The sequence below is a fragment of the Ranitomeya imitator genome, chromosome 1 (assembly GCF_032444005.1).
Source record: "Ranitomeya imitator isolate aRanImi1 chromosome 1, aRanImi1.pri, whole genome shotgun sequence".
In the NCBI taxonomy this organism is placed as follows: Eukaryota; Metazoa; Chordata; class Amphibia; order Anura; family Dendrobatidae; genus Ranitomeya; species Ranitomeya imitator.
The window spans coordinates 810707942-810831376 of NC_091282.1; the positions used below are offsets into that span (position 1 = coordinate 810707942).

Here is a 123435-nt window from a genome sequence, read left to right on the forward strand (position 1 = left end):
ATGAAATCAGGAACAAAATATCAATTTTTAAACTGAAATTGAAGAAAAAGGAATTTTTATGCACACCTAAAAAGATGGCCACCTTCAGATCATAAGCCAGACAGCGTCCACAGTGCCTCCTTCTGCCTCATTTTAGGGAATCTTCTGTCAGAGGTTCATTCTGAATCATGTATTTCAGAGATTTACATGGAAACCACTATGTAAGTGCTCAGCTCAGAATAAATATGAGCTGAGCCATTCTGCAATTTTTGGGAGGCAGAATGTCATGACTCTGTTGTCGAGTGACCCAGGACAAGGGGCTCCTTCCCTGTCCCTAATGCTAGGGAGCGCCCTAGCTCGTCATGTTCCCCGGATAATTTCTGAAGGTGACGATGCCGGTGCCACGTACCTTGCCTTATCTACTGAATCCGCCCTCCGTCTGTTCCCTTTCCTCACGCAGGGAAGAGGGGAGTAGTAGTATACCAAAATATACCAACCAGACTAACAAGGTAATACGAACAGGGATAAAGTAAAATTCCAATCATACAAACCTACACACATAAACAACAGAAGTAAACACCTGGAGTGGAGAATGGGGTAAAACCAGAGTAGGAGAAGAAAGGAAATGATCACACTCACAAATCTAAGCAACAGTCGCAGATAAAACCACCAAACGCCTACTCTTATAACCAGGGCTGCCACTAGGAATTTCGGGGCCCCATACAGGCAAAATTTTTAGGGCCCCTTGATACTCCGCCCAGGATCAACATTAGCCCCACCTCCACTCCACGAACCATCCACAGTCCCACCACCTTCTCTTGGAAAAACTCCACTTCTGCACCACATCCTCACCAATCGCACATTAACAGTTCCCATCACCATAGACATAGGCGGCAGCTTTTGTTTTGGCCAAAAGATTTTTTTAATCCACCACTGCAATAAGGTAGACTATTTTGGCCAGGCTCTACTCTACTGTAACTTATTAAACATTTGTTTAAATATCCAATACAATTTTAGGTATATTTTTAAAATGACCAATAATATCACATACAAGAGACAAATACCATCACACCATGACCAGACCACATATTACCACCACAGTGACCGAATAATACCACATACAAGGAATAAATACTGCCACACCATGACCAGACCACATACTAAACACCAGATAGTGACTGAGTAATATCACATACAATGAAGAAATACCGCCACATCGCCCTGATGGCGGCCCTGCTTATAACCATCAACTGTAATGCTCCCAGCCATGCAGCATAAGCGATCTCTGACGATGTGTGTCAGTCAGGACCCAGTTTACAGTATATAGGGGATAGGAGTGGCTAACCGTGCACAGCTGAGAGCCTTGGCTCCAAACATCGCAGATTAACTCCTGCACTGCCAAAAGAAATTTACACCGTTTAAAAAGAAGGTGAAGTACTTCTATTCAGCTCAGGAGTAGGAACAATCAGACGCTGTGGTCTTTTGGCTCCGCTCTATTGCAGTAATCCCGTGACACAGAACGAACAAATCAACAGCAAGTGAAGAATTGGTTTTATTTATTTTTTATGCCATTCCTCGTGCGGTATAAGTGATTAGGCGACTTTATTCTACAGGTCGGTGCGATTACAGCGATACCAGATTTATATCAGGTTTTTATGTTTGGCAGCTGTCACACACTAAAAGACGCTTTATATTGCAAAATATAGTTTCTGCATCACCATTTATTGAGAGCTACAGTTTGTCTTGTCATGTTAGGGCTTGTTTTTGTGGGACAAGCTGACGTTTTTATTGGTACCATTTTCGGGCACATGACATTTTGTGATCGCTTTCTATTCTGATTTTTAGGAGGCAGAATGAACAAAAACCAGCAATTCAGGATTTTTTAATTTTTTTTAACGTCGTTCCGTGTGTGGTAAAATTGATAAGGCAGTTGTATTCTTTGGGTCAGAACGATTACAGCGATAACGCATTTATATTTTTTTATGCTTTGGCGCTTTTACACAATAAAAATTATAATATGAAAAAATATTTTTGGTGGCTTGTTTTTTGTGGGACAAGATTACGTTTCAGCGGTACCATTTTTATTTATTTTAATTTTTTTTTGTCTCGTTTTATTCCAAATTTTGTTCAGCAGTAAGATTATAAAGCATTGTATTTTTCCTTGGCTTTTATTTTTTTCTTTCCGATGTTCACTGAAGGGGTTAACTAGTGTGACAGTTTTATAGGTCGGGTCATTCCGCATGTAGTAATACCAAACATGTAGTTTAATGTTTTGTTTTTTTCCACAAATATTTATTTCTGGGTATAATTATTATTTTTTTATTATTATTTTGTGATTAAAAAAAAATATTTTTACAACTTTTTTTTTTTTACTTAGTCCCACTATGGGATTTTCACTTTTTGCAAGATTGCTGTTATAAAGTATTACAATGCAGGAGCATTGCAATGCTTTATAACTGTCAGTCCTGCAGACACAAGTTAATTGGATCATGGACTGTGCATGGTCAAAAAAGCTTGCTAGTACCTGGTGATCCGGACATCATGACGACATCAGATCACCATGGCAACAATCGGGCCCCTGTGATTACGTCACGGGTGCACCAATCAGAGATATTAATATTAATAGCAATGAGGTTGGGGAGAAAATAGGGCAAATAGGGTTTTATCCGTGATAAAAGGATCTAAAACAGGGGGCTCACCTTGTTTTGTTGAAATTACAACAATGAAAACACATGGACCGGATGCTCCAACCGTGGGTCATGGACCAGGAGATTGTGGAAGCAGATAGGTGGCTTTTCCTGCGTTGCTTGCAATGTACCACAAAAGATGCCGAGAATCAGTGAGGATAAAAACAATTCTTTATTCCATGGTGTGGATCTACGCATTTCGAGGTTCTCCAACCAACCTCTTCTTCAGAATATAGATCAGCAACGCTGGAAACACAAGCCAGCAACTACAAGTTGCACAGTCCCCCACCGGGATTGAGTCGGAGAAGACGCACTCCCAACCTGGACAGTAACAGAATTCAAGGTAATTATCTTTACTACTTTTGATTGGACCATATGTGAACTTGAAATAATAATTATCCATCTCTCATAAGGTATTTTGAGCAATAAATCATAATCGGTAGTAGGAACTGTAATATATCTAGGGACTTACCGGTAGTCATTTTTTGCTAATATAAGTGTATCATGAACATCAAGTTATTGGTTGGTCAATGAAACCGTGACCTATCAAAGGGATTTACAATAATTAGAGAAAAACATCTGTGATTTCATTGAGCCCATTAGAAGCAAGTGAGTTCAATTTATAGATCTCGTGGAGCATGAGATGATATAGGGAAGTTTTCTCCTGACGGTATATATGTAAAAGCAGTGAGTTCATGGCATATGGCTTGGCAGCACATACAATTTTTCTTGTTGCACCTGGTAATTCTCGGAGAATGGTATATTTATTTTGGTCTAACCTGGAAATAAGTTGACTAGGGGCTAGAATGTTTTTCATAGTCCGGGCCCTCCGAAATGTGACCGCTGGATTCCTAGGTAGGGATTTTCCTAATATAGGGTCATCCAATAAGATGTCCTAGTGATCCTGGAGGATCTTTCTGACATTTTGTGACCACTATTACATGTAGTCACAAAATTGTATTCAAATTTATCATTTTTAACATGATCATTCTTGTTAATAAGGTTAGCTTCTTGATTTTTGGTATTAAAGAAGGTGCGTTTTACAAATTCATCTGGATATTTTTGTGTTAATCTGTTTTAAATTACTTGCTTGTTCTACAAAATCTGAATCCAGGGTACAATTTTTCCGAATGTGGGATGTTCTCAAGCCATTTTGTGTAGTGTCCACTTTTAAAATGAATAAAGCTATTCAAATCAACGGTCTTGAAAATATGTATTCACGAATATCTGGCTAATGTAAATGAAAACTGTAAAATCTAAAAAATTAAAACACTCTCTGGATTTATAGAAGGGGAAAATGACAAACCCCAATCATTGAGTGGAATCTCTGAGATGACTTGGTAGCTGTAAGACATGAGGTTGCATTATTCTGTTAATATATTCTGATAAATTACTTGTTAATGAACCTATACCTGCCAGGGGGATATTAGGTTTTTATGAATTTTGGGCACATGATGCATGAAAGGAACAGTAGGGCATTTGAAACTGAGAAACCTTGAGGAGAATCTCGAAATGCGTAGATCCACACCGCGGAATAAAGAATTGTTTTTATCCTCACTGCTTCTCCACATCCTTCGTAGGACTTTGCCAGCAGCACAAGAGCCACCTATCTCCTTCGACTATCTTTAATAGTATTCATTAAACATTTTTGACTGTTTGTGCTGTTTTTAATAACTTGGTCTTAAAAAGAAAAAAAAAATAGAAACCCAGGACAAATCTCCACCATAATCCCCCGAATTTGATTGGCTCAGCAAGTTATTCAGTTGGGTTAAGAGACAAGGTATTGACACGAGTTATTAATACAAAGTAAAGATAACCAGTTGTTTGGCAGGTTCAACTTTTGTAATAGGCCAGTTGCATCTACAAATTGCAGCTTTGACTGGCATAGTTGTACAGGAGCCGTTACCATTACATGCACTATTCTTGTATAACAGAACCAAGGTCAGTGTGAAAATCTGAGGTGCTGCCACAGTCTTTGGTAAGTAAGAGGGGCTTCAAACTGTCTCTGGAACTGGGACCCTAACTATCCCTGTCTCGGGGGTACTCTTAAAGGTAGAGAGGCCTGAGTCTCCAACCTTACTATGCTACTGTTAATCCCTGGTCTGTCCCCTCCCCCACCCCATGAGTCATGGAGCAGAAATGGAAGGTAAACAAGACACAAAGACAAAAACAGGGATAACATAAAACCTCTATCATGCAAAAGCACTCACAAACGATAGGGACAGGGAGGAATAAACTAAAGGAGAACAGAGGCCAGGAGATAAACACACACATACTACAGCAAACCACAGGACACTACCGCAACTCTACTCCAAACACTTTGCTTTAGCACACAGCACAGGAAGACAAATGTTTCACCAGCAGGGACAAAGAAGGTCAGATCAGATTATATAGGAAGAGGTAATGATCAGATCAGAGGAAGCTGAAATGGAGTTGCATGTTTCTGACCAGCATACAATGGGTCGTTAACCTCTTCAGCACCAGAAGAAACTAAATCCATTTAATATGGGACAAAAATCACACCACCTCTAAAGACCTGCGATTCATTACCTAACTTGACTAACTCCAGGTCTTCCAGGGGGATATGACAACCTTGTGACAGATGCTTTAACACATTCCTTACGATTGGTCCAATGTGTACACAGTTAAAAAAAAAACCTTTGGCTGAACGAGACCTAAGGTTTATTTTCACTGTCAGCTTCATTTACCCTCTTTGGTACGGGAAGCACTCAGACTACCAAAGTGACTGCCGTCTGTGGCTAACTGCACAATATTGTCAAATTCTCCATGTTACAGTCATGTTTTCATTAGGGCACAGTGTCATAACCACAGTGTGCATCCTTTTAGGAACGAAGGTTACACTCAAGGTTTGGGAGTACACACAGACATAACTTCAATCTTTTTATACGTAAGCAAAAAATGTAATTAGTTTAATGCAAATTTAGAGGTGCATTTATAAAAAAAAGTTTATTACTTGTTTAGGGTTTGGAGCTTTATTTTTCAACTCCTAATCCTTTTCATGCTCATAACTGTAAAATACAATATGCTGCTTACCTGCAGTCACCACTACAGGGATCTGAGGGTGGCAAGCACATATAGTTTGAAATGTGACTCAATTAAAGCACAGAACATTGTTCTACGCCTCTATAAAAGTGTAGAGCACACATCAAACTTTGGCCTGCGACAACGGCACCTCCCGACATCGCATTTTCAAATGTATTAGCATCTTGGATGCTGATACAGTTGCAAGCAATGATGAAAGAGGGAGACGTTCACTCCTTCCCACATCATTCTCCCTCTGCGTCTGAGGACTCAGCGCAGTGGGCACAATGACGTCACTATTTTGCATCCCCCGACAAGCACTGCAGAGCTTTAGAGCACTTGCTGCCGAGACTTGGGGGAACAAGGATAAGTGGATCATTATATTTTTTAATGTGGGGCCCACTGACCTGTACAGAGGACTGTAAGACCTCATTATATTGCATGGAGGACTATGAGACCATTATACTGTATGGAGGACTATATGGGGCCCATTATACTGTATGGAGGGCTTTGTGAGGATTACAGTTGGGGCATTTATACTGCGTTGAGATCACCATACTTTGCCAGGCGGGTTGAGGGAGAAGGTACAGTAGGGTCATCAATCACTGTGGGGATACCATACTGAGTCTGGCCTCACTTTTGTTGGCATCATACTTTTATTACCTGTATTATTTATTCCAAGTTTTTTTTATCCTTTGATATTACAGATTATAATTAAGTCTGTGTATAGGCTCTTGAGTATGCTTTTTGTACATTCATATTAGTTAATGTGCCCTGAATAGGTTGTCTACCATCATGGTTCCTCCTCTCCAATACGGTGCACTGAATGCAGACTACAGGTTCCACAATGTCTCTTGTTTTGCAGATGGGGCAGAGTCTCACCTCACTGTTTATTCTCGACAGCTCTTATGAGCTGAAGTAGCATCTGATGGAATACACTAAAGATTCTGCACACAGCACTCACAGATAACAGACAGATATAGATAGCACATATCATTGCAGCTAACTACCGTATGTAAGGTCTCACCTAAAAAGCCACTGCAATCTTATATGATGCAGAAATGGAGACACAGAAGAATATCAAGAGGTGCATTTGATACACGAAACGCGCATCGGGGTCTCCTACACCTGGCCCAGGGTCCTACTATCTCTTGCGGTGGTAAGTTTTGCCCCCTTTTGTGATTATCCTTGGACTAATTCTATTTGATATCCTCTTTGAGGGGTTTCCTTAACATTCTATGTATTATTGCACTGGCACTTTACATTGTAAAAAACTTTCCATGCACATTCGTGCAGTTGCAATTATTGGTACCCTGTCCTTTCGGTTTTCATCCTGCTGTTGTCTCAATGTAGTTTTGATTGTAATGTTAGATACATACATGTTTTGCTGAATTATTAATAAAATATGTTTCTTATTAGTTACACCGGAGTGCTCCTTTTCCTCCTTCCATGCATGTTTCTTGGAGAGGGCGTTTGTTCCTTTTTTCTTTGATGGGCTACTTATAGCCCTATTCTATGACATTGAACATGTCACTGAGCTTTTTGTGTCTACATATATCTCATATGGTTGGCATATTTGATTAGGAATTATTAATTGATGTTATTACCGAGCTTGCACATTATGTAGTCACGGTTTTTCATAATACTGTAATAATTGCAGGTTGGAACTAGGTATGTAGGAAGGAGCATGTTGGCTCAAATGGGTCAGCACCGGTCTCCTCTGAGTGCTGTGCTTATGTGAACAATCTCCTGCAGTGGCATATCCCCAAAATTAGTGAGGCACAGGTGCTGAGCTGACTGTTTCCCTGCCGTCACCTGTTCTCCAAATGAGTATATTCGAATGTTAAAGCTGCTAAAGGCAAGCAAATAGACTAGGGAAAAGCCGAGGTTTGGAAGACACTTATGTGCAAATGTTTTATAGAAATTAAGACAAATCTCCTAATAAAAGGGATTTGCAAACTTTTAGAACTTTCCATACTGGACAAAAGTGTACAAATAAATTAACTTAATTTATTATTTAAAGGGAATGTGTCATCACAAAATGACTCACTATGTCTTTGCATCAACTGCATTTTCTTATTTTCGGTAATTTTTTTCCCCCCTTTAAAATCATAATATATATTAAAAATAAAAAAGCTTGCAGTTTGCCGTTTTTACACTGGAGCTTTTTAGACTAACGCCCTGTTTCGGGAAACAACACATTTACATTAGAAGCAACTTGTGTTTTGAATTAAAGCATCTAATGAGCGTGTGCAAAGGTCATTGTCAGGGTGAAGAGCAGTCACAGATGTGGCATCACCTGTTGTGAATAGTAAATCATGTGTTGTAAGCGGTGTATAGGAACCTGCTGAAAAATCCTCTTTAAAGGGTAGGAAGTACAAGTCTAAAAAAAGCCACAGTGATTACTGTGAAGATTGCAACTGTGTTTTTTTAAATAAAGATCATGATATAAAAAAAAAATTGCTAAAAATCTGAAAAAATAAAATAAAAATTTGTGTAACAAAATTTTCTTTTAAGCAGGTAATTTTTTCCTCTTTAAGTGGACTTCCTCCTCTAATGTTCCTCCCACCAATGACTTCCCTAGCATCCATGTTATTATTAATAATACAGGAAAAGGATTGTAGACCCCAGTGTATCCAGGCATGAAAAAGAGGAAATGTGGAATTAATCATTTATCTTTAATCAAACTTTCATTTTCTTGTACACTGCAGGAATCTAACTGCAAAATATTGTCTCAAAAAATCAAATAAAGGCTTCAGAGAGGTGCACTGTGCATGATCAGAGGTGCAGAAGATTTCCGGACATTGCCCAGTGTGCCCCTCTGAAAACGGCTTCAGAGGATCAATGCAGTTAGGAAAAGCAGCATGTGCTAGGTATGTATAGTGCTGGCAAGGACGCTTGTAAGTTATGTTATCATATTCACAGGGGCGTGATAACATCTAAGTGGGCCAACTAGTCTGGGGACACTAATGCCCCCATCGACTACCCAAAGCCCTCATTTACATATCAGAAAAGGCCTTGAGGGCAGTCTCACACGTCTAGATATTTCCGGTACCGGAAAAATCGGTACCGGAATTATCCGTGTCTGTGTGCCGGTGCGTTTCTGTGGCACATCAGTGTGGCACACGTGTGCCGCCCGTGTGCCCACTGGGTACCACACGCACCGTGCCGGAGACAGCGCTAAAGTTTAGCGCTGTCCCCGGCATCGTGCTGAAGCCCCATTCATATCTTCCCTGCAGCAGCGTTTGCTGTAGAGAAGATATGAATATTAGTGTGTAAAATCAATATCCATGTCCCCAAACCCCCCCCCCCCCCCCCCCCGCGCTGTGATTAAAATACTCACCTAGCTTCCGGATCCCTCGCAGCGTCCTGTCCTGGCCGCACCTTGTACTGTATGAGCGGTCACGTGGGGCTGCTCATTTACAGTAATGAATATGCGGCTCCACCCCTTTGGGAGGTGGAGCCGCATATTCATGACTGTAATCGGGACCTGGATATTGGTTTTCACGAATATTCATATCTTCTCTACAGCAAACGCTGCTGCAGGGAAGATATGAATGGGGCTTCAGCACCAGTGGGGGGGGACAGCGCTTAATGTAGCGCTGTCTCCTGCACAGCACACGGACTGCACACGGACAACGTCCGTGTGCGGTACGTGTTTTACATGGACCCATTGACTTTAATGGGTCCGTGTAATACGTGCGCTCCCACGAACACTGACATGTCTCCGTGTTTGGCACACGGAGACACGGTCCGCAAAAAATCAATGACACCTGAAAAGATGCATTGATTTTAATGTGTCTACGTGTGTCAGTGGCTCCGGTACGTGAGGAAACTGTCACCTCACGTACCGGAGCCACTGACGTGTGAAACCGGCCTTAGAAAAACTGTACTTATACTATAGATCTGGTTGTGTAATGTACCGTAATCCAGGGACTGTTAGGCAGCGTATTTACATATGCAGAAAACTGCTGGTGGTCCTGGAGGCATATATACTGAACCATGTATACCATATATGCTGAACCATGATGAAAACCAGTTATAATATGATGCTGTAGCTCTGCCTATAACATCACGGATACACATTTCACATTTTGTTTTATGGTTTCATTTATTTTTTTCTATTTCTTTAAGTCCCTGATCATTCTAGATTTGATTCGCATCTTCAATTAAATAGTCACAAAAGGGGTGAGTCAGTGCATGATAAAAATAAACAAAAAAAAAAAAAACTAAAGAAAAAGGCAAAATGTTGGGACAATGCCGTGATCATAAATACTTAAAAAATATTTAACCCTCACAGTTAATTCCTGAGTACCAACAGAGTGAAGCCCGTTTCTCTGGGGCAGAAGGGAACATCTGCTTCCTGTGATCACCATAGTTAAACTACCAATTTATTCTGCTCGTAACACTTTAGCACAGGAAGGCTTGATGCTGAGATCCATGCAAAAGAGTCAAAGGGCCATGATGAAATTCATCCTCCAGTGATTCAAGCAACATAAGAGTGATTCTGTAGTAGCGAAACCCCCTTCTCAGGGGTATCAGGATCCCATGGGATGAGACTTGGCTAAGGAAGGTGTCTTCACAACTGTTTTGGTTTCAAGGCCACTTTCTGAACTAACCTATAAAGCACTCCAAAGTTCTGTGAAAAGACAAAAAGGTATCAGATATTATTAAGTATACAGACATGAAAAGCCAAGCTATGAGTTTTATGAATATCAGAATAAACTGTGTTCTGTCTCCGCCATCTAATATTGTTACCCTGATTATTTGCTTGCATAATTGCAGTTTCCTCAGTATACAGTATTGATATATTCATGCCTTTATTCATCTGTGATGCTTTGGCTCCCTCTAGCGGTCAGAGTTATGTTGGCAGTTCAATCTTGTTTTTGTATTATCCATGTCTGATTCTCCTCCTCCTTTGCAATGCATTATGGTAGCTCAGCCTCCATTTCCCTCCATTTTTCCTTTCACTTTCTTCAGTTTGCCTTCAAGGAAAGACGCTTCACTTCATCCCCCTTGCGATTGCATTGCCGGTATGTCTTTATGCTTCATATAGATATTCCTACTCTATATTAGCTTAGTTTAACCAGTTGTACTCCCAGTTTAGTCACTAGCTTTCTAAATGTTATGCATAATGTATATCATGTGTATTAAGTATCTGTTCTATGCCATGCACTGATTCTATGTATATCATTGTTCACAGTTTCACCGCATCAATATACCACTACGTTTAATAAAGCACAGACTCAACCACAGTCTCCTTATTGGACCCCGGTATAGCGGTTCAGCTGACTGTATAGCTACGTATGAGCCTGCCTCAGCTAGTGAGGACAGAACAGTGAAACGGCAGCCATCCAACTAGTGGGATTCAAGTCACCGGCTACACAGAGACTGAATACAGCTGCAGCAATCTCTGCACAGCCAAGCACTCTCCCAAGACACCATGTCTCACAAATCACATAGGACAAGATCTGTTACTTCCGTCTCCTCAAAGACAACATCCATCAGCAGCGCGGTCGCCATTGCCCGCGCAAATGCTGAAGCCGCCAAAATACGAGCGAGCTTTGCTGACCAAGAGATGCAACTTAAATTAGAAAAAGCACGCCTAGATGACGAAGAGAGAAGGTCACTCTTAGAGAGAGACGAGCAAGAGAGAAGGTCGCGCTTAGAGAGAGACGAGCAAGAGAGAAGGTCACGCTTAGAGAGAGCCGACCAAGAGAGAAGAACGCAGTTAGAGAAGGCACGTGTGGATGCCGCCTTAGAAAGCCTAGCAGCAATAAGGGAAGCTGCCGCAGCCCTCGCCGAAGCAGAATCGCTAGAAGCCGCGCAAAATCGCAAGCTGCATAGCCAAAGCAGTACGTCGAGTCTAGAGTTTCCACTGCAAGACTCACCACAACGCACATCTCAGTATGTTAATGAACTTCCTGATCCAAACTATAACCCTGAACCAGTACCAAAACCAGAATACGACACCTCCAACGAAGTGAGCGAGAGTCGTCACGAGGCTCAGGACAGAAACAAACTCGAAAATGTGAGGCAAAACAACTCTGCTAATGACTACCTTGCCCCTCATCAGGTAACCAACGTGGATCACCCTGCTGACGCACCGTACATCAGGCCGAAGCAATACGACACCGGCTGGCGCCACCATGAGGACACTAACAGGTACGAACGCACCTCACATCACTATCAGGGCGACCCATCACCAGTATACTCTGCTGACAACCGGTTCACGACAGAATTTGCCAAGTTCTTCACACGACGTGAACTGGTTGCCAAGGGACTCATGAAATTCACTGACCGAGCTGAAGGTTACAGAGTTTGGAAAGCTTCCTTCCAAAATGTCATTAGAGACTTGGGGCTACAACACAGGGAAGAGATAGACCTGTTAGTCAAATACCTGGGAGAAGAGTCAGTCAAACACGCAGTAAGGATCAGAGACATTAATATAAACCGCCCTGAGACTGGCCTCAAAGAGATCTGGAAAAGGCTGGATGAGTGTTACGGCTCAGCAGAAGTAATAGAAAGAGCCTTGTTCAAAAGAATCGATGACTTTCCTAAAATATCTAACAAAGGTCTCCAGAAACTTAGAGAGCTAAGCGACTTGCTAAAGGAAGTCCAAGTTGCCAAATACGAGGACGACCTACCCCTGTAGGTCGTCCTCGTATTTGCATTTCTCAACACAGCCAGAGGTGTTAACCCTATAGTCCAGAAGTTGCCCTACAATCTACAGGAGAGGTGGCTCACACATGGTTCCACGTACAAATACAAACACAGCGTTCCATTCCCTCCCTTCTCCGTTTTTGTTGACTTCATACACCAACAAGCAAGAATTAGAAACGATCCCAGCTTTGACTTTGCAATACCATATGCCACACCGTCACCACCTGCAAATCCACGCAGAACATCTGTGGAAGTACACAAGACTTATGTTTCTTCTCCAGGTTCTAATTACAGGTCTGCTGGCTGCTCCCAATCAGAGACAAAGGTGCAGGACCCTGACAAGCAGTGCCCACTTCATCAGAAGCCTCATCCTCTCCTGAAATGCAGAGCCTTCAGAGGAAAATCTATGCCAGATCGCAGAAGCTTCCTGAAAGAAAACGGTATCTGCTACAAGTGCTGCTCGTCCACAGCTCATCTCGCCAAGGATTGCAAGGTCAGTGTAAAATGCACAGAATGTGGCACCACAGATCATAACACTGCTCTACACCCTGGCCCAGCTCCATGGAGTACACAAAACACGCCAGCTGACAGTGAGCATGGCGGGGAGGAAAGGAGCACTGATACAGCTATGCCAGAGATCACTTCACAATGTACCGAGGTCTGCAAAGGGACAATAGACAGTAGGTCCTGTTCAAAAATATGCCTCGTCAAAGTATACCCGAAGGGCCATAGAGACCAAGCTGTAAGACTGTATGCTATCTTGGATGATCAAAGTAATCGATCCTTGGCTAGATCAACATTCTTTGACCTATTCAACATCAAAGGGCCAAGCACTCCCTACTCCTTAAAGACGTGTGCAGGTACTGTGACAACAGCAGGCAGGAAAGCTACTGACTACCAGATCGAGTCTTTAGACGGACAATTCTGCCTACCACTACCTACGATCATCGAATGTAACCAGATCCCAGACAATAGATCTGAAATCCCTACGCCAGATGTAGCAATCCATCACGCTCACTTAAAACGAATAGCACACCTTATACCAGAACTCGACCATCAGGCCCAGATAATTCTGCTGTTGGGGAGAGATATCCTACAGGTTCATAAAGTGAGACGTCATATCAATGGACTTCACAATGCTCCCTATGCCCAAAGGCTAGACCTAGGATGGGTCATAATTGGCAACGTATGCTTGGGACGCATGCACGCCCCATCTTCTGTGACAAGCATGCTGACAAATACATTGGAGAAAGGACGTCCATCTCTGTTTCAACCTTGTAACAATGAGTTCCATGTCAGGGAACTGCCACACAGCATCCAACTGCCCAACCATCTAATAGACTTTACTCACGACAGCAATATAGTGTCGGGAAGCTATGAGGAGCAGTTAGGGTGCACAGTCTTCCAGAGAACTAAGCAGGACAACCAAGTGGCAATGTCGGTAGAGGACAAGTTGTTCTTAGAGGTAATGGACAAGGGACTCGTTAAAGATGAGACCAACAGCTGGGTCGCACCTCTTCCCTTCAAAACCCACAGACCACGTCTACCGAACAACAGAAATCAGGCATTACAACGTTTCTCCTCTCTCAAACGTAATCTGCAAAAGAAACCAGAGATGAAAGATCACTTTTTCTCCTTCATGTCAAAGATTTTTGAAAACCGTCACGCAGAACTAGCTCCCACTCTCAAAGACTCTGAAGAATGCTGGTTCCTACCCATGTTCGGAGTATACCACCCTAAGAAACCAGGCCAGATCAGAGTCGTGTTTGATTCCAGTGCTAAATTTAATGATGTCTCCCTGAATGACGTTCTGCTGACAGGACCAGACCTCAATAACAAACTACTGGGTGTACTTATGCGCTTCCGTAAGGATTCCATTGCCTTCATCGCTGACATCCAGCAAATGTTCCATTGTTTCCTTGTGAGAGAGAGAGACAGGAACTTCCTAAGATTCTTCTGGTACAGAGACAATGATCCTACTAAAGAAGTCACAGAGTATCGCATGAGAGTGCACATCTTTGGCAACAGTCCTTCCCCTGCAGTCGCCATTTACGGACTCAAAAGGTCGGCTCAGGAAGGAGAAGCAGAATACGGAGCAGATGTCAGACAATTCATAGAAAAGGACTTTTATGTCGACGACTGTCTAAAAGCCATGCCTTCAAATGAGACTGCCATCAGTCTTCTCAGGAGAGCTCAGGACATGCTTGCCTGCTCGAACCTTAGGCTTCATAAAATAGCCTCAAACAGCCAAGAACTCATGGAAGCGTTCCCTTCTCAAGACCTATGTAATGGTCTCAGAGACCTGGACCTGGGGTCAGACCCCGCACCAATGCAACGCAGCCTCGGGCTTCTCTGGAATCTACAATCAGACACTTTCACCTTTCAGGTCAGCCAGGAAGAAAGGCCTTTCACACGTAGAGGCGTCCTGTCTACCATCAACAGTCTGTACGACCCCTTGGGTTTCGCAGCTCCTGTTACTATACAAGGCAAGGCCCTACTAAGAGACTTAACTAGGGAAACATCTGACTGGGATGCACCTCTTCCACCTGATAAGAGGATCCAGTGGGAAGAGTGGAAGAACTCGTTAGCGGCACTCTCCAACTTGCATATGCCAAGACCATACACCCCTGTGCCATCTACTGAGATACAGAGCCAAAGACTGTACGTATTTGCAGATGCTTCTGTCAAAGCAATTGCCGCTGTTGCCTACCTCAAAACTGTAGACTCCAAATGTCAGTGCCACATTGGTTTCGTCATGGGAAAGGCCAAACTCGCACCACAACCAGAGCACACTATACCCAGGTTAGAGCTTTGTTCCGCAGTCTTAGCCGTTGAGTTAGCGGAGTTCATCGCATCCGAAATGGATATCGACCCGACACAGGCCAAGTTCTACTCAGACAGCAAAGTAGTCCTGGGATATATCCACAACAAAACCAGGCGATTCTACGTTTATGTCAATAACAGAGTGCTACGAATCAGGAGATCAGTTCACCCACAGCAGTGGCATTACATACCCACAGACCAAAATCCCGCAGATCATGCAGCTAGAGCAGTTGACGCAAGTCGACTAGGAAGCACAACGTGGCTCTCGGGACCAAAACTATTGTACATTGAGGAATGTTTTCCAGACACCTTTGAACTAGTAGGAGAGGACTCAGATGCTGAAATCTGCCCTCAGGTGTCTACACTACATACAATGACCTCTGTTATCCAGCTTGGATCTTGCAGGTTCGACAGATTCTCAAGTTGGAAGTCACTTACTCGAGCCATTACCTGCCTGACTCATATAGCTCGCTCATTCGGGACCACCAGAACTCGTGACATGGAAAAATCTAAAGGAGCAGCGAGGCTTACCCACGATAGCCTAATCACCTTCATGGCTGAAGCTGCAGCTATAATCAATGCAAGACCCCTGGTTCCAGTTCCTAACGACCCTGAGGAGCCTTTGTTATTGACTCCAGCTACTTTACTTACCCAGAAAACAGGACTGTCCAGTGCCCCTCCAGGAGGATTCGACGCAAAGGACCTCTACAAGCGCCAATGGAGACAGGTACAAAGTCTTGCAAATACTTTCTGGGACAGGTGGCGCAAACAATATTTGTCTACTCTGCAGCCACGGACAAAGTGGCAATCTACTAAACCTAATCTGAACATAGGTGACCTTGTTCTTGTGAAAGACTGTCAGATTCACCGGAACCAGTGGCCACTTGGTCTAGTTACCGCAACGTTCCCGAGCAAGGACGGCCACGTCCGCAAAGTTGAGCTAAGGATGACCAAAGGGAATGAACCTAAGACATTTTCCAGACCGGTATCTGAACTGGTCCTATTGTTGCCTTCGGAAGAAAGGAGTAGTGACATCCGTTGATGCCAGACGGGGAAGTGTTCTGTCTCCGCCATCTAATATTGTTACCCTGATTATTTGCTTGCATAATTGCAGTTTCCTCAGTATACAGTATTGATATATTCATGCCTTTATTCATCTGTGATGCTTTGGCTCCCTCTAGCGGTCAGAGTTATGTTGGCAGTTCAATCTTGTTTTTGTATTATCCATGTCTGATTCTCCTCCTCCTTTGCAATGCATTATGGTAGCTCAGCCTCCATTTCCCTCCATTTTTCCTTTCACTTTCTTCAGTTTGCCTTCAAGGAAAGACGCTTCACTTCATCCCCCTTGCGATTGCATTGCCGGTATGTCTTTATGCTTCATAAAGCTCTATATTAGCTCTATATTAGCTCTATATTAGCTTAGTTTAACCAGTTGTACTCCCAGTTTAGTCACTAGCTTTCTAAATGTTATGCATAATGTATATCATGTGTATTATGTATCTGTTCTATGCCATGCACTGATTCTATGTATATCATTGTTCACAGTTTCACCGCATCAATATACCACTACGTTTAATAAAGCACAGACTCAACCACAGTCTCCTTATTGGACCCTGGTATAGCGGTTTAGCTGACTGTATAGCTACGTATGAGCCTGCCTCAGCTAGTGAGGACAGAACAAACTGGAAGAGGGTTGTACGTAGACATCAATGAGAAATCAAAAAATGCTCACAGTAGTCAATCTAGGTTTAATTTCTACTGTGCAGACCCCTACCAATCTAGCACAGGCATGGTGGTCGTGCCCATCCGTTTTTTCTTAGCTCCTGACTGCTGAGGCCACAGAATGGCAGCTTGTAAATGAAGACCAGTTGGGGCAACTGGAGCATCTATGCTGGATTAGCAGAAAGATTTCATTGGGGGCTGGGTGGGGGGCATTATAAACTGTCCAGCGGCTAGCAGATGTGCCGCAGGCTGCAAACGATCACTGGGAGCAGTGGCGGGGAGGCATTGCTGGCCAGGGGAGGGTGAATATTGCTGCACTTGATATTTTCAGCGCTGTTCATTTTTCCTTCATCAGATTACTATACTTTACCAGTAGATAATTTCTAAAATTCAAAGCAATAAAGCAATCTCTTTATGGGCATGCAGTCAACCATGAATGTGGGGAGGAGAGTTGATATATGAAAGATTAACTGCTGCATCAGAGGGTTATTAATCAGCAAATCGTAAAATAAAAGACAACCATGTACCTGAACAGCAAGGTATGCTAGGCCGAGGTAAGCTGCAATGCATATTGCCAACAAGAGATCAAATATTGCGGGTTTCACTCTGAGGAAGAAAATAAACCACCAGTTTAGCAAAGATGAAGGAAGGGAGCAGCAGTGTATTGCTTAATACAACAGGGTCACTACATGTTGTACGCTCATATTATAGTGGGCAACACAGAACTGGCAATCACAGCTTAGTGTGCAAGTTGAAGCTAGATCTACACTCACCGGTATGCATTCATTGTTTGTTTCAGCTGATCGTAAAACACAAATTCTGGGTCTCTGCAAAAATAGGAGATATATTTTAAAAAAAAAACTGCGTGGAAAAATATAGTGCTCTTTTAAATACAATTAAAACAACAAAAATTGGATTTAGAGTAATGCAAAGGGTTATTCTCTGATCTATCTAATCCAAGGAACTGTTGGCTTTTCTGCTGTATAGCGGAGCTCATGACCGCTCACTGTGCAGGAAATGACATCAGAAATGGAGCCTGTGCTGCAGCTTCCTGCAAATTACGTGGACAGGAGGAAAACGCTAAGGCGGAGTTCACACATTGGTATGATATGGTCCATGCCTGGCCCACAATTTCTGGGTCTCCTGAACTGAACTAACAGTCTGCTAGGCATATACGAAGCTGTTAGTTTGGTGAAGACCTTCCACCAGCTCAGGAAGTGGGGGCTAAACAAGGACCATATAATACAGACATATGAATTCAGCCTAACACTTCCATCACACAGTTTATTTTAGGTTTTTTTAGCTTGTAAGTAAAAACTTAATAAAATGTCATGATTTTTTTTTTAACAAGCTGTTTTATGGGAAAAACACATAAGAAAGCTTTACTTGCATGCAGCATTTATGGGGTAAAAAAAGCACCAAGATTACGAGGCGTGTGCAATAGAAATGCACCGTTTCTTCATACCACACTGATCCTCACTTGGGCCAGACCAGCTTTTCCCGACTGTCCCTACCCAACCTTTCACACTCTCCTTATGGAGACCTTCCATCAACGGTTAGGGAAAAACGCCCACTGATTACACATTGGCAGGCCTGGAAATTTTGTTGACCGAACCTCAAGACCAATTCATTCACTTCAAATTCTCAGGAAAGACATCCATAAATACATATCCCACTCTTTGCTTACTTGCAGGCAACAAGTTCTGTGGGTAGCTGCCTCCATACCCTCTACTTTCAATAACAGAGCTGCACTTATGAAGTCTAATGTGTCATATGTGGTAATAACTCTGGAATATATCAACATATACCAGTGATTCTGAGAACGTTTTTTGCGACACATTTTATGACCAGATCTGTATATACTCCTTTCTGAATCAAAATAAATAGCACTACGGCCAGACCTACAGTCTCCTTTTCTTTTCTGGTGCTGAGGTTTCTACTTCGATTAGTCTGGACCACAAGTACCTTCCTCGAGCACACTATATTTAAAAGGATAGTGATGCTGGTCTTTCTCCATCTACATTGTATTTTGTTAGCTGTAAATTTAGCTTAATATGTTGAGTTTTTTCTTTTTAAGAAAATATCTGAAATTTTATGAAAATGTTAAATTTTTTGCATTGTTCAAAGTATGCATTTAGAGTTCTAGGCATGATTGGTAAGTGAGTGAGTGGTTGCTTTTATCAGTGTTTAGCACCAGCGCATGCCTTTAATCATGGGGCTTGCTGCCTCCTGCAGTGTATTAGTATTGCGGCCAGGTATTAGTAAGAAAGACTGCTTCGTTTCTGTGATGTTTTTTTTTAATCAGAGGACAGCAGTATCATATGGAGGAAAACATGCCTTCACAGAAGGTCAGAACAATGGTTTTCAATGTAACATAGCAAGACTGAACTTTTGAAACGTGATCCCACCAAGATCTCCACACTCCTTTCCCTTACTGACATTATGGCGCCAGAAGAGACTGTACTGTAATAACATTCGATGAAACAAGAAAAGAAAACAGTGCGGCACTCACCCTATTGAAGCTGAGAAATCGTGCTCTTTATTGGAGAAAAATATTTAAAACATCCGTTAGGACATCAGGTCTGCAGGAGGGTGCGGAGGTGGAGTGTGGACGACAGCCGTTTTGCACGGTATGTGCTTCAACGGGTCCACACCCTCCTGCAGACCTGATGTCCTAACGGATGTTTTAAATATTTTTCTCCAGTAAAGAGCACGATTTCACAGCTTCAATAGGGTGAGTGCCACACTGTTTTCTTTTCTTGTTTCATCGAATTTACTCTGGATTGCTTATCAGTGCTGAGCACTGTATACCCAGAACATACGTGCCACCTGTGTATTTCTCGGATGTTCCTCAAGGAGTTAATGTCCATATTGATTTGTGCTTCTCTAGTGCCGTCCATTGCTCATTCTGTGTGTTGACTGTAATAACATTATATAAACCACTCTGTATCAATCCCAAGTATTGGGGAATAATATCACCACATTGCCCTTGAGAATTTTTTTTTTTTTTTTTATAATCAGCATCCCTGCACTGTCTCTGATCTATAAAGTTTAAAAGTAAAAAAAATATGGTGAAGGGTTCTCTATAAGGGTGTGCTTTTATATTTTGGTGGTTATGGGAGGAATCAGTACTGTATCTTTTTATTGCGGACTCCCTAAATGATTGATGAATTGGTGACAGGTACAGGGCAAATTTAGCCCCCTGCCAGCACCACAGAGCTGATCTAGGACTATGGTTCAGCCGCTCAAGCCTTGCACCCTTCCATCAATAACATGATTGCTGGAAAAAGATGTTGGATGCAATATTACTACTTCCTAAGCTGTATACACAGGGCTTGTTCAGCACAGTATATTACAGCAATTAGGAAGGCAGATATGGTAATAAACTCTCTCTTGTGCACATGAGTCTGTAGATCTGAAGCCTCTGTCACTCCAGCTCTATTACCTGCCCAACACAATCTCCTCCTGGTTGACTGATGGCTCCTTTGCCTGAAATCACACAGCACTTAGGCTGACAGTCAACCAGTAGGCCAGTAGGAGGAGGCAGGGCATAGAGCTGTAGTGACAGGGCCGTGAGAACTACAGCCTCAATTGCAAATCAATTCAAATGATGATTTCTCAGAAATGGAGAAACAGATTTGTCATGTAAAGATATTGCTGAACTTGTCTTTGAAAGCGCTACACAGGCATGTAATTTTTTTGTTTTTTTATGGGGGGTTGGGAGGTTGTTAAATTCCTGCAGAGAGATTCCCCTTAAATTACATTTCTTCATACTGATAAAAAACAAATCTAAATAAAAGGTACAGTAGTTCAGTGTAGGATGTGCTGTAAATGTTTCCATAATAATTTGGGAAAGTTCTTAAATGGCTTATCAATGTCTGTTCTGTTCCTGATGTAAGGATCTGGGCTTTTAGTTGGCATGAATCTGTGCTGCACTTTATGTACAGGCTCAGAAATGAGGCAGGGCTGTGGAGTCTGGAGTCAGGGAAATGTCCTATAAGTGTCTGTTCTGTTCCCGATCTGAGGATCTGGGCTTTTAGGTGAGATGAATCTGCTGCACATTATGTACAGGCTCAGTAGTGAGGCAGTGCTGTGGGGTCGGAGTGGAGATGAATCTGTTCTGCACTTTATGTACATCCTCAGTAGTGAGGCAGGGCTGTGGGGTCAGAGTGGAGATGAATCTGTGCTGCACTTTATGTACAGGCTCAGTAGTGAGGCAGAGCTGTGGGGTCAGAGTGGAGATGAATCTGTGCTGCACTTTATGTACATGCTCAGTTGTGAGGCAGTGCTGTGGGGTCAGTGGAGATGAATCTGTGCTGCACTTTATGTACAGGCTCAGTAGTGAGGCAGGGCTGTGGGGTCAGAGTGGAGATGAATCTGTGCTACACCTTATGTACATCCTCAGTAGTGAGGCAGGGCTGTGGGGTCAGAGTGGAGATGAATCTGTGCTACACCTTATGTACATCCTCAGTAGTGAGGCAGGGCTGTGGGGTCAGAGTGGAGATGAATCTGTGCTGCACTTTATGTACATGCTCAGTAGTGAGGCAGTGCTGTGGGGTCAGTGGAGATGAATCTGTGCTGCACTTTATGTACATGCTCAGCAGTGAGGCAGTGCTGTGGAGTCTGGAGTCAGGGAAATGTCCTATAAATGACTGTTCTGCTCCTGATCTAAGGATCTCTGCTTTTAGGTGAGAAGAATCTGTGCTGCACTTTATGTACATGTTCAGTAGTGAGGCAGTGCTGTGGGGTCGGAGTGGAGATGAATCTGTGCTGCACTTTATGTACATGCTCAGCAGTGAGGCAGTGCTGTGGGGTCAGTGGAGATGAATCTGTGCTGCACTTTATGTACATGCTCAGCAGTGAGGCAGTGCTGTGGAGTCTGGAGTCAGGGAAATGTCCTATAAATGACTGTTCTGCTCCTGATCTAAGGATCTCTGCTTTTAGGTGAGAAGAATCTGTGCTGCACTTTATGTACATGTTCAGTAGTGAGGCAGGGCTGTGGGGTCAGGGAAATTGAGGAGTCGAAGTCGGTGGTTTGGCATACTGACTCCACAGCCCTGACCAATGCTTTTTTAATTTGTATCCACTCACTTACCTTTTATCAGCCTTGACGTGATAGAGTTTGACATCTTTCAGGTATCGACTCATGTAGTACTCCAGCGTGTTGAGTACATTGCAGTCTTTATCTACCAGCTGTGCTGCACGAGGCTGGCTGGTCAGCCATCGCATCACTGCTTCTAACTGCTCCTTTTGGACCTGCTGCAGCAAAAAAAAAAAAAAACACAGAAAATTAAACCAAAGGCAGAAATAATGATCATGATCTTCTTCTAGTGTTACAGCAGTTTGATTCCACAAGGATGAGCACAAATATGTTTATTCATTAAGAGCAAGTAATGCAATGTTTATTTCTGTCAGACCTATGCAGCCATTCACTCTCCATTAACCTGGCTATTTTTCTCCTGCTTACCATCTGCTGTGTGAAGATCTGTAGGTCAGATGGCGCTCCCTGTGGTAGGAGAAAGCACAATCTGAATACAGTTTACAGGGCAAACGATGATGATGAAATCAGTCAAAGTTCTAAATGTACCTTCTCTGTGAGATTATATATGACGCGGGTGAGCGCTTCAGCGAGTATTCGAGTGTTACGGGCCAACACCTCTGTGTCCACTTTCCAACTAGGGTACAAATGCAAAATCAATTACAGTATATGAAAATAATTACACTTTGTTGTCGGGGTACAAAATTTACTTTCAAAGAAAATATTTATAATGAATCCTATTCTCATGGAACCTCACACAAAACCTTTCAGTAATACGCAGGGTGGATTTGATTTAAATCTAACTGATTTAAATCACTAGTCAGTAAGGCTTGATTTAAATCAGTGATTTAAATCAAAGTGTCTACCTAACTGAATTTGACTCCGCAGAGGTCCCAGCCTCTTCTTCACGGCAAAAGTGTTACAACATGAACAGAGTTCTGAGATGACTCATCTTCATCACCGCACTTCTCACGATCCATGCCACTCATCTTCATCACCACACTTCTCATGATGTTGCCTCATTCGCGCCACCAGGCCTTGCATCTCTTTGTTGCATCGTTTGCATTTTGCACGCATGCCTGCCTTACCGATAGGCGAAGGAGCTTCATTAAAATATTCCCAAACTGGGTCTCTTTTACGGCCTGCTGCCATTATAAGGAAATAATGTAATAAACCTCAGATCGTACACACAAACAGATCCAGACTTGTCTGTCTGTGGCTATGCTGCAGTATTGTGCTCAAAGTTTCACTTTCATTTTCTTGTCTGCTTGCCCTTCCTCCTCCTCACACTTAAGGTACCTTCACACATAACGATATTGTTAACGATATCGTTGCTATTTGTGACGTAGCAACGATATCGTTAATGAAATCGTTATGTGTGACAGCGACCAACGATCAGGCCCCTGCTGGGAGATCGTTGGTCGCTGAATAAAGTCCAGAACTTTATTTCGTCGCTGGACTCCCTGGAGACATCGCTGGATCGGCGTGTGTGACACCGATCCAGCGATGTCTTCACTGGTAACCAGGGTAAACATCGGGTAACTAAGCGCAGGGCCGCGCTTAGTAACCCGATGTTTACCCTGGATACCATGCTAAAAGTTAAAAAAAACAAACAGTACATACTTACCTACCGCTGTCTGTCCTCCAGCGCTGTGCTCTGCACTCCTCCTGTACTGTCTGTGAGCCGGAAAGCAGAGCGGTGACGTCACCGCTCTGCTTTCCGGCTCACAGCCAGTACAGGAGGAGAGCAGAGAAGCAGAGCGCAGCGCTGGAGGACAGACAGCGGTAGGTAAGTATCTAGTGTTTGTTTTTTTTAACTTTTAGCATGGTATCCAGGGTAAACATCGGGTTACTAAGCGCGGCCCTGCGCTTAGTTACCCGATGTTTACCCTGGTTACCAGTGAAGACATCGCTGGATCGGTGTCACACACGCCGATCCAGCGATGTCTCCAGGGAGTCCAGCGACGAAATAAAGTTCGGGCCCTGCGCTTAGTTACCCGATGTTTACCCTGGTTACCGGCATCGTTGGTCGCTGGAGAGCTGTCTGTGTGACAGCTCTCCAGCGACCAAACAGCGACGCTGCAGCGATCCGGATCGTTGTCGGTATCGCTGCAGCGTCGCTTAATGTGAAGGGGCCTTTAGATTCACATTCTTCCTGTGTTGTGCAGATCTATTCCATTCCAAACAATCAGAAACATATTGTCTAACTTCTTGGACTTGGCACTGAAGGGGTTGATTCTGTATTCATAGGTCTGTAGAACAATAGGATTAAGGTCTTTTTCTCAACTCTGTTCATGTTGTAACATTTTTGCCGTGAAGAAGAGGCTGGGACCTCTGCGGAGTCAAATTCAGTTTTGAGAACTGCGTAAGTAAAGCGAGCGTCTGTGATAATATAGGAGAGAAACTGCCCACTAATCCTACAGAAACCTCTGGAAGAGCATGGCATTGTGAATGTTACACATATATAGCCTTTATTCTACTGAGTTAAACAACTCAGCTTTATCTCATGATGGAAGAACCTTTGGATGGTAAAATTTTTTCCTCAAAAAGCAGTTTTTTGAAAAAAATCCGATTTAAATTAAAAAAAAATCCGATTTTTTTGATTTAAAAAAAAAAAACATTGATTTTTATCCACCCTGGTAATACGTTCTAAAACATTGTACTTGCAAATAGAGACAATTTGACTAACAGTGAAGTTGAAAGCGAATGGTTACAAACGTATTCTGATTCTTTTACTCACGTATATCGCAACATCATATTTCACAGAGCTTTAGGGTATGTGCACACGTTGCGGATTTTGCTGTGGAGGATTGGCCGCTGCGGATTCGCAGCAGTTTTCCATGAGTTTACAGTACCATGTAAACCTATGGAAAACAAAGTCCGCAATGCACATGCTGTGGGAAAAAACGCACGGAAACGTAGCGTTGTTTATTCCGCAGCATGCCAATTCTTTGTGCGGATTCCACAGCAGTTTACACCTGCTCCATATTAGGAATCCACAGGTGTAAAACCGCAGGTGAAATCCGCACAAAAATCATGGTAAATCCGCAGTGTGGTTTACCTGCGGATTTACCAAAATCAGTCTGGCAAATTCCGCAGAGTAAAATCAGCGTGTGCACATACCCTTACACACATTATCATCACTGTCCCCATTGGGGCTCATAACCTAAATATCCTATCAGGATGTCTTAGGAGTGTGGGAGAAAACCATACAACATGGGGAGAACACAAACTCCTTGTAGATGTCCTTAGTAAGATTTGGGCACACTGCAAACTACGCTGCTAACCACGGAGCCACTTTTGTATGTGATACTAGTGAGAGTTCACCCCCAATTTCTATTAGAATGGAAATCTCTGGTCTACATCAGCAACAATTTCACAAAATAGCGGAACAGATTTTATAACCTGAAGCATGACATGAATTTCACACATTTAGTTCCGCCACTTGTGGAGGGAGTTTAGAAAACCCCATCCAGTGTGACTATACTGTAATTTGTTGCAAGGTTGTTTGCTTCACCCACATTTCTAGCAGTGCCGCTGTAGGAAGTCATACATCACAGTAGGCAACACTGGAAAACATCCAGAGAAGCATTGCTTGAAAGAAGCACTTCTGGCTTGTGGGATTTTTTATTTTTAACTTACCTTAGATCCAAAACGCTGCTGCGGTGACCACTACGGTGGCCATCTAGGTGAGAGATGGTAAAAGATGGAAGTCTGCGGATAGCAAAGCGTTCATGTTCCCAAGCTAGTGTGTCTTCAGCCAGGTTTATCTTCTTATGAACCATGGAAAACTTCACCTCAGGGAACTGGGTAGATATAACCTGGGTAAAGAAAGGAGGTCATATTTTAAAAAGTTTTATTAAATAATGCAAAAAACCCATCATGCCAGTGATTAACAGAACTGGATGATCTCTGAACATACGATAGTAAAGGGAGACGTAATAGCCACTTTTCCGAATTACCATTTCCAGCTCTTTGAGGAAAGTGTGCTGTAAAGTTCCTTCTTTAGGAGGCTTAGATACATGAAGATGCAAGCTGTTAGCACTTCCTACAGTATCCAGGCACAGCACAAAAGCCACGTTATCTTGAAGGAGGCTTGAATCTAAAAAGAGCAGAGTGTAGATTACAATTCTTGGGCTCGCCATGGCATATCCATTAGTTTACACACATCGCCCTCTAAACAAAATCAAGTAGAAGCAATGGTGTTCTTGCTGAATTAAAAGGTTGGAGAAACAAATACTATATGACCATTAGAGTCTTGGGGACCAACCCCACCCATGTAACCATGCTGCTCCCAACGTTGTTATGCAAGCTATGATACCTGTGTGGTCCAGATGATCCTCTAACCATCTCTTTGTTCCCTGATAATTAAACTTTCCTCCTCCTGATGCGAAAAACAGCAGATTGTAACTGTGCAAGAGAGAAAATGTGAACAAAATACATCAGTAACATTAACATGCCATGTACACATTACTTTGCTTCACCTCAGCGTACGTCAGTGTTTTCTCTCCGTGGACAGGTGGATGTTAATTTCTTGAGCTTTCGTAGTCCCCGGCCTGGCGTGACGCTATGAATGAGGCATGTGGTGCACAGGTGATGTCTCACGAGCCCAGCTAATCATAAGCTGAGCCCGGGACCACATAGGGTAAGGAAATATGCGCAGCGCCTGTCCACGTCAATATACACTGACCTGGACAGTGGAAGGTGGCTGCACAATGCGATCTGCTCATGTCTAGTAGACATACTTCAACCAGAAATACGCAGAGAACACAGGAAACAATTAATGATATCCACTAATTACAATGCTCGGGCTGATAAGCCAACCTAACTACAGGTTAAAATGATTTCCCCTCTGAGCGCATACATTCAATTTCAGGTCTGAAAGGTTATCTCTTGGCACAAATAACTAAATCATATGGAAATAAAACCAAATGTATTAAAAGGTTATATTACTTTATACCATTCTATATAAGTTATAAGATGCATCCCACTAGGCAGCACATCAGAAGTTAAAGCCTTGAGGCAATCTGTCGCCATGAAAATGCAGTCCAATCCGCATACGTCATGTTACAGGGCTGGGGGAGCGGAGTAGATTGATATATCGTATCCTCTGCACTTTCTAGGATTTTTGGTCCAGTGGGCAGTCCTATCAGTGACTGACAGCTATCTGTGTATGCACTCTTATACAAAGACCACCACACATTTGAAGTCACTTTGAGGGGCCTATGTGACAGAAAATGGACAATACAATTTGTTGTGCAATTTCTCCTGAGCATATTGATATCCCATATGTGGGGGAAATCTACTGTTTGGGCGCACAGCAGAGCTCGGAAAGGAAGGAGCGCCAGTTGACTTTTAAAATGTAAAATTTGCAGGAACAATTAGTGGACGCCATGTCACGTTTGGAGAGCCCCTCGTGTGACTAAACAGTGAAAATCCTCCACAAGTGACAACATTGTGGAAACTAGACTCCTCAGGGAACTGATCTAGATGTGTGGTGAGCAGCTTGAAACACCTGGTGTTTCACAGATGTTTATAATGTTGTGAAGTGGAAAAAAAAAACAAACCAAAAAAATACATTTTTCCCACAAAAATGTTTAGCCCAAAACTTTGTAGTTTTACAAGGGCAACAGGAGAAAATGGATCTCAAAATTTGCTGTTCAATTTCACCGATACCCCAGATGTGGTCGAAAACTACTTTTGAGGCACACTGAAAAGCTCAGAAAAGAAGAAGCGCCATATTATAGTGCAGATTTCTGGACCCCATTTTACAAACTACACCTCTCAATGAATTCATCTAGGGGGGCAGTGATCATATTGACACCACAGGTGTGTCACAGAATTTGATACAATTGGAAATGGGTAAAAGTGGCACCAAAATTTGTCCCACAATTTCTGCTGAATTTAGAAATGCCCCATATGTGGCTGTACAATACTGCTTAGCCATACGGAGAGACTCGGGAGGGACAGAGCGCTATTTGCATCCTGGAGCACAGATTTTCCTAGAAGAGTTAGCGGAGTCCATATACAGAGCCCTTGAGTGCTAGAAAAACAGAATCTCCCCTCAAGTGATCACATTTTGGAACTTTTATGATTTTGACTCCATGGGTGTTTACCAGAAACAAGCAGCAATGAATGTTGCTGAGTGAAAATTGCAAACTGCTGTTGCAAGTATGTAGTGGTGCCCAGCTCATGGTTCTGGACACACGCACCAGTAAATTAGGTGGTCTCTCATCACTACAGAAATGCCAAACACATGGGCGTTAAGTGTGGTGTAGGCAGGTGGGCATTTTGATTTGCATAATTTCTTTTTTGGGGGAGGCGATGAGCCATTTTGCTTTTACAGAGCCTTTGTGCTACCGGTAACGTAGAAGCCCCCTAAATTTTCATTTACAGATGACAGACCTGAGTGGGGACTTGCTTTTTTTGTAGATGGAGTTGAAGCTTTTATTGGAAACATTTTACATAACATTTTGGATCACATTTATCTGGCGCTCTACGCTTAGCACTTATGAGACATGTAACAGATGAAACCCCCTAGGCCTATAATGAGGCAGCAGAATAACTCTGGACTCCTTCTGGACTCTGTTCATTGATGTCCTTCTTTTCAGAAGCGCACAAAACTGTGGCTGATGGCACTTATGTAATCCTAAAAAGACAGACACCACCGAATCACAGGTCCTATGGCCTCCACAGTGCCTCCATCTGCCTCATTATAGGGAATTTTCCGCTGTGGATTCTGTCTGAACCATGTATTTCAGAGATTTACACAGAAACCCCGATGTAAGCATTCAGCATAGACCTCAGGATAAATGTGAGCCGAGCCTTACTGCAATCTTTGGGAGGCAGAATGAACAAATCTACAGCAGGTGAAGAAATTGTTTTATTTACTTTTTACGCTGTTCCTAGTGTGGTATAAGTGATTAGGCGACTTTGTTCTTCTGGTCGGTGCGATTACAGAGATATCATATTTATATCAGGTTTTTGTGATTGGCTGCTGTCACCATAAAAGATGCTATTTACTGCAAAAATTAGTTTTTGCATGGCCATATTTAGACAACTATAATTTTTCCATATTTCAGCCAACAGGGACATGTGATCACTTCTTTTCTGGGGGACGAGTTCACGTTTTTATTGGTACCATTTTCGGGCACTTGACATTTTTATCACTTTCTATTCCGATTTTTGGGCAGTAGAATGAACAAAAACCAGCAAATTCAGGAATTTTTTTATTTATACCGTTCCGCATGTGGTAAAATTGATAAATAGGGATTTTTGTGTGTACTCCCCGTAAAATCCTTTTCTCCGAGCCACTCATTGGGGGACACAGGACCATGGGTGTTATGCTGCTGTCACTAAGAGGCTGACACTAAGCTGAGACAAAAAAAGGTTAGCTCCTCCCCTGCAGTATACACCCTCATGCTGGCTGCCAGAGACCCAGTTCCGTGCAAAAGCAGTAGGAGAATAATAACAAAATAGCAAGTAACAGAGTATAACATGTCCAAAAAACAGTCAAAAACTGAAAAAGGTAACAAGCCGAACAGGCTAACAGGGTGGGTGCTGTGTCCCCCAATGAGTGGATCGGAGAAAAGGATTTTACGGTGAGTACACACAAAAATCCCTATTTCTCCTTCGCCACATTGGGGGACACAGGACCATGGGACGTCCCAAAGCAGTCCCTGGGAGGGAAACAATACAACCAAATAACTCCGGGTACCATCTGACTACAAATGCGCAACGGCTGCTTGCAGAATACGTCTGCCAAGGGCCGCGTCCGCAGAGGAGTGAATGTGGACATTGTAGTGCTTTGTGAAAGTATGCAGGCTGGACCACGTTGCGGCCTTGCAAACCTGCTCCGCTGTTGCCTGGTGCCGGATGGCCCAGGAAGCACCCATCGACCGAGTGGAGTGTGCTCTAATCCCCGCCGGGATAGGTCTGCCCCTGACCCGGTAGGATTCCTGGATAGCAGATCGAATCAAGGACTTTGAAGAGTTGGGGAAGAAAGTAAAGGAACTGGATGCACAGGTAGTTTTTTCTTCTATCCTTCCAGTAGACGGGCATGGCACCAGGAGATGGAACAGGATCCTTGATGCAAACAACTGGCTAAGACGATGGTGCAGACAACAAGGATTTGGATTCCTGGACCACGGTGTGAATTACTGGTATGATGGACTCCTCGCCAGAGACGGACTACACCTCAACAAACCTGGGAAACACACATTCGCCAGAAGACTCGCTACACTCATCAGGAGGGCGTTAAACTAGAAGAAGAGGGGACGGGAAGAAAAACATTAGACTCGAACAAAGACGACCCAGGAAAACATACTCAGAAGGGAGGTAAGAACATTTCTAAAACAATCCACAGTGAAGAGATTGGAACAAAACAAAATCCTCTAAACTGCATGCTCGCAAACGCCAGAAGCCTGACAAACAAGATGGAAGAACTAGAAGCAGAAATATCTACAGGTAACTTTGACATAGTGGGAATAACCGAGACATGGTTAGATGAAAGCTATGACTGGGCAGTTAACTTACAGGGTTACAGTCTGTTTAGAAAGGATCGTAAAAATCGGAGAGGAGGAGGGGTTTGTCTCTATGTAAAGTCTTGTCTAAAGTCCACTTTAAGGGAGGATATTAGCGAAGGGAATGAGGATGTCGAGTCCATATGGGTTGAAATTCATGGAGGGAAAAATGGTAACAAAATTCTCATTGGGGTCTGTTATAAACCCCCAAATATAACAGAAAGCATGGAAAGTATACTTCTAAAGCAGATAGATGAAGCTGCAACCCATAATGAGGTCCTGGTTATGGGGGACTTTAACTACCCGGATATTAACTGGGAAACAGAAACCTGTGAAACCCATAAAGGCAACAGGTTTCTGCTAATAACCAAGAAAAATTATCTTTCACAATTGGTGCAGAATCCAACCAGAGGAGCAGCACTTTTAGACCTAATACTATCTAATAGACCTGACAGAATAACAAATCTGCAGGTGGTTGGGCATTTAGGAAATAGCGACCACAATATTGTGCAGTTTCACCTGTCTTTCACTAGGGGGACTTGTCAGGGAGTCACAAAAACATTGAACTTTAGGAAGGCAAAGTTTGAACAGCTTAGAGATGCCCTTAATCTGGTAGACTGGGACAATATCCTCAGAAATGAGAATACAGATAATAAATGGGAAATGTTTAAGAACATCCTAAATAGGCAGTGTAAGCGGTTTATACCTTGTGGGAATAAAAGGACTAGAAATAGGAAAAACCCAATGTGGCTAAACAAAGAAGTAAGACAGGCAATTAACAGTAAAAAGAAAGCATTTGCACTACTAAAGCAGGATGGCACCATTGAAGCTCTAAAAAACTATAGGGAGAAAAATACTTTATCTAAAAAACTAATTAAAGCTGCCAAAATGGAAACAGAGAAGCACATTGCTAAGGAGAGTAAAACTAATCCCAAACTGTTCTTCAACTATATCAATAGTAAAAGAATAAAAACTGAAAATGTAGGCCCCTTAAAAAATAGTGAGGAAAGAATGGTTGTAGATGACGAGGAAAAAGCTAACATATTAAACACCTTCTTCTCCACGGTATTCACAGTGGAAAATGAAATGCTAGGTGAAATCCCAAGAAACAATGAAAACCCTATATTAAGGGTCACCAATCTAACCCAAGAAGAGGTGCGAAACCGGCTAAATAAGATTAAAATAGATAAATCTCCGGGTCCGGATGGCATACACCCACGAGTACTAAGAGAACTAAGTAATGTAATAGATAAACCATTATTTCTTATTTTTAGTGACTCTATAGCGACAGGGTCTGTTCCGCAGGACTGGCGCATAGCAAATGTGGTGCCAATATTCAAAAAGGGCTCTAAAAGTGAACCTGGAAATTATAGGCCAGTAAGTCTAACCTCTATTGTTGGTAAAATATTTGAAGGGTTTCTGAGGGATGTTATTCTGGATTATCTCAATGAGAATAACTGTTTAACTCCATATCAGCATGGGTTTATGAGAAATCGCTCCTGTCAAACCAATCTAATCAGTTTTTATGAAGAGGTAAGCTATAGACTGGACCACGGTGAGTCATTGGACGTGGTATATCTCGATTTTTCCAAAGCGTTTGATACCGTGCCGCACAAGAGGTTGGTACACAAAATGAGAATGCTTGGTCTGGGGGAAAATGTGTGTAAATGGGTTAGTAACTGGCTTAGTGATAGAAAGCAGAGGGTGGTTATAAATGGTATAGTCTCTAACTGGGTCGCTGTGACCAGTGGGGTACCGCAGGGGTCAGTATTGGGACCTGTTCTCTTCAACATATTCATTAATGATCTGGTAGACGGTTTACACAGTAAAATATCGATATTTGCAGATGATACAAAACTATGTAAAGCAGTTAATACAAGAGAAGATAGTATTCTGCTACAGATGGATCTGGATAAGTTGGAAACTTGGGCTGAAAGGTGGCAGATGAGGTTTAACAATGATAAATGTAAGGTTATACACATGGGAAGAGGGAATCAATATCACCATTACACACTGAACGGGAAACCACTGGGTAAATCTGACAGGGAGAAGGACTTGGGGATCCTAGTTAATGATAAACTTACCTGGAGCAGCCAGTGCCAGGCAGCAGCTGCCAAGGCAAACAGGATCATGGGGTGCATTAAAAGAGGTCTGGATACACATGATGAGAGCATTATACTGCCTCTGTACAAATCCCTAGTTAGACCGCACATGGAGTACTGTGTCCAGTTTTGGGCACCGGTGCTCAGGAAGGATATAATGGAACTAGAGAGAGTACAAAGGAGGGCAACAAAATTAATAAAGGGGATGGGTGAACTACAATACCCAGATAGATTAGCGAAATTAGGATTATTTAGTCTAGAAAAAAGACGACTGAGGGGCGATCTAATAACCATGTATAAGTATATAAGGGGACAATACAAATATCTCGCTGAGGATCTGTTTATACCAAGGAAGGTGACGGGCACAAGGGGGCATTCTTTGCGTCTGGAGGAGAGAAGGTTTTTCCACCAACATAGAAGAGGATTCTTTACTGTTAGGGCAGTGAGAATCTGGAATTGCTTGCCTGAGGAGGTGGTGATGGCGAACTCAGTCGAGGGGTTCAAGAGAGGCCTGGATGTCTTCCTGGAGCAGAACAATATTGTATCATACAATTATTAGGTTCTGTAGAAGGACGTAGATCTGGGTATTTATTATGATGGAATATAGGCTGAACTGGATGGACAAATGTCTTTTTTCGGCCTTACTAACTATGTTACTATGTTACTATGTTACTATGAATCCATCTGGCTATCGTGGCTTTAGACGCAGCCAAACCCTTTCTGTGACCCTCCGGGAGAACAAAGAGGGAATCCGATTTCCTGAAAGGAGCCGTTCTGGAAATGTACCTCCTAAGGGCCCGTACCACGTCCAGGGAGTGAAGGGCTCTTTCGACCCTGTGTTTTGGCTGCTGGCAAAAAGAAGGGAGAATGATGTCCTCATTAAGGTGGAAAGAGAGATACCAGCTAGAGTTAGAATCCAGATTTCAACAGCCACGCCGTTAAACGTAGGGCCCCTGAGCTCTGGTGGCAGATCGGCCCATGGCGAAGCAGATCTGGGCAGTCTGGTAACCGCCAGGGAACGTCAGCTACGAGCTGAACGAGCTCCGCGTACCAAGCGCGACGACGCCAATCCGGAGCGACCAGAATGACCGGAACCCCCTCCGTCTTGATTTTTCGGATCACCTTCGGCAGTAAGGGAAGCGGAGCAAACACGTATGGGAGTTGGAACTGATGCCACGGGGATATCAGCGCGTCCACTCCGATAGCCTGGGGATCCCGAGAACGAGCAATGAAATTGTGAACCTTGGCGTTCAATCTGGACGCCATCAGATCCACTCCCCCGAGGCAAGGCCCTGACGGCTTAGAAAGTCCGCCGCCCAGTTTTCGACGCCCGGAATGTGCACCGCGGAAATGGTGGAATGGTTGGCTTCAGCCCAGCGAAGAATGTGGGAGACTTCCTGCATCGCCGCCCTGCTGCGGGTACCCCCTTGGTGGTTTATGTATGCCACCGCTGTGACATTGTCCGATGGGACTCGGATTGGGTGACCCGCGAGCAGGGAGTGAAAGCGTCTCAGAGCGAGTCTGATCGCACGAATCTCCAGGATGTTTATAGGGAGCCTCGACTCTTGTACTGTCCAACGACCCTGGGCAGAGTGGTGAAGAAACACCGCACCCCAGCCGAGGAGACTGGCGTCGGTAGTTACCACTAACCAGCGGATCGGTAGAAAAGACTTCCCCTGGAGGAGAGATGGACCCAGGGTCCACCATACAAGGGATTGTCTGATCCGCGGAGACAAAGGGCAAGGACGATCGAGGGATAAGGGACTCCTGTCCCAGTTGTCCAGCAGAGCTTGTTGTAGGGGGCGGAGATGGAGTTGAGCGAAGGGGACCGCTTCTATTGCGGCTACCATTTTGCCCAGGATCTTCATGGCGAACCGAATGGATCGCGGGCGAGGATGGCAGAGCGTCCGGGCTCCTTGCTGAAGCTCTTGAGCCTTGGACCGAGGAAGCAAGACCAGACCCCTAGAGGAGTCCAGGATCATTCCCAGAAAGGAGATCCGTCGGGCAGGAACAGGAGAGGATTTGTCCAAGTTGATCAACCAGCCCAGGCGCGAAAGAGAATCCAAGGTAATGCGGACGCTTGCCTCGCAGGCCTGATAAGACGGACCCTTTATGAGGAGGTCGTCTAAGTAAGGTAACACGACCACTCCTCGAGAATGAAGAATGGCCATGACGGCCGCCATGACTTTCGTGAATACCCTGGGCGCCGTGGCAAGACCGAAGGGCAAGGCGTGAATTGGAAATGGTCCTCTAGGATGGCAAAGCGGAGGAACCTTTGATGTGGCGGGAATATTGGAATGTGAAGATAGGCATCCTTAATGTCTATCGATGCCAGGTATTCCCCTCTCTCCATCGAAGAGATGACCGACCGGAGCGATTCCATCCTGAAGTGTCGAACTTTTACGCACTTGTTCAGGAGCTTCAGGTCCAAAATGGGGCGCACTTTCCCGTCCTTTTTTGGCACGACGAAGAGGTTTGAGTAAAAACCTCTGAACCTCTCGTGTTCCGGAACCGGAACAATGACCCCGCTCTGGCGGAGGGAACGAATGGCGCAAAGTAAAGCGCGAGACTGAGCCTCCGAACTGGGGAGACGAGAGGGAAAAAAAACGAGCCGGAGGGGAGGCAGAGAACTCTATTTTGTAGCCAGACGACACCAGATCATTGACCCATCCGTCGTGGATGACGGAGAGCCAGACTTGCTGAAAAAGAAAGTAGACGACCGCCTACTTTGGTGGTATCGACTGGAACAGTTCCTGAGTCATTGCGAAGGGAATCTGGCAGGCCTGGACCCTCTGGTTCTGGGTTGCCTGGGCTTTCCTCGCCAGGACTGATTTGGCCTGAAAGAGGGACGAACGTCTCTGTCTGAGCGAGCGGATAGGTCCGATCTGGAAGAGGCAGCAGGATTGGACCAGGATGGACTGCTACGAAAGGGCCGAAAGCGAAAGTATGGTTGGCGCTGAAAGGCAGCCTTGGGCCTCTGTTGGGGAAGGAACTTGCTCTTTCCCCCTGTAGCGTCAGCAATAAGCTGGTCTAGCTTTTCTCCAAAAAGACGCCCGCTCTGAAAAGGAATCTGGGCGCCACTCTCTGAGCCAAATGGCTCTTCTGATGGTGATGGCATTTGAAGCCGCCGTTGCTGCACAGTTCGCTGCATCGAGGGATGCGTACATCACGTAATCACCAGCCATGGCAATCTGTTTGGCAAGGTCCGCCACCTCAGACGGGAGATCCTGCTCCTGAACTGATTTTGCTAGGGCATCTGCCCAGGAAGCCATCGCCTTGGCCACCCAAGCCGCGGCGAAGGAGGGAAATAGGGAGGAACCTGAGGCTTCGTACACTGAGCGAGCTAGGGAATCTAGCTGGCGTTCTGTGGGGTTCTTAATTGAAGCGCCATCTGGAACGGATAAGAGTTTTGGAAGCAGGGCGCGAAACCGGAGGATCTACCAAAGGGGACTCCGTCCAGTCTTTAACGAGATTTGCGGAAAAAGGATACTTTGATTCCTGGGCCTTTTTGCCCGTGAAACGCTTATCCGGACGCTCCCTGTGTCGCCTGACTATATCCAGGAAATCTGGGTGAGAGGCGACCGTCTTATGAGAACGCTTGGCCCTAGTAAAGGAGACTGAGTGGTCCGGAGCCGAATTAGGGTCATCGTCCACACATATTTGGTATCGCCGCGCTCAGAATCGCCCGATCTATCAATTGAAAAAAAGCATTAACCTGATCGCTAAACAGCGTAGCGGGAAAAAAATTCGAAACACCAGAATTACATTTTTTTGGTCGCCGCGACATTGCATTAAAATGCAATAACGGGCGATCAAAAGAACGTATCTGCACCGAAATGCTATAATTAAAAACGTCATCTCGGCACACAAAAAACAAGCCCTCAACCGACCCCAGATCACGAAAAATTGAGACGCTATGAGTATCGGAAAATGGCGCAATTTTTTTTTTAGCAAAGTTTGGAATTTTTTTTCACCACTTAGTTAAAAAATAACCTAGTGATGTTAGGTGTCTACGAACTCGTACTGACCTGGAGAATCATAATGGCAGGTCATTAGCATTTAGTGAACCTAGCAAAACAGCCAAACAAAAAACAAGTGTGGGATTGCACTTTTTTTGCAATTTCACCGCACTTGGAATTTTTTTTCCCGTTTTCTAGTACACGACATGCTAAAACCAATGATGTTGCTCAAAAGTACAACTCGTCCCGCAAAAAATAAGCCCTCACATGGCCAAATTGACGGAAAATTTTAAAAGTTATGGCTCTGGGAAGCAGGGGAGTGAAAAACGAACACGGAAAAATGAAAAATCCCATGGTCATGAAGGGGTTAATGTTTTGGCGCTTTTACACAAAAACCATTTCATAGAAAAAATAATTATTTTTGAATCGCTTTATTCTGTGAGCTATACATTTTTTAGCTGCACTTTTTGTTCCGTGGTATGATGATGAAGCATTGTTTTTTACCTCGTGTATTTTTTTTTTTTTTACGGTGTTCACTGAAGGGGTTAACGATTGGGGCAGTTTTATAGGTCGGGTTGTTCCAGATGCGACGCTAACAAATGTGTACTTTTTTTTTTAAAATAAATGTATTTATTGGATTAATATTTCTTTCATTTTTTTTGTTCTTTATTTGGGGATTTTTTTTTGTTTTTTTATAATTTGCACACTTAATACCTTTTTTGTTAACATTGTCCCAGCAAGGGACATTATCCTTACACTGACAGATTGCGGATCTAAAGTCTGCAATGCTCCTGCACTGCAGAGCATCAGAGCAGCATCAGACCGGCAGGAATGAGGCGTGTTAGGTCCTGCTCTTAGCAGGCGCACACAGGCCACCTTCCCTGCAGGACCCAGCGGCTATCTTGAGGCCCGAGGTCACCATGGAGACCATGAGCACAGCGTGATCACATTGCGTTGTGTCGATGGAAGCAGAGAGGGCGCTCATTACTGAAAGTGGCATCAGTGGGGTTAAAAGTCTGCGATCGGTGTTACCACCGATCGTGGGCATTGCTGCAATGTGTCAGCTCTCAAATAGAGCTGACACCCGCACTCGATTGCGGCGGCGCTCAGCGTGCAGACAAAGCCAACAGCCAGTGTGCAGGGAAGTGGTAACAAGGCAATCACTGTGCAGTAAACATTGGCTGTAACAGCTCCCTGCACCGCCCTCATGCAAGTGGCTAAAGGGAGAATATAACTTCATTTTCTCCCTGTAGCTGTACTTGTAGTGAGCTGCCAGACATGATTTAAATGCAATTTACCTGTAGATTACCACTATATCTGCAGGTAAATTACATTTTTTCAGGTGACATTTTTCCTTTAAAGGGAAGCCATCATCTAAATATTAACAGTTTTTTGTGTTAAATGTATTTAAAAAAAAAAAAAAAAAAGTATGGCAACGTCTTGCAATTTTACCACTGGTCACTGAGGCTTATTTAGACTCTAACCTCCTGTTTTTGAGGAAATACAGCTACAGACTCCAGCCCTATGCATTGAAAGATCTAATGAGTGTGTGCAAAACTCATTAAAAAGGAGAGGAAGGAGGATCAGCTGTGACATCGCCTATTGTGAGTGGTGGATCCTGTGTTATCAGCTGTGTACAAAGGTGTTACCTGTCATTGTAATCCTGCCTCTGATGATATGGAGCATGCTGAAAGCTCTTCCTGAAAGGATAGGAAGTATGAGTCTAAAAAAAAAAAAAATTGTGGCCAGCGGGAAAATTGTGCAAAATTACTAATTCTCATATACAAAAAAAAAAGAGAAAGAAAAGAGAACATTGCTACATGTATCACATCAATGTGATGATATCTTTCCTTTAACCCCTTCCCGACCCATGACGCCACGTAGGCGTCATGAAAGTCGGTGCCAATCCGACCCATGACGCCTATGTGGCGTCATGGAAAGATCGCGTCCCTGCAGATCGGGTGAAAGGGTTAACTCCCATTTCACCCGATCTGCAGGGACAGGGGGAGTGGTAGTTTAGCCCAGGGGGGGTGGCTTCACCCCCCCGTGGCTACGATCGATCTGATTGGCAGTTTCACTTTCAACAGCCAATCAGAGCGATTTGTAATATTTCACCTATTATAACGGGTGAAATATTACAATCCAGCCATGGCCGATGCTGCAATATCATCGGCCATGGCTGGAAACACTAATGTGCCCCCACCCCACCGATCGCCCCCCCAGCCCCCCGATCTGTCCGGTACACTGCTCCGGCTCCCCTCCGTCCTGTGCTCCGCTCCCCCCGTGCTCTTCTCCGCTCCCCCCGTGCTTCAATCACCCTCCCCGTGCTCCAATCACCCCATCTGCACTCCGATCCACCCCCCCTGCAGTCCGATCCACCCCCCCTGCAGTCCGATCCACCCCCCGATGCTCCAATGCACCCCCCCCCCCCCCCCGTGCTCTGTTCCACCCCTCCCGTGCTCCGATGCACCCCCCCATGCTCCGATCACCCCCCCCCCCCATCATACTTCCCGATCCTGCCGGGGTCCGTCCGTCTTCCTCCCGGGCGCCGCCATCTTCCAAAATGGCGGGCGCATGCGCAGTGCGCCCGCCGAATCTGCCGGCCGGCAGATTCGTTCCAAAGTGCACTTAGATTATATCTCAGTGATCAAAATAAAAAAAAAATAATAAATGACCCCCCCCCCATCCTTTGTCACCCCCATAGGTAGGGACAATAAAAAAAATAAAGAATTTTTTTTTCCCACTAATGTTAGAATAGGGTTAGGGTTAGGGGTAGGGCATGTGCACACGTATTCTGGTCCTCTGCGGATTTTTCCGCTGCGGATTTGATAAATCCGCGGTGCTAAACCGCTGCGGATTTATGGCGGATTTACCGCGTTTTTTCCGCGCATTTCACTGCGGTTTTACAACTGCGATTTTCTATTGGAGCAGTTGTAAAACCGCTGCGGAATCCGCACAAAGAAGTGACATGCTGCGGAATGTAAACCGCTGCGTTTCCGTGCAGTTTTTCCGCAGCATGTGTACAGCGATTTTTGTTTCCCATAGGTTTACATTGAACTGTAAACTCATGGGAAACTGCTGCGGATCCGCAGCGTTTTCCGCAGCGTGTCCACATACCTTTAGAATTAGGCTATGTGCACACGGTGCGGATTTGGCTGCGGATCCGCAGCAGATTGGCCGCTGCGGATTCGCAGCAGTGTTTCATCAGGTTTACAGTACCATGTAAACATATGGAAACCAAATCCGCTGTGCCCATGGTGCGGAAAATACCGCGCGGAAACGCTGCGTTGTATTTTCCGCAGCATGTCAATTCTTTGTGCGGATTCCGCAGCGTTTTACACCTGTTCCTCAATAGGAATCCGCAGGTGAAATCCGCACAAAAAACACTGGAAATCCGCGGAAAATCCGCAGGTAAAACGCAGAGCCTTTTACCCGCGGATTTTTCAAAAATTATGCTGAAAAATCTCACACGAATCCGCAACGTGGGCACATAGCCTTAGGGTTGGAATTAGGGTTGTGATTAGGGTTATGGCTACAGTTGGGATTAGAGTTAGGGGTGTGGGGGGGTTAGTGTTGGAGGTAGAATTGAGGGGTTACCACTGTTTAGGCACATCAGGGGTCTCCAAACGCAACATGGCGCCACCATTGATTCCAGCCAATCTCGTATTCAAAAAGTCAAATGGTGCTCCCTCAATTCCGAGCCCCGACGTGTGCCCAAACAGTGGTTTACCCCCACATATGGGGTACCAGCATACTCAGGATAAACTGCGCAACAATTTCTGGGGTCCAATTTCTCCTGTTACCCTTGTGAAAATAAAAAAATGCTTGCTAAAACATCATTTTTGAGGAAAAAATTATTTTTTATTTTCACGGCTCTGCGTTGTAAACGTCTGTGAAGCACTTGGGGGTTCAAAGTGCTCACCACATATCTAGATAAGTTCCTTTGGGGGTCTAGTTTCTAAAATGGGGTCACTTGTGGGGGGTTTCTACTGTTTAGCCACATCAGGGGCTCTGCAAACGCAACGTGACGCCCGCAGAGCATTCCATCAAAGTCTGCATTTCAAAACGTCACTACTTCAATTCCGAGCCCCGGCATGTGCCCAAACAGTAGTTTACCCCCACATATGGGGTATCACCGTACTCAGGAGAAACTGGACAACAAATATTGGGGTCAAATTTCTCCTGTTACCCTTGGGAAAATTAAAAAATTCTGGGCTAAATAATTATTTTTGAGGAAAGAAAACGTATTTATTATTTTCACGGCTCTGCATTATAAACTTCTGTGAAGCACTTGGGGGTTCAAAGTGCTCACCACACATCTAGATAAGTTCCTTTCGGGGTCTAGTTTCCAAAATGGGGTCACTTGTGGGGGGGTTTCTACTGTTTAGCCACATCAGGGGCTCTGCAAACGCAACGTGACGCCCACAGAGCATTCCATCAAAGTCTGCATTTCAAAACGTCACTACTTCAATTCCGAGCCCCGGCATGTGCCCAAACAGTGGTTTACCCCCACATATGGGGTATCAGCGTACTCAGGAGAAACTGGACAACAACTTTTGGGGTCAAATTTCTCCTGTAACCCTTGGGAAAATAAAAAATTGCAGGCTAAAAGATCATTTTTGAGAAAATAATTTTTTTTTTTATTTTCATGGCTCTGCGTTATAAACTTCTGTGAAGCACTTGGGGGTTCAAAGTCCTCACCACACATCTAGATTAGTTCCTTTGGTGGACTAGTTTCCAAAATGGGGTCATTTCTGGGGGATCTCCAATGTTTAGGCACACAGGGGCTCTCCAAATGTGACATGGCGTCCGCTAATGATTGGAGCTAATTTTCCATTTAAAAAGCCAAATGGCATGCCTTCCCTTCCGAGCCCTGCCGTGCGCCCCAAACAGTGGTTTACCCCCACATATGGGGTATCAGCGTACTCAGGACAAACTGGACAACAACATTTGGGGTCCAATTTCTCCTATTACCCTTGGCAAAATAGGAAATTCCAGGCTAAAAAATCATTTTTGAGGAAAGAAAAATTATTTTTTATTTCATGGCTCTGCGTTATAAACTTCTGTGAAGCACCTGGGGGTTTAAAGTGCTCAATATTCATCTAGATAAGTTCCTTGGGGGGTCTAGTTTCCAAAATGGGGTCACTTGTGGGGGAACTCCAATGTTTAGGCACACAGGGGCTCTCCAAACGCGACATGGTGTCCGCTAACAATTGGAGCTAATTTTCCATTCAAAAAGTCAAATGGCGCTCCTTCCCTTCCGAGCCTTACCATGTGCCCAAACAGTGGTTTACTCCCACATATGAGGTATCAGTGTACTCAGGAGAAATTGCCCAACAAATTTTAGGTTCCATTTTATCCTGTTGCCCATGTGAAAATGAAAAAATTGAGGCTAAAAGAATTTTTTTGTGAAAAAAAAGTACTTTTTCATTTTTAGGATTAATTTGTGAAGCACCTGGGGGTTCAAAGTGCTCACTATGCATCTAGATAAGTTCCTTGGGGGGGTCTAGTTTCCAAAATGGGGTCACTTGTGGGGGAGCTCCAATTTTTAGGCACACGGGGGCTCTCCAAACGTGACATGGTGTCCGCTAAAGATTGGAGCCAATTTTTGATTCAAAAAGTCAAATGGCGCTCCTTCCCTTCCAAGCCCTGCCGTGCGCCCAAACAGTGGTTTACCCCCACATATGAGGTATCAGCGTACTCAGGACAAATTGGACAACAACTTTCGTGGTTCAGTTTCTCCTTTTACCATTGGGAAAATAAAAAAATTGTTGCTAAAAGATCATTTTTGTGACTAAAAAGTTAAATGTTCATTTTTTCCTTCCATGTTGCTTCTGCTGCTGTGAAGCACCTGAAGGGTTAATAAACTTCTTGAATGTGGTTTTGAGTACCTTGAGGGGTGCAGTTTTTAGAATGGTGTCACTTTTGGGTATTTTCAGCCATATAGACCCCTCAAACTGACTTCAAATGTGAGGTGGTCCCTAAAAAAAATGGTTTTGTAAATTTCGTTGTAAAAATGAGAAATCGCTGGTCAAATTTTAACCCTTATAACTTCCTAGCAAAAAAAATTTGTGTTTCCAAAATTGTGCTGATGTAAAGTAAACATGTGGGAAATGTTATTTATTAACTATTTTGTGTCACATAACTCTCTGGTTTAACAGAATAAAAATTCAAAATGTGAAAATTGCAAAATTTTCAAAATTTTCGCCAAATTTCCGTTTTTCTCACAAATAAACGCAGAATTTATTGACCTAAATTTACCACTAACATGAAGCCCAATATGTCACGAAAAAACAATCTCAAAACCGCTAGGATCCGTTGAAGCGTTCCTGAGTTATTACCTCATAAAGGGACACTGGTCAGAATTGCAAAAAACGGCAAGGTCTTTAAGGTCAAAATAGGCTGGGTCATGAAGGGGTTAAAAAGGTATTCCCATATTCTTAGATGGGTACATTTGAGAGATGAGCAAAAAGATTTACAGATTTACAGGTCCCTGGAGTCCCTGGTAGCCAGACCACCTCCCACTGCTTGACTGCATTCTTGACACCTCTTTTGATTTATTAGGCCCAATGAGATGCCATTCATGTGATGAGAGAGAACTACCTTTTTAACCATTTACTAGCTGATACATACAAGATCAAGTGGTAGAGCTGGCCAAGAAAAGCTAAGGTTTCTGGGTGTGGGAATTTCTTACCTGGCATGTGTGCGCTTGTATGTGTACAGCCGAGAGAAGAGGCGTGCCAGTTCCAGAAGTATTGCCACACCGCTGCCATTAGAATCTGCACCATAAGACAACCACTAGAAAAAAAATGGATATGGTATTGATAAGATAAAGAGGTTTCCCTGTGTATCTTACGAAAATTACGTCACTGTAAAATACTGTACTTTGAAAATTATACATTAAAAAGTGTAATTAAAAAATTGTCAGAAAAAAGTAATTTGACGGGGCACTTACTGGTGCAACTCCAAAAGTGTCATAGTGGGCAACAATGGCAATTGTAGGAAGGTCATCAGAGCCAAGGCCAGCCAAGCGTCCCTGAAAAAATAAAGGATTCATTATAAATACTGATGCGTTAAAAAGGTGAACTCTAGAAAGACTGTTGTAAAAAAAAAAAAAAAAAAAAAAAATGCTGCGTACCAGGTTAGGCTACTTTCACACTAGCGTCGTTTGGCCTCCGTCGCAATGCGTCGTTTTGGAGAAAAAAAACGCATCCTGCAAAGTTGCCCGCAGGATGCGTTTTTTTCTCCATAGACTTTCATTAGCGACGCATTGCCACACGTCGTGTTTTGTCGGACCATCGGCACAAAAAAACGCTACATGTAACGTTTTTTGTGTGCGTCGTGTCCGCCATTTCCAACCGCGCATGCACGGCCGGAACTCCGCCCCCACCTCCCCGGACCTTACAATGGGGCAGCGGATGCGTTGAAAAACTGCATCCGCTGCCCCCGTTGTGCTTTTACTTCACAGCATGCGTCAGTACGTCGGCCCGACGCACTGCGATGGGTCCGTACCGACGCTAGCGTGAAAGTAGCCTTATTTTGCACCAGTGAGTAAAGCTGAACATATACGTAAAGTAATAAACTATGTATTTTGCACTGTACTTTGAACCCCTTCAAATTCATTGTGATTTTCAGTTTTTCCATGTGCATTTTTCCTCCCCCTTCCTCCAAGAGATTACTTTTATTTTTCTGTCAACATAGACCTAAGAGTGCTCATTTTGTCATTTTTAATAAAATTATTCATTTTTTTTTTTTTTTTTTTTTTACAAGATATACTGACAAAAAAGGGGAATACAAATGGGATAAAATGGTGAAAAAAAGTGCAATTCCGCCATTGTATTTTGGCTCCAGTTTTACATTATATGATAAACATGGTTTGAAAACATGGGTCAGTACAATTACAGTAATACCAAACTTGCATATTTTTTTTTTATTCAAGTGGTGAAAAAAAAGTGTTTTAAGTCACCATTTTCTGAGACTTTTTTACGTTTGTGTTCCGTGTTGTTTCCTGCGTACCAAAATCACAGTTTTATTGATACCGTACATATGATGTTTTAATCACTTAACTGTATTTTTTAGGATGTGTGGGTGGGGCAAAAAATGCAATTCTGGAGTTTCGATTTTTTTTATTTGTCTTTACGGCATTTACTGGTTAATTTTATATTTTGATGGAATGGACTGCCACAAACAAGACAACAAATATGTTTATTTTTTTTTCTTTATTTTTAACAATTGAAAAGGTGGGATAGGGTGCTTTGAATTTTTAAAAACTTTTTGGTTTGTTTGATTAATCGCTTTAAAAAGGGACTCTGAGCATAATTTGTTCAAACCAAGTTCAGGTGCTCGGCGGCCAAACATTGAAGTGCACCATCGCACCTACTTATTTTCTATCTCCACCCACCCTCCTCTCCTCTTATTTGATTGACAGCTCTGACTTTATAGCTCTAAAGAAAGAGCGGAAATAGAGGGAAAACAAACAGGTGAGAAGGTGAAGTTAAGTACAGAATTGACCACATTTTTAGCTTCATTTTTTCCCCCCAATTTCCTCCTCTAAAACCTAGGTGCATCTTATGGTCCGGCGTGTCTTATAGTCTGAAAAATATGGGTATATCCACGCTGACTGCATTGGTGGACACCAAGACAGGAGCAGAAGCAGAGTCCTGGGGGATGGGACAGAGTTGAGTATGTGTTTTTTTCTTCCGTCATTTATGTATATGTGATGTTTGGCTGCACATAGGGAGGATATGGGGGTCTTACTGTGGACATGAGGAGGCTATGGGGGTCTTACTGTGGACATGAGGAGGCTATGGGGGTCTTACTGTGGACATGAGGAGGCTATGGTGGTCTTACTGTGGACATGAGGAGGCTATGGGGGTCTTACTGTGGACATGAGGAGGCTATGGGGGTCTTACTGTGGACATGAGGAGGCTATGGGGGTCTTACTGTGGACATGAGGAGGCTATGGGGGTCTTACTGTGGACATGAGGAGGCTATGGGGGTCTTACTGTGGACATGAGGAGGCTATGGGGGTCTTACTGTGGACATGAGGAGGCTGTGTGGGTCTTACTGTGGACATGAGGAGGCTATGGGGGTCTTACTGTGGACATGAGGAGGCTATGGGGGTCTTACTGTGGACATGAGGAGGCTATGGGTGTCTTACTGTGGACATGAGGAGGCTGTGTGGGCCTCATATGCAGGACAAGGGGAGGAGGTGGGGACCTCATATGCTGGACATGGGAAGGCTGTGTGGGCCTCATATGCTGGACATGGGGAGGCTGTGGGCCTCATATGCTGGACATGGGGAGGCTGTGTAGGCCTCATATGATATATAGAAGAGGCTGTATTCGGGTTCAAACGATATATTGGGGGACACAGGTAACCATGGGTGTATGCTGCTGTCGCTAGGAGGCTGACACTTTGCAAATAAGGAAACATTAACTCCTCCTCGGCAGTATACACCCTCCGACAGGCACAATGCAACTCAGTTTGGTGCTAAAGCAGTCGTAGGAGTAAGTATAAGGAACTCACTCTATGTACCAACCCAAAACAACGGCACGTTGGCCAACACGGTACAAAATAAAGGGAGGGTGCTGTGTCCTCCAATGAAGGCTCCAAGAAAGATTTTACGGTAAGAACCAAAAATCCATCTTTCTCGCTTAATTGGGGGACACATTAACCATGGGACGTCCAAAAGCAGTCCACGGGTGGGAAAAAAAAAATAGTCCGAGAAAAGAAGACTTAGGTCGGCCGGTGGGAAACCGCCCCTGCAGTATTTTCCTACCCAGGCCTGCATCCGCAGAAGCCTGAATATGCACCTTGTAGAACCGTACAAAGGTGTGAAGGGACAACCAGGTTGCAGCTTTGCAAACCTGCAAAGCCGAAGCCTGGTGACGAACGGCCCAAGAAGCTCCCACAGCCCGGGTAGAGTGAGCCCTCACCCCAGGAGGAGGCTGTTAATCCTGAAAGCGGTACGCTTCCAGAACCGCCGAACGAATCCAACAAGCAATAGTGGATTTAGAAGCGGGGAGCCCTTTTCGACGACCTTCAGAGACGACAAACAGTGGATAGGACTGGCGAAAAGAAGCAGTTGGGCAAGATAGACTCGGAAAGCCCTGACCAAATCCAGCTTGTGGAGAGATTTCTCCAAGGGAAGGACCAGGGAAGGGCACAAGGAAGGACGATGTCCTCGTTGATGTGAAAAGCCGAAACAACTTTTGGTAGAAAGGAACAGGCCGCAGGACTACTTTGTCCTGGTGCAGAATTAGGAAAGGAGAACGGCAGGATAATGCCGCTAACTCGGATACCCTCCTAATAGAGGTGATGGCGACCAGGAAGGCCACCTTCCAAGATAGGAGAGAAAAGGAAATGTCCTGGATTGGCTCAAAAGGCGCGTGTTGGAGGGTGCCGAGAACGAGGTTGAGATCCCATGGCTCAACCGGGGAATAAGGAGGTGCTATGTGGGCAACACCTTGGAGAAAGGTCCTGACTTGTGGAAGGGAAGCTAAGTTCCTTTGGAAAAGGATGGACAGGGCGGAGACCTGGCCCTTTAAAGTACTCAAAGAAAGGCCCGAATTGAGACCCGCTTGAAGGAAGCCAAGAACTGAAGGAAAGGAAAAAACCATAGGGATCAAGCTGTTGTCGTCGCACCATCGGAAAAAGACCTTCTAACATCTATGATAGATGCAAGAAAAAGCTGGTTTCCTAGCTTTTATCATGGTCTGTCTGAAACTGTGAGAAAAACATGCGTCCCTTAGGACCACGGCCTCAACAGCCATACCATTAAATTCAGAGACCGAGAATTTGGGTGGAAGAGGGGCCCCTGCGACAAAAGATCCGGACAGTCTGGGAGTCTCCAGGGGGCGTCCGACAGCATGTTTACTAGCACCGCGTATCAGGCCCTGCGAGGCCAATCTGGAGCTATTAAGAAAACGGGGACCCTCTCTGCATTTATCTTTTTTACGACCCTTGGGATCAAGGCAAGAGGAGGAAAAAGATAGGTCATGTGGAACTGGGCCCACGGGATCACCAGGGCGTCGCAACAGACGGCCATCGGGTCCCGAGACCTGGCTACATACTGGGGAACCTTGTGGTTCGTTCGGGAGGCCATATTAGGTCGACGTTCGGAACTCCCCATCTCTGACATATTTGGTTGAGGACGGTGGGATGGAGAGACCACTCGCCTGATGCGAGGCCCTGACGGCTGAGGAAGTCGGCTTCCCAATTGTCCACCCCTGGAATGTGGACAGCTGAGATGGCGGGAGTGTGGTTCTCTGCCCAGCGTAGAATGTTTGACACCTCCCTCATGATCTGCTTGCTACGAGTCCCTCCCTGATGATTTATGTAAGCCACGGCTGTGGCGTTGTCCGACTGAACGCGAACAGGATTTCCTGCGAGGAGGGCCTGCTAGCGGAGGAGGGCGAGGAAGATCTCCCTGATCTCCAAGAGATTGATGGGGAGAAGGGTCTCCTGAACCTTCCAGTGACCGTGGGCTGTGTGATGGAGACAGACCGCACCCCACCTCTGAAGACTGTCGTCGGTGGTGATCTGCCAGCGGTGAGGGAGAAATGACCTCACGCGCAGGATGGAGGCGGAAAAGCGTCCACCAAGTGAGAGACTGTCTCACATTGAGAGGAAGGTGAATTGGGCAATCTAGGGAAAGTGGGTTCTTGTGCCAGGCAGACAGGAGAGCCAACAGGAGGGGGCGAGAGTGAAATTGAGCGTAAGGTACTGCTTCCATGGAAGCGACTATCTTCCCTAGAACTTTCATACAGAGCTGTAGAGGCAGAGGAACCGGGCGCTTTAAGGCTTTGATGCCCTGGCGAAGAGAGAAGAACTTCTCTTTCGGGAGGAAGACCCGAGCTTGGATGGTGTTGAATTCTATGCCCAGGAACTCGAGGCGTTGAGCTTGAATCAAGGTCAACTTGTCCCTGTTGATTATCCACAGAGGTGGATCAGCGTATCCAGAGTGATCTGGAGACTCTGATCGCAGTCCCGGTGAGAAGGACCATTGATTAGAAGGTCGTCGAGATAGGGGATTATGAGGATCCCCTTTGAACAAAGGATGGCCATGACCGCTGCCATTACTTTAGTAAAGACCCTGGGGGCGGACGCTAGGCCGAACGGGAGAGCTGTAAACTGGTAATGTTGTTCCTGGATTGCGAAACGAAGGAACCTGATGCTGCTGACAAATCGGAATGTGCAGGTACGCATCCCAAATGTCCATGGAGCACAGATATTGCCCCGGTTTCATGGAAGCGATCACCGAGCGCAGTGACTCTATCTTAAAGTGTCGAATCTGAAGGTGGCGGTTCAACTGTTTGAGATCCAAGATCGGGCAGAGAGAGCCGTCTTTTTTTCGGAACCACAAACAGAATTTGAGTAAAAACCCGAAAACCACTCGTGGTAAGGAACAGGAACGATCACTCCTAAGACGAGAAGGGCATCGACGGCCTGGAGGAGCCCTGGGGCATGGGACGGCTGCTTGGGTGGACAGGAGAGGAAGAAACGTCTTCCTGGGGGTGAAGAAGATTCTATTTTGTAGCCTGATGTGACGATCTCCCCGACCCAGGCGTTGCCGACTACCTATAACGAAGCTTCTGTGAACAGAAGCAGCCTGCCTCCCACCCTAGAAAGATTTGCAGGTGGGGGTGACCCGTCATTTTGAAGAGAATCTGGCCGCAAGATCTGGAAGGTTTAGAGGAGCGGCTCTTAGCCCTCCAGTGAGGGGTAGGCCTGAAGAAAGGTTTTCTCCGTTCCCCCTGAGCGGAAGAACACTCTCACTGGGAGGAACCGCCAGAGAAAGAGAAGGGCCGGAAGGGACGAAAGGACTGATGTCCCCTACGATTAAAGGGGCGCTTAGGCCTGGATTGAGGGAGAGAGAGGTGCTCTTTCCACCTGTAGCGTCGGACATGATCTGGTCTAGCTCCGTGCCAAAGAGCCTGGAGCCCTAGAACGGAAGGCCAGTGAGAGACTTTTTAGAAGTGGGGTCAGCGTTCCACGCCTTCAGCCAAAGGACACGGCGAATGGCGATGATGTTGCGGTTTGCTCTTGCGGAACAAGCGGCCGCATCCAAGGAGGCATTTAACAGATAATTCCCCGCGTGTGCTATCTGGTCCGCTAAATCAGCCAGCTGGTTCATCCGAAGGAGCCGAAGCAACGATGCCCCTGCAAAGTATCTTGGCCCAGGCAGACACGGCTTTCACCACTAAAGAGGAGGCGAAATTCGGGCAGAGTGAGGCGCCGGACGCCTCAAAGTCTGATTTGGTTAAAGCCTCAATTTGCCTGTCCGTAACATCCTTAAGAGACGCTGCATCAGGGATAGACAGAAATGTCTGCGAGGATAGACGAGAAACAGGCGGGTCTACCTTAGGGGAATCAGACCATTTGCTGACTAGGTCTGGATTAAAAGGGTACAAGATATCCAGACGCTTTCTGCCTGGAAACGTTTTCCGGGTTGTTCCCAATGTCTAGAGGTAGTATTCTCAAACTCTTTGTGGTTGGAAAAAACCTCTAGAGAGCCGTTTCACCCGTTTGAATGAAACAGAGTCCTCCTGGGAGGTGGAATCCTCCTCCTTAAGTTCAAGGGTTTGAATAATAGCCGAAATAAGGCTATCTACCATGTCCTGCGTGCCAGAGTTCTGATCTGTTAAGTAAATAAGGCAGCACACTGCAGCAATAACACATGTAAACTTGAAACACGAAATTTGAACTGCATTACTGCACTAGAAATATGAAAAATGAGAGCGTTTAGCACATAAAAATTGCCAATTTTATGTGTACCTGGTAGCCCCTTAACGGCATCTCTCTTATACCAGGTCCTAAACTTGCCTTACCTCGCTGAGAATAAACGTCTCCATCTGAATGGGTACATGTGAAACCTCTTCCTAGACTAAAATTCTCTCTCTCGTGGAGGGGTATTGGACCTGCTGTAATTAAAACACCTGTGGCTAGGAGGCGGAGTGCACGATCAGAAGGCTAAAGAATACATTTCAAAAACCTGACCGGCACATCCAAACATAGACTCAGTGTGAACAGGTGCTGAACCTAGAGTCGCCAACTCGTATATAGTTAAGTAAATAAGGCAGCACACTGCAGCGCTAAAACATGTAAACTTGAAACACGAAATCTGAACTGCATTACTGCACTAGAAATATGAAAAATGAGAGCGTTTAGCGCATAAAAATGGCCAATTTTATGTGTACCTGGTAGCCCCTAAGAGGGCTCTCATTTTTCAGATTTCTAGTGCAGTAATGCAGTTCAAATTTCGTGTTTTCAAGTTTACATGTTTTAGCGCTGCAGTGTGCTGCCTTATTTACTTAACTATATACGAGTTGGCGACTCTAGGTTCAGCACCTGTTCACACTTAGTCTATGTTTGGATGTGGCGGTTAGGTTTTTGAAAGAGTTCTGATCTGTATCTGAATCAGACTCTGAGTGTGAAAGTACATCCGACCCGACGTCCACCTCAGAGGAGGGGGAACGGGTGGAGAGGGGTATTCTAGATGGTGCCGCGGGTTCCGGAGAGCTGGATGAGGAGCTAGACAAAGTCCTCTTTCTGGATCCTTTCTCCAATCTAACCCTGTGCGGGTCGTGGTCAGGTGCGAGCGAATCGCTGTGGGTGGCACTGGTGGCAGAAGATAGAAGCGGCAAGCGTTCCAGGACCTGTACCAGGGACTGGGACACTTTTGTCAGTTCTGAGACTGACTGAGACATAGAAACAGCCCACTTCGGGGGAGTGCACTCATCCTAAGCAATAGGAGCTTCCTGAGGGACGGACATGGTGGAAGAACTGCAGGACAGACAGAAAGGCGACGGCTGGCCGGAAGCCCACTTTCTCTTACAGCGGGCACAAGCGTAGTGGGTCACCATGGGTTCGTAGCCAGAGGCCTGTGTGGGGTTGGGCATAGGTAGAGCCTGAATGAGGACTGCAGAAGGATGCTATGCCGGTGATACTGCTGAAGAGGGCTGTATCAGAACGCTATGTCGGCGATACTGCTGAGCCAAGGAACGAGGAAGGGAATGCATAGCCTACCAGACACCCAGCGACTGCAGAAGCAGCGCAGGTACTGTGTCCCCCTCCGAATTCTGAAGACGCTGCAGGAGCCTGCCAAGATAGACGCAGTTCTCTCTGGACATGCGTCGCTGTAGTGAGCGGCGGGCGGGCAAATCTGTGATCGTACACAAGAAAAAGAAACAGGCGTCCTGATAGGCTGACGCGCCTGAGGAGGCATGTCGGAGTGGAGAGCCGAGGCAGTGCACAGCAGAGGGAGCGTGAACGGCGTTGGAGAAAATGAAAGTGCGGCGCTGATAGGCCTAGACCGGCAAGGGGGCGTGGCCTAACGAGTGAAGGAGAAAGCTGCAATATGCCGGGAATCGCGCAATTAGATGGGAAATTTGAAATCTAGAGACATGGGAGCGCTGCCAAGAGAGGGGGGGATGGAGGAGTCCACTTGCTATCTTGCTTGAATCCAGCTCCTTGGTGTCTGAGGATCGCGTCAGAATCCCTCGGAGAAGAAGAGAGTTCTGGGAGTAAGATCCTCCTTCCCGCACCATCTCTGGATGGTGTAGAAGACGGCGTCAACCCCTTACAAGGGGGGAGGTCACCATAGATGACCACCGTCTTCCTCTCAGCCCTTTCCGAGGAGAGGGGTGAGGAGGGGAAAAGGCGAGGACTGGCCACCAAGATGTCACCCTGAAACACCCGTAAGGGTGACAGGGGACGAAGTCCTGCCAGCGGGTCCGAGAGTGGGCAATGCGGGGAGTACCACACTGCTCTCTCGGTCATATAAATGTGGGAAAACAGGGTGACAATCTGCACCCTGTTACCTGAAGAAGTGAATCTGAAAGAGAAAGGGAAATGATTAATAAAACACAAAAACCCTGTAAAAGAAAATAATGCAGATCTGGTGGTTAGATCCAGGTCTGCCTCCTACAGACACTAAGCAAAACTGAGTTGCATTGTGCCTGTCGGAGGGTGTATACTGCCGAGGAGGAGTTAACGTTTCCTTATTTGCATAGTGTCAGCCTCCTAGCGACAGCAGCATACACCCATGGTTACCTGTGTCCCCCAATGAAGCGACAAAGAAAATTAATTGCCCACCTGCGCCACTATCCTGACTGAAGTGTTGGAGTAATCAACTATCAATTTGCGTGAGATCAATCCTTTTCTACATATCTTTACACAATGTGGATTGATTAAAGTGATTTTGTTAAAAGTGATTTGGATACTGCCACAACACTTTACATATGGTATTTTTTTTATTAACTATACATAGATTGTGACTGGCATTAAAGGGAACCTGTCACCCCCAAAATCGATGGTGAGGTAAGTTCACCGTCATCAGGGGCTTATCTACAGCATTCTGTAATGCTGTAGATAAGCCCCCGATGTAACCTGAAAGATAAGAAAAACAAGTTAGATTATACTCACCCAGGGGCGGTCCCGCTGCGGTCCGGTCAAATGGGTGTCTCAGGTCCGCTCCGGCGCCTCCTATGTTCATTCCATGACGTCCTCTTCTGGTCTTCACGCCGCAGCTCCGGCGTACTTTGTCTGCCCTGTTGAGGGCAGAGCAAAGTACTGCAATGCGCAGGCGCCGGGCTTCTCTGACCTTTCCCACCTCCTGCGCACTGCAATACTTTCTTCTGCCCTAAACAGGGCAGACAAAGTACGCTTGCGCCGGAGCCACGGCTTGAAGACCAGAAGAGGACGACATGGAATGAAGTTGCGGACCTGAGACACCCATCGGAGCAGGACCGCCCCTGGGCGAGTATAATCTAACCTCTTTTTCTCCTCTTTCAGGTAACATCGGCGGCTTATCTACAGCATTACAGAATGCTGTAGATAAGCCCCTGATGACGGTGAGCTTACCTCACCATCGATTTTGGGGGTGACAGGTTCCCTTTAAGAACAGTCTCAAAGCAAAATATTAAATCTACTGTATCAGTTCTATCGATCACCTATATAGGGACTGTGACTGGCACTGAGATAATTGGATTTACTCTGTGTTTGTTTTTACTCCCGCCCAGGGTGCACTATTTGACTTTCATGTTTGGTCTTTGGAGAGACCGTTTAAAATATTTTAAATTAAAAAGTTATGTTTTAGGTCCCAATTGCTGTTATTCATTGATATACTTGACAGTACTGCTTTATAGTCCAGGAAATACGATTACAATCTTTAAGCAACCCTCACCTCCACGCTAGTAACCAGCCAATCACCGAGTGCCTTACTCTGCGCTCCACTTGTCACCATCTGGAAACCATTCGCAGTAGCAGTGTGAAGGAGTACTACATGGGCACAAATGGTATAGTCAATGAGCACGGCATGGTGAATCCATACTCACAAAGGCAATCTTTGTCAACTGCTATTCCAACAACTCACCTTCTGCGGCAGAAGAGGTGCCCTGGTTAGCAGAAGCGGATAGTGTCTGTTCATAGATAGATAGAAGTTCAGCATCCTCCACAGCAAAGTAAACAGGAACCTGAGTCTCCATTGAAAGCATCTCAGGCTCTATGTCCATAAACTGCTGAAAATGAGAAAAAGAAGCCAATTATAGGTGATGAACATTACACTTTGACTCACCATACATGCTATTATTCTGTTTCTTTTTCTACAATAATTGGTTGTCCTGTCATTGAAAGGTATGACACATGGATAGTTTATATACACTTCTCAAGACTGGTAAGATCACTTCCTGGCAGAGACTTACCGATTCCAAGAATTCAATGGCCTGAATGGAGCCTCAATGTAGTCCCCAGACACTGAGTGACCAGAAATGGATGTGTGAGGGGTAAAACATAATGGCACCTTCGTTTTCAGGATTGTTAAGTGCCCTGGCCATCAGATCTCCATCAATCAGAACGTGATGGTTTATACAGGTCCTTCTCAAAAAATTAGCATATAGTGTTAAATTTCATTATTTACCATAATGTAATGATTACAATTAAACTTTCATATATTATAGATTCATTATCCACCAACTGAAATTTGTCACGTCTTTTATTGTTTTAACCCCTTCATGACCCAGCCTATTTTGACCTTAAAGACCTTGCCGTTTTTTGCAATTCTGACCAGTGTCCCTTTATGAGGTAATAACTCAGGAACGCTTCAATGGATCCTAGCGGTTCTGAGATTGTTTTTTCGTGACATATTGGGCTTCATGTTAGTGGTAAATTTAGGTCAATAAATTATGTGTTTATTTGTGATAAAAACGGAAATTTGGCGAAAATTTTGAAAATTTCGCAATTTTCACATTTTGAATTTTTATTCTGTTAAACCAGAGAGGTATGTGACACAAAATAGTTAATAAATAACATTTCCCACACGTCTACTTTACATCAGCACAATTTTGGAAACAAAATTTTTTTTTGCTAGGAAGTTATAAGGGTTAAAATTTGACCAGCGATTTCTCATTTTTACAACGAAATTTACAAAACCATTTTTTTTAGGGACCACCTCACATTTGAAGTCAGTTTGAGGGGTCTATATGGCTGAAAATACCCAAAAGTGACACCATTCTAAAAACTGCACTCCTCAAGGTGCAAAAAACCACATTCCAGAAGTTTATTAACCCTTCAGGTGCTTCACAGCAGCAGAAGCAACATGGAAGGAAAAAATGAACATTTAACTTTTTAGTCACAAAAATGATTTTTCAGCAACATTTTTTGTATTTTCCCAATGGTAAAAGGAGAAACTGAACCACGAAAGTTGTTGTCCAATTTGTCCTGAGTACGCTCATACCTCATATGTGGGGGTAAGCCACTGTTTGGGTGCACGGCACGGCTTGGAAGGGAAGGAGCGCCATTTGACTTTTTGAATGAAAAATTGGCTGCACTCTTTAGCGGACACCATGTCAAGTTTGGAGAGCCCCCGTGTGCCTAAAAATTGGAGCTCCCTCACAAGTGACCCCATTTTGGAAACTAGACGCCCCAAGGAACTTATCTAGATGCATAGTGAGCCCTTTAAACCCCCAGCTGCTTCACAAATTGATCCGTAAAAATGAAAAAGTACTATTTTTTCACAAAAAAAATTATTTTAGCCTCAATTTTTTCATTTTCACATGGACAACAGGATAAAATGGATCCTAAAATTTGTTTGGCAATTTCTCCTGAGTACACCTATACCTCACATGTGGGGGTAAACCACTGTTTAAGCACATGGTAAGGCTCGGAAGGGAAGGAGCGCCATTTGACTTTTTGAATGAAAAATTATCTCCATCGTTAGCGGACACTATGTCGCGTTTGGAGAGACCCTGTGTGCTTAAACATTGGAGCTCCCCCACAAGTGACCCCATTTTGGAAACTGGACCCCCCAAGGAACTTATCTAGATGCCTAGTGAGCACTTTAAACCCTCAGGTGCTTCACAAATTGATCCGTAAAAATGAAAAAGTACTTTTTTTTCACAAAAAATTTCTTTCGCCTCAATTTTTTCATTTTTACATGGGCAATAGGATAAAATGGATCCTAAAATTTGTTGAGCAATTTCTCCCGAGTACGCCGATACCTCATATGTGGGGGTAAACCACTGTTTGGGCACACGGCAGGGCTCGGAAGGGAAGGCGCGCCTTTTGACTTTTTGAATGGAAAATTAGCTCCATTTGTTAGCGGACACCATGTCGCATTTGGAGAGCCCCTGTGTGCCTATGCAATGGAGCTCCCCCACAAGTGACCCCATTTTGGAAACTAGACCCCCCAAGGAACTTATCTAGATGCATACTGAGCACTTTAAACCCCCAGGTGCTTCACAGAAGTTTATAATGTAGGGCCATGAAAATAAAAAATAATTTTTCTTTTCTCAAAAATGATTTTTTAGCCTGGAATTTCCTATTTTGCCAATGGTAATAGGAGAAATTGGACCCCAAATGTTGTTTTCCAGTTTGTCCTGAGTACGCCGATACCCCATATGTGGGGGTAAACCACTGTTTGGGCGCACGGCAGGGCTCAGAAGGGAAGGCACGCCATTTGGCTTTTTAAATGGAAAATTAGCTCCAATCATTAGCGGACACCATGTCGCGTTTGGAGAGCCCCTGTGTGCCTAAACATTAGAGATCCCCCACAAATGACCCCATTTTGGAAACTAGACCCCCAAAGGAACTAATCTAGATGTGTGGTGAGCACTTTGAACCCTCAAGTGCTTCACAGAAGTTTATAACGCAGAGCCATGAAAATAAAAAAAAAAATTCTTTTCTCAAAAATGATTTTTAGCCCGCAATTTTTTATTTTCCCAAGGGTAACAGGAGAAATTTGACCACAAAAGTTGTTGTCCAGTTTCTCCTGAGTACGCTGATACCCAATATGTGGGGGTAAACCACTGGTTAGGCACATGCTGGGGCTCGGAAGTGAAGTAGTGACGTTTTGAAATGCAGACTTTGATGGAATGCTCTTCGGGCGTCACTTTGCGTTTGCAGAGCCCCTGATGTGGCTAAACAGTAGAAACCCCCCACAAGTGACCCCATTTTGGAAACTAGACCCCGAAAGGAACTTATCTAGATGTGAGGTGAGCACTTTGAACCCCCAAGTGCTTCACAGAAGTTCATAACACAGAGCAGTGAAAATAATAAATACGTTTTCTTTCCTCAAAAATAATTTTTTAGCCCAGAATTTTTTATTTTCCCAAGGGTTACAGGAGAAATTGGACCACAAATGTTGTTGTCCAGTTTCTCCTGAGTAAGCTGATACCCCATGTGTGGGGGTAAACCACTGTTTGGGCACACGTGGGGGCTCAGAAGGGAAGTAGTGACTTTTGAAATGCAGACTTTGATGGAATGGTCTGCGGGCGTCACGTTGCCTTTGCAGAGCCCCTGGTGTGCCTAAACAGTAGAAAACCCACACAAGTGACCCCATTTTGGAAACTAGACCCCCAAAGGAACTTATCTAGATATGTGGTGAGCACTTTCAACCCCCAAGTGCTTTACAGAAGTTTATAACACAGAGCCGTGAAAATAATAAATACGTTTTCTTTCCTCAAAAATAATTTTTTAGCCCAGAATTTTTTATTTTCCCAAGGGTTACAGGAGAAATTGGACCCCAAAAGTTGTTGTCCAGTTTCTCCTGAGTACGCTGATACCCCATGTGTGGGGGTAAACCACTGTTTGGGCACACGTCGGGGCTCAGAAGGGAAGTAGTGACTTTTGAAATGCAGACTTTGATGGAATGGTCTGCGGACGTCATGTTGCGTTTGCAGAGCCCCTGGTGTGCCTAAACAGTAGAAACCCCCCACAAGTGACCCCATTTTGGAAACTAGACCTCCCCAAGGAACTTATCTAGATATGTGGTGAGCACTTTGAACCCCCAAGTGCTTCACAGACGTTTACAACGCAGAGCCGTGAAAATAAAAAATCATTTTTCTTTCCTCAAAAATGATGTTTTAGCAAGCAATTTTTTATTTTCTCAAGGGTAACAGGAGAAACTGGACCCCAGTAATTGTTGCGCAGTTTGTCCTGAGTATGCTGGTACCCCATATGTGGGGGTAAACCACTATTTGGGTGCACGTCGGGGCTCGGAAGTGAGGGAGCACCATTTGACTTTTTGAATACAAGATTGGCTGGAATCAATGGTGGCGCCATGTTGCGTTTGGAGACCCCTGATGTGCCTAAACAGTGGAACTCCCTCAATTCTAGCTCCAACACTAACCCCAACACACCCCTAACCCAAATCCCAACTGTAGCCGTAACCCTAATCACAACCCTAACCCCAACACACCCGTAACCCCAACACACCCCTAACCCTAACCACAACCCTAATTCCAACCCAACCCTAGCCCTAAGGCTATGTGCCAACGTTGTGGATTCGTATGAGATTTTTCAGCACCATTTTTGAAAAATCCGCGGGTAAAAGGCACTGCATTTTACCTGCGGATTTACCGCGGATTTCCAGTGTTTTTTGTCCGGATTTCACCTGCGGATTCCTATTGAGGAACAGGTGTAAAACGCTGCGGAATCCGCACAAAGAATTGACATGCTGCGGAAAATACAACGCAGCGTTCCCGCGCGGTATTTTCCGCACCATGGGCACAGCGGATTTGGCTTTCCATATGTTTACATGGTACTGTAAACCTGATGGAACTCTGCTGCGGATCCGCAGCGGCCAATCCGCACCGTGTGCACATAGCCTAATTCTAAAGGTATGTGCACACGCTGCGGAAAACGCTGCGGATCCGCAGCAGTTTCCCATGAGTTTACAGTTCAATGCAAACCTATGGGAAACAAAAATCGCTGTACACATGCTGCAGAAAAACTGCACGAAAACGCAGCGGTTTACATTCCGCAGCATGTCACTTCTTTCTGCGGATTCCGCAGCGGTTTTACAACTGCTCAAATAGAAAATCGCTGTTGTAAAACCGCATTGAAATGCGCAGAAAAAACATGGTAAATCCGCCATAAATCCGCAGCGGTTTAGCACTGCGGATTTATCAAATCCGCAGCGGAAAAATCCGCAGAGGACCAGAATACGTGTGCACATACCGAAACCCTGAACCTACCCCTAACCCTACCCCTAACCCTACCCCTAACCCTAACCCTAACCCTAACCCTACCCCTAACCCTACCCCTAACCCTACCCCTACCCCTAACCCTAACCCTACCCCTAACCCTACCCCTACCCCTAACCCTACCCCTAACCCTAACCCTAGTTCTTACCCCAACCTTAGTGGAAAAAAAAATTTTTTTTATTGTCCCTACCTATGGGGGTGACAAAGGGGGGGGGGGGTCATTTACTTTTTTTTTATTTTGATCACTGAGATATAACCTATCTCAGTGATCAAAATTCACTCTGGAACGAATCTGCCGGCCGGCAGATTCGGCGGGCGCACTGCACATGCGCCAGCCATTTTGGAAGATGGCGGCGCCCAGGAAAGAAGACGGACGGTCCCCGGGAGGCCAGGTAAGTGTAAGGGGGGGGAGATCAGGGCACGGGGGGGGGCGTCGGAGCACGGGGGGTGGATCGGAACACGGGGGGGTGGATTGGAGCACGGAGTGGGGGATCGCTGTGCGGGCGGGTGGATTGGAGCACGGGGGGGGAATCGCTGTGCGGGGGGGGATCACTGTGCGGGGGGGGGATCGGAGTGCGGGGGGTTTGATTGGAGCACGGGGGGTGTGATTGGAGCACGGGGGCAGCGGGCAGGAGGACGGGGGAGCGGAGCACAGGACCGAGGGGAGCAGACCACAGATCGGGGGGCTGGGGGGGTGATCGGTGGGGTGGGTGCACATTAGTGTGTCCAGCCATGGCCGATGATATTGCAGCATCGGCCATGGCTGGATTGTAATATTTCACCATTTTTTTAGGTGAAATATTACAAATCGCTCTGATTGGCAGTTTCACTTTCAACAGCCAATCAGAGCGATCGTAGCCACGAGGGGGTGAAGCCACCCCCCCTGGGCTAAACTACCACTCCCCCTGTCCCTGCAGATCGTGTGAAATGGGAGTTAACCCTTTCACCCGATCTGCAGAGACGCGATCTTTCCATGACGCATATGCTGCGTCATGGGTCGGAATGGCACCGACTTTCATGACGCAGCGTATGCGTCAAAGGTCGGGAAGGGGTTAATACTGATGATTTTGGCATACAACTCCTGATAACCCAAAAAACCTGTCTCAATAAATTAGCATATCAAGAAAAGGTTCTCTAAACGACCTATTACCCTAATCTTCTGAATCAACTAATTAACTCTAAACACATGCAAAAGATACCTGAGGCTTTTATAAACTCCCTGCCTGGTTCATTACTCAAAACCCCCATCATGGGTAAGACTAGCGACCTGACAGATGTCAAGAAGGCCATCATTGACACCCTCAAGCAAGAGGGTAAGACCCAGAAAGAAATTTCTCAACAAATAGGCTGTTCCCAGAGTGCTGTATCAAGGCACCTCAATGGTAAGTCTGTTGGAAGGAAACAATGTGGCAGAAAACGCTGTACAACGAGAAGAGGAGACCGGACCCTGAGGAAGATTGTGGAGAAGGACCGATTCCAGACCTTGGGGAACCTGAGGAAGCAGTGGACTGAGTCTGGTGTGGAAACATCCAGAGCCACCGTGCACAGGCGTGTGCAGGAAATGGGCTACAGGTGCCGCATTCCCCAGGTAAAGCCACTTTTGAACCATAAACAGCGGCAGAGGCGCCTGACCTGGGCTACAGAGAAGCAGCACTGGACTGTTGCTAAGTGGTCCCAAGTACTTTTTTCTGATGAAAGCAAATTTTGCATGTCATTCGGAAATCAAGGTGCCAGAGTCTGGAGGAAGACTGGGGAGAAGGAAATGCCAAAATGCCTGCAGTCCAGTGTCAAGTACCCACAGTCAGTGATGGTGTGGGGTGCCATGTCAGCTGCTGGTGTTGGTCCACTGTGTTTCATCAAGGGCAGGGTCAATGCAGCTAGCTATCCGGAGATTTTGGAGCACTTCATGCTTCCATCGGCTGAAATGCTTTATGGAGATGAAGATTTCATTTTTCAGCACGACCTGGCACCTGCTCACAGTGCTAAAACCACTGGTAAATGGTTTACTGACCATGGTATTACTGTGCGCAATTGGCCTGCCAACTCTCCTGACCTGAACCCCATAGAGAATCTGTGGGATATTGTGAAGAGAAAGTTGAGAGACGCAAGACCCAACACTCTGGATGAGCTTAACCCCTTAATGACCGCCAATACGTCTTTTAACTGACCTGAGATATAAGAGAATAGCCTCCCCATACAGGTGACAATCCAGCATCTGTCGGTTGTACACTATAGCTGACAACTTGCTGTACCAGCCACGATCAGTATTTGCACCATCTAAATCTGTTTAACCCCTTAGATGCTGCTGTCAATAGTGACTACATCATTATAAATGGTTAACAGTGTGTGGGGGCTTCTTCTTTGTCACAATTGGTGCCCTCAGATCATGATTTTGTTGTCCTGATGTTTGCCATGGCAATTCATGACCAAATAGCAGCCTTAGAGTCTGAAGGCTGTAGTAATCTGTTTAGAAGTTGGCAACATTTAGGTGGTAAAAATACACATTTTAATTTCTGTCATACCACTTTGCATTAATTCCTGTAAAGTACCTGAAGGGTTAATAAACTACCTGACAGCAGTTTTCAATATGTTTAGGGGTGCTGTTTTTAAAATGGTATCACGTTTGTGGGTTTCCCAATATATGGGACCCCTAAAGTCACTTCAAACATGGATAAGTCCCTAAAAAAATAAATTTTGTAAATTTCTTTGAAAAAATGAAAAATTGTTGCTACATTTTTAAACCTCCTAAAATGCTAACAAAATAAAATAACATTTTACAAATGGTGCTGATGTAAAGCTGACATGTGGGAAATGTTATTTATTAATGGTTTGCTGTTGTATGACTATCTGGATTAAAGGGATAATCATTCAAATTTAGAAAATTGCTAATTTTTTAACATTTTTCTCAAATTTTTGATATTTTTTATAAATAAACACAAAAAATGTTGAACAAAATTTACCATTATCATAAAGTATAAAGTGTCACGAAAAAACAATCTCAAAATCACTGGGATTTGTTGAAGCGTTGCAGAGTTATTACCACATAAAGTGACACTGGTCAGATTTCAAAAATTTGGCTCGGTCACTAAGGGGTTAAGGCCGCTATTGAAGCATCCTGTGCCTCCATAACATCTCAGCAGTGTCACAGGCTGATTGCCTCCATGCCACGCCGCATTGAAGCAGTCATTTCTGCCAAAGGATTCCCGACCAAGTATTGAGTGCATAACTGAACATTATTATTTGATGGTTTTTTTGTTTGTTATTAAAAAAACACTTTTATTTGATTGGATGGGTGAAATATGCTAATTTATTGAGACAGGTTTTTTGGGTTATCAGGAGTTGTATGCCAAAATCATCAGTATTAAAACAATAAAAGACCTGACAAATTTCAGTTGGTGGATAATGAATCTATAATATATGAAAGTTTAATTGTAATCATTACATTATGGTAAATAATGAAATTTAACACTATATGCTAATTTTTTGAGAAGGACCTGTACTAGCAATATGCCAGCACTTTGTAGAAAGAAAAAAAATCCCTTTGAATAAGACATGGCACCACACCTTTCAATATAAGCTTGAAACAGTCAAGTAAGTCAGTGTGCCTACATGTAATTATAATTAATGTAAGAATTATTAGATAGTGATGCAAGTGACTACTAAAGTGTACAGCTCGTTTCACCACTTCTGCTGTATACATTAGGTGACCTCTTCTTACAAAAGAAACAACTCTGTAGCTGAGCATTAGGAAAGCATTTTAAAGAGAAGATACCGGGTTTGTAGGTCATTAATAAATCACTGTAATGTAGCATAACATGCTGCTATAAGCAAGTTTGAAATGCATGTGAAACAGATATCATGTGCTATATGAGTTTAAAGAATGCACTGGGGGCTGACATCTTGGTTTTGCAGCAGTAGCAGGGCACTGTCAGTGTCAGATTACGGCACCCCATGGACATAGGAGATAATAGACCGGCGCTGACCCTATCTGTAACATTGTAGCAGCATTAGCAGTGAGCTGGGCACGCCTCTGTGGGCTGCACAACTCACTGCTGTAGGTGTGACTAGCTGCCATTTTATTATAGCCCTGTGCTCTCAATCTCAGGACAGAAGAAGCACTCACTGCTCCTCTGTACTCCAAGCAGGCACACATCCTCTGCTCCTCACACACTGCCCTGTGTGCTTCTCCTGCTGTGTCTCCCCCTCCCCCACAGTCCCTGTGATCTCAGTTAAGCTGCACTCACAGCCTGCAGAGAGGGAGGTGACACCTGGAGAGAGAGCAGGGCAGCTGACAGGACAGGGATTAAGGTGGGGAAAGGGGATGGCAAGAATGTTATTCACAAAAAATGCTGCTGAGCCCACTGTGTTCTGCTCCTCTGTAAACAAGCTGTGCCTCTGATGCAGTAAGTGCTAGTGATAGCAGGTCACAGGGCAATCACACACAAAATGGTGCTGCCCTGTGATGCTGCTCTTCATTCTGCCCCAGGGATATTAGACCACCCAAAAGGGGAGGGAAATGGTGATGTCAGCAGTTACTGCCCCAATTTTGCTGCTAACAGGAAATCTGCTAAATCTTACTATAGCTGCTTGAGGTCTAAAACGGAAAATGCTCCCCCTAGTGGTAAATATGTATATTTATAGAAAAATATATAATATTTTTCATATAGAAATGTTTGCAAACAGTGCAAACATTGCATTAATACATTTTAATTACTATTTTAAGCTTAATTTCACAAAAAAACAAAATACAAGAAAACTGGTGGCACCTTCTCTTTAAGGCAGAAGCATACCAAAAATGCACACTATAGCATTGAGTCAACAGGATTTTCTACCAACAGTAGGTGTCTCAGTCGTGTAACAGCCTGAGGGTCTGCGTCAGCCGCACTTTATCATAAGACTCTGGAGGATAAATTACATGTAAGGAACCACTACTCTGAAACAAGTAATCACATCAAATTATTTCTTGTACAAAAAAAAATGGTCACAAATGACAGGTAAAATAATGAAATAAACATTACTAAAGGGCATCTGTCACCCCAAAACTCAAATTAAACTACTTAAATCTTCATATAGGATACTTGTCCCTGTACAAATCATGCTTGCAGTTTACATTTTACTTATTGCCATGTATATACACATATAAATGTTTTTGGATATGTAAATGAAGGGTCCTTGATGCACCCTTGGCTCAGTGCACTGTTCCACCGCTTTAATTTCAATCTGCACCTCCCTTTAAGTTGATTGACAGTGCTCACTTTAAAGCACTGCCCAGATTCACTCCTGTACACACTGACACTGCAGGAGCCGAGAGCACACACAGTGTCGTCGTGTGCGTTCTCATCCTTCATCTGTCTGCAGCAGCTGCGCAGTACACACAGGATCACATAGTAGTAATAGCAAGCAGCCGATGATGGCAGGAAAGGGGGATAAGAGTGAGCACACACTGACACTGCAGGAGCCGAGAGCACATACAGTGTCATCGTCTATGTTCTCATCCTTCTCCTGTCTGCAGCGGATGCGCAGTACACACAGGATCATATAGTAGTAGCAAGGGGCCGATGATGGCAGGAAAGGGGGATAAGAGTGAGCACACACTGACAAGGCAGGAGCCGAGAGCTCACAGTGTCATTGTGTATGTTCTCATCCTCCTGTCTGCAGCGGATACGCAGTGCACACAGTATCAAATAGTAGTAGCAAGCGGTCGATGCTGGCAGGAAAGGGGGATTAGAGTGAGCACACACTGACACTGCAGGAGCCAAGAGCACACAGTATCATAGTGTATGTTCTCCTCCTTCTCCTGTCTGCAGCGGCTGCGCAGTACACACAGGATCACATAGTAGTAGTAGCAGTAAGCAGCCGATGTTGGCAGGAAAGGGGGATGAGAGTGAGCACACACTGACACTGCAGGAGCCGAGAGCACACACTGACTGCAGGAGCCAAGAGCACAGACAGTGTCATTATTGTGTATGTTCTCATCCTTCTCCTGTCTGCAGCAGCTGCGCAGTACACACAGGATCACATAGTAGTGGCAAGTGGCCGAAGCTGGCAGGAAAGGGGGATGAGAGTGAGCACACACTGACACTGCAGGAGCCGAGAGCACACACTGACACTACAGGAGCCGCGAGCACAAACAGTGTCATTATTGTGTATGTTCTCATCCTTCTCCTGTCTGCAGCAGCTGCGCAGTACACACAGGATCACATAGTAGTGGCAAGCGGCCGATGCTGGCAGGAAAGGGGGATGAGAGTGAGCACACACTGATGAGTGTGTGAGCAGAGGGTGCAATTCAAACAGCACTCCATAGCTAGTGTTGTCAATCAACATAAGGGGAAGTGCAGAGGGGGCAGAACTGTGCATTGAGCCCTTGGCCACAAAAAGTGTGCACAGATTACCCCTCATTTACATATCTAACAAAATGGTAGGTGTGTAAAATGACAAAAGCAAAATCTGCCCTACAAATATGATTTTTATATGGGCTAAGCCCCATATGCGAATTTATAAATGGTTCAATTTGAGATCAGAGGGTGATAGACTCCTCTCAAAAACTAAAATGTTCCAACCTGTACTATATCTTGTGGAAGAGCCGCCATGTCATGCGGCAGAATTATCACCACTGCACCAGCTGACTGGCGCAGCGCTTTCTGATACTGCTGAAAGGAGAAGTCCGCTAAGCGCATGAGCACACATCGCCTGCTCAGTACATCTGCCTCCATTGTACGCGCCTCTGTGTTAAGTACGGAATTCCGGGTACCTGCAGAAAACAAAAGCCACAAGACAGTGTGAAAAAGGTGTATTTTATATAATACTTTTTGTGGTTCATGACTTCAAAATTGTCTTTTTGTAAGTACTAATGGTGGGCATTACAATCTATATAGCTCCTCTTTTGCTCCCACCCCCACTTCTTGAATGTCAGCAGAGGAGACATTATACATCTGAGCTGGTCTCCAATGGCAATCAAGGAATGGGTGGTGGTGGAGAGAAGTGCAAAGGAGCTATTGATTGCAAGTGCACTGATACGCCCAACAATGCACTTCTGTGCTTCCTATGCATAACAAAACAAACTGGTACAAAAGGCACAGCTATTACAGCTGATGGAGCCGGAATATATACAGGTGCTTTTCACAAAATAAGAATATCATCAAAAAGTTAATTTATTTCAGTTCTTCAATACAAGAAGTGAAACTCATATTATAGAGTCATTACAAACAGAGTGATTTATTTCAAGTGTTTATTTTTGTTAATGTTGATAATTATGGCTTACAGCCAAAGAAAACCCAAGAGTTATCTCAGTAAATTAGAATACTTTATAACACCAACTTGAAAAATGATTTTAAAATACGAAATGTTGGCCTACTGAAATGTATGTTCAGTAAATGCACTCAATAGTTGGTCGAGGGTCCTTTTGCATCAATTACTGCATCAATGCGGTGTGACATGGAGTCCATCAGCCTTTCGTACTGCTGAGGTGTTATGGAAGCCCAGGTTGCTTTGATAGCAGCCTTCAGCTCATCTGCATTGTTGGGTCTGGTGTCTCATCTTCCTCTTGACAATACCCCATAGATTCTCTATGGGGTTAAGGTCAGGTGAGTATTCTGCCCAATCAAGCACAGTGATACTGTTGTGTTAAAACCAGGTATTGGCAGATTTTGACAGTGTGGACAGGTGCCAAGTCCTACTGGAAAATGAAATTTACATCTCCAAAAAGCTTGTCGGCAGAGGGAAGCATAAAGTGCTCTAACGTTTCCTGGTAGATGGCTGCACTGACCTTGGTCTTGATAAAACACAGTGGACCTACACCAGCAGATGACATGGCTCCCCAAACCATCACTGATTGTGGAAACTTCACATTAGACCTTAAGCAGCTTGGATTGTGTGCCTCTCCACTCTTCCTCCAGACTCTGGGACCTTGATTTCCAAATGAAATGTAAAATTTACTTTCTTCTGAAAACATCACCTTGGACCACTGAGCAACAGTCCAGTTTGTTTTCTCTTTGTCCCAGGTAAGACGCTCCTGGCGTTATCTATTGGTCATGAGTGGCTTGACACAAGGAATGCGACACTTGTAGCCCATGTCCTGGATACGTCTGTGAGTGGAGGCTCTTGAAGCAATGACTCCAGCAGCAGTCCAATCCTTGTGAATCTCCCCCAAAATGTTTGAATGGCCTTTTCGTAATCCTTTCAAGGCTGCGGTTATCCCGATTGCTTGCGCACATCTTTCTACCACACTGTTTGCTTCCACTCAACTTTCCATTAATACGCTTGGATACAGCACTCTGAACAGCCAGCTTCTTTAGCAATGACCTTTTGTGCCTTATCCTCCTTGTGGAGTGTGTCAATGACTGCCTTCTGGACATCTGTCAAGTCAGCTGTCTTCCCCATGATTGTGGAACCTCCTGAAACAGACTAAGGGACCTTAGTCTTTGTTTGTAAACGCTTAGGAAGCCTTTGCAGGTGTTTTTTGTTAATTATTCTAATTTACTGAGATAATGACTTTTCACTCTTTGTATTGAAGAACTGAAATAAATTAACTTTTTGATGATATTCTAATTTTGTGAGAAGCACCTGTATATTTGATAGTGTTTTACACTACCTTATTCTGTGCTTTATTGGCTTGCACAACAGTAATGTTACTAGTAGGTTCCCTATAAACATCTAAAAATTATGGCACAAATGTTAAAGGGGAAATTCCAGAGCAATCATTTGACCTGGAAGCGGAATCAAGTTAAAGGGAACCTGTCAACCCCAAAATGGAAGGTGAGCTAAGCCCACTGGCATCAGGGGCTTATCTACAGCATTCTGTAATGCTGTAGATAATCCCCCGATGTAACCCAAAAGATGAGAAAAAGAGGTTATATTATACTCACCCAGGGGCAGTCCTGGTCCAGTTCTAGTCCGATGGGCGTTGCGGTCCGGGGCCTCCCATCTTCATCAGATGACGTCCTCTTCTGGTCTTCACATTCCAGCGCAGGCGTACTTTTCCCTGTTGAGGGCAGAACAAAGTACTACAGTGTGCAGGTGCCGGGAAAGGTCAGAGAGGCCTGGATACCTGCGCACTGCACTACTTTGTTCTGTCCTCAACAGGGCAGACAAAGTATGCCTGCGCCAGAGCGTGAAGACCAGAAGAGGACGTCATCTGATGAAGATGGGAGGCGCCGGACCGGACTGCGACACCCATCGGACCAGAACCGGACCGGGACCGCCCCTGGGTGAGTATAATCTAACGTCTTTTTTCTCATCTTTTAGGATACATCGGGGCCTTATCTACAGCATTACAGAATGCTGTAGATAAGCCCCTGATGTCGGTGGGCTTAGCTCGCCTTCCATTTTGGGGGTGACAGGTTTCCTTTAAACGTGAGACACGCAGGGTCCACTACACGGGATCCCCATTTGGGTTCAGGGTTAGGTAACAACATTTATGAAATCCATATGTCCTAAAAATCTTTAACCATTAAATTGTATTCTCCATAAAACAAACATTTGTGACACACCGATAGACTGGCAGTGGTACCATCAATTGGGTTCTCACATATCCTATATATATGTAATTAATATTTAGAATATGGAAACCTCTGTTAAAAAGGTGGTCCAGTCTAAGAAAAAACAAGACTCTGCAATCACTATGCGAATCATGACTGTGTTCATTGTGTGCAATTCCCCATGCAAGTGGGTGGTCATATTTGCAGTTTGCATATCTTACTAGAACATCAAGATGCATAAGACACTTTGACTGACATGTGACCGCAAGTATACAAGTCGCATACATGTGGTCACATGACCGCCCACTTGTACAGGGGAATCATGACAACGTGTGCATCTCAATCGGTCCAAATTTTGTCAGTCTGCAGTCACTTTTTCTTAGATTGGGGATATCTTAAGGAACCCCACTATGCCCCTCTGGTATTACAACACTACGTCATGTGTACTGAGCTTCCCCTTTCTGTCATACATTAGCAGACATGTCTATGGTAATTCTTTTTGGTTTCTAGTGAATATTTGCAGAATAAACATTTTAATGGATTTGCGCCAGTACTATTATATAGATGAATTTATAAGGGAGCCATTAAACGTACAGATACCTGAGCACTTTCGGTCCAATCAGATCATTATCACCGTTTTATGTGCCTGAAATCTGTCACAATACTGATTTGACAACTTGTCAATGACTTGCAAGCAAACTATGTCTGAAAGACAACTCCATCACAGGGAACAGGAAGGTTTGTCTTCAAGACGATCACAACCGAGGAGGAAGATCAGAATGAAATCCAATACCTGTGAGTGAGTGCAGGTTTTCACTGTGTGATGCCCAGTGTAACGACAGCCAATGTGCTTGCCGGCCATCTCATCGCCTGTTTACAGAGGCAGACAAGTCTTCAGATCAGTAATGCATTGTTCTCTGCAGCACAGGTTCTGCTTACACCGCACTATGTGCTGCCGAGGACAATGATCTTTTGTGCAGCCTGTTATTTGTCCACTGGATCCCATGGCCATTATTCTTTGTTGCTACCAAGAGGCACAAGGAATGACGGAGACGTCAGATACAACCCTGACCTCTAACCTACTCTTGTGTATTAAACATGAGTGCATGGCGGGAGAAGCCGCATGTGCCCGTCGGCCACGTCTGGGATGTGGACACCAATATTTGATCGTTCTGATGAGATGTTGGGGGGGAATCAGCTTGTCAGTGTCACTAGGTGATCAGCCATAGTCTCGCACTGCCCGCTCAGTGCATGTGCAGGTAGGGCAGAGGGCTAGGGTGCCAGCACAGCAGATGGCAGGCATGTAGCTCCATGCAGACCACCACACAGTCTATCAGACACTACAGAAGACCCACAGAGCAGCTTGGCACTGGCTGCACCCACTATTATGGGCAGAGGTGCCACTCACTAACCCTGCAGATCACCGCACAGTCTATGAGACACTACAGAAGACCCACAGAGCAGCTTGGCACTGGCTGCACACACTATTGTGGGCAGAGCTGCCACTCACTAACCCTGCAGATCACCGCACAGTCTATGAGACACTACAGAAGACCCACAGAGCAGCTTGGCACTGGCTGCACCCACTATTATGGGCAGAGCTGCCACTCACTAACCCCGCAGACCACCACACAGTCTATCAGACACTACAGAAGACCCACAGAGCAGCTTGGCACTGGCTGCACCCACTATTATGGGCAGAGGTGCCACTCACTAACCCTGCAGACCACCACACAGTCTATCAGACACTACAGAAGACCCACAGAGCAGCTTGGCACTGGCTGCACCCACTATTATGGGCAGAGGTGCCACTCACTAACCCTGCAGATCACCGCACAGTCTATGAGACACTACAGAAGACCCACAGAGCAGCTTGGCACTGGCTGCACACACTATTGTGGGCAGAGCTGCCACTCACTAACCCCGCAGACCACCGCACAGTCTATCCGGCACTACAGAAGACCCACAGAGCAGCTTGGCACTGGCTGCACCCACTATTATGGGCAGAGGTGCCACTCACTAACCCTGCAGACCACCGCACAGTCTATCAGACACTACAGAAGACCCACAGAGCAGCTTGGCACTGGCTGCACCCACTATTATGGGCAGAGGTGCCACTCACTAACCCCGCAGTCCACCGCACAGTCTATCAGGCACTACAGAAGACCCACAGAGCAGCTTGGCACTGGCTGCACACACTATTATGGGCAGAGGTGCCACTCACTAACCCTGCAGACCACCGTACAGTCTATCAGACACTACAGAAGACCCACAGAGCAGCTTGGCACTGGCTGCACCCACTATTATGGGCAGAGGTGCCACTCACTAACCCTGCAGACCACCGCACAGTCTAGCAGGCACTACAGAAGACCCACAGAGCAGCTTGGCACTGGCTGCACACACTATTGTGGGCAGAGGTGCCACTCACTAACCCTGCAGACCACCGCACAGTCTATCAGGCACTACAGAAGACCCACAGAGCAGCTTGGCACTGGCTGCACACACTATTATGGGCAGAGGTGCCACTCACTAACCCTGCAGACCACCGCACAGTCTATCAGGCACTACAGAAGACCCACAGAGCAGCTTGGCACTGGCTGCACACACTATTATGGGCAGAGGTGCCACTCACTAACCCTGCAGACCACCGTACAGTCTATCAGACACTACAGAAGACCCACAGAGCAGCTTGGCACTGGCTGCACCCACTATTATGGGCAGAGGTGCCACTCACTAACCCTGCAGACCACCGCACAGTCTAGCAGGCACTACAGAAGACCCACAGAGCAGCTTGGCACTGGCTGCACACACTATTGTGGGCAGAGGTGCCACTCACTAACCCTGCAGACCACCGCACAGTCTATCAGGCACTACAGAAGACCCACAGAGCAGCTTGGCACTGGCTGCACACACTATTATGGGCAGAGGTGCCACTCACTAACCCTGCAGACCACCGCACAGTCTATCAGGCACTACAGAAGACCCACAGAGCAGCTTGGCACTGGCTGCACACACTATTATGGGCAGAGGTGCCACTCACTAACCCTGCAGACCACCGTACAGTCTATCAGACACTACAGAAGACCCACAGAGCAGCTTGGCACTGGCTGCACCCACTATTATGGGCAGAGGTGCCACTCACTAACCCTGCAGACCACCGCACAGTCTAGCAGGCACTACAGAAGACCCACAGAGCAGCTTGGCACTGGCTGCACACACTATTGTGGGCAGAGGTGCCACTCACTAACCCTGCAGACCACCGCACAGTCTATCAGGCACTACAGAAGACCCACAGAGCAGCTTGGCACTGGCTGCACACACTATTATGGGCAGAGGTGCCACTCACTAACCCTGCAGACCACCGCACAGTCTATCAGGCACTACAGAAGACCCACAGAGCAGCTTGGCACTGGCTGCACCCACTATTATGGGCAGAGCTGCCACTCACTAACCCTGCAGACCACAAGCGACCGACACTGACCGTAGCTCTGGCCCTGGAGGTCATACTGCTGCATGCGGTACACGGTGAACTCATGGGCGGCCTCGGCCTGCAGAGGAGACACGAGGAGCAGCACAGCCGGGATGAAAACGATGAACGTGAGAGGAAAAGACGCCTTCAGCATATTATCAAACACCTCTCCGGCTTCTTCCAGCATCCTGCCGCTCCGTGCAGCGCTCTCTACAGCAGTAATGTACAGGCAGCTCGGGGACAACTGACTGGCAGCTAATGCCTACAGCTTCCACAGCAGCTGGGGACCAGCAGGCACTCGCATAGACACCTATCTGTGGGGCCTTCTGCTGCGACAGGCATGGCCAATCACGTAGGGACAGGCGCACTGTGGACACCCTAATAGAGGTCCTTGCAATTAGGTCGCGAGAGAGGACAGTGGAGGGTGTGTGGGCAGAGTCACGGCTGGTACAGGTGGCCCCTCCCGCCCCCTGCAGGCAGAAGATAGCAGTTACACGTGAATAGGAAGTTCCCGTCCTGTCTCCCTTGGGATAGAACCCCGCCCACTTCGGGCCAAACCCGCGAGATTCTGGGTGGTTGGGGGCAGGTTTGGGGGCGACTCATTATTACATTCGCACCTATTTTTGTCATGTTTTAACCTTTGTTTCATTTCTGCACTTTCTTTTATTAACTCTTTCATGACAAGAGCTTTTCCCTCCGTGACCAGGCACGTTTTTTTTTTTTTTCATACGTGCTTTTTTTTTTTTTAAACGAAAAGTCTTATTCGGATGCTCACATATATTTTTGTCCTTTTTTCACCATCTATAAGGCCTAGTTTTTATGTCATTTTTATATTTTCTTTTTTTTTCCGGATATCAGAAGTGTAAAGAATTTTTTTTTTTTATGACCGAAAGTACAGATAAAAAAACATTTTTAATTGCGTTCCCCTTTACATAGGAATAATTTTATATACTGGACATATTTTTTCCCACTGGCGGCGTCTTTTTTTTTGTTGCTTTATTTATGCTCTTGTTTATTTTTTGCATTTATTTATTTATTTATTTATTTAATTTTATTTTACACACTGTGCCCCCCATAATGTCTTAAAAGACCTTTAAGGGACATTTTAACATATTCATACATTTTTTTTATTGCCAATTTCTCCTATAACTTTGCAGCCTTTCCTTTTCTGAAGTGATTTGCGTCATTTTGCTAAACGTACAATTTTTTTGTTCTAAAAAGTTGTATGTAAGGTTAACCCCTTCATGACCCAGCCTATTTTGACCTTAATGACCAAAGCAACACAAACATTGATTTTTGCGGCACAAACCAGCACAAACGAATGGTGTATTCATTTTTAAAATTTAAGAACATGGGGTGGAAAGTGGGCGGAGTTTCAGCAAATTGAGCGCACAATATCTCGGAAACCAAAGCGGTGCAAACGTTTATTTTTGCAGCACAAACGAATGGTGTATTTTTATTCATCTTTTGAGAACATGGGGTGCCAACTTCACACAGCTCAAACAGCGTTGTCCAGTTTGTCCTGAGTACGCTGATACTCTATATGTGGGGGGAACCACTGTTTGGGCGCACGGCAGAGCTCAGAAGGGAAGTAGTGACGTTTTGGAATCCAGACTTTGATGGAATGGTCTGCAGGCATCATGTTACGTTTGCAGAGCCACTGATGTGCCTAAACAGAAGAAACCCCCCACAAGTGACCCCATTTTGAAAACTAGACCCCCCAAGGAACTTATCTAGATATGTGGTGAGCACTTTGAACCCCCAAGTGCTTCACAGAAGTTTACAACGCAGAGCCGTGAAAATAAAAAATCATTTTTCTTTCCTCAAAAATGATTTTTAGCAAGCAATTTTTTATTTTCACAAGGGTATCAGGAAAAATTGGACCCCAATAGTCGTTTCCCAGTTTGTCCTGAGGATGCTGGTACCCCATATGTGGGGATAAACCACTGCTTGGGCACATGTCGGGGCTCTGAAGGGAAGTACTGACGTTTTGAAATGCAGACTTTGATGGAATGGTCTGCGGGCGTCATGTTGCATTTGCAGAGCCCCTGATGTGGCTAAACAGAAGAAACCCCACACAAGTGACCCTATTTTGGAAACTAGACCCCAAAGGAACTTATCTAGATACTAGATTGTGGCCCGATTCTAACGCATCGGGTATTTTAGAATATGCATGTCCCCGTAGTATATGGACAATGATGATTCCAGAATTCGCGGCAGACTGTGCCCGTCGCTGATTGGTCAAGGCAACCTTTATGACATCATCGTCGCCATGGCAACCATTATGACATCATCGTCGCTGTGCCCGTCTCTGATTGGTCGAGGCCTGGCGGCCTCGACCAATCAGAGACGCGGGATGTCTACGTCCTTTATGACATCATCGTCGCTGTGCCCATCGCTGATTGGTCGAGGCCTGGCGGCCTCGACCAATCAGAGGCGCGGGATTTCTACGTCGATACTGTGCCCGTTGCTGATTGGTCGAGGCCTGGCGGCCTCGACCAATCAGAGACGTGGGATTTCCAGGACAGACAGAAAGACAGACAGACGGAAAAACCCTTAGACAATTATATATATAGAAGATGTGGTGAGCACTTTGAACCCCCAAGTGCTTCACAGAAGTTTACAACGCAGAGCCGTGAAAATAAAAATTCAATTTTCTTTCCTCAAAAATGATGTTTTAGCAAGCAGTTTTTTTATTTTTACAAGGGTAGCAGGAGAAATTGGACCCCAATAGTTGTTGCCCAGTTTGTCCCGAGTATGCTGGTACCCGATATGTGGGGGTAAACCACTGTTTGGGCGCACTTCGGGGCTTGGAAGGGAGGGAGCACCGTTTGACTTTTTGAACGCAAGATTGGCTGGAATCAATGGTGGTGCCATGTTGCGTTTGGAGACCCCTGATGTGCGTAAACAGTGGAAACCCCTCAATTCTAACTCCAACACTAACCCCAACACACCCCTAACCCTAATCCCAACTCTAGCCATAACCCTAATCACGACCCTAATCCTAACCCCAATCTAAGCCCTAACCCCAACACAACCCTAATTGTTATGAAAGGCAATTCAGAACTACAATGGACACGGAGGCCAGAGCACACACAGTGAACCGACAATAACCCAAAATAATAGAACGAGCTCTGAGACGTGGGAACTCTGCAGACCGCAATCCCTAAGCCTATCAAACCACACTAAAGGTAGCCGTGGAGCGCTCCTGACCAGAACCTAGGCGCCTCGTCACAGCCTGAGAAACTAGCTAATCCTGAAGATAGAAAAATAAGCCTACCTTGCCTCAGAGAAATTCCCCAAAGGAAAAGGCAGCCCCCCACATATAATGACTGTGAGTAAGATGAAAACACAAACATAGAGATGAAACTAGCTGAACAGAACGAGGATAGGGAAGATAACTTTGCGGTCAGCACAAAAACCTATAAAAAACCACGCAGAGGGGACAAAAAGACCCTCCGCACCGACTAACGGTACGGAGGTGGTCCCTCTGCGTCTCAGAGCTTCCAGCAGGCGAGAAAAACCAATAAAGCAAGCTGGACAGAAAAATAGCAACAAAATAACATAAGCAAAACTTAGCTTTGCAGAGCAGCAGGCCACAGGAATGATCCAGGGAAAAAACAAGTCCCACACTGAAACATTGACAGGAAGCATAGATCAAAGCATCAGGTGGAGTTAAGTAGAGAAGAAGCTAACGAGCTCACCAGATCACCTGAGGGAGGAAACTCAGAAGCTGCAGTACCACTTTCCTCCACAAACGGAAGATCCCAGAGAGAATCAGCCGAAGTACCACTTGTGACCACAGGAGTGAACTCTGCCACAGAATTCACAACACCTAATCCCAACCCTAATCCTAACCCTAATCTAAACCCTAACCACAACCCTAACCCCAATACACCCCTAACCCTAACCATAACCCTAACCACAAGCCTAATCTTAACCCTATTTCCAACCCTGGCCCTAATTCCAACCCTAATTCTAATTCCAACCCTAGCTGTAAGGCTATGTGCCCACGTTGCGGATTCGTGTGAGATTTTTCTGCACCATTTTTGAAAAATCCGCAGGTAAAAGGCACTGCGTTTTACCTGCGGATTTACTGCGGATTTCCAGTGTTTTTTGTTTGGATTTCACCTGCGGATTCCTATTGAGGAACAGGTGTAAAACGCTGCGGAATCCGCACAAAGAATTGACATACTGCGGAAAATAAAACGCAGCGTTTCCGCGTGGTATTCTCCGCACCATGGGCACAGCGGATTTGGTTTTCCATAGGTTTACATGGAACTGTAAACCTGATGGAAAACGGCTACGAATCCTCAGCAGCCAATCCGCTACGGATCACCAGCCAAATCCGCACTGTGTGCACATAGCCTAATTCTAAGGGTATGTGCACACGCTGTGGAAAACGCTGCGGATCCACAGGGTTTCCGCAGCTGCCTCCTGTCACCCACTGCTGCTCTGCTGGCACCAGGCGGCCCCCCTCTGACTCATGGGAACCATAGCAGCAGCTCTTGTTTTCCGGTGGGCCAGTCCGACCCTGTATACAATTAATTTCTGATGCCATCTAGGGTACAAAGGACAAGCAGTTGGCAGCTATATAGGCAGAGTGGGGGTGTATAGAATTGAAATGTTATGGTCAGAAATGTATTTAGTGTCCATTTTTGTTCACAATAGGTTCCGGTAAAGAAATGCATCTCTGATTGTTCCACCTTCTCTGGAGTACAAAAGAGCCCCATATGTTCCCTTAACCCCTTTCTGCCATCTGACGAGATAGTACGAAAGCTGGCAGACTCCTCTTTGAGGTGGGTTTCGGCGGTGAGCCCACCTCAAAGCTGCGACATGTCAGCTGTTATCAACAGCTGACATGTGGCCGCAATGGGCGCGAGCAGAATCGCGATCCGCCCGCACCCATTAACTACCACCGTCAAACTCTGACAGCGGCATTTAACAAGCATCGGAAGCGCTCACACTGTTAACCCTCGTCACGTGATCGGGGCTCAGAGGTACATTGCCATAACAACCTGAGGTCTCCTTGAGCAATGCTGCATTTCTGCTGCCTAGAGGTGATCTGTACCTCACCTCTACACTGTGTTCCAAATTATTATGCAAATTGGTATGGGCATAAAAGGAGATAAACTCATGGTGTGGCCACCATCTTCACCTGACCTCAACCCTATACAGAACCTTTGGAGTATCATGCAGCAAAAGATCTATGAGGGTGGGAGGCAGTTCACATCAAAACAGCAGCTCTGGGAGGCTATTCTGACTTCATGCAAAGAAATACAAGCAGAAACTCTCCAAAAACTCACAAGTTCAATGGATGCAAGAATTGTGAAGGTGATATCAAAGAAGGGGTCCTATGTTAACATGTAACTTGGCCTGTTAGGATGTTTTGGAGTTAAATAGCTGTTTGTTCAGTGAATGTGACCTCCTAATGCTGCAAATTCCACAAATCAGAATTTTCAGTTCCTTTTAAACATATCAAATGTTTAGAAATTCTACTATGCCTAATAATTTGGAGCAGTGCATTTTGAGTTTTTATTCATTTTGGAGATTATGCTGTTATCATTGGGAGGTTTCTTCAATGTATACTCTAACGGGTGATGACTTTTATTAGACTGACTGACATTTGCACCAACCATTTAGGAAAACCTGAGAAAAATATAATTAGCATAATAATTTGGAACATGGTGTATGTAGCAGAGGCGATCGTGTAGTGCATGCTTCTAGCCTCCTATGAAGGCTATTGAAGCATGCCAAAAAAAAATGTTTAAAAATAAAAAAATATATAAAAGTTCAAATCACCCCCCTTTTGTCCCCCCAAAAATAAAACAATAATAAAAAAAAACAAACCTACCCATATTTGGTATCGCCACGTTCAGAATCGCCCGATCTATCAATAAAAAAAAGGATTAACCTGATCGCCAAACGGAAAAAAAATCAAAACACCAAAATTACGTTCCTTTGGTCGTTGCGACATTGCATTAACATGCAATAATGGCGATCAAAAAAACGTATCTGCACAAAAGTGGTATAATTAAAAATGTCAGCTCAGCACGCAAAAAAAAGCCCTCACCCAACCCCAGATCACGAAAAATGGAGATGCTACGGGTATTGGTAAATGGCGCAATTATTTCTTTTTTTTAGCAAATTTTGGATTTTTTTTTCACCACATAGATAAAAAAGAACCTAGACATGTTTGGTGTCTATGAATTCGTAATGACCTGGAGAATCATAATGGCAGGTTTTAGCAATTAGTGAACTTGGCCAAAAAGCCAAACAAAAAACAAGTGTGGTATGCACTTTTTTTGCAATTTCATTGCACTTGGAATTTTTTTTACCATTTTCTATTACACAACTTGGTAAAACCAATGGTATCTTTCAAAAGTACAATTTGTCCCGCCAAAAATAAGCATCACACGCCCATATTGATGGAAAAATAAAAGAGTTATGGCTCTGGAAAGAAGTGGAGCAAAAAACGAAAACGAAAAAAGCCCCTGGGGTTAAGGGGTTAAAGGGAAGCTGTCAGCAGGATTGTGCATAGTAACCTACAGAGGATGTCAGACCAGCCCCGTTATACTCAATAAAATCATACCTTGGTTGATGAAATCCGTCTTGTAGTTGTTGTTTAACCCCTTAGCGACCACCGATACGCCTTTTAACGGCGGCCGCTAAGGGTACTTAAACCACAGCGCCGTTAACGGCGCTGTGGAAAAAGTAAATAGCGCCCCCCAGAGTCGGATTTTCTCCGGGGTCTCGGCTGCCGGGGGTAGCCGAGACCCCAGAGAACATGATTCGGGGGGTTTTTAACCCACCCCGCATTTGCGATCGCCGGTAATTAACCGTTTACCGGCGATCGCAAAAAAAAAAACGCGATCTCTTTTTAATTTCTCTATCCTCCGATGTGATCGCACATCGGAGGATAGAGAAAAGGGGTCCCAGGTAGCCCCCCAATACTTACCTATCTCCCCTGATGCTCCTCGTGGCTCCCAGTGGGCGCCGCCATCTTGAAAATGGCGGGCGCATGCGCAATGCGCCCGCCGGCCGGCCCCGCGAGAATCTTTGGGGTCTCGGCTGCCGGGGGTAGCCGAGACCCCAAAGAGCATGATCGGGGGTCGGTTTTAGCGACCCCTGTTTTGCGATCGCCGGTAATTAAGTGTAATTCTCTGTCCTCTGATGTGATCGCACATCAGAGCACAGAGAAATAGGGGGATTCGGGGACCCTACAATACTCACCTACGTCCCTGGATCCTCCTGCTGCTCCTCCTGGCCGCCGGCATCTTCTGGGCAAAAGAAAATGGCGGTCGCATGTGCAGTGCGCCCGCCATCTGTCTCCATCTGCCGGCCGGCAGGAGAAGAGCAGTTGGGGCTAAAATTAGGGTTAGGGGTAGGGTTAGGGTTAGGGGTAGGGTTAGGGGTAGGGGTAGGGTTAGGGCTAGGGGTAGGGTTAGGGGTAGGGTTAGGGGTAGGGTTAGGGGTAGGGTTAGGGGTAGGGTTAGGGGTAGGGTTAGGGCTAGGGTAGGGTTAGGGGTAGGGTTAGGGTTAGGCGTAGGGCTAGGGTTAGGGCTAGGGTTAGGGGTAGGGTTAGGGGTAGGGTTAGGGGAAGGGTTAGGGCTAGGGGTAGGGGTAGGGTTAGGGGTAGGGTTAGGGCTAGGGTAGGGTTAGGGTTAGGCGTAGGGCTATGGTTAGGGCTAGGGTTAGGGCTAGGGTTAGGGCTAAATTTAGGGTTAGGGTTGGGGCTAAATTTAGAGTTAGGGTTGGCGCTAAATTTAGGGTTAGGCTTCTTTCACACTTACGTTGGTACGGGGCCGTCGCAATGCATCGGCCCGACATACCGACGCACGTTGTGAAAATTGTGCACAACGTGGGCAGCGGATGTAGTTTTTCAATGCATCCGCTGCCCAATCTATGTCCTGGGGAGGAGGGGGCGGAGTTACGGCCACGCATGCGCGGTCAGAAATGGCGGATGCAACGTACAAAAAAACGTTACATTGAACGTTTTTTTGTGCTGACGGTCCGCCAAAACACTGATCCAGTGCACTACGGACGCGACGTGTGGCCATCCGTCACGATCCGTCGGCAATACAAGTCTATGGGCAAAAAACGCATCCTGCGAGCACATTTGCAGGATCCGTTTCTTGTCCAAAATGATGGATTGCGACGGATGCCAAACGACGCAAGTGTGAAAGTAGCCTTAGGGCTAGGGTTAGGGTTGAGGCTAAAGTTAGGGTTAGAGTTGGGATTAGGGTTAGGGTTTGGATTAGGGTTGGTATTAGGGTTAGGGTTGGCATTAGGGTTACGCTTGGGATTAGGGTTGGGTTTGGGATTAGGGTTAAGGTTAGGGTTGTGATTAGGGGTGTATTGGGATTAGGGTTAGGTTTGAGGTTAGTGTTGAGATTAGGATTAGGGGTGTGTTGGATTTAGGGTTTTGATTAGGGTTATGGTTAGGGTTGACATTAGGGTTGTTTTGGGGTAAGGGTTGGGATTATCGTTAGGGTTAGTGATTAGGATTATCGATCGGGTTGGGATTAGGGTTAGGGGTGTGTTGGAGTTGGGTTGGAGCTAGAATTGAGGGGTTTCCACTGTTTAGGTACATCAGGGGGTCTCCAAACACGACAGCCAATTTTGCGCTCAAAAAGTCAAATGGTGCTCCCTCCCTTCTGAGCTCTGCCGTGCGCCCAAACAGTGGGTTACCCCCACATATTTGGCATCAGCATACTCGGGATAAATTGGACAACTTCTGGGGTCCAATTTCTCTTGTTACCCTTGTGAAAATAAAAACTTGGGGGCTACAAAATCCTTTTTGTGGAAAAATATATATATATATTTTTTATGACTCTGCATTATAAACTTCTGTGAAGCACTTGGGCATTCAAAGTTCTCACCACACATCTATATAAGTTCCTTGGGGGGTCTAGTTTCCAAAACGGGGTCACTTGTGGGGGGTTACTACTGTTTAGGTACACCAGGGGCTCTGCAAACGCAACATAACGCCCACAGACCATTCTATCTAAGTCTGCATTCCAAAACGGCGCTCCTTCCCTTCCGAGCTCTGCCGTGCGCCCAAACAGTGGTTTACCCCCACATATGGGGCATCAGCATACTCAGGATAAATTGGACAACAACTTTAGTGGTCCAATTTCTCCTGTTACCCTTGTGAAAATAAAAACTTGGGGGCTACAATATCTTTTTTGTGAAAAAAAAAATATTTTTTATTTTCACGACTCTGCATTCTAAACTTCCCTTCCCTTCCGAGCTCTGCCGTGCGCCCAAACAGTGGTTTTTCCATGGGGGGTCTAGTTTCCAAAATGGGGTCACTTGTAGGGGATTTCTACTGTTTAGGCACATCAGGGGCTCTCCAAACGCGACATGGCGTCCAATCTCAATGCCAGCCAATTCTACATTGAAAAAGTAAAACGGCACTCCTTCTCTTCCAAGCTCTGCGGTGCGCCCAAACAGTGGTTTACCCCCACATATTGGGTATCAGCGTACTCAGGAGAAATTGCACAACAACTTTTGTGGTCTAATTTCTCCTGTTACCCTTGTGAAAATAAAAATTTGTGGGCAAAAAGATCATTTTTGTAGAAAAAATGCGATTTTTTTTTTCACGGCTCTACATTATAAACTTCTGTGAAGCACATGGGGGTTCAAAGTGCTCACCACACATCTAGATAAGTTCCTTAAGGGGTCTAGTTTCCAAAATGGGGTCACTTGTGGGGGATTTCTACTGTTTAGGCACATCAGGGGCTATCCAAACGCGACATGGCGTCCAATCTCAATGCCAGCCAATTCTACATTGAAAAAGTAAAACGGCACTCCTTCTCTTCCAAGCTCTGCGGTGCGCCCAAACAGTGGTTTACCCCCACATATTGGGTATCAGCGTACTCAGGAGAAATTGCACAACAACTTTTGTGGTCTAATTTCTCCTGTTACCCTTGTGAAAATAAAAATTTGTGGGCAAAAAATCATTTTTGTAGAAAAAATGCGATTTTTTTTTTTCACGGCTCTACATTATAAACTTCTGTGAAGCACATGGGGGTTCAAAGTGCTCACCACACATCTAGATAAGTTCCTTAAGGGGTCTAGTTTCCAAAATGGGGTCACTTGTGGGGGATTTCTACTGTTTAGGCACATCAGGGGCTCTCCAAACGCGACATGGTGTCCAATCTCAATGCCAGCCAATTCTACATTGAAAAAGTAAAACGGCGCTCCTTCTCTTCCAAGCTCTGCGGTGCGCCCAAACAGTGGTTTACCCCCACATATTGGGTATCAGCGTACTCAGGAGAAATTGCACAACAACTTTTGTGGTCTAATTTCTCCTGTTACCCTTGTGAAAATAAGAATTTGTGGGCGAAAAGATCATTTTTGTGTAAACAAAAGCGATTTTTTATTTTCACGGCTCTACGTTATAAACTTCTGTGAAGCACTTGGGGGTTCAAAGTGCTCACCACACATCTAGATAAGTTCCTTAAGGGGTCTAGTTTCCAAAATGGTGTCACTTGTGGGGGGTTTCCACTGTTTAGGCACATCAGGGGCTCTCTAAACGTGACATGGTGTCCGATCTCAATTCCAGCCAATTCTGCATTGAAAAAGTCAAACGGCGCTCCTTCACTTCTACGTTCTGCGGTGCGCCCAAAAAGTAGTTTACCCCCACATATGGGGTATTGGCATATTCAGGAGAAATTGCATAACAAAATTTATGGTTACATTTCTGTTTTTACACTTGTGAAAATAAAAAAAATGGTTCTGAATTAAGATGTTTGCAAAAAAAAGTTAAATGTTCATTTTTTCCTTCCACATTGTTTCAGTTCCTGTGAAGCACGTAAAGGGTTAATAAACTTCTTGAATGTGGTTTTGAGAACCTTGAGGGGTGTAGTTTTTAGAATGGTGTCACACTTCATTATTTTCTATCATATAGACCCCTCAAAATGACTTCAAATGTGATGTGGTCCCTAAAAACAAATGGTGTTGTAAAAATGAGAAATTGCTGGTCAACTTTTAACCCTTATAACTCCCTAACAAAAAAAAATTTTGTTTCCAAAATTGTGCTGATGTAAAGTAGACATGTGGGAAATGTTATTTATTAACTATTTTTCGTGACATATCTCTCTCATTTAAGGGCATAAAAATACAAAGTTTGAAAATTGCAAAATTTTAAAAATTTTCGCCATATTTCCGTTTTTTTCATAAATAATTGCAAGAAATATCGAAGAAATGTTACCACTAACATGAAGTACAATATGTCACGAAAAAACAATCTCAGAATGAGCGGGATCCATTGAAGCGTTCCAGAGTTATAACCTCATAAAGTGACAGTGGTCAGAATTGCAAAAATTGGCCTGGTCATTAAGTACCAAATTGGCTCTGTCACTAAGGGGTTAATCTTTATTTTCAGTATTGTGTTACTGAGATTCTCATGCCCTAAGGCAGGGTTCATATATGCGGTGCTCTGATTAGATATTCATAATGCAAACTGCTGACAGGTCACTGCTCCCTCACTGACCTGCCCCTAGTTTGCATAATGAATATATGTTCATAGAGAAGGAAAGCCGTGGCACCTGCACTGCAGCATAATGGCATGTGTACCTTGCACTTAATCCATTTTGCTGATTTAATTGAGCGAGGAGAAAAAAAAAGGTAATTTGAAAATGGCACCTGCCGCACCTGTGCAGTAGCAGCTATCGGTGTGTTTAGATTCGACGACCTGCATGTAAAATGGCTTGAATCACATGTATCCAGAGAAGATTTCCTCCATAAGCTTTATGTCTGGGCTAAGAATCACCTACCAGAACAGGCCCCCACTGTTCAGGATGTCATGCAGGAAAAGAGGAGAAGCTGTGGAGAGGTTATTCCACCGATTAAATCAAATGTTTCAGGATCTCGGATTTGAAATACAAGTTTGCCCCCTGAAAGAAAGAAGCTTTGACACCGGCATCAGCCACTCCTAGGACCACCACCACCGGGCTCCAGACCATAATAGGATATTGGCATACTGAATCCTCAAACACCAGAAGCACGTATACTCTGACACTCCTCAAAACAGCCAAGTGGACCAACACCTACCAATCCAGATAGAGGTTGAGGGTAACCACCTCAATTTCCTGGTGGATACTGGAGCAGCTAGAATCGCAATTAGGAACATTGATTTACCAGACTCGGATTGTTTCACGGATGAAGTGGTGCCTTGTGTAGGGCTGGATGGTAGCACACAGTACACCTCAGTGACCAAACCCCTGCACATAGGCTTACAACCTACACAGAGTATGCTGTCTCAACTAGTAGTCTCATCAGCCTGCCCCATCAAAACTCCAAGACAACACAGCTACAGTTCTTCCTTGGACTTGTATGCTAATGCCGTCCCTCGATCCTTGATGTCTCTTTACACATGCAACCTCTGTATGACTCTGTCGTAGCTGTGTGCATTCTAACCCAATGTCAGATATACCAGATCACCAGTGAAGCCAAATCAGGAGGTTACGTCCTTAATTGACAAGCGCGCTTGGAGAAAAAGGAAACTGCACACATGCTGTGAGCAAAATCACTTTATCTGATCTAATGGAGCAAGAGGCAGCATTTTATACCATTTGCAACCTTTAACTCAATGCAAATCATGTAGCCCTCCCCTTTTTACCCCAAGTCATGCTGACCTTTATTTCCCACATACCCAGAACATGTTGTGGCTGACTATTGAGAACATATATGATAAGAAGTATAGTCTCCTTGAGGAGGAGACTACGAGACTACTGCATCATAAGAGCAAAATTTAGCAGATTCTAGCAATTAAAGGCAAAAGGCAAATTAAAGGCAAACATTAACCCTTCTATATCAATTTCCCCCTTTTGTAAATGGTATAACCTTTGCCACAGGGTCAGCTGATGTCCACAAAGGAGCTACTGTCTCGTGGGTCTAGTACCCATAAGGGTGCATGTAAAGAAGCTGCGGAGACACCATCACGTGTTTCTCGACGCAAGCAGTGAATAGCCAGGCCTTTCCCCGGGAAGGAACAACCACGGGAAGGGCAGCATCCTATGAAGGAAAGCCACCTATGCCAAGCATGGTATCCACCCACAGACAGCAGTTTTGGGGTTTTTGCCCATCATCAGTGTGGAGTAGGAATCTGGCTATTAGGAGCAGTGCCTAGTAAAAAGGCTATAAAGGCACAGATGATTTGCCTCGGGTAGACCAAAACATCCAACACCGCGGAGACACCATCACGTGTTTCTCAACGCAGTGATTCCAGAACACTGCCCCTATCCCTTATGGGAAATATCACTGCTTGCGTCGAGAAACACGTGATGGTGTCTCCGCAGCTTCTTTACATGCATCTGGATATTTCCCATAAGGGATGGGGGCAGTGTTCTGGAATCACTGCGTTGAGAAACACGTGATGGTGTCTCCGCGGTGTTGGATGTTTTGGTCTCCCCGAGGCCAATCATCTGTGCCTTTATAGTACCCATAAGGGGGCTTTCTACCTGCTTCACCCATCCACCCTCAGTGTGGACACTTACTTCCCCCATCAGCAGTGGTTATCCGGGGTCTATGATACACTATGGAAGGCTCAGACTTAGATTCATTCCTTACACATACACTATTCAATAGCTTATGTAATGCATATATTAGCGCTTGTACAGCTACTGTGGTGATAGCGCTACTTGAGTGGGTTGGGGAACACTCGCTTGGCACGGGATTAAAGCACTCAGGCATGGTTTCTCCACATAAACAGTCTATTCCAGTTTATTAAACCGCATTACAAACAGTTCATTACAGTTCATTATGTAAATCAACGGAACATATTAACCATCGACAGTCTGTTCCAATGGCAGATACGTCTCTGCCCGTAACCCCCTGTTATCTGGAGTTACCTGACAGGAGCTCTGGCTGTACACATTGACTCCTGTCAATGCTGGTTCCCAGGGGAAGCTACCTCACTGGGGTCATCGTCCTTGTGACCAGGACACCTCAGATAGTCCAGACCCGCAGTAGGAACTGGAGCTTTCCCACACAGTAGCCATCACAGGCTCTGTAGATGCGGCCTCTCCATGCGCTTTCCAGGAAGTCCAGTTCCAGGCACTTCCAACACACATGCCATGTCTCACCAGGTGCTTCCAGGACTCCAGTCCACTCCAGGACAATTCAATACACTGACCTTTCCAGGACTCACACTCTCAGCAGGTGCTTTCAGGAATCCAGTCCATCTCAGGACATTGCAACACACTGACCATTCAGTCCATAGCCTCAGCAGATGCTTTCAGGAATCCAGTCCATCCCAGGACATTCCAGCACACAGGCTATTCCAAGACTCACACTCTGAACCTTCCAAGTCCATACACTCTTCACCCATGTGACCAAACCCTTGTCACATTACGTAGCTGTAACCACTCCCATAGATGGGAGGAGTGAGTGTGGCTAGTTCGACCCTCCCAGCTCTTCAAACTAGCCCTATAAGCCCTTTCTTATAAGTAAACACAACAAATACTTGTGGAACTATAAATCCCAGCAAAACCATATAATTTTAGGCTTACAGCGCTGAGCAGCTCTGCGACACATACTGGCCATTTACAACAATGCCAGTCCCTAATTCACCATCATAATTATGCCTCCAAGCGCATGCTGTAGCAAATACACAGCGCCCCATGGCTGCAACATGGGTCACTGCATCACACTACATAAAGTAATAAACAAAACAAAATTTGCATGGAAGTCTGTAAAATACCCAAGAATCCATCCATTAGTCCACTAAACCAACTGGCTGGATTTAAAAAGGAGTCTCTGTATTGTATTAGTCTCATTAAGAACCACAAGGAACCTAGAAAATCTGAGTCCAAGTCTCCTTGTGTATGCAGTGTGGTGTTAATACCTTCCTTGGCTATAGGGGTAAGGCTAAGTACAGCATAGTCCTTGCAGACACTGGGCTGTGTGTACAGATTCAACAGTCCAACAGTTTTTGTCCATCCACATCCTTTATAAGAAGAGCATGATGTTGAATAAGTGTGTTGTCCCTGTCAACAAACTTTAAAAGTTTATCCAGTGTCTCTGTAGAGTGCAATAATCCTGCCACTGCCAGCAAGGTGATTAGGAGAACAGTCATTCTGCTGGTGAAAAGATCTTTTTGCAGTGACTAGCAAGCAAACAGGTGGGCTTTCCCTCAAGTTTCACTGAGGTGAATGTGGTCAGCTGGACTTAAAACAGGCCGTCAAACCGTGGATCTAGGCTCCTCACGTGTCTGTGTATGACCACCCAATCACCTGAATTCAGCTGATTTGCATCTGCACTGGCATTAAGATCTTCAGCAGCTCTACATGCCTCAGTGAGTGCCTTCAACTCTGCCTCCTGCACCGACAATTGAGGAGGGAGTGGTTCAGCTCAGATTACCTCATGTGAGGATGCTACTGCATATCCAGTGTAGAATCGCCCATCTTGGTGGTATCTGGAGCCATCTACAAAAATAAAAACCTCAAAATATACATTAGGAACAGGATTTTCATGAACATATGTAAAACCCACTGTCTCCTGACTCATCAATTCCTATGCAGTCATGTTCATGCATCATGTCAAAGTACTCTTTCTCACTTGCTAACGCTGTCACCAATTTCCCCTTTTCTGAATCCACAGGCAGATGAGTGGCTGGATTCAGAGCATTAGGAATTAGTATTAGAGCACATTCAAATCTGAGCTGTCTGGCCATAGATAGGTGTTTTGTTTGGACAGGTGTGAGTATGGCATTAATGTCATGTGGGGAGTTAAGGTACCGTCACACTAAGCGACGCTGCAGCGATACCGACAACGATCCGGATCGCTGCAGCGTCGCTGTTTGGTCGCTGGAGAGCTGTCACACAGACAGCTCTCCAGTACCAACTATGCCGGTAACCAGGGTAAACATCGGGTTACTAAGCGCAGGGCCGCGCTTAGTAACCCGATGTTTACCCTGGTTACCAGCGTAAAAGTAAAAAAAAAAAAAAAAACACTACATACTTACCTTCTGCTGTCTGTCCCCGGCGCTGTGCTTTCCTGCACTGACTGTGAGCACAGCGGCCGGAAAGCAGAGCGGTGACGTCACTGCTCTGCTTTCCGGCCGCTGGGCTTACACAGGGCAGAGAAGCAGAGCGCCGAGGGACAGACAGCGGAAGGTAAGTATGTAGTGTTTTTTTTTTTTTTTACTTTTACGCTGGTAACCAGGGTAAACATTGGGTTACTAAGCGCGGCCCTGCGCTTAGTAACCCGATGTTTACCCTGGTTACCAGCGAAGACATCGCTGAATCGGCGTCACAAACGCCGATTCAGCGATGTCAGCAGGAAGTCCAGCGACGAAATAAAGTGCTGGACTTTCTGCAGCGACCAACGATATCACAGCAGGATTCTGATCGCTGCTGCCTGTCAAACTGAACGATATCGCTAGCCAGGACGCTGCAACGTCACGGATCGCTAGCGATATCGTTCAGTGTGACGGTACCTTAAATTGTCAAAAGAAAAAGTCATTGTGATCTCACATGCCTAGCAGTAGTACAGCAGCTCTTACAGCACGGACACATGTAGAAGACCCTCTAATCACTGGGTCTAACTGTGCTGAGTAGTAAGCTATCGGTCTCTGTTTTCCTCCATGCTGTTGTGTCAGCACTGTATATTTTCTCTCTTTAGTCAGAAAACTGCACAGAATCTTTCCCAGCTCTGCATTATACAACCAGTAAGTATATTGACAGATAATACAGATAACCATGATCATCTTATTTCTCTATTATTCAACTCTCATGTGGACATATATGTTGACAGATAATACAGATAACCATGATCATCTTATTACTCTATTATTCAACTCTCATGCGGACATAAACAGACAAACACAAAACTCACTGGTGATGTAGGTTCTTTGAACCGTGTTTGCAGCCTTTTACCAAGAGATATGGGGAGATCCTGAGAGATTGCAAGTGCAAAACAAAGTGTAAGAATAAAATTTCTCACCTTGCTGCAGCTGGTTTTGCATGTCTAATCTCCCAGGATGCTCCCACATACGGATTCCGAATAGGATACCATGGCCCCATGTTGGGCGCCAAAACTGTCGTGGCTGTTTGTGTTCTGACCCAATGTCAGATATTAGAAAAGACACGGCACTCTGTGACAATGTGAGAGTTGGTGCTCAAGTAGGGTATCCAACCTAGTAAAAAAATCATTTAACAATAACTTGGCACTCAAAAGTTCATAAAGTGAAAAATTGTTGATTTTATTGCACGTCCAGACACAGAACCAATAGTTGTTGAACATTTTCGGTCCCGAGAGGACCTTCCTCAGAACAGTTTTAATTTATCTAGTACAGAGATGTCAATCAAAAGAAAATGCTTGGTATCACAATTGAAGCATTTTAAGTAACATTCATAGACTTTTTGAAGTCTGGGTATGTAAAAAAATAAAATAATACAATGCACAAACAGCTGATTGTGTTCAACCCCGATTCCGAATTTTATCAACAAGGAAGCCTCACCTCTTTCTCTATGGAGCACATACATCCTTTTCCTGTCAGAGGGACACCGCGTCCGGACCCTCTTCTCCCTCAGCCTGCAGCAGTATCTGCAGCCGCGTCTTTTGACTGGAGGCTTACATTTTTCAAGGGATCTCCTTGGAGTTCACCACGCGTTTGGAGCATTCCCTCATACATTCTCCCAGACACCTCTCAGTACGTAACTGACGAAGGCCAGACCAGGCCGAAACGTTTTTCGTACTACGAAATAAAAAACCACCAATTTGACTAAAGTTGAGTGCCGGTTCTTTTTATCAAATTTTCTTCTTGTCATTTTCTTTTCATTGACATCTTTGTACTAGATAAATTAAAACTGTTCTGAGGAAGGTCCACTCGAGACCGAAAATGTTCAACAACTATTGGTTCTGTGTCTGGACGTGTAATAAAATCAACAATTTTTCACTTTATGAACTATTGAGTGCCAAGTTGTTGTTAAATAAAAACCAATGTCAGATATGTCAGATCACCAGTGAGGCCAAATCAGGAGGCTATGCCCTTAATTGACAAGCACGCGTGGAGAAAAAGGAAACTGCACACACGCTGGGAGCAAAATCACTTTATCTGATCTAATGGAGCAAGAGGCAGCATTTTATACCATTTAAAACAAATGAAACTCAATGCAATTCATGTAGCCCTCCCCGTTACCCCGTGTCATGTTGACCTTTATTTCCCACGTACCCAGTACATGTTGTGGCTGACTATTGAAAACATATACAATTGTTGTGAATTCAGCTTTTGGGCTCCCTCCGGTGGTTGTAGAGGGTAATGCAGTTGTGCCTGAACTGCAGGAGTGGACAGGTGTATCTACTAATTGCAAAACTGACTGGGGTATATAGCTTTTCAGGATCCTTTAGTCAGTGCCAGTTGTCCATTGTTCAGGAAGGATTATCTTCCCTGCTGGTCTCTCCAGTTTGCTGTTCTTTTCTACAAAGATAAGTTCTGGCTTTGTTTTTGCTGTCCACCTGCTGTGGACCTTAAAGTTCTGTGCATTTTCATGTTTTTGTCTTGTCCAGCTTAGTCTGTGAAGGATTTTTTGCAGCCTAGCTATTTCTCTGGAGATGCAGATATACGCCCCATGTCTTTAGTCAGATGTGGTGATCCGTATTTTCTGCGGTGGATATTTTCTAGTGTTTTTATACTGACCGCATAGTACTCTGTTCTATTCTTTCTTTTTAGCTAGTATGTCCTCCTATGCTAAAATCTGATTTCATATCTGCGTATGTTATTTCCCTCTCCTCTCACAGTCAATATTTGTGGAAGGCTATCTATCCCTTGGGGATTTTCTCTGAGGCAAGATAGGTTTCCTGTTTCTGTCTTTAGGGGTAGTTAGATCTTAGGCTGTGCTGAGGGGTCTAGGGAGTGTTAGGTACCCCCACGGCTACTTCTAGTTGCACTGCTAGGTTCAGGGTTTGCGGTCAGTACAGGGACCACCTTCTCCAGAGTCCATCTCATGCTGCTCCTAGGCCACCAGATCATAACAGTACAACTGGCCAACAATGAGTTAATTGCATTTCAGAAGAAGGGCGGGAAGCTTTTGAGCCATTTTTTTTCCTTAGCCTGTTTGGTATTTTCCTCCCTCTTTACCTCTGGGTGGCTACGGAGTCTAGTATTAACATGAATGTTCAGGAGTTAGTTTCTCGGGTGGATCAGCTTGCTGCTAGGGTACAGGGTATTTCAGATTTCATTGTTTAAACTCCTGCCTTAGAACCTAAGATTCCCACTCCTGATTTATTCTTTGGTGACAGATCCAAATTTTTGAATTTCAAAAATAACTGTAAACTGTTTTTTGCATTAAGACCCCGGTCTTCTGGTGATCCTATTCAGCAGGTTAAAATCATCATATCTCTGCTGCGTGGTGACCCACAGGTTTGGGCATTTTCCCTGGAATCTGGCAATCCTGCTTTGCTTAATGTTGATTCGTTCTTTCAGGCATTGGGGTTGTTGTATGATGAGCCTAATTCAGTGGATCAGGCTGAGAAAATCTTGTTAGCCCTGTGTCAAGGTCAAGAAGCGGCAGAATTGTATTGCCAGAAATTTAGAAAATGGTCTGTACTGACTAAATGGAATGAGGATGCCTTGGCGGCAATTTTCAGAAAGGGTCTTTCTGAATCCGTTAAAGATGTTATGGTGGGGTTCCCCACGCCTGCTGGTCTGAGTGATTCTATGTCTCTGGCCATTCAGATTGATCGGCGCTTGCGCGAGCGCAGAGTTGTGCACTCTGAGCGGAGCCCTGAGCCTATGCAGTGTGATAGGATTTTGTCTGGAGCTGAACGTCAAACATTCAGGTGTCAGAATAGGTTGTGTTTTTACTGCGGCGATTCTGCTCATGTTATTTCTGATTGCCCTAAGCGTACTAAGAGAATCGCTAGTTCTGTTGCCATCAGTACTATACAACCTAAATTTCTGTTATCCGTGACCTTGATCTGCTCATTATCATCATTTTCTGTCATGGCATTTGTGGATTCAGGTGCCGCTCTGAACTTAATGGACTTAGAATTTGCCAGATGTTGTGGTTTTCCCTTGCAGCCTTTGCAGAACCCTATTCCTTTGAGGGGCATAGATGCTACACCGTTGGCTAAAAATAAACCTCAGTTTTGGACACAGCTGACCATGCGCATGGCACCAGCCCATCAGGAAGATTGTCGTTTTCTGGTGTTGCATAATTTGCATGATGATATTACATAGTAACATAGTAACATATAGTGGGGCAAAAAAGTATTTAGTCAGTCAGCAATAGTGCAAGTTCCACCACTTAAAAAGATGAGAGGCATCTGTAATTTACATCATAGGTAGACCTCAACTATGGGAGACAAACTGAGAAAAAAAAATCCAGAAAATCACATTGTCTGTTTTTTTAACATTTTATTTGCATATTATGGTGGAAAATAAGTATTTGGTCAGAAACAAAATTTCATCTCAACACTTTGTAATTTATCCTTTGTTGGCAATGACAGAGGTCAAACGTTTTCTGTAAGTCTTCACAAGGTTGCCACACACTGTTGTTGGTATGTTGGCCCATTCCTCCATGCAGATCTCCTCTAGAGCAGTGATGTTTTTGGCTTTTCGCTTGGCAACACGGACTTTCAACTCCCTCCAAAGGTTTTCTATAGGGTTGAGATCTAGAGACTGGCTAGGCCACTCCAGGACCTTGAAATGCTTCTTACGAAGCCACTCCTTCGTTGCCCTGGCTGTGTGCTTTGGATCATTGTCATGTTGAAAGACCCAGCCACGTTTCATCTTCAATGCCCTTGCTGATGGAAGGAGGCTTGCACTCAAAATCTCACGATACATGGCCCCATTCATTCTTTCATGTACCCGGATCAGTCGTCCTGGCCCCTTTGCAGAGAAACAGCCCCAAAGCATGATGTTTCCACCACCATGCTTTACAGTAGGTATGGTGTTTGATGGATGCAACTCAGTATTCTTTTTCCTCCAAACACGACAAGTTGTGTTTCTACCAAACAGTTCCAGTTTGGTTTCATCAGACCATAGGATATTCTCCCAAAACTCCCCTGGATCATCCAAATGCTCTCTAGCAAACTTCAGACGGGCCCGGACATGTACTGGCTTAAGCAGTGGGACACGTCTGGCACTGCAGGATCTGAGTCCATGGTGGCGTAGTGTGTTACTTATGGTAGGCCTTGTTACATTGGTCCCAGCTCTCTGCAGTTCATTCACTAGGTCCCCCCGCGTGGTTCTGGGATTTTTGCTCACCGTTCTTGTGATCATTCTGACCCCACGGGGTGGGATTTTGCGTGGAGCCCCAGATCGAGGGAGATTATCAGTGGTCTTGTATGTCTTTCATTTTCTAATTATTGCTCCCACTGTTGATTTCTTCACTCCAAGCTGGTTGGGTATTGCAGATTCAGTCTTCCCAGCCTGGTGCAGGGCTACAATTTTGTTTCTGGTGTCCTTTGACAGCTCTTTGGTCTTCACCATAGTGGAGTTTGAAGTCAGACTGTTTGAGGGTGTGCACAGGTGTCTTTTTATACTGATAACAAGTTTAAACAGGTGCCATTACTACAGGTAATGAGTGGAGGAAAGAGGAGACTCTTAAAGAAGAAGTTACAGGTCTGTGAGAGCCAGAAATCTTGATTGTTTGTTTCTGACCAAATACTTATTTTCCACGATAATATGCAAATAAAATGTTAAAAAAACAGACAATGTGATTTTCTGGATTTTTTTTTCTCAGTTTGTCTCCCATAGTTGAGGTCTACCTATGATGTAAATTACAGACGCCTCTCATCTTTTTAAGTGGTGGAACTTGCACTATTGCTGACTGACTAAATACTTTTTTGCCCCACTGTAGTTAGTAAGGCCGAAAAAAGACATTTGTCCATCCAGTTCAGCCTATATTCCATCATAATAAATTCCCAAATCTACGTCCTTCTACAGAACCTAATTGTATGATACAATATTGTTCTGCTCCAGGAAGACATCCAGGCCTCTCTTGAACCCCTCGACTGAGTTCGCCATCACCACCTCCTCAGGCATAGTAACATAGAATGTGCTGGGATGACCCAGCATATTGTGCTGGGTTTTCCATGGTTGCAGCTATATAATCCGGTGTTAGATTGGAAATCCATGTCTGTGACTAGTTGGGGTTGTCAGGGGGTTCATGATCAGGTTCCTTTGATGTCAATTTCCTCTTCCCCCTCTTCTGAAGTTCCTGAGTTTTTGTCTGACTTCCAGGATGTATTCGATGAGCCCAAATCCAGTTCCCTTCCACCGCATAGGGACTGTGATTGTGCTATTGACTTGATTCCAGGTTGTAAGTTCCCTAAGGGCCGATTTTTCAACCTGTCTGTGCCTGAACATACTGCCATACGGAGCTATATTAAGGAGTCTTTGGAGAAAGGGCATATTCGGCCATCTTCTTCACCGTTGGGAGCGGGGTTCTTTTTTGTTGCCAAGAAGGATGGCTCCTTGAGACCCTGTATTGATTATCGCCTCTTGAATAAAATCACGGTTAAATTTCAATACCCCTTGCCTTTGCTTGCTGATTTGTTTGCTAGGATTAAGGGGTCTAGCTGGTTTACTAAGATTGACCTTCGAGGGGCATATAATCTTATTCGTATCAAGCAGGGTGACGAATGGAAAACTGCATTTAATACGCCCGAAGGCCATTTTGAATATCTTGTGATGCCATTCGGACTCTCTAATGCCCCATCTGTGTTCCAATCCTTCATGCATGATATCTTTCGGAGTTATCTTGATAAATTCATGGTTGTATATTTGGATGATATTTTGATTTTTTCCAATGATTCGGAGTCTCATGTGAAACAGGTCAGGATGGTATTTCAGATCCTCCGTAATAATGCTTTATTTGTGAAGGGGTCAAAGTGCCTCTTTGGAGTGCAGAAGGTTTCTTTTTTGGGTTTAATTTTTTCTCCCTCATCTATAGAAATGGATCCGGTTAAGGTTCAGGCCATTCATGATTGGATTCAGCCCACATCTGTGAAGAGCCTTCAGAAATTCTTGGGCTTTGCTAATTTTTATCGTCGTTTCATTGCCAACTTCTCCAGTGTGGTTAAACCTCTAATCGATTTGACCAAGAAAGGCGCTGATGTGACGAATTGGTCCTCCGCAGCTGTTTCTGCCTTTCAGGAGCTTAAACGCCAATTTACTTCTGCCCCTGTGTTACGTCAGCCAGATGTTTCTCTTCCATTTCAGGTTGAAGTTGACGCGTCTGAGATTGGGGCAGGGGCCGTTTTGTCTCAGAGGAATTCTGATGGTTCCTTGATGAAACCGTGTGCCTTCTTTTCTCGGAAGTTTTTGCCTGCGGAACGCAATTATGATGTCGGCAATCGGGAGTTGTTGGCTATGAAGTGGGCATTTGAGGAGTGGCGACATTGGCTTGAGGGGGCCAAGCATCGTATTGTGGTCCTGACCGATCATAAGAATCTGATTTACCTCGAGTCTGCCAAACAGCTGAATCCTAGACAGGCTCGATGGTCCCTGTTTTTCTCCCGTTTTGATTTTGTGGTCTCGTACATTCCTGGTACTAAGAATGTTAAGGCGGATGCCCTCTCTAGGAGTTTTTTTCCTGATTCCCCTGGGGTTCTTGAGCCGGTCGGCATTTTGAAGGAAGGGGTGATTCTTTCTGCCATCTCCCCTGATTTGCGACGGGTTCTTCAAGAATTTCAGGCTGATAAGCCTGACCGCTGTCCTGTGGGGAAACTGTTTGTTCCTGATAGATGGACTAGTAAAGTGATTTCTGAGGTTCATTGTTCTGTGTTGGCTGGCCATCCTGGGATTTTTGGTACCAGAGATTTGGTTAGTAGGTCCTTTTGGTGGCCTTCTTTGTCATGGGATGTGCGTTCTTTTGTGCAGTCCTGTGGGATTTGTGCGCGGGCTAAGCCTTGCTGTTCCCGCGCTAGTGGGTTGCTTTTGCCATTGCCGGTCCCTGAGAGACCTTGGACGCATATTTCTATGCATTTTATTTCCGATCTTCCTGTTTCCCAAAGAATGTCGGTTATCTGGGTTGTCTGTGACCGATTTTCTAAGATGGTTCATTTGGTGCCTTTGCCTAAATTGCCTTCTTCTTCTGATTTGGTTCCGTTGTTTTTCAGCATGTGGTGCGTTTGCATGGTATTCCGGAGAATATTGTGTCCGGCAGAGGTTCCCAGTTTGTTTCCAGGTTTTGGCGGGCCTTTTGTGCCAAGCTGGGCATTGATTTGTCTTTTTCCTCTGCATTTCATCCTCAGACAAATGGCTAGACTGAGCGAACTAATCAGACCTTGGAGACTTATTTGAGATGCTTTGTGTCTGCTGATCAGGATGATTGGGTGGCCTTTTTGCCATTGGCCGAGTTTGCCCTTAATAATCGGGCTAGTTCGGCTACTTTGGTTTCGCCTTTTTTTTGTAATTTTGGTTTTCATCCTCGTTTTTCTTCTGGGCAGGTTGAGCCTTCTGACCTTCCTGGTGTGGATTCTGTGGTCGACAGGTTGCAGCAGATTTGGGCTTATGTGGTGGACAATTTGGTGCTGTCTCAGGAGGAGGCTCAGCGTTTTGCTAACCGTCGTCGGTGTGTTGGTTCCCGGCTTCGGGTTGGTGATCTGGTTTGGTTATCTTCCCGTCATGTTCCTATGAAGGTTTCTTCCCCTAAGTTTAAGCCTCGATTTATTGGTCCTTATAGGATTTCTGAGATTATTAATCCGGTGTCCTTTCGCCTGGTGCTTCCGGCCTCTTTTGCTATTCATAATGTCTTCCATAGATCTTTGTTGCGGAAATATGTGGAGCCCGTTGTTCCCTCTGTTGATCCTCCGGCCCCTGTATTGGTCGATGGGGAGTTGGAATATGTTGTTAAGAAGATTTTGGATTCCCGTTTTTTGAGGCGGAAGCTTCAGTACCTTGTCAAGTGGAAGGGTTATGGCCAGGAGGATAATTCTTGGGTTTCTGCCTCTGATGTCCATGCCGTTGATTTGGTTCGTGCCTTTCATCGGGCTCATCCTGATCGGCCTGGGGGCTCTGGTGAGGGTTCAGTGACCCCTCCTCAAGGGGGGGGGGTACTGTTGTGAATTCAGCTTTTGGGCTCCCTCCGGTGGTTGTAGAGGGTAATGCGATTATGCCTGAACTGCAGGAGTGGACAGATGTATCTACTAATTGCAAAACTGACTGGGGTATATAGCTTTGCAGGATCCTTTAGTCAGTGCCAGTTGTCCATTGTTCTGGAAGGATTCTCTTCCCTGCTGGTCTCTCCAGTTTGCTGTGCTTTTCTACAAAGATAAGTTCTGGCTTTGTTCTGCTTCTCTGTCAAGGAAGGAGTCATTGTGTCTGCCATCTCCCCTGATTTGCGGAGAGTGTTGCAGAAATTTCAGGCTAATAAACCTGATCGTTGTCCGGCCGAGAAACTGTTCGTCCCTGATAGGTGGACTAGTAAAGTTATCTCTGAACTTCATTGTTCGGTGCTGGCCGGTCATCCAGGAATCTTTGGTACCAGGGAGTTGGTTGCTAGATCCTTCTGGTGGCCATCTCTGTCACGGGATGTGCGTGCTTTTGTGCAGTCCTGTGGAATTTGTGCTAGGGCTAAGCCCTGCTGTTCACGTGCCAGTGGGTTGCTTTTGCCCTTGCCGGTCCCGAAGAGGCCTTGGACACATATTTCGATGGATTTCATTTCTGACCTTCCCGTTTCTCAAAAGATGTCTGTCATTTGGGTGGTCTGTGATCGCTTTTCTAAAATGGTCCATCTGGTGCCCTTGGTTAAATTGCCTTCCTCCTCTGATTTGGTGCCTTTGTTCTTCCAGCATGTGGTTCGTTTACATGGCATTCCTGAGAATATTGTTTCTGACAGAGGTTCCCAGTTTGTCTCGAGGTTCTGGCGAGCCTTTTGTGGTAGGATGGGCATTGACCTATCTTTTTCCTCGGCCTTCCATCCTCAGACTAATGGCCAGACCGAACGAACCAATCAGACCTTGGAAACATATCTGAGATGTTTTGTTTCCGCTGACCAGGATGATTGGGTGTCATTTTTGCCGTTAGCTGAGTTCGCCCTTAATAATCGGGCCAGCTCGGCTACCTTGGTCTCTCCATTTTTCTGCAATTCTGGGTTCCATCCTCGTTTCTCTTCAGGACAGGTTGAGTCTTCGGACTGTCCTGGTGTGGATTATGTGGTGGACAGGTTGCAGCAGATCTGGACTCAGGTAGTGGACAATTTGACCTTGTCCCAGGAGAAGGCTCAGCTTTTCGCTAATCGCAGACGCCGTGTGGGACCCCGACTTCGTGTTGGGGATCTGGTTTGGTTATCTTCTCGTCATATACCTATGAAGGTTTCCTCTCCTAAATTTAAACCTCGTTTTATTGGTCCGTATAGGATTTCTGAGATTCTCAATCCGGTGTCTTTTCGTCTGACCCTCCCAGACTCCTTTTCCATACATAATGTATTCCATAGGTCGTTGTTGAGGAGATACGTGGCACCTATGGTTCCATCTGTGGAGCCTCCTGCCCCTGTTTTGGTGGAGGGGGAATTGGAGTATATTGTGGAGAAGATTTTGGATTCTCGTGTCTCTAGACGGAAACTCCAGTATCTGGTCAAATGGAAGGGTTATGCTCAGGAAGATAATTCCTGGGTTTTTGCCTCTGATGTCCATGCCCCAGATCTTGTTCGTGCCTTTCATGTGGCTCATCCTGGTCGGCCTGGGGGTTCTGGTGAGGGTTCGGTGACCCCTCCTCAAGGGGGGGGTACTGTTGTGAATTCTGTGGCTGAGTTCACTTCTGTGGTCACAAGTGGTATTGCAGTCTCTGGGCTTCCTCCCTCAGGTGTTTTGGTGAGCTCGTTGGCTGCCTTGCTATTTAGCTCCACCTGAGTCTGTCTTCCTTGCTCCTTGTCAATGTTCCAGTGTTGGATCTGAGCTACTGCATCTTTCCTTGGGCCTGCTGCTCTGCTAGATAAGTGCTTCTAGTTTGTTTTCTGTTTTTTCTGTCCAGCTTGTTATTATCTTTTGCTGGAAGCTCTGAGAAGCAAAGGGGTGCACCGCCGTGCTGTTAGTTCGGCACGGTGGGTCTTTTTGCCCCTTTGCGTGGTTTTCGTTTTAGGGTTTTTTGTAGACTGCATAGTTCTCTTTGCTATCCTCGCTCTGTCTAGAATATCGGGCCTCACTTTGCTGAATCTATTTCATTCCTACGTTTGTCTTTTCATCTTGCTAACAGTCATTATATGTGGGGGCTGCCTATTCCTTTGGGGTATTTCTCTGAGGTAAGTCAGGCTTGTATTTCTATCTTCAGGCTAGTCAGCTCCTCAGGCAGTGCCGAGTTGCATAGGTAGTTGATAGGCGCAATCCACTGCTGCTTCCAGTTGTGTGAGGATAGATCAGGTACTGCAGTCTACAGAGATTCCACGTCTCAGAGCTCGTCCTATTGTTTTGGGTTATTGCCAGATCTCTGTATGTGCGCTGATTACTGCACGCTGTGTTGCCTGATTGCCAGCCACAACAGTACAAGGAGCCATTCAATGATTTCCAATAGAGGGAAAAAAGAAATCCTGACATCATTTTTTTTTCTTAGCTCTGTCTTCAGTCTTTTTTTTCCCCTAGACATTAGAGTGCTTCAGGACACAGCTGTGGACATGGATATTCAGGCTCTGTGCTCCTCAATGGATAATCTCGTTGTAAATGTACAAAAGATTCAAGATACTATTGATCAGAAATCGATGCTAGAACCAAGAATTCCGATTCCTGATTTGTTTTTTGGTGACAGAACTAAGTTCCTGAGCTTCAGAAATAATTATAAGCTATTTTTGGCCTTGAAACCTCATTCTTCTGGTAATCCTATTCAACAGGTTTTGATTATTATTTCTTTTTTGCGCGGCGACCCACAGGACTGGGCGTTTTCTCTTGCACCAGGAGATTCTGCATTGAGTAATGTTGATGCATTTTTCCAGGCGCTGGGATTGCTTTACGATGAGCCTAATTCAGTGGATCAAGCTGAGAAAAATCTGCTGGCTTTATGCCAGGGTCAGGATGATGTAGAAGTATATTGTCAGAAATTTAGAAAATGGTCAGTACTCACTCTGTGGAATGAATCTGCACTAGCGGCTTTGTTCAGAAAGGGTCTCTCTGAAGCTCTTAAGGATGTAATGGTGGGATTTCCTATGCCTGCTGGTTTGAATGAGTCTATGTCCTTGGCCATTCAGATCGGTCGTCGCTTGCGCGAGCGTAAATCTGTGCACCATCTGGCGGTATTGTCTGAGAGTAAGCCTGAGCCTATGCAGTGCGACAGGACTATGACTAAAGTAGAACGGCACGAACACAGACGTCTGAACAGACTGTGTTTCTATTGTGGTGATTCTACTCATGCTATTTCTAATTGTCCTAAACGCACTAGGCGGTTCGATAGCTCTGCCGTTATTGGTACTGTACAGTCCAAATTCCTTTTGTCCATTACCTTAATGTGCTCTTTGTCATCATATTCTGTCATGGCGTTTGTGGATTCAGGCGCTGCCCTGAATCTGATGGATTTGGATTATGCTAAACGTTGTGGATTTTTCTTGGAGCCTTTGCGGTGTCCTATTCCGTTGAGAGGAATTGATGCTACACCTCTGGCCAAGAATAAGCCTCAGTACTGGGCCCAGCTGACCATGTGCATGGCTCCTGCACATCAGGAAGTTATTCGCTTTTTGGTACTGCATAATTTGCATGATGTGGTCGTGTTGGGGTTGCCATGGCTACAAACCCATAATCCAGTATTGGATTGGAACTCTATGTCGGTAACCAGCTGGGGTTGTCAGGGAGTACATGGTGATGTTCCATTTTTGTCTATTTCGTCATCCATTCCTTCTGACATCCCAGAGTTCTTGTCGGACTTTCAGGATGTATTTGAAGAGTCCAAGTCTGATGCCCTTCCTCCGCATAGGAATTGTGATTGTGCTATCGATTTGATTCCTGGTAGTAAATTCCCTAAGGGTCGTTTATTTAATTTGTCCGTACCTGAACATACCGCTATGCGCAGTTATGTGAAGGAGTCCCTGGAGAAGGGACATATTCGCCCATCGTCGTCACCATTGGGAGCAGGGTTCTTTTTTGTAGCCAAGAAGGATGGTTCGCTAAGACCGTGTATTGATTACCGCCTTCTTAATAAGATCACTGTTAAGTTTCAGTATCCCTTGCCATTGATTTCTGACTTGTTTGCTCGGATTAAGGGGGCTAGTTGGTTTACTAAGATTGATCTTCGTGGTGCGTATAATCTGGTGAGAATCAGGCAGGGAGATGAATGGAAAACGGCATTTAATACGCCCGAGGGTCATTTTGAGTATCTGGTGATGCCGTTCGGACTTGCCAATGCTCCATCTGTTTTTCAGTCTTTTATGCATGACATTTTCCGTGAGTATCTGGATAAATTCTTGATTGTTTACTTGGATGACATTTTGATCTTCTCAGATGATTGGGAGTCTCATGTGAAGCAAGTCAGAATGGTTTTCCAGGTACTGCGTGCTAATTCCTTGTTCGTGAAGGGATCAAAGTGTCTCTTCGGTGTGCAGAAAGTTTCATTTTTGGGGTTCATCTTTTCCCCTTCTACTATCGAGATGGATCCGGTTAAGGTTCAGGCCATCCAGGATTGGACTCAGCCGACATCTCTAAAAAGTTTGCAGAAATTCCTGGGCTTTGCTAATTTTTATCGTCGCTTCATCTGTAATTTTTCTAGCATTGCCAGACCATTGACCGATTTGACCAAGAAGGGTGCTGATTTGGTTAATTGGTCTTCTGCTGCTGTGGAAGCTTTTCGGGAGTTGAAGCGTCGTTTTTGCTGTGCCCCTGTGTTGTGTCAACCTGATGTTTCTCTTCCGTTCCAGGTCGAGGTTGATGCTTCTGAGATTGGTGCAGGGGCGGTTTTGTCACAGAGAGGTTCTGGTTGCTCAGTGTTCAAACCATGTGCTTTCTTTTCCAGGAAATTTTCTGCTGCTGAGCGTAATTATGATGTGGGCAACCGAGAGTTGCTGGCCATGAAGTGGGCATTCGAGGAGTGGCGTCATTGGCTTGAGGGTGCTAAGCATCGCGTGGTGGTTTTGACTGATCATAAGAACCTTACTTATCTTGAGTCTGCCAAGCGCTTGAATCCTAGACAGGCCCGTTGGTCGTTATTTTTTGCTCGTTTTGATTTTGTGATTTCATACCTTCCGGGCTCTAAAAATGTGAAGGCGGATGCTCTGTCTAGGAGTTTTGTGCCCGACTCTCCGGGGTTATCTGAGCCGGCGAGTATCCTCAAGGAAGGAGTCATTGTGTCTGCCATCTCCCCTGATTTGCGGAGAGTGTTGCAGAAATTTCAGGCTAATAAACCTGATCGTTGTCCGGCCGAGAAACTGTTCGTCCCTGATAGGTGGACTAGTAAAGTTATCTCTGAACTTCATTGTTCGGTGCTGGCCGGTCATCCAGGAATCTTTGGTACCAGGGAGTTGGTTGCTAGATCCTTCTGGTGGCCATCTCTGTCACGGGATGTGCGTGCTTTTGTGCAGTCCTGTGGAATTTGTGCTAGGGCTAAGCCCTGCTGTTCACGTGCCAGTGGGTTGCTTTTGCCCTTGCCGGTCCCGAAGAGGCCTTGGACACATATTTCGATGGATTTCATTTCTGACCTTCCCGTTTCTCAAAAGATGTCTGTCATTTGGGTGGTCTGTGATCGCTTTTCTAAAATGGTCCATCTGGTGCCCTTGGTTAAATTGCCTTCCTCCTCTGATTTGGTGCCTTTGTTCTTCCAGCATGTGGTTCGTTTACATGGCATTCCTGAGAATATTGTTTCTGACAGAGGTTCCCAGTTTGTCTCGAGGTTCTGGCGAGCCTTTTGTGGTAGGATGGGCATTGACCTATCTTTTTCCTCGGCCTTCCATCCTCAGACTAATGGCCAGACCGAACGAACCAATCAGACCTTGGAAACATATCTGAGATGTTTTGTTTCCGCTGACCAGGATGATTGGGTGTCATTTTTGCCGTTAGCTGAGTTCGCCCTTAATAATCGGGCCAGCTCGGCTACCTTGGTCTCTCCATTTTTCTGCAATTCTGGGTTCCATCCTCGTTTCTCTTCAGGACAGGTTGAGTCTTCGGACTGTCCTGGTGTGGATTATGTGGTGGACAGGTTGCAGCAGATCTGGACTCAGGTAGTGGACAATTTGACCTTGTCCCAGGAGAAGGCTCAGCTTTTCGCTAATCGCAGACGCCGTGTGGGACCCCGACTTCGTGTTGGGGATCTGGTTTGGTTATCTTCTCGTCATATACCTATGAAGGTTTCCTCTCCTAAATTTAAACCTCGTTTTATTGGTCCGTATAGGATTTCTGAGATTCTCAATCCGGTGTCTTTTCGTCTGACCCTCCCAGACTCCTTTTCCATACATAATGTATTCCATAGGTCGTTGTTGAGGAGATACGTGGCACCTATGGTTCCATCTGTGGAGCCTCCTGCCCCTGTTTTGGTGGAGGGGGAATTGGAGTATATTGTGGAGAAGATTTTGGATTCTCGTGTCTCTAGACGGAAACTCCAGTATCTGGTCAAATGGAAGGGTTATGCTCAGGAAGATAATTCCTGGGTTTTTGCCTCTGATGTCCATGCCCCAGATCTTGTTCGTGCCTTTCATGTGGCTCATCCTGGTCGGCCTGGGGGTTCTGGTGAGGGTTCGGTGACCCCTCCTCAAGGGGGGGGTACTGTTGTGAATTCTGTGGCTGAGTTCACTTCTGTGGTCACAAGTGGTATTGCAGTCTCTGGGCTTCCTCCCTCAGGTGTTTTGGTGAGCTCGTTGGCTGCCTTGCTATTTAGCTCCACCTGAGTCTGTCTTCCTTGCTCCTTGTCAATGTTCCAGTGTTGGATCTGAGCTACTGCATCTTTCCTTGGGCCTGCTGCTCTGCTAGATAAGTGCTTCTAGTTTGTTTTCTGTTTTTTCTGTCCAGCTTGTTATTATCTTTTGCTGGAAGCTCTGAGAAGCAAAGGGGTGCACCGCCGTGCTGTTAGTTCGGCACGGTGGGTCTTTTTGCCCCTTTGCGTGGTTTTCGTTTTAGGGTTTTTTGTAGACTGCATAGTTCTCTTTGCTATCCTCGCTCTGTCTAGAATATCGGGCCTCACTTTGCTGAATCTATTTCATTCCTACGTTTGTCTTTTCATCTTGCTAACAGTCATTATATGTGGGGGCTGCCTATTCCTTTGGGGTATTTCTCTGAGGTAAGTCAGGCTTGTATTTCTATCTTCAGGCTAGTCAGCTCCTCAGGCAGTGCCGAGTTGCATAGGTAGTTGATAGGCGCAATCCACTGCTGCTTCCAGTTGTGTGAGGATAGATCAGGTACTGCAGTCTACAGAGATTCCACGTCTCAGAGCTCGTCCTATTGTTTTGGGTTATTGCCAGATCTCTGTATGTGCGCTGATTACTGCACGCTGTGTTGCCTGATTGCCAGCCACAACAGCTATCTATCCTTTGGGGATTTTCTCTGAGGCAAGATAGGTTTCCTGTTTCTGTCTTTAGGGGTAGTTAGATCTTAGGCTGTGCCGAGGGGTCTAGGGAGTGTTAGGTACCCCCCACGGCTACTTCTAGTTGCGCTGCTAGGTTCAGGGTTTGCGGTCAGTACAGGGACCACCTTCTCCAGAGTCCGTCTCATGCTGCTCCTAGGCCACCAGTTCATAACATACAATATGATAAGAAGTGCAGTCTCCTTGAAAACGAAACTACCAGACTACTGCATCATAAGAGCAAATTCTGGCAGATTCTAGCAATTAAAGGCAAAAGGCAAATTAAAGGCAAAACATTAACCCTTCTATATCAACTCCCTCAAGGACACTCCCTTAAGTCTAACCAAGGAAGCCATTGATGGATTCTACATGCTAAAGGCTGCAATCACATCCTGTTCTTGCAACTGGAGTCTTGACACGACTTCACGGAGGAAGACAATGCCCTCTTGGGTACTACTCTGCAAGACGTGACCCAGTTGTCTGTGGAGCACCAACCTGCACGAGAGCCGTGTTTTCAACCCAACTGTTGCTGGATAAGATTTTCTAAATAATTCTGGGCCAGCAACTAAAAATAATGGCACCCCATGACACTACTGTCATTCTGGCCCAGACACAGCCAAAACACTTGTCTGCCGGTCTCCACCTATGGCTGCAATGCTCTCTTCTGCTCCCAGACGTCACCATCTCAAGATGTGCTGTCCTTAACTAAGCTACTCTCCTACCTCTGCCAAGGGGGGAAGAGGATGAAGATCATATCTCTGACACACCAGTGGAAGAGGTAGTCGACTCTGAGATGGCTCAACACGATTGTCTCGCTCTCATGAGACAAGAAACCTCTGTCTTTGCTTCAGTCACTGATGTACAGTACAGACCAAAAGTTTGGACACACCTCATTTAAAGATTTTTCTGTATTTTCATGACTATGAAAATTGTACATTCACACTGAAGGCATCAAAACTGTGAATTAACACATGTGGAATTATATACTTAACAAAAAAGTGTGAAGCAACTGAAATTATGTCTTATATTCTAGGTTCTTCAAAGTAGCCACCTTTGATGACTGCTTTGCACACTTTTGGCATTTTCTTGATCAGCTTCAAGAGGTAGTCACCGGGAATGGTTTTCACTTCACAGGTTTAATAAGAGGGATTTCTTGCCTTATAAATGGGGTTGAAACCATCAGTTGTGTTGTGCAGAAGTCTGGTAGCTGATAGCAGATAAGTAAAGAAAAATGAGTAGCCATCCTTACTTTAAGAAATGAAGGTCAGTCAGTCTGAAAAATTCGGCAAACTTTGAAAGTGTCCCCAAGTGCAGTGGCAAAAACCATCAAGCGCTACAAAAAACTGGCTCATATGAGGACCACCCCAGGAAAGGAAGACCAAGAGTCACCTCTGCTTCTGAGGATAAGTTTATCCGAGTCTCCAGCCTCAGAAATCACAGGTTAACAGCAGCTCAGATTAGAGACCAGGTCAATGTCACACAGAGTTCTAGCAGCAGACACATCTCTACAACAACTGTTAAGAGGAGACTTTGTGCAGCAGGCCTTCATGGTAAAATAGCCGCTAGGAAACCACTGCTAAAGACAGGCAACAAGCAGAAGAGACTTGTTTGGGCTAAAGAACACAAGGAATGGAGATTAGACCAGTAGAAATCTGTGCTTTGGTCTGACAAGTCCAAATTTGAGAGCTTTGGTTCCAACTACCGTGTCTTTGTGCAACGCAGAAAATGTGAACAGATGGACTCTACATGCCTGGTTCCCACTGTGAAGCATGGAGGAGGAGGTGTGAACCAGCATGGCTACCACAGCATCTTGCAGCGTCATGCTATTCCATCCGGTTTGCGTTTAGTTGGACCCTCATTTAGTTTTCAACAGGACAATGACCCCAAACACACCTCCAGGCTGTGTAAGGACTATTTGACCAAGAAGGAGAGTGATGGGGTGCTACGCCAAATGACCTGGCCTCCACAGTTACCAGACCTGAACCCAATCGAAATGCTTTGAGGTGAGCTGGATCGCAGAGTGAAGGCAAAAGGGCCAAAAAGTGCTAAGCATCTCTGGGAACTCCTTCAAGATTGTTGGAAGACCATTCCCGGTGACTACCTCTTGAAGCTCATCAAGAGAATGCCAAGAGTGTGCGAAGCAGTCATCAAAGCAAAAGGTGGCTACTTTGAAGAACCTAGAATATAAGACATAATTTCAGTTGTTTCACACTTTTTTGTTAAGTATATAATTCCACATGTGTTAATTCATAGTTTTGATGCCTTCAGTGTGAATGTACAATTTTCATAGTCATGAAAATATAGAAAAATCTTTAAATGAGAAGGTGTGTCCAAACTTTTGGTCTGTACTATACCTTTGGAAAATATTGACCTGACGCTCTTTGTGGATGAATCAAGGTATGCAGACCAAGAAGGCCGTTTCCACAATTGTATAGCAGGAGTCACAGAAGATACTGTGCTGCTAGCAAAACCACTGCCTCCGTCCTTCTCTTTAGGAGTCAGACATGCGGGCCTTGTTAGAAGCATGCAAGATGTCTGCTCAACGCAAAGTTACAATATATTCCGACTCTCGCTACGGTCATGGTGTGTGTCACGACTATGGACCAATCTGGAGGGCAAGAGACTTCATCATGGCTAATTGAATGCCTATCAGACACCACAAAGCCATACAAGAACTGATGGAGTCCTTATTGATGCCAGAAAGAGGGGGTAAAGGTGAAGGTGCACACCAGAGAAACCTCAAAGGAAGCAGTGGGCAACAGTTTGGCAGACAAAGCAGCAAAAGAATCAGGAAAAGAAGCTGTAATACTACTTTTTGGTACAGAAACATCTCATCTATGCTGTTTGATGGACCCCAAAACATAGAAAGATGACACTAATGAACAATCCTGGTGGTAGACATCTTCTCAGGATGGCCAGAAGCCTTTCCCACAGAAAATCAAATGGCCTGGACCGCAGCTAATAAACTGCCCTCTTTTAAATAATTTGCAGATATGAACTTTCAGAGACTATAGAACATGATCAAGTATTTGCATCCACAGCAAATTCAACAAAAAGAAAGAATGTAAGGCCTCAGAACAAAGTTAACCCTACTCAATACTGCACAAGAAACAGGGGAGCCATAGCATAAGCGTTTTAGTCTTGCTGAAAACGAATAATAAAGATAGCTGACCATATTGATTGACTTTGAAGATTATGTGCAAGACAGATGTCAGCTTGACCTAATTGATTAAGCATTATAGTAATATAGGTAATGACATGTGGGCGACAGACATCAGCAATGATTAGCAATAATTATGAGATAAAGCAATGGGGTGATGTGTGGCAAAGTCCTTTATTCTTCTCTATAAAATGTTGTACATTTCAGCCAGTAAAGCAGAACTCATTTGAGACATGACTCTCTGTCCATGTCTTGTTTTTCTCTAGCCATAAAATTCCTATATACAATTTGGTGGCAGACAACTAAGACGAGAGCACACACTTTTCGTGTTCCCTAACATCATGTCTCTCCATATTGACCCCATAGTGATCCATAATAGTATAATGCATTCCATAGTCATATATAGCAGTATAACGCACCTCCATAGTAGTATAATGCACCCCCATAGTAGTATAATACACCTCCATAACCTATACATAAAGTATAATGCACCCCGAGTCATAAATAATAGTATAATGCACCACATAGTCATATATAGCAGTATAATGCAACCACATAGTAGTATAATACACCCCCATAGTATAATGCACCCTCACAGTAGTATAATGCATCCTCATATTAATATAATGCACCCCCATAGCTGTATAATGCACCCCATAGTAGTATAATGCACCCCTATAGCAGTATAATGCTCCCCATAGCAATATAATGCAGCCCCATAACAGTGTAATGCACCCCCATAGCTGTATAATGCACCCCCATAGTAGTATAATGCACCCCTATAGTAGTATGATGCACCCCCATATCACTATAATGCGCCCCTATAGTAGGATTATGCACCCTCATAGTAGTATAATGCACCCCCATAGCAGTATAATGCACCCCCATAGTATCATGCACCACCATAGTAGTATAATGCACCCCCATGGCAGTATAACACCCCCCCCCACAGTAGTATGATGAACCCCCATAGCAGTATAATGCACCCCCATAGTAGTATAATGCACCCCCATAGTATGATAATGCACCACCATAGTAGTGTAATGCACTCCATTATACAATGCACCCCATAGTAGTATGATGCACCCCCATATCAGTATAATTCACCCCTATAGTAGGATTATGCACCCTCATAGTAGTATAATGCACCCCCATAGTAGTATCATGCACCACCATAGTAGTATAATGCACCCCCATGGCAGTATAACACCCCCCCACAGTAGTATGATGAACCCCCATAGCAGTATAATGCACTCCCATAGTAGTATAATGCACCCCCATAGTATGATAATGCACCCCCATTGTAGTATAATGTACCCCATAATACAATGCACCCCCATAGTAGTCTAATGTGCACCATACTGTAGCTTTACAAAAAAAAGTTTCTCCTTACTTGCCGTGGTCCAGCGGTGTCCTCTACTAGAATGCATCTGAGGTGCAGACCTTCGTTCTAGCGTATGACAGTGACGTCATACGCGACGATGTGCGCGCCGACGTCAGCTGCCAGCCTGTGATTGGCTGGCGGTTGTTAACTGTTGCCGTGCAGGAGGAATTTACACATGGCAACAGATTTTAACTGAACTTTCATCTGAGAACGCACGATCAGTTACTGAAGCGGCAGTATCCTAACGCTGGGGCTCGGTGAGTAGAAGAGAGGGGGCCAGCTGTGGGCCCTCTCTGCTCATTGGGCCTCATATGCCAGTAAGGGCAGTAACGCCCTGATGGCGGCACTGACTAATGGTCATATGAACATAGCCTAACAGTGTCCAACTATATAGAGCAGGGGTGGGGACCCTGTTTTGTGCCAAGGGCAATTCGGATGTTTATACATCCTTAGGGGGCCATACAAATCGTGCGCTATCTCCGCCCACAAAGTACCTGACACTGGCATTGGTGTCAGGAAGTAATCACAGAACAAAATCTAGCTCACCACCTTCCTCACTTCTGGAGCAAGGATAGCACCTGGGCATGGTGCAACATCCAATGGAGAAAGCAGAAAAATCCAGCTCACAGATAAAATGCAGAAAAGTGCATTTTATTATCCAACGTACATGAAGAAAAGAGCGCATGTCGCTTGAAACGCGTCAAAAGATGCCTGTATTCTCTTTTTTGTGAGCAGACAATTTTAATCTTTGCTTCATGTACCTTGGATAATAAAATGCACTTTCTTGGATTTCATCTCAGCTGGATTTTTCTGCTTTCTCCATCAGGAAGTTATCTCTCATAGCATAGAAAAGGTTATTGCCGGCAATAAACAGCCCGCGGGATTAAGGCTATGTGCACACGTTCAGGAATTCATGCAGAAAATTCCTGTGAAAAACCGGACATTTTCTGCAAGAAATCTGCAAGAAAACCGCATGCGTTTTTGCCGTGGTTTTGCCGCGGTTTTGCCGCGTTTTTGCCGCGGTTTTTTCTGGACACTTCCCAATGCATTTTGTAGTGGGAAATCCGCAAAAAACCCACAAAATTAATGAACATGCTGCATTTTTTACCGCGATGCGTTTTTTTCGCGGAAAAAAACGCATCATGTGCACAAAACATGCGGAATTCATTCTAAATGATGGGATGCTTATTGTATGCGTTTTTTTTGTGGTTTTATAGCGTTTTTATCGGGAAAAACCGCGAAAAAAACGCAACGTGTGCACACAGCCTTAGGGTCCCTGCCCCTCATGTAAAGACAAACCACTTTGGAGTAGAAGTGGTTACTCAAACCAGTGGTAAAGACAAACCACTTAGGAGTAGAGATGAGCGGTGTTTGAGTCGAACTGTTCGCCAATTTCAAATTCGAGCTGTTTTGGGGATAGATCTGTGCTGAAATAACGCTGATCTCCATTTTGTTTTCTTTCCCGCATTTACAGAAGGAGGTGCAGTCTCTCAGCCTATCAGCAGTGCACACACAGCAATGTGCATGTGATGCACACAAGCAAGGGCTTGTGTCATTGGCTGTGTATGTCACATGTCCTTGCCCTATAAGAACCAGCCATTTGCCCTGTCGCCACCATTTCCTCACCGCTGCAGCTTAGTGTTAGACGGCACCGCTGCTGCTGTGGGCGCTATACAGACTAAGAGTGTTTTTTTGGAGCAAATTGTCAGAGAGATAGGTTTAGGGAGTCGGAAGGAGTCGGGACTAGTTGTAATATCTGCCCTTTTCAGGGTAGGTTACAGCAGTTCATAGCACTGTTTGCCAGGCAGGTCTGTGCCAGTGCTGTGTGTTGTGAATTCCGCTCTTGGGCTCCCTCCGGTGGTTGTAAGTGGCACTTTTGTGAGTTCTGCTCTTGGGCTCCCTCCGGTGGTTTTAAGTGGTATGGCTGCTCCTTGGATTTAGCAGTCAGCAGCTGCTTCCACTGATTGTCTATTTTGCTCGGCTATTTAGCCTGGCTCTTTCTTTAAGCTTGTGCCACTTGTCAATGGTTCCTGGTTGGATTCACATCTCTTTGGATTTCCCTGTTATCCTGAGCAGTTCAGCAAAGTTAAGTCCTTGCTTGCTCTTTTCTGTCCACAGGTTGTGGACTTATCCGTTCTGTGCTTTCTATGTTTGTCCAGCTTGTCAGTGTGAATTAATTCAGTTGGACTGGAAGCTCTGGGAAGCAGATTTGCCCTCCACGCCTTTAGTCAGCTGTGGAGATTTTTGTAAACTCTGTGTGGATATTTTGTAGTGTTTTATACTGACCGCACAGTATTCCATCCTGTCCTATCTGTCTAGCTAGACTGGCATCCTGTGCTCATCCTGGTTTCATTCTGTGTATGTCTTTTCCCTCTCCTCTCACAGTCATTACTTGTGGGGGGCTATCTATCCTTTGGGGATTTTCTCTGAGGCAAGATAGTTTTCCTGTTTCTATCTTTAGGGGTAGTTAGTTCTCAGGCTGTGACGAGGTGCCTAGGGAGTGTCAGGAGCATCCCACGGCTACTTCTAGTGTTGTGTTGAGCTTAGGGACTGCGGTCAGTACAGATACCACTTCCTTCAGAGCTCGTCCCATGTTGCTCCTAAACCACCAGATCATAACAGCTGTGCAAGTGTTTGTCACAGCATTTGGTGTAATCTAGCTCAGCCAATCCTTTTGGGCTAGTAGCCCGCTTGTGAAGCTATCTGCACCGCCTGTGTATCTCAATCTTTACTGCATCTAACCCAGTTAATAGTTTAGGGCCTAGGAGCAGTGTCTGCACGTCAGCAAAGTAGCCCGCCTGTGAAACTAACTACACCGCCTGTGTATCTCTATTTTCACTGCATCTAATCCAGTTAATAGTTTAGGGCCTAGGAGCAGTGTCTGCACGTCAGCAGAGTAGCCCCCCTGTGAAACTAATTATACCGCCTGTGTATCTCAATTTTCACTGCATCTAATCCAGTTGATAGTTTAGGGCCTAGGAGCAGTGTCTGCACATCAGCAGAGTAGCCCGCCTGTGAAACAAATTATACCGCCTGTGTATCTCAATTTTCACTGCATCTAATCCAGTCGATAGTTTAAGGCCTAGGAGCAGTGTCTGCACGTCAGCAGAGTAGCCCGCCTGTGAAACTAACTACACCACCTGTGTATCTCTATTTTCACTGCATCTAATCCAGTTGATGGTTTAGGGCCTAGGAGCAGTGTCTGCACATCAGCAGAGTAGCCCACCTGTGAAACAAACTATACTGCCTGTGTATCTCAATTTTCACTGCATCTAATCCAGTTGATAGTTTTGGGCCTAGGAGCAGTGTCTACACGTCAGCAGAGTAGCCCGCCTGTGAAACAAACTATACTGCCTGTGTATCTCTATTTTCACTGCATCTAATCCAGTTAATAGTTTCGGGCCTAGGAGCAGTGTCTGCACGTCAGCAGAGTAGCCCGCCTGTGAAACTAACTACATCGCCTGTGTATCTCTATTTTCACTGCATCTAATCCAGTTGATAGTTTTGGGCCTAGGAGCAGTGTCTGCACGTCAGCAGAGTAGCCCGCCTGTGAAACAAACTATACCGCCTGTGTATCTCAATTTTCACTGCATCTAATCCAGTTGATAGTTTTGGGCCTAGGAGCAGTGTCTGCACGTCAGCAGAGTAGCCCGCCTATGAAACAAACTATACCGCCTGTGTATCTCAATTTTCACTGCATCTAATCCAGTTGATAGTTTTGGGCCTAGGAGCAGTGTCTGCACATGAGCAGAGTAGCCCGCCTGTGAAACTAACTACACCGCCTGTGTATCTCTATTTTCACTACATCTAATCCAGTTAAAAGTTTTGGGCCTAGTGCCACAGTGTGGCCACTCAGTTCTGCTCAGTTTTCATCCATCGGTTGTTGTGCCAACAACTACAGATACAGAGTTTACAATTAGTTAAGCACTAAAATGAGTGGCAAAAGGCCTGCTGCTGGTGGAAAGGGGAATAGGCGTGTTGGAAAGGGAAAAAAAGGTTGTGTCCGTGGGATAGGTGGTAAAGCAACAGTAACATCTGCAGAAGAAAGACCATCTTCCAGCCAAAATAAGATGTCTACTTCTTTTCGTGGACAATCTGAAATGATCCCTTTCTTATGACCATCGCTTCAAGCATCGCCAAAAATTCCAGATGAGGCACAAAAACAGCAGGTGCTTGAACAGATATCAACTGCTCGTTCAAGTGGGCTCTCCTCCATGTCAACTTCAACATCACAACTACTGCAGTCCTCAGAGTTGTCACCCCAATCGCACTTGCTTCCTCACAGCTCCCAAGTCTCCAGCTGCCCGTCTGAGCATGGGGTAACACACATGGTTGAGTCTGTAGAGCTGTTTACGCATACTATAGCCTGGGAATCAGAGGTCTGCTCCAGAGCTTCTGTGAATCCAGACGAGGAAATGATCTGCACTGATGCCCAGAATCTTTGTGAGTCAGATCCAGGCCCAGATGAAGAAGGTTCTGAGCATAATGTAGACCCTCGTTCCCAAACTGTAAATCCTGTTGGTGGAGACAATGAGGAAGATGATGATGAGACTGAGATGCCTGATTGGAACGAAAACTCGACTTTTCGGTCGGGGCAGGAAGAGGTTGGCTCTGAGGACGACGGGTATGAGAACACACAGGATGATGATGACGAGGTTGTAGACCCCACTTACTGTCAACCCCCAGCCCACCAGTCCATGAGGTCAGCAGAAGAGGTGGAGGAGGATGCTAGTGACGAGTCTGACGACGAGGTAACGGTGCGCCTTCCTGGACAGAGACGGAGTACTGGAAGCGTGTCAAATACTCCTCAACCCCAACTGTGCCTCAGACCAGAAGTCGTGGTGGCTCTTCAGGTCACACGGGCTCTAAGCCTTGCATAGCCTGGGCATTTTTTGACATCGGAAAGGATGACCCAACTCATGTTGTCTGTAAGATTTGTCGACAAAATCTCAGTAGAGGCCAAAAAATCACTAGCTTGAGTACTTCATGCATGAACCGTCACATGGATATGAGGCATAACTTGCAGTGGGAAGCTCACTGTGCTACAATGCGGCCTAGTGGGCCGGGTCAACCACCGTCTGCCCCATCAAGTGCATCCGTGTCCTCTTCATCCTCTGTGACTGTGGGGACAGCAGTCGCACATGGTTTTGGATGCAGACCTTACACCTTTTTACCCGCAACAGCCAGTGTGATTGGAAACACCTGCTGTTGTTGAGCGCTCTCCGACGCCGACACCACCTATGGATCAAGGCAACATAACATCTCCGCCTACACCTTCCTCACAGACCGGAAGTTTGCCGGGGACATCCTACTCAACTCCGTCTAAGCACGGCAGCCAGCCCTCAGTCCCTCAGATGTGGACAAGTAAAAGACCATTTCCTCCTAGCCATGACAAAGCTAAGAGGTTGAATTTCTCCATCTGCAAGCTGTTGGCTACAGAAATGCTGCCTTTCCACCTGGTGGACACATAGGATTTTCGAGACCTTATGTCCGTCGCAGTGCCCCAGTACCAGATGCCCAGTCGCCACTACTTCTCAAAGAAAGCTGTGCCTGCGCTATATCAGCATGTCGCACACAACATCACCGCTTCCTTGAGCAACTCTGTGTGTGACAGGGTGCAGTTCACCACAGACACTTGGACAAGTAGACATGGACAGGGGCGTTACATGTCGGTGACTGGGCACTGGGTAACTACGGCGACATCAGGAGAAGGGGCTGCTGTCCAAGTCTTGCCGTCCCCACGAGTTGCTCGTCGATCCCCTGTATCTAGAAGTTCCTCCACTGCTTCTGCCTCCTCAACCTCCTCTCGGTCCTCCACCTGCACCCAAAGCCTGTCTGGTAATGCCACCCACGTTGTAACTGTGCAGAAGGAATCCTGCACACCTCCTCACTATGCTATCACCAGGGCTCAACGGCATCAGGCAGTGTTTACATTGAAATGTCTGGGAAATGTGAGTCACGCAGCTGAGGAGTTGTGGTCAGCTCTGGAGACCGAGTTTCATCAATGGTTGTCTCCACTCAACCTGCAGCCAGAGAAGGCTGTGTGCGACAATGCTGCAAACCTGGGTGCGGCCCTTCACCGGGGCAATGTCACACACGTGCCTTGTATGGCTCACGTTTTGAACCTGGTTGTCCAGCAATTTTTATCCCACTATCCCGGACTAGATGGGATTCTGCAGAGGGCACGGTCGCTGTGTGCTCACTTCCGCCGTTCGCATCCTGCAGCTCGACGACTTGCATCTCTACAGAAGTCGTTGGGCCTACCAGCTCACCGGCTGAAATGTGATGTGCCCACATGGTGGAATTCAACTCTGCACATGTTGCAGTGACTGTGGCAGCACCGATGAGCCCTGGTGCAATACGTTATGACGAATAGCCTGGGCCAACGAGATCAAGAGGTGGGACAAATCACGCTGCAGGAGTGGTCTCAGATCAGGGACCTATGCGCCCTTCTGCACAGTTTTAAAATAGCAACGAAGATGTTTAGTGCTGACGAGTCAGGTGGTGGAACAAGAGGAGGAGGAGGAGGAACAGGAGGAGTCGTATGCGGAAGGGATCATATCTCCAAGGTCAAGAAGGTTGGCAGCACCAAGGTGGCTGGCATTGGAGGCTGAGGGAGAGGGATTACCGAGGGCGCATGGTAGCAGCCAAACTGTTGAGGAAGGTGCAGGAGGCGAGGAAGAAGTGGAGGACAAACTGACGCTGGGCATGGAAGACTCATCAGATGAGGGAGACCTTGATCAAATTTCTGTTGTGCGAGGTTGGGGGGAGAGGGCAGACAAAGGAAGCATGTTTCTCACCTCGCAACCATCAAGACAACAAGGACTTGGTCCTCCTGGATGCGCAAGACACATGAGTGCCTTCTTGCTGCCTTCTTGCTGTCAGAATCCGAAGTAATGCCGACTACTGGGTTGCCACACTCTTAGATCCCCGGTACAAAAGCAAATTTGGCGAAATAATTCCTGCCATAGAAAGGGATTCACACATGCAGGAGTATCAGCAGAGACTGTTACAGAATCTAACATCTGCTTTTCCACAGAACACCAGTGGTGCACGTAGTGAATCTCTGAGTTCTAACTTGCCAACCGTGGGACTATCGAGTCATCACTCAAACCGTAACAGTAACATCGTATCTGGTGGTAACAGCAATTTTTGCAATCATTTCAAGATTTTTTTACACCATCCTTTGCAAGGCCACAGGAGACAAGAAGTCTGACGCACAGCCAACGCCTAGATAGGATGGTACAAGAGTATCTCCAAGTAAACATCGATGCCATGACTGTGGAACTGGACCCTTGCTCATTTTGGGCTTCCAATCCTGAAAAATGGCCTGAGCTCGCCACTCATGCCTTGGAGATCTTGTCGTGCCCCGCAGCCAGCGTTCTCTCTGAACATGTGTTCAGCGCTGCTGGGGGTGTGCTGACAGATAAGTGCACGCAGCTGTCCAGTGACAATGTAGACAGACTAACGTTCATCAAGATGAACAAATCCTGGATCCACAAGGACGTTTCTACCCCTGTGTCATCTTGGGGAGACTAAAAGCTTGATGATTTTTGAAAATCACCGTTTTAAAAAACTCTGGCGAAATTGATGCCACTTAAGTGGTGCCTGTGGCCGAATTTTTGGAAAAAATGAAGACTCTTTATTGAGTCCCCTTGCTGTGTTTTACTTGATGTTGCCATCGTCAATTCCAGGTGGGTGGGGTCATCTGCAGAGTTGTTTACTCATACTATGGCCTGGGATTCAGAGGTCTGCTCCAAAGCTTCAGTGTCTGCTTGTCAGCAGAGTAGCCCAGCCACCCACCGCCTGTTTACCTAAGTACTATTTTGTAACGGCATCTAGCCCAGGAAATCCTTTTGGGCCTAGTAGAATTTGGTGCTTCTCAGCAGCGTACTTCACCCATGAAGCAAGCTACACCGCCTGTTTACCTAACTACTATTTTGTAACGGCATCTAGCCCAGGAAATCCTTTTGGGCCTTATAGAATTTAGTGCTACTCAGCAGGGTACCCCACCCATGAAGCAAGCTACACCGCCTGTTTACCTAACTACTATTTTGTAATGGCATCTAGCCCAGGAAATCCTTTTGGGCCTAGTAGAATTTAGTGCTACTCAGCAGTGTACCCCACCCATGAAGCAAGCTATACCGCCTGTTTACCTAAGTACTATTTTTTAACGGCATCTGGCCCAGGAAGTCCTTTTGGGCCTAGTAACAATTTCTGCTACTCAGCAGAGTACCCCACCCATGAAGCAAGCTACACCGCCTTCTTTCTTTCTCAATCTAACCCCTCGGCTCTGGGGTGTCCACTCTCCCTCCAGCTCTCTCCTTCTCACAGGTGGACTACCTCGTGTTTTCACACTGTGGTAAATCTTTTGGGCCCAGGCATAAGAAGTCGTCGAGGTAATGGATAATATGTGCCGCCTTACAAACGTCCATGATGACATATTCGAGGAAGCAACTAAATGCCTCAAATAGTGAGCAGGATATGGAGTACCCCATGGGCAAACAGCAATCTATGTAGTATGCTCCTTCACAGAAGCAGCCCAATTGGAGGACACTATTCGGAGGCCCAGGTAGTAACCGGAACGCCCCCTCAATGTCTGTTTTGGCCATTAGGGTGCCCCTTACCAACTTCTTGACCCGCCTGATTGCCTCGTCAAAGGAGGTACAGTACATAGTACTGTACTTGGTTCCGCGACCGATGTTGTCGTTTACTGACCTGTCCCTTGGATATGACAAATGGTGGATTAGTCTGAATGTATTGCGGGGTACCACTACGTCTTCTAAAGAAAGTGTTCTGAATGGACCCGCTGCCATTCTACCTAAAGATATTTCTTTTTTATTTTATTTTTTTATCAACGTCTGGGTGTTGGTAGGGTGATTTTAGATTTTTACTCCAGCCTTTCTTGATTTTAGAAGGGCATGACATGCCTATATCTGTGTCTCCTCCTCCTTTTACTCCTCCACCTCTTTTCTTTTCGTATGACTATATGTACTTGTGACTTTTCCATGTGTTTGTTGTGTCTTCTGAGCAGTTTGTCAGCTTTTGGACACCTTTTAAGGTGTTTTCTATGTGTTTTCCATGTGTTTGTATGTGTTTGTGTTTGCCTGCCATTGGTTTCAATGGGGTTCGACGGTGTTCGTCGAACATGTCCCTGTTCGACGAACCGAACCTGAACACTAGGGAGGTGGCTCAACACTAATAAGGAGAAAAGGTAACATCCAGTTGCCAGTTCATTCATACTTTTCCAGGATAAACAACCGAGGGGCGGCAAGATGCAAAGTTATTAGAATAGATGCTCCAGAATTGTAATTTTATGGGACATACAAGTATTTTCTTACACAAAAATGTCAGAAGGTGACAGGATGGCTTTTTAAAACAACAGCCAAGGAAATGCTTTTACTCACATAAGAATCAGCTGTGATCCCATGTTGTGCTATCTGTGTACTCTCTTTTGCTTCTTGCCCAGGAGCTATGGTATTATCCACTTCACCCATCATCGCAAGTTTAACTGTATATGCATATCAGATGCCGATACAATTGAAAGCAATGATAAAGGAGGGAGTGTCAGCAATGATAAAGGAGGGAGTCCATTATTCTGCCTCTCCGTGTGACGTCTCAGCACAGCAGGCTCGATGATGTCACTACATGGCGCCTGCTGTGCTGAGAAGTGATGGCGCGTCAGAGCGCTCGATGCAGAGACCAGAGCAGCAGGGGAACGAGGAGTGGTGAATTTTTTTTTTAAATAAATGAGTAAATTGTGGTGACCATAATACTATATGAAGTTCTATGAGGAGTGCATTATACTGTATAGACTATGGAGGACTATGGGGAGTGCATTATACTGTTTGAGGACTATGGGGAGTGTATTAAACTCTATGGACTATAGGGAGTGCATTATACTGTATGGATTATGGAGGATTATGGGGAGTGCATTATACTGTATGGAGGACTATGGGGAGTGCATTATACTGTATGGAGAACTATGGGGTGCATTATACTGTGTGGACTATGGGGAGTGCATTATACTGTATGGTCTAATGGAAGTGTATTATATTGTATGCAGGACTACAGGGAATGCATTATACTGTATGGAGGACTATGGGGTGCATTATACTATATGGAGGACTAGGGAGGACTATATGGTGTGCATTATACTATATGGACTGTAGAGGACTATGGGAAGTATATTATATTGTATGATGACTATGGGGAGTGTTATACAGTATTGTAAGGACTATGGGGAGTGCATTATACTGTATGGAGGACTATGGGGAGTGCATTATACTGTATGGAGTATGGGAAGTGCATTATACTGTCTGGAGAATTATAAGGAGTGCATTATACTGTATGGAGGACTATGGGATGAATTATTCTATATGAAGGACTATGGGCAGTGCATTATACTGTATGGAGGACTATGGGGTGCATTACACTATATGGAGGACTATGAGGAAATGCAGTATACAGTGGAGGACTATAGGGTACATTATGCTGTATGATCTATAGAGGACAATGGGGAGTGCATAATACTGTATGGAGAATAATGGGGAGTGCATTATACTGTATGGAGGACTATGGGGTGCATTATTCTGTGTGGACTATGGTGAGTGCATTATACTGTAAGGACTATGGGGAGTGCATTATACTGTATTGAGGACTATGGGGTGCATTACACTATATGGAGGACTATGAGGAGTGCATTATACTGTGTGGATGACTATGGGGAATGTAGTATACTGTAGACGACTGTGGGGGTACATTATGATGTATGGTCTATGGGGGACTATTGGGAGTGCATTATACTGTATGGAGGACTATGGCGAGTGCACTATACTGTATTGGGGACTATGGGATGCAGTATACAATATGAAAGACTATGGGGCCCATTATACTATAATAAGGGCTATGTGGTACTTATTATAATTTTTGGAGGGCTATGTGGGGGCCATTATAATATTTGCAAGGCTTTGTGTGAGCCTTTATACTTAGTGGATGGTTATGTGGGGGCCATTATACTGTATGCAAGCATTATTATACAATTATTATACAGTGTTGTAGTGCTAAGATGTTAATGGCCATCGGGAATCCATATTGGTAGCTTGTCTTTAAGGAGCCTTTAAGATATTAGACATTAACAGTTCAGCTTATATTAGCCTTGTATTTTCTGCAATTTTCCCAAAACCTGGACCGCATAGCAATCAATCTTCAGTGGGAAAGCGTATGTGCATAGTATCATCGTATTACTGCATGGATTTGTTTTCCATGTTTAGTGAGAAATGTTGTATTTATAGTATGGTAAAACATTTGGTACCAGGAGAATGTTTGACATATTTTATCCGGTGATGTATTTTTCCGATGTTGATTGATGTCTGAAGAGTTGGCAATTCCGCCAGAGGGATACTGTACCGGACAAATAGAACATCTTAGGGCTGGTGTATTACTTGGTTATACAAGCATTTGTTTCTAAACCAGATATAAGTTGGAGAAGACTTTAGCTAAGACAGAAGCCCTGTTAGCCTGTGGACTAAAAAGGGACTCCCGTGAGGCCACAGTGTGGATCCCAGGAATTTCTCTGTCTTCACTGTTCTGCTTCTCACAGCTGATGTTTCCGGACAGATGATGTGGTACTCCTGGTGAAGTTTTTCCTGTGTAGTGTGCAATGTAAGTACTTCACCTTTGTGATTTATATTATGCAAAAGTGTGCACAATATCACACTATTTCCTATTTTCTGTAATCAATTAAACTACTATATAAAGCTGAATGTGTGTGTGTGTGTGTGTATGTATGTATGTATGTATGTATGTATGTCCGGGATTGGCATCTGCACCGTCGCAGCTGCAGCCACAAAATTTTGCACAGTCACACGTCTGGACCCCGAGAGCGTCATAGGCTATGTTGTGAGGTGAAATTTTAACCCCGCGCGTTCCAATTCACCAAACAATTTTGCCCCTATCTACATAATGAGGAAAAAAGTGAAAGGAAAAGTGTTGGAGGCGTCGTAGCTACAGCCACAAAATTTTGCACAGTCACACGTCTGGACCCTGAGAGCGTCATAGGCTATGTTGTGAGGTGAAATTTTAACCCCGCGCTTTCCAATTCACCAAATAATTTTGCCCCTATCTACATAATGGGGAAAAAAGTGAAAGGAAAAGTGTTGGAGGCGTCGCAGCCACAGCCACAAAATTTTGCACAGTCACACGTCTGGTCCCTGAGAGCATCATAGGCTATGTTGTGAGGCGAAATTTTAACCCCGCGCTTTCCAATTCACCAAACAATTTTGCCCCTATCTACATAATGGGGAAAAAGTGAAAGGAAAAGTGTTGGAGGCAAATTGACAGCTGCCAGATGTGAACAAGGGGGACTTAAAGAGTGAGAGCGATGGCGCCAAAGAGTATATACCGTACAGTTGCTAAGGTGGGGCCCCGACATGGGATACTCACCACACACGGGGATATGGACACACACAAAATGCGCCACACACTACCACGTGCTTGAACACATATACCACCCTCAGCACACATTTCACCACACATACACCAACCTCGCCACATAAAAGTCGAAACACAAAAGTCGCTGCTCAAAACTCGCCACGCGCAAAACTCGCCACATGCAAAAACTAGGCTCACGCAAAACTCGCCACAAGTGCAAAACTCGCCTCATGGAAAACTCGCCACACCCAAAACTTGCACACGCGGAAAAATTGCCACATGTACAAAAGTTGCAGCACATGCAAAAGTTGCCTCACACACAACTTGCACATACTCAAAAGGCACCACACATAAAACTCGCCATGCGGAAAACTCGCCATGCGCAAAACTTGCTGCACACAACTTGCTACACTAACCTGTCACATGCAACTCGACACACAAAAAGTTGCTACATGCGTGTTGCCACACAAAACTCATCTCACAAAAGTCGCTACATGCATGTCGCCACACGCAACTCAACACACACAACTTGACAAACGAAACTCGCCCTAAAACACACACAAGTCTGGTATTATCCTTCAAAAATAAAAATTAGATTAATAAGCAGACAAACTACAAGAGCAACAAATGTACCATATAGGAAATACGGCAGCTGTCAGTCACATGACCTGTCTATTATGTGTATGTGTGAGCTAATATATACTGCCAGGGGTAGGGCTTCCTGTTGGCTGGGGATTTATCAGGCTGCCAATTTAGCTTACAAATACTGAGGTAAAAATACTGAGCAAATAATGTGTGAACGAGGTCTAATACAGGAGGAGATGACACACAGGTATATACTATATACAGGGGAGATGACACACAGATATATACTATATACAGGAGAGATGACACACAGGTATATACTATATAGAGGAGATGACATACAGGTACATACTATATACAGGAGGAGATGACACACAGGTATATACTATATACAGGAGCAGATGACCTACAGGTATATACTATATACAGGAGGAGATGACATACAGGTATATGCTATATATAGAAGATGACATACAGGTATATACTATATACAGGAGGAGATGACACACAGATATATACTATATACAGGGGAGATGACACACAGGTATATACTATATATAGAAGGAGATGACATACAGGTATATACTATATATAGGAGGAGATGACATACAGGTATATACTATATACAGGGGAGATGACACACAGCAGGTATATTATATATACAGGGGAGATGACATACAGGTATATACTATATACAGGAGATGACATACAGGTGTATACTATATATAAGGGAGATGACAAACATGTATATACTGAGGTGAAAATGAAAAGGTGTGAGTGCAAAATGAGAGGAGTGAGGGAAAATAGTGGAGTGATCGGAAAATGACAGATGTGGGGTCGAAAGAGGAGTGAGGGAAAATAGTGGAGTGATCGGAAAATGACAGATGTGAGGTCGAAATGACAAGTGTTAGGGGGGAATGAGAGGAGTGAGGGAGAAAATGAGAGGTGTAAGGGAGAAAATGAGAGATAGGGGGAAAATGAAAGATGTGATTGGGAAAATGAGAGGCGTGATGGGAAAATAAGAGAAGTGAGGTGCTATAACTAACCACAGATATTTACTATGCCCAGGCAACGCCGGGCTCTTCAGCTAGTTATTATTATAAAATAATTTGCCTTCTTTAAAGCCGTATCTGACCCCTTTGAATACTTGGCAAAACAAATGTGAAGGTTTGTGTGGAGTCCATCATACTGTGTGGAGGGCTGTGTGTGGGATCATTATACAGTGAAGTGAGGTGTGGGAGCCATTATACTGTATGTAGGCCTATTATAAAGTACTGGATGGAAGGCTGTGTGGAGATCACAGTTGGGGGATCATACTGTATTGAGGTCACCAAACTTTGCAGGGGGAGGTAAGGTGGGGTGAAGTAGGGTCATTAGAATCTTCATACTGGCGTGTGGAGGTTACTGTGGAGGAATTCACTGTGGGAGTGTCATACAGTGTTTGGGCGACACTTTTGTTGGTATCATACTTTATGGGTGCAATGAA

At 45.1% G+C, this 123435-nt stretch overlaps 1 protein-coding gene across 2 annotated transcripts; it reads right to left on the reverse strand.

Moving 5' to 3' along the window:
- Positions 1 to 9800: 9800 nt before the first annotated feature.
- NCLN (nicalin) lies at positions 9801 to 72284 on the reverse strand. Of its 2 annotated transcripts, none has more exons than XM_069739395.1 (15): positions 71979 to 72284; positions 65582 to 65772; positions 53915 to 54056; positions 53726 to 53820; positions 43493 to 43573; positions 43232 to 43335; positions 26276 to 26364; positions 25917 to 26056; positions 25597 to 25775; positions 22504 to 22591; positions 22384 to 22422; positions 22012 to 22175; positions 17690 to 17743; positions 17444 to 17522; positions 9801 to 10347 (listed from the first exon to the last, which is right to left on the reverse strand). In XM_069739395.1, exons 1-15 carry the CDS (start codon positions 72151 to 72153, stop codon positions 10288 to 10290), a joined length of 1680 nt encoding a protein of 559 aa, XP_069595496.1. In that variant the 5' UTR covers positions 72154 to 72284; the 3' UTR covers positions 9801 to 10287. The 2 variants fall into 2 exon arrangements, with proteins under 2 accessions (XP_069595496.1, XP_069595489.1); XM_069739388.1 differs by having other exon boundaries at positions 53915 to 54059; positions 71979 to 72283.
- Positions 72285 to 123435: the final 51151 nt, after the last annotated feature.

Bases quoted from the DNA above. Each gene is read 5' to 3' on its own strand.
- NCLN (XM_069739388.1), bottom strand. From the start codon at position 72,153: ATGCTGGAAGAAGCCGGAGAGGTGTTTGATAATATGCTGAAGGCGTCT. The intron at 25,776-25,916 runs GTAATTCGGAAA...TTCTTTACCCAG, and splicing joins TCCTCAAAGAGCTGGAAATG to GTTATATCTACCCAGTTCCC. The intron at 17,523-17,689 runs GTGAGTGTAGAT...TTTCTTCCTCAG, and splicing joins CAAACAATGAATGCATACCG to AGTGAAACCCGCAATATTTG.